Genomic DNA, 121,866 nt, shown 5'->3' on the forward strand with positions numbered 1-121,866 from the left:
CTTTGGAGTCCCTGGAGCCTGTCATATCCAAAACCTTTGGATGCTTCAGTCTCATGATCCCAGATTTACCCTTTTGTGCCTGAGCCTGTTTGGTTTCCTCTCACATGTAACTAATAAAACCTCCCATTTCAGAGATTGGGATCTGGACGGTGGGACAGGTAAGGACAGCTAAGGACCAGCTGAAATGGGGACCCAATTAAGTTGATGTTGGGGGAGGCAGGGCCCTGCCATCCTGGCCTCTCTGATGGGAAAGGCATCAATGGGACAGAACTCAGGTATTGCTCCACAGGCTGGCCTGTGCTCAGCCCTTAACCCTCCAAAATGTTCCCCATGAGCACCCAGCCTCTTCCATGTCCATCTTGGAAGAGGCCTGAGAGGGAAGACTGGGCATTTGAATCCACTTCCTGTGGAATGAATAGGAGGGTCTCAGGGGTGTGCTCTGCCCCCCAGCAGGGCCTAAAGTAGGAATGGGATTGAGAGGATACTGGGCTCCCATTGGAAGGCCGACTCTGCCCTGAGTCAGCACCTTCCACAGTGTCCTTTGGGGAAGCAAATGTATGTCCCCTCCAATTGGGTGGGACAGTGATGACCTCTTAGATTCCTAGCACATCTGAGAACTGAGCAGACCATCCTGTCTGTCCTGCTGTCCGGTCCCCAGGCCAGAGACTTGGATGCCTGTCTAGGCCTGAGTGCAGAGCTACCCAGGCGTCCCAGAAGTGGAGATTTTTAAGGGCTCATTTATCTGGGTGGGCCTCAGGGACTCCAGCAGGGCCCCTGGGCTGAGTCTGCCCCCTTCAGGAGGTCCCCAGCATTATGTCACATGAATTTTGCGTGATGCCCACTGAGCAAGACTAGGGAGGATCCTCTACAGTCCTGTTGCTGGAAACTTTTGAAAAAAGATTTATTTAGTTATTTTAGAGAGAGAGCACATGCTTGCCAGCAGGGGGAGGGGCAGAGGGAGAGGGAGAAGCGGACTCTCAGCAGAGCCTGGGGACTGAGACCATGACCTGAACCAAAATCAAGAGTCAGATGCTCAGGATGCCTGGATGGCTCAGCGGTTGTGTCTGCCTTTGGCTCAGGGTGGGATCCTGGAGTCCTGGGGTCAAGTCTTGCATCGGGCTCCCTGGGGGGAGCCTGCTTCTCCCTCTGCCTATGTCTCTGCCTCTCTCTCTGTGTCTCTCATGAATAAATAAATAAAATCTTGAAGCAGGTACACTATCTCCTTAAAAAAAGAAGTCAGATGCTCAACTGACTGAGCCACCCAGGTGCCCTGGTTACTGGAAACTGTTGGGCCATGGAGCTCCCCCAGCCCAAGCCTGCCTGAGCAAGTAATGCTGGATGTCGGCCCCTCAGCATCCAGGGTCACATGAGGGCTCTTGGTGGAGAGGGGGCCCTCTGGACAGACCAGAGTTCACACCCTGTGTGGATAAGTCGCTTTCCTGGAATTTTGATTTTTAACTCCATTAGATGGAAGAACAACTTTTTGGTGCCAACTGAGTGAAATCAGGAGTGTTAAGCGGCTGTACACAGTAGGCATTTCATAAATATTTACTGCACCGAGACACAGACTCAGGCAAGACCTGCTTCCAGGGGATGGGCTGAGATCTGGGCTCAGGGCCAGTGGTCCCTGTGGAGGTTCTGGGAAGGCTTCCTGGAGGAGGTGCCATCCGAGCTGGGTCTCAAAGGCTGAGGCATTTGCCAAAGCTACCCCAGGAAGGGGTAACAGAAGGAGCTAGAGCCAGAAGGTAGTAAGAGAGGCAAGTACAGGGCAAGAGGGCCACCCTGCCATGTCCTTCCGCCTGTCCTCCAGGGCGCTCAGAAGTACACAGAGCCCTCGCAGTCTCCTTGCTCATCGAACTTCTGGATCTGCATCTTGAGGTGCCTGAGTTTGCCCTTCAGGTAGTGGCAGCGAGCCTGCTTGTCCAGGAAGCTGGGGTCCTGGGCAGGGCAAGACCCGGGAGAGTCCTTGTGGTGCTTTGGCCTCTGGCCCTCGGAGGCTCAACCCTTCACCTCTTCCTCTTTGGACCTCAGTTTCCTCTCCTTGAAACTGGGCTCACTGAGCCTCTTGGGAGGATGGGGTGTGCAAAGGCGGGCCTGTGGGGCTCGGGGGCACAACTCACCGTCTGCTTCTTCTCAAATTCCCTCCAGACGCGGGCAGCAACGTTGGCTTCCTTCTGCGAGTAGAGAAGGGGTTGGGGGTGCTCAGAGGATGCTGAACTCAAGGATGGATGGGGAAACTGAGGCTCAGACAAAGTGACCCGGGGGTGCAGACTTCCAGGGCTGACCCTGGTTACTATGCTGTGGTGCTCAACCAGCCCTGAAGAGGAAGGGGCCCAGAGACCTGGACCCAGAGGGGGTCCCAGAGCCCAGGGTCCACCACCTGGAAGGGCTGTGGGCCAGGGGTGTCTGCTGGGGCTGACCTGGCTTCGGGGCCTGGGCAGTGAGTTCAGCAAGGTCTCCAGCTGCTGGAGTTTTGCCAGGGCCGAGCCCACCTCCTGCTGGAGCTCCAAGAACTCTGTGTACTGGTCCTGGAACACCGAAGCGTAGCGGCTGCGTTCCCTCTCACTGCTCACTTGTGGGTACTTCCTGCGGGGTTCAAGTGGGTCAGAGCGGGGCGGAAAGAGCCCGACCCTTCCCCCAATCAGTTTAATTTGTTTTACTTTGCCCATGTTGGACTCCCGGCCCCAAAACCTCTTTTTCTCTTTTTACTATTCGGTAAACTCTTATACATTTGTCGAAGCCCCAGCCTCTATGCCCCTTCCCTGTTCCCAGGCATCAGGATCAAGGTGGGGGGACACTCACAGCTCATAGTCGGGCACTGGCTGGGGCCTCGGCGTGTGCTCCCTGGGGATGGCTTCGATAGGCTTCCTGGTGCTCAAGGGGGCCCGGGAGGGCAGCTCATCCTCAAATACAATCTTCTTGGGCCTTGCCCTGGGGGCTCCTAGTTGAGGCTCGCACAGAGCGCGGGGGGCGCTGGCTTCCCGGCCTGGGGGCACCAGTCGCTGCAGGTGCCGCAGGAATCATGTTCCCCACTTCCCTTGCCGCGGGGTGCCGCCCCCCCGGTAACCAGGGTGGGGAAGCCACGGCCCCCCACACCTGGGCGCCCTCCTCCCGCCCCGACTCACCGGGGGCCCAGGGCCGGGCGGGCGGGTCTGCAGGTCCCCACGGTGGCCGCGGGGCTTGGGCGGCTCCCGGGTGGGCATCGGCTTCGGCGAGGCGCCGGGGGGGCGTCCCCGGGGCGGCGAGCGGGTCCTGCGGGGGGCGCCGTGGCCCGCGCGTGGCGGGGGCGGTCGGCGAGCGGCCTGCGGAGCCGGAGAAGCGCGCGCCTGGGGCGGGCGGGGCCGCGGGAGCACCGGGGGGCGGACTCCGGAGCCGCGCACCGGCCGCCACCGCCCACTCTCCATTTGCATACACGCACCCGATTGGCTCGCACAGCAGCCCGCCCCCGGCGGCGCAACCCGGAAAGGCGCTGCGCCCGTGACGTCAGCGCGCATCCCGGGTGGGCCCCGCCTCCAGTTAACCCCCGCGCTGCTGCAGCCTCGCCTGCTCAGGGCGCGTGAAGCCCGCGGACACCACCCCCGGGAAGCCCCCCGGGACTTCCGCCCCAGCTGCAGGCCGCACGGACGGCTCCCGTCCGGGGTTACCTGTCCCAGCGTCCGGGTCTCCGAGCCTGGGTCCGCTCCCAGAGACGCGCCCGAGTCCAGGTTGTGCTTTAACTTCAAAGGTTGGACCCAACTGGCGGGGTCGCTCCACAGGGTGGGGCGGGGCCTAGCGCGGCTGGGCGGGGCTGGCGGGGAGGGGGCGGCACCCCGCGGTAAGGGAAGTGGGAACCTGACCTGCTGTGTGCTTGGAGCTGGCCGCTCACCTTCTCTGACCCTCAGGGTTTGTTTTTGTTTTTTTGGCCTGAAAAACCAGTGGTTTTAGCAAACTTGTACTTATCGGGTGGCGGGCACTGAGGGGGGCACTTGACGGGATGAGCACTGGGTGTTATTCTGTATGTTGGCAAATTGAATACCAATAAAAAATAAATTTATTAAAAAAATAAAAAAATAGGGATCCCTGGGTGGCGCAGCGGTTTAGCGCCTGCCTTTGGCCCAGGGCGCGATCCTGGAGACCCGGGATCGAGTCCCACATCAGGCTCCCGGTGCATGGAGCCTGCTTCTCCCTCTGCCTGTGTCTCTGCCCCCCTCTCTCTCTCTCTGTGTGACTATCATAAATAAATAAAAATTAAAAAAAAAATAAATAAAAAAACGTGTACTTATCTATTTACTCAAAAATTATATTTTATTTTTAAAAGATTATTTATTTATTTATTTATTTATTTATTTATTTATTCATGATAGACATAGGGGGAGAGAGAGGCAGAGACACAGGCAGAGGGAGAAGCAGGCTCCATGCTGGGAGCCCCACGCGGGACTCGATCCCGGGACTCCAGGATAGCGCCCTGGGCCAAAGGCAGGCGCTAAACCGCTGAGCCACCCAGGGATCCCCAAAAATTATATTTTAAAAATATGAGAGAAACTGGGTTGTCCTACTTTTTAAAAATTTTTAAAGATTTTATTTATTTATTCATGAGAGACACAGAGAGAGAGGCAGAAACACAGGCAGAGGGAGAAGCAAGCTCCATGCGGGGAACCCCATGTGGCACTCGATCTTGGGTCTCCAGGATCACGCCCTGGGCCAAAGGCAGATGCTCAACTGCTGAGCCACCCAGGAGGTCCCCCACTTTTCTAACTCCAGGGCTATTACAGTTTCCCACAAGAAGTTTTACATCTTAACTAATCTGGTGAGAGAAAAAGTTCAGAGACGATATGTTTTTCTTTTCCTGCACATTTTTTTTTCTTGTTGATTTTTGGGAGCTCTTTGTATACCAAGGATGTAGTTTAACCAAGTAGTGTATCTCTTCTTTTACTATTATAGGTGAGATCGTCTGATACATTTTGCAGCTTTTTTTTTTTCCCCGCATGAAGGAAACTAAATATTCATTAAGCCCTTGCTGTTTTACTAAATTGTCGTTTAAATAGCTTTTTTTTAGTTACTTTGAGTTTTTCATATAGTCCTATCATCTGCAAATTAACTTTGCCTTTGTCCTCATTTTTTAAAATTATTTTTTATATATTTTTTAAAGATTTTACTTATTTATTCATGAGAGACAGAGAGAGAGGCAGAGACAGAGGCAGAGAGAGAAGCAGGCTCCATGCAGGGAGCCCGACATGGGACTCGATCTCGGGTCTCCAGGATCACGCCCTAGGCCGAAGGCGACACTATACCGCTGAGCCATGGGGCTGCCCTGTCCTCATTTTTAAATCTCAATTCTTTCTTGTCTAGTTGAATTGACCAGCACTTCCAGACGATGTTAAACCTCTGGGGGAGTTGGGTGGATTCTGTGGGCATCCCCCTCCACCCTCCTGTATTTGGTGGCAGTATTGCCAGTATTTGTTCATTATATTGAGTGCTGTTTTTGGCTTGAGATTCTGCAGTTAAATGAGGGCAATATCTATCATTGCTTATTATTATTTTTTAAAAATTGTATTTATTTTTTGCTTATTGTTTATTGAGGGATATTGAGTAATGGATACTCTACAGTACAAAGTACGATTTTACCCTCTGATTTTGTTTCCTGATGCATGAATATGGCTATTAACAAACTTCCTATCGAACCATCTCTGCATCTTGTGTGAGCCTTCTTAAGATGGATTTTTTTTTCAAAGACTTTAGGTAAGCTCTATACCCAAAGTGGGGCTCGAACTTACAACCCTGACACCAAGAGTTGCATCCTCTACCGACTGAGCCCGCCAGGTGCCCCTTAAGATCTATTTTTTGAAAGTTGCCATTAGAGCTTATAAAAAACTTTAGTTGGTGTTTTTACACCCATGTTGACGTTGACCCTCCACGTGGGTACTTCCATGTATATTCCCACAGTGGCCACTCTCACAGGCCTGGGACAAACATCCTAGTGCACCTGTTACCTGCCCAGCCTCTCTCACTGAGCTCCCTTGGTCACCTCCTTCACAGGCTTCACCTTTGACATCTGGAGGGAGGGTGAGCAGAGCCCAGGACTGATGGTTCTCCTGGGACTCCCACTCCATGACCTCTTCCAGGGTCCAACTCTGGAGTAGTGCCCACGCAGTCCTCACCTGAAATGATCAGGCTATGTCCTTGGCAGGGCAGAGTTCCCACAGACCCTCGTGTGTTTGTTGAATGGCTTGGTGAAGGCTCTCTAGTTTCCTGAGAGCTCAGGTTGTGGCTGGACTAAGTCCTGTCTCTGAATTCTCACCTTCAGTCGCAAGCAAGGCCCAGCACTGACGCTCTCTCCTCCAGGCTGACGTCCAGAGGTATCCCCATTCCCCTCCCACCCTCCGGGCTTCACCGCAACCGGACAGGCTGAAGGCACCGTGTCTGGCTCTGACCCTACCAGCCGGGGGCTCCTGTGTCTTCTTGGAACGTGGCCTTTTTCAGTGTGGGGTAGGTACCACGGAGGGACTGAAGGGGGGGTATTGCTGGGTCACTACTCCTCCCAGACTGACCTTTCTCTCCTGCTCATGCGTTCCCCGTGGCTCTCAGGAACCTGCAAAGAGCCTCCGTATTGTTGTCCAGCCCAAAGGGCAGCCCTGGACACGGGTGGAGGGAAGACAGAGGCTAGACAAGCTGGGCCAGCACAGGTCTTTATTTGAGTTTGGGCATGATGCGAATGAAGAGGATCATGCTGATGAAGATGAAGCAGACGATAATAAGCATGGCCCAGAGCAGCCAGTTGACCGACTTCTGTGTGTGCTGCTCCAGCCGCTCCGATTCGGTCTTCAGCTTCTCCAGGTTCTGGTCAGCCATCTTGAGGGAGTGTGACAGGGTCTGTGGGCGAGGTGGGGAGGTCAACGGGACTGTGGCCAAGTGTGGCCTCTCCCTGCCGCCTGGGGGCAAGTCTGCTCCTCTTGGCCCTTGCTAGTACTATGTTCTCTGCTGGGGGGTCCACGTCTGCCTTCTGTCAAACTTCTATCATCTGAGAGCCCTGGCCACGAGGCCCCTCTGCTGGGGAGCCATCTCTGGTGTCCCCGGGCAGAGGCTAGGAAGTTCCCCCGGCCCTCACACCTGGTTGTCCTTCTTAATGACGCTCTGGGCGGCCAGCGTGTTGCTCTTGAGGCTCCTTGCCAGGCCCAGCATCTCCTCCGCCAGCTTCTCCTGGAGGTCCTGATGCCGCTGCAGGACGACGTCTAGCTCGGCTGCTGACTGTTTCTCATCCCCTGATCTGGGCCCTGCCACCCCGCTGACCTCACACAGAGGTGGACGGGTGGGCAGGAGACAGGGTGGAGGAGTGGGAAGAGACCAACACATTCCCAGGGAGCCCAGAGGTTATGGCTCCAGCCCCTGCCCTGCGTAGGGTTCCGTTTCCCCTTCTTCACTTTGGCTTTTTGGAAGAGCATCCCCAGAAGTGGCTTCTGATCGGTGATTTAGATGCTTGCGGGGGCCTTCATGGTTTGGTGCCTCAGTGGTCCCAGGTTCATCCCGCCCCACCCTCCACCCTCCACCCTTCCCATCCCCGTGCTCCCCCCAAGGGCTGAAGACACTCACATTCTCTTCCTCACATCCAGCTTGGGCTCTGGAAGCAAAAAAGGCCAAGCAGGAAGAAGGAGAAGATTGGTTTCCTGTTTCCCAGCTTCCTGATGGTTGCTTGTGATGTGTCTGCTACTCATCATGTCGTTTCCTGTCTTATCTGCTTCCCAGCGAGCTCCTGATCATGCTTCAAAGCTCTAGCTCAAAAGTCCTCTCTTCTAAGCAGTTTTCCTCACTTCTATTTGGGCTCTCCCAGGCCCCAGGCCCCCTCTGTTGGCTTACCCTTGGCCCTGCGGCCTGGGGGTATCCAGCTTTCTTCCCTCTGGGGGCCAGCTCCTCTGTCCTGGCATCCCCATCAGGCACAGCTAGGTGACACCCCTGGGGCTACACTCCCTGGGCTGTGGGAGACCCCAGGGGAGCCAGGCGCAGGATGTGAGGCAGCGTGACAATTAAGCCTCAAGTCCTGTTTTACTCAGGGTGACTCACCTCCAGCAGAATCCTATGGGAAAAAGGGAGAGCCATGAAGTCACCTGCCTTGTCCTGCACCCCAAACTATCCTTTCTGCTCTCAGACTCTGCCCCCACAACCCCCCGCCGGCAAGTCCCATGACCTCAGGATCTCAGTTTCTTCATATTTTGAAGGGTTTAGCTGATCCACATAAAAGGCTCAAAAAGACACTTGCCGTCCTATTTTGCAGATGGAAAAACTTGTCTATTTGTGGCAAGATGAGATAAAGTCATGTAACTGGCAAACTCATCTGATGCTCTGGGCCAACTCTGGGGTGCCAACTAGACAGGCACCATTTTTGCCTCGGACCAAACTCCTATCCATCTAGCAAAGTCCTGGCTCGGCCTTTCTTGATGGCCCAGGGCAGAGGCTGTTGGGCTCCCTAGTGTCCCTATGCCTGCCAGCATTTGTTGTTCTGGCCACACCCAGGCACTAAACTATCCCTGACCAGAGGGACCAGGGACCAGGGACCAGGGACCAGGGACCAGGGAGGAAGGCAGCCCTACCGTGCCTAGCAGCTCATTCCTCATTTCGCTAGTGTATCGTGCCCGTGACTGCAGATGCACCGTCTTCGTGGCAGGCACCCGCTCCCTGGCTGTGGTTGGTACGCGGCCAGGGGCCAGGAACTGGTTGGCTAGTGCCTTCTCTGAGGCAGAGGTCTGCAGAAGGGGGAAGAGGGGTCACCGGAGGGGCAGGTCCACGGCAGGGAGTGTGATGAGGGCTGAGGAAGTAGAGCACCCCTGCTCACCAGCTTCTCTGCCTGCAGCATCCCCTTCAGGAAATCCACCTTGCGGGAATATTCATTGATCACCTCAGAGGCTGGTTTGCTGGAAGGTGAGAAGAGGAAAAAGAAAACCTGTCCACTGTCTCTAGTTCCGGGAAGGATCTCAGCAGGGGCTGGAGCCCAGGGATTCCCTGACAGGAGCTGGCCCTGGCCCTGATTCCCATCCCAGATTTGAAGCCCCTGTAGCCACCTGCACTCACCTTGCTTGGGCTTTCAGGGCCTGCAGCATGTCCTCAAGGGCTCCCACGTACTGGGAAGGGAAAGTGGGGGTGTCAGCCTGGTCCCCCATACCCTTCCACTCCTCCCTCTCCTGCCCAAAGGGAGTGCTGTCAGGGCCAACAAGGGGCGGGGCCAGGATGGGGCGGGGCCTAAAGGGGGAGGAGACACGCGCCGAGGGGGCGGGGCCAGATGAACCCTAGGGAATGGGGCGGGCGCTGCAGGTGGACGTGGCGGACCGACCGGAAGGGGCGTGGCCAGAGCGGTTGTTGGGACGGGGGAGCGGGGCCCGGTGTCCGCTACCGCGGAGGCCACCCCCCGGAAGTCAAGCTCCACTTGACAGTGCAGATTTCCCTCACCTTCTCCAGACGCCACTCTTCCGGGTCCCGCTTCTCCGCTGCCATCGCCTCGCAGCGGCACAGCAACCGCACTAGGTTCAGCTCCAGCCTCGACGCTGCCATCATCTCCCGGCCGTACCCTGCCCCTTCCGCCGGCGCCATCTTGGAGAAGGGCGGAAGTGCCCTCTTTGGGCCTCTTCCGGGCGCGTCCGCCACTCGTTCGCTGTTGCGTCTTGGGGGCGGAACTAATGTGTTTTTTGGGGGCGGGGGGGGACTAATGTGTTGTTTTAGGGAGAGGCGCTGTACTGTCCGTATCTACTCGAGACTAGATGGCGTTTTCCCCTCTCAAGCGTCTTAACCCGTCCGGAGGGGTTAAACGGACCCGGTCCATTCGTCGCTCACGCCGTCTCCAGCTCGGTTCTTCCCACGCCGAGCTCTCCCGTACCCCGGCAGCCCTACCCGGTTCTTGCCTGGGTACGGCCTGGGATGCAGGAATCCGAGGCTTAGGGGCCCATCCAGAGTTTACGGTTATGAGCTTCCGGCCCTGACACCGACTCCATCCCCCCCACCGCAGAGGCCCTGAGGAAGTTTATTTTCTGGGCCCGGTTCCTTCTTTGGGAAAGGTACAGTGTGACAAAGCCTGCCTCAAGGGGGGACATTAGCTCTCGGGGTGAGAGGTGGGACAGTCAGACCCTCATGGAGAGAACCCCACCTGGGTCCTCAGGCAGTCAAGGCCCATCCTGTGACCTCCCTGCACCCCTTGGCCTGCGGAGGGCAGGGTAGGGGTTGGAACGTCAGAGGTACTGGAGCTTGGCTGGCAAGCAGCACTCATCCATCTTCCACCCCTGACGTCACCTGTGTCCTGGTCACACCAGTGGGCTTGGTGTCTTCGCAAAATACTATGTAGGAGACTAAACCCAGGGTGAATGAAATAGGGCACTAGAGGCAGCCTGGGCAGGCTCTGAATCCCAGCCCTGCCCCATCCCAAATGTGTGGCCTCGGACAAGCCTCCCAGCTCTTTCTCGTGTGTCACATGGACTAGGGTTCTTCACTGTCCACCCCCCGCCAGCCCCATGGGCCCCACCTGCCAGCAAGTTCCCACAGCTGCCCATCTTACTGCAGACTGGGAGCTGGTCTGAGAGGGGATGGTGGGGGTGGGGATGGGGTGTGTACCTTCTGGCTCTGGTGGGCCCACTGGGAACTGATCTCTTCATAATGAGATGACCCTTTTAGCTGACATTTAAGTCTTAAGTAGGGGTAGGGTGGGTGCTAAAACATGGCAACAGGAGGCAGTCCCCCCACCCCCCGGCCCCATTTCCAGATTAATAAATAAGCACCTCCAGCAAGCACACCACTCCAGAGTGAGGAGTAATGTGAAATTCCAACAGCAGTGTTTGCTGGGGGCGGGGGGTGTCAAGGCAGGTCCTCCCCGACAAGGGACATAGCCCCTTGCCCTGCATCTGTCTTGGCTGAAGCCACAGGGTGGACCACCCCCACCTGCCAGCCCCTCCTCCCCCAACTGACTCTGAACCAGTCTGAGAGGAACTGCACACAAATACCTTTCAGGCACTTTTTATTTTGCACGGCTTGCGGGGCACCCGGGGCACCCACCTCTCATCCCAGACCTGTGGCCATGTGTCTGGGGAGTGAGCCAAGCCTAAGAGAGGGGAAGCCCAACTCCGGAGAGCCCCAGGCTGTCACTGTTGTCCAGTAGGAATGTACAACCTTGCCCTCCCTGCCTGTGAGTGGTCCTGAGTCGCGGCTCCTGTTTGCCACATGGAGTGGGCAGTGTGCCGAGGGCAGCCTCCTCCAGCCTCCTGAGTCCAGGGCATGGTGGACAGAAGAGTGATGGCCACATTCAAGTGTCCCTCGGATGTGAGGTCTGTGGTGCTGCAGGTGGAGGCTGCCTACCACCTTGTGTCCTGACTCCAGCCACCAGCCTTGAACCCCAGAGGGGCCCCAATACTCCTTCCAAGGCATGCCAGCCAGGTGGCTGCCAGCCGGGCAGAGGATGAGTCTGAGAAAGACTTGGGGGCAGTCCTGTGCCCCAAGTGTCCAGATCCCTTGGGCAAGGTCCTGGCCCTCAGACCCTGGGCCCCAAGCCGTCCTCGTGCAGGTCCGGGCCTCTGACGTGTGGCAGCTGTGCAGGCTTTGCTCTGAAGACTCATGTCCGGGTTATAAGGGAGATGCAGGGCGTTAATATAAAAGTTTGTACATACATGTATAAAAAACAATTTGGTCTCTGGTTAAGGCTGTTAACAGTTTAAAGTTATGTAAACCACGCACAAAGAAACAGTTACCATAAAAACAAAAAAAGAGGTGGGGGATGCCAATGCCAGGCTGCCCACCATGATTTGGTGATCTGAGTGGGCGCGTCTATATGATGTGGGTAGGCTGAGCCTTGGGTGGCCTCTCCCTGCTTAGGACTCTGCAACTGGGGCTAGTGCCCACCTCACATTGTCTTGGAGTTTTTCATTTGGGATCCTTCTCAGCCAGATGCTGGCTCTTCAGCTCAGTGACCAGCTCTGGCACTGGGTGGCCCTCAGCCGTTGGCCTGGCCCGAAGTGGGGGGCAGGCAGTAGGTTGGGGGGTCTGAGTACCTCCGCTTGGCCCCAGGAAGCCGGCTGTCCTCATCCAGGGGCTCCCGGATGCCCTGCACGGGCAGGTGAGTGCTGGGTGTGATATACACAGAGTGTACCTGGTCCGGGCGGCGGGCAGGCGGCTCTCGGCGCCTCACTGGGGCAGCAGCCTCCTGGGCACCCGGTGCCCGGCCAGGGAGGTGGGAGGGCAGGCCGGGTGGGAGCTTGATGTTGGTTGTGGGCATGATGGGGGTCCGCCGGGGGGTCTTCACTCTGACCGTCACGAAGGACGACGGCCTTCGTCGTGGAGGGGCGGCTGCCACGGGGAGGGGGCTCAGGGCAGGCGCGCCGGGGCTGGGGAGAGCAGGCGCGGGGGGCCCTTTTGAGAGACAGACGGCAGGGTTACTGCAGCTTCGGGGCCAGGAGACGGACCCTTGCCCCAGGGCCTGCCGGTGGTGAACATGGGAAGGAGCAAAGCAGACGCTGCCTTAATACTGACCTTCGGAGGCCCCCCGCCCGGCCCGCTCTTCCAACAGGCTCTCAGTGCTGGCTGACGTTTCAGAGTCCAGGTTTTCCTCATCGGAGCCCCGAGGGTCCAGCTCCGGCAGCCGATAGGTGATGTCCTCCCTGGGGGTGGGGGGAGGGTGTCACGGTGTCCAAGGCTGTTCCCAGGGTCAAAGACCACCCAACAATAGTGCCAGGCCAGCTGGGGACAGAATAGGAACTTCCTGGTCCTGGGTGGGAGGCCCTGCCCTTAGTACCCATCCCCAAATCCCCAAATCACATCTGGCCCAGAGAAACTCCGAGGAGCAATGTGTCAGGCTGCTGAGGGAAGCCATCCACCTCGCCTATACTCAGCTAGTGATATGTTTTTGCCTCAGGGCCTTTGCAAGTGCTATTCCCTCTGCCCGGAGTCCTCTACCCTGTTCCTAGGACTGGGGTGGCCAGGTGGCCCAGGTCACACCTGTTCTACTGGCATAATGGTAGTGGCAGCCCTACTCACACATCTTGACCAGATGACAGATTCGTTGTTTACCCTAGTTAAGACCAACTTCAAGACAAAGTTTGGGCATTATCCCTCTGCTGCCCCTTCTTTTCCTGTGGACCACGTGGCTTCCCATGGTCAAGCATGGGGTTTAAACAGAGCCCTAGGCTGCACTTTAGGACAGTAGCACCCCATGAGGGAGGTACTGGATGACGGGAAGGAGTCTAGCCCGTCAGCCTCCTAACAGCCAGGTCTGCTCTGCAGAGGGGCCTGGGGATGGGGGCCAGATGGCACAGCTGAGGGCAGAAAGGGGGCAGAGACACTTGCTTCTCCTCTTTGATGGACTGTATCCGCTCAATGAGGATCTCCTTCTCACGGTCCTCATCACCGCTGGGCACTTCTTCTTCTGGCAGCACCCCCAGCTCCTCCAGGCTGCCAGCACTGCTTCCTCGGGCCTTGGGGCTCTTGATCTACAACAGAGAAGTGGCAGGTCTGGCTGGCCCCTCTGGGTGGGTGGGGCCGGTGCTCTCGGGAGGGGAGAGTCGGGTGTGAACAACTCTGGGAGAGGTTAGTTCTGATGTGGAAGGTGGGTTTAGTGAGGCTGCTCCAAGGATCACATGGGGGCCGAGTGGCTGGTGCTCGGCTGATTAGTCATCCTCCGCACAGGTGGTCATCAGCAGTGGGCCTCCCCCAGCATGCACTTCCAGAAGGTTAGCACGTGCTCGGTCTATCCTATGAGACCATGGGCACGGAGGGAACCCAGCATGCACCGCACCCGGAGTCATGCAGGGTGGGCCCACGGAACATGTACATACCAGGACCCCCTCATAGGGAGACGAGAACCCCAGTTTGAGAGGCCATGGCTGGGGAAGAGACGAACAGAGGGTAACCACCCAGGGCCACGACCACCACCCAGGCATGTCACGGGCACCGAGCCACATCTGACTTTAGGGACAAGGACAGGGCCCTCCCAGGGGAATCAGGACCTGCCCCCCAAGCCCCCACCCCCACCGTATGGCCACTTTCCCCGGAGGTGTGGGTGGAAGATGATGTGAACATCACCAAGTGGATGACAGGTCCCCTGCTGCCCTTTGAGGGCTGGTTGGCAAGAGGCTGAGCGAAGAAGGCGGTCATTGAGCTGAGTTGGGGAACTGGCCCCCAACCGTGCTCCCATGAGGCCCCTGGCAGGAAGCCTTGTGGCCAAGGGTGGGCTGGGAGCTCAAGGGGTGGAAAAGTGAGACCTCGCCCCACCGCCCCAGCCAGGCCCCTGGCCATGCCCACCCAGCGTGCTTACAGCGTTCTGTCGCAGGAGGGAGAGCCTGCGGAAGGCGATGCTCTCCGCAGCTTCCAGCTGGTTAATCTCCTCCATCTTCACCTTGTACTTCCTCATCTGTTCTTTGATCAGCATCTCCACGCAGCTGCAGAGAAGGGGACTCAGTTACTGCCCCCAGGATGGTGGTGTTGGGGCCCGGGGTCTAGAGAGGCCCTAGCTGGAGACCCAGACAGAGGCCACACAGGGCCGCAGACACAGCCGTGGGCAGTGGCCCTCATCTCCATGCCAGCTCACTGTGTGACCTCGTGTGGCTTGCGCCACCTTTCCGAGCCTGAGTCCCTGTCTCGACAAGGCTCCTGGTTTGAAGGAAGAAGTCTAGCACCCTGGATCAAAGTGAACCAATCCCTCACAGTCATCCTGCCTCACGCAGGAGTATGAACAGGGAGCCTGGGTGATCGGTTGCAGCGGCTGCAGGCACTGAGCCCCCGGGGGCTCCAGCAGGTGCACTGTGAGTGCTAAGGGTGTGCGGCGGCTCAGCCCAGAGAGGCAGTCACAATTCAGATTTTCCATCATCACACCCACATAAGAAAAAACGGGAGCAAAGAATGTGCTGGAAGAGGCTGGAAGCAAATCTGTCACCACCACGCCGCTACCCGGGTAGTGTCAGGGCCGCACAAGAAACCACCTAGGGTGACGGGTTCTTCTTTTTACAACTTGAAGCCTGAATAATGTCCCATTAGTCTGACGACTTCCTTCTGAGTTCTTCTGAAGAACTCTTTGAAAACTTTTGAAGACGACGCAGGGGGCAGAAGGGACCCCCAGACAGCTGTTTCTTTCCTGACAGTTCTCACTGCTGCCAGAGGCCAAGAACATGGGGCTTTACTGTCTGCCCCGCACCCTGTGACTGGAGAGGAGGGCTTCCTCCTTTTTCCCCGAGTTCTTCAGCCTCAAACACACTTGGCAGTGATGCCCTGGCCGCTGAAGGAGACATGGGGTGGGGAGCCCCGGCACCTAGCACTCACGTGGTGACCTTGAGGACGTCCTTCATGCTGGTCAGTGGGTCTGAGTTGTCCGGGCAGCGCAGGAGGCAGGGTGCAAAGATGATGGCTAGAGCGCTGGGTGACATACGGTTCACGTCTTCAAGCAGGGCCACCCTGCGTGGTGAGCGGCAGTTAGGGGTGGCCAGGAAGCTCCTGGACCGAGGCCGGAGCCCTGGGGTTGTGGCACCACACCCTGGAGCTGGGAGAGGGGGCACGAGAGGCACCACAGAAGAGTCTGGGGGCCCCCCCACCCGAGGGACCCAGGGAACACTGCAGCGGGGCTCTTGATGGGGACCCCCACCCCAGGGAGAGCAGGCAGCAGGCACTTGCTTGACGAGGTGGAAGATGAGCCGCTCCAGGGAGTTGTGGTTGGCCTCAGGCAGGTGCTCCAGGACGGCGTAGATGGCGGCCAGCTGCTCCTGCTTCTCTGGCAGCTCTAGGAGGGCCCAGCGCGTCAGCTCCCTGTGGGCCTGGCCCTGACACGTTCCCAGGGTGCCCGGGAGCCTCCCACTGAGTGGGGGCTGGGCTGGGTGTGTGACAAGATGCAGAGCCCCACAGGGGTCCTGGCCCTGCCCCAGGCTAGGCACCTGCGCCTCTCCGACCGGCCACAGTGAGCACCTGTGGTTCGAACCCCGACCCTGCCCACCTGCGCACCCTCGCTGCTGCCGAGACTCACCTACGGCTCGGAGGAAGTCGCCGTACTGGGCAAAAGTCATGAGGGGCTCGGGCAGCTCTCGAAGCCACTGTTTGAGCACGCCGGTGATGGCATGGATGGGGAAGTTCTCCAGCTTGACGGCCGCGGGGTCTGTGGGAAGGCCAGGGCGGGGCTGGTGAGGACAGGCAGGGGGGCCGTGCCCGCGCGCCCACGGTGCCCACCCACCCTCGACACCCACCTGTCTGCAGTGCCTGTCTTAGCTCCCGAGTGCGGTTGGCGGCGCCTGACTTGCGGTAGAGGCCCTCGGTGTATAGGCCATGCATCTCCACATGTTCTAGAAGCTTCTCCAGCACGATGGGCACTGAGGCCTTGTCACTGGTCAGGCTGTCCACGCACACGCCGAAGTGGCCTGGCTCGGCACCGGGCTCGCTCTGCAACACCAGAGGTGGGGTCAGGCCTCCCGTGTGGGCTCCATCCCTCCCTGCAGGCTGCTGGGGGTGGCTGCCTGGGAAGGTGAGCTTGTTGATCGCCGGGCAGGGGTTCCCCACAGCTCCCTCAGGGCAGATGGTCCTGCTCCTGCTGCAGCCCCAGTGCTTGGGACCCTCCTCCCTTGTGCTTCCCTCCCTCTGGAGGAGGGAGGAGCAGGGCTGGAGGTCTGAGATGCACACAGAAGCCCAGTCCTGTCTCGGGGGACTTCAGGGGTCTCTGACAGAGCCAGAGTGTGCTCTGCTGACACCAGACCAGCCCCTCCTGCCAGCTCCCTGCTCCTACCTGACACCTAACCTTGGCTTCGCACCAAGCACACCTTCTCCCCCTATGGCTTAGGATGGCCTCACCCAGGTGTTCTGGGGAGGTTCCTGGCCCTGCAGGGGCTCACCTTTCTCCCGCATGTGTAGGAACAGTAGGTCTGAATCTTGTGCACACACTTCTTGTGGCAGGTCATCTTGCACACTAGGAGGTCATGGGGGGTGTCACAGATGGTGCATCAAGGGCCCCAGGTCCCTGGGGCCACCTGCCCTATCAGCCAGGGATCCGCTGACTGGCTTCTGAATTTGAGTCTAAGAATTTCTGCCTTGATTCCCACGACAGGAAGCCACATGGGCAGATGTTCACAGCTGGTGACTGTTAGTGGCCTTAGAGCCCGGCCAATGGGACAGGAGCAGAGGTTTGGGGAGCCATACTTGAGAGAGAAAGTTAGCTGAGACCAAAAAAGAGGGGGCACCAAGTGTCCTGGTCTCAGAAGTATCTGTGACGGACACAGGCGGATAGGTTGCTCCTTACACGAGGACTGAGGAGACAGGAGACCCGGGCAGAAGACAGGGGGGCTGATCACGGAGGGAAAACACAACTGCCAGAGACCTGACTGAGCTGGCCCAGGGCTAGACCCTCCTGCCAGCTGGGTCATCCTGGACTTTGTCTGTGTCTCAGGGCTCCTATGGGGGTGCCTGGCCTTGCCTGCCACATGAGGGGGGGACTCTGGGGGTCTGGAGAGGTGCTAGTGGTTCAGGCAGCAGGAGCAGTGGGTTCCTAAGCTGGAAGGTGGGACATGGGGTAGCCTGCCAAGGGGGGTCATGTGGAGGGCAGGCTGCAGAGGAGGGTGGGGGCCTCAGGGCCGGCTGAGAATCGGGATTTACCCCAGGGTGATGGTGGGAGGACTGAGAGGCTGAGGCACGGCCAGGGCAGTATTCCAGAAAGTTCCACCCTGTGGCTCACATGAAGGCCCAGGTGCACAGGGAGGGGTTGGGGACATGGTGAAGGGTTAGGAGGTTTGGTGGAGGGTAGTGGGGTGTGAGGGGAAGTGGTGGGGGAGTTAGGGAATGCTGGAGGGGGGCGGGCACTCACCGCTGCAGAGCAGGGCCTTGTCCATGAGCCAGATGTATGAGAGGCACTGCTCACACGACTGCGGGATGCTCACCTGGTAGCTGACGAACACGTGCCCGTTGTGGTGCTGGGCCTGGGGGCCACAGGGGAGGGTGTTGAGTGGCCAGGGGGGACCCTCCACGGTCTCACCATGCGGCTACTCAGTGTGATCATAGCACGTGGCATCTCAGGGCTGAGGTGCATGGTCACCATTAGGGCTCCGTATGGCCGAGCAGGCAAACACGCTCACACACGCTCACGCACACATGCACAAATACTCACAGCGCGATCCTGTTTCCGCTTCTTCTTCTGAGCTTTGCTCTGCTGTGAGGGAGCACAGAAGTGAAGTCTGGATCGGCCCTGGGAGTACCCCCGCCTCCCCGCCCACCGTCCCTGAGGCGGCACCACCAACCTTGGGTGGCTCGAAGTCGTTCTTGGTGTGCCCGCGGGTGAACTCGTCAAGCAGCGACTGGAAGAGGTTGAGGACCAGGTTGGTGTCCTTTTCACCCCGCTCTGCTGCCAGGTTGTTCACCACAATCTGGTAGTTCTCCATCAGGTCCTTGTAGCCGACGTGGATCTTCCCGTTCTGTGGGGACGCAGGCGTGACCCCGGTGGGACAGACAGTGGTGGGGCGGGGGGGTGCCCTGGAGAGGGCTCAGGAATCCCCACAGGGGCCCTCCCCAAGGCTGGGGGCTGCACGTACGGGGACGGAGTACATGGTTTTGAGGTTGCTCCTGAATTTCTCAGTGGCTTCGATGAATAAGCTCTCGGTGGGAGTCTTCTGAGAACGCAGATCGTTTATCTGGAGAAAAAGAGATGCCCTGATGTGGAGTTACCCGAGGCTTGGCATCTGATTGGTTGTTGCTCTGCTCCATTCCAGGTCCTTCTTTCACTCCTCTATGATCCCAGCAAAAAAATCCAGGCCCTCTGGCCAATCCTAGTCTTTCCAATCCTTTCAGTCCAGGTTTAAACTAAACACCCAGCATCTGGGGTGGATTACGCTAGGGGCGGGTGTTGAACAGCATCCCTGGCCTCCACCCACCAGATGCCAGTAGCAGTCCCCACTCACGACAGCCAAAGATGTCTGCAGATGTAGCAACTGTCCCCTGGAACACAATCATCCCTGACTGAAAACCAGTGGTCTAGCCTGGGCCCCTCCTTCCACCCTACACAGGTGCCGAACACTGAGCCACGCCCCAGATGCATGTCATGGTTACTGATTCACGGCCACCATATACAACATGTGCTTAATCAGCATCTGCTCTGAGAACCCAATGCATTTTGTAAAAGTGTATTTGAAGCAAAATAAGTTGATGGCCAGGGCTGAGCCACAGTGAGGCCACCGGGGGATGCAGGTATGTCTGGCGCCCTCCTGGCTGCAAGCACTTCCATTTCAAGGATGAAAGTGGGGCAATTACCCCTAAGGGTGCTGAGAGATAACAGAGAAAGTGTCTTCAAACAGTAGATTTTGAACTTCCTGGGCAGGTACTGCCAGATAAAACTCATTTGCCTGGTGCCCACCTGCATGCACAAGTGCACACACCTCTGCAGGAGAGGACTCTGGCCCAGGCTACACCCCCTCGCCTGAGGCTCTCAGGACAGGTATGTCCCAGAAGTAGGCACTCTGGATGTAACACTGTTCCACGTGTTCTGTGCAGTCCCTGTAATCAAACCCACTGAACTTTTTCTTTTTAAGATTTTATTTATTTATTCATGATAGACACAGAAAAAGGAGAAGAGAGACAGAGACACAGGCAGAGGGAGAAGCAGGCTCCACGCAGGGAGCCAGATGTGGGACTCGATCCTGGGACTCCAGGATCACGCCCTGGGCCAAAGGCAGGTACGGAACCGCTGAGCCGCCCAGGGATTCCCCCCCCCCACCTTTTTTAAGTAAGCTTTATGCCCAACATGGAGATTGAACTCATGACCCCAAGGTCAAGAGTCACGTGCTCTACCAAGTGAGCCAGCCAGGGGCTCCAACACCCACTGACTTTTCACATGAAATGTAAATGTCCACGAGGAGCAACATGAATATAGGCTACAGATGTTCTTAGATGAGCCCAGGTAGAATTTTGCAGTAAAGGAGCTAATGTCAAGTTTAATAATAAGCATCTGGTTTCTGGAATTTTCTGTGTTGGAACTGTGCATCTGGACTGTCTCTTCCCGGCATGCTGAGGGTTCCAGAAACTGCCGGGTGATGAAAACCCTTCTGGGGATGCCCCGGCCTGACTCTGCGTGTGCCCCCAGCCCCATAGTTGCCCTCAGAAGACCCACCTTGTTGAGCAGAAACTCATCCAAGTACTTGAGCTCATTGGCATTGGTGATCTTGCGGAACACTGACTCCCGCCATTTCTCTGACACTGTGATTTTGCCAATCTTAAGGTTGCGGTTTTTCTTCCCTTTGCCTCCTGGCTCCTTGGCATGCTTCTCACCTGCTGGGTGGCGGTGCTGGTGGCTAGAGGCTGGACAGAGAAGGAATAGCCAGTGAGGTGGGTTCTAGGGGAGGCAAGGGTCACACACACAGAGGACCAGGACCCTGCCCTGCTGTAACTGAGGGCTGCAGACAAAAAGCACCCCAGTGGGGGGACCAATCAGCCCCAAGGCCCTGTGCCCAGAACCCGTCCCCAGGGACCCTGGTGGCTCATTCCACCCTCCATCCCCAAGGCTGCCTGGGACCAACCTTCTAGATTCTTTTTGGTGGTGGCGGCTTCCAGCATGGTATGCCCAGGTACTGTGTTCTCAGTTTCCTCCACACCTTCCAGGCTAGACTTTTTATCCTTATTCTTATGCAAGAAAAGTCTTTTAAAAGTGGATCTGTAGGAGAAAGTAAGGGGTTTCCTTTAAGCCTCCGGAAGTGACAACAGAAGCAAGGCTGAAGAAAAGGTGGTCTTACTATAAAAAGAAAAATAACTCTTGTCTTGGTTATCACTAGAAAGAAATGCTACTAAAAATGAGATTCATATGTGTGAACTGACGGGGAGTCAGGTGAAAAAGCAAGATGCAGAGCAGATATCACAGCATGACCCTATTATCTTAAAAAAAGAAAAAAAAAAAGAAAAAAAAAAAAGAAGTAAAACTACCCTCTGCCTGCTTATGTGTTTTTACGGGCCCAAGTATTAGGAAAGGAAATCAGAAGGAATAAATGCCAAATCATGCAACGAATGGTACACCCCACAAAAGATGTGTCCATGTGCTAATGCTCAGGACCCGTGAGTGTGACCTTATTTGGGGAAAAGGTCTTGCAGGGGCGCCTGGGTGGGTCAGTCAGTTAAGCGTCTGGGCTCAGGTCATGATCTCCGGGTCTTGAGATCGAGCTGCCATCAGGCTCCCTGCTCAGCGGGGAGTCTGCTTCTCTCTTTCCCCCTCCCTCTGCTGGTGCTCTCTCGCGCTCTCTCTCTTAATAAAATCTTAAAAAAAAAAAAGGACTAGTACCCTTACAAAAGGGGCCCTTGCCCTTCCTGCCATGTGACGCCCCGTGAGTTGCCCTCTGTGAACCAGGAAGTGGCCCCCACCACATACTACATCTGCTGGTGCCTCGATCTTGAACTTCTAGCCCCCAGAAGACATGTCCATAATTTAAGCCACGTAGCCTGTGGTGGTTTTGTTACAGCAGCCCAAACGGACTAAGACCTCAAGATGAGGTCATCCTGGGTTACCCAGATGGGCCTCAAATCCGGGTTCAAGCATCCTTATAAGAGAGAAAGAGAAAACACACAGGAAAGAGGAAAGTCACGTGAAGATGGAGGCAGAGACTAGGGTGATGCAGCCACAGCTGAGGATGCCTGGAGCCCCCAGGAACCGGAAGAGGCACGGAGGACCGTTCCCTAGAGCCTTCCGAGCGGGTGGCCTTGCCCACATCCTGATTTTGGACTCCTGGCCCCCTGGGACCAGGAGAGGGTTGTTGGAAGCCCCCCTGGTCTGAGGTGCTCTGTTTTGGTGGTGGGGTGTGTCTGTAGTGGTGGGCTCTCTGCCTCCCTCTGCCAGCCTGTTCTGGACCTTCCTCAGCCTCCAGTCCCTGCGTTCAAAGCTCCCCTGTCCCACGGCCCATGCTCTCTGTTCTGTGATGGAACCACCTGGAGCATTTCTGCAGGGGCTTCTGGGGACAGAGCCTTGGCCCAGTTCCTTCTAGCCATGGACCCAGGAAGAGCTCCAGAGGTAGGGGGAAGCAGGGAGCTGGTTTCGATACCATAAAAAGCCAAATGGAAACTGTCTACCTGTGGCCCCAGAGGAAGTGACCCAGATTGGCTTTCACCTTAGTGGGAATCATTACGTTGGCACGCAGCCACACTGCACGTGAGGGGGGTCATGACCTGGGCTCCGTGAGGGATCTCTCTTCCTAGCCCGGGCAGACACCTGCCGACTACGCTTCATAAATGCCATCAGTTTAGGAGACCAGACCGCCCTGGGACGGGAGGCCCTGGCAGGGACCCTGGGCAGCCTCTCTCTGGTCACCTGAGCCACCTCCCAAAGCAAAGCTCACACTTACTTAGAGTCGGCCTGGGCGCCTGGGGACAACCCGGAGTCTGTGCCGGCAGATGTGTCGCCTGACTTCTTTTTCTGGACGGCCAGCTTCTTGCTGCTGGGCTCCCCGTCCACGGTTTCCGTAGAAGGCTGCCAGAGAACAGGGCTAGGTAAGCAGAGGACGGCGGGACTCGCTGGAGGGAAAGCAGGGGTGCTTTGCCCACCACGCCGTCCATCCACCAACTTCCCTTCTCTTTTAAGCTGTACTTTGGGGAGAGCCAGGGCAGCCAGGGTAGAAGAGGGTTTGGACCTAGAGGGGTGAGAGCTGCAGCCTAAAGCTTTACCTGAATCTTGGTCTGGGATGGGGACGGGAGGAGCTTGGAGACGTCGCTCGTGGATAAGGAAATGCGTCTGTCCCTGCGAGATCACAGAAAGGTGGCTTTTATTTCCAAGAGTGAGTTAGGAGACATGTTTAGTTGTCCTGACTCGGGTGGGAGGAGGCCAGGGATGTTGCTCCACGCTCCACAGGGCACGTGACAGCCCAACCCAGAGAACCAGTTGGCCACAAGCGTCAGCGTGTGAGGCCGAGAAAGCCCGGCCTAGCAGAAGGCCTGCATCTTTCTCCAGCTCTTTCTGCGTCTGGCCACGCAGGCCTCTGGGAGGAGGCGCTGGGGACTCGGAGTCACTGGTGTGTAGCTAACTAAGGGTCAGGCAAAGTGTCAAGAGCTGGGCCCCTTCTTCAATTCCTGGGTGAGAGTAACCACCTCTATTTTCTGATGAGGAAACGGAGACCCAGGGAGACCCAGGCAGGCCGGGAAATGGGATGTCGCCCCGAGGGGCTGCCTCCCGCAAAGCCAGGGATTGTTGTGTAAACATAGCTCATTTGGGGGCTGTGGGGGGAGAGGAGGAAGACTCAGGGTCCCAGCTGGTACCAAGCTCTGCAGCTCCCGGCAGATGCCAAATCTTTACTTTTTCCTGCCGCTTCTTCCCTCCCTCCTCGGAGCTCCCACATGCCTGGTGTTGGCTCCCAGGCACAGAGCCACTCACGTGTTTCTGGGACACGTGGCACTGCCCTGGTCCTGCTGCCAGGCAGGCCTCTGTGCGTCCCTCCACCCTACCTGCCCAACACAGCTGGGCACCACGGTGTTCAGACAAAGGAGGGCCCGGGGCTTACTCTGTAGGTGTGAGAGCAGCCCCCACAGCCCGATGCCGCTCGCTGAGGTCCAGGGACTGGCTCAGCATGGTGCTAGAAGCAGCAGTCATCAGCTTCTTGCCTCGCCATAGCTCCACGGCGCTGGCCAGCCGCTCAGAGTCTGGGTCCCGGTACCGCTGGATCTGGGTGGAGCTTCCAGGGCTCTCAGGCCTGTCCTGTGCCCTCAGGTCACCACCCAGCTTGCTCTTGTCCTTGGGGGTCTCAGGGGTGGTGCTGGGGGTGGGCACGCTGACCGTACTGTCCAAGGCAAGGCTGGTTGGCCGTTCCACGTGGCCAGGCGTTGGGTCCCCGCCCTGGGGCATCTTTAGGGTTTCTCCTGAGAGCTGGCTGGCTGGCATGGCCTGCAGTGGCTCCTCGGGCTGTTTCTTGGAAGCATTCTCTGTCTCTGTCCCCACGTCTGAAGGAGTTTCATCTTCTCTGTTCTCCTTTCTGTCTTCCAGGAGGCTCTCCTCTTGCTCTGGTACAGTCCTTTCAGAAGGTTCTCTGAGAGCGCTCTCTTCCTTGCAGGACTGTATGTGTTTGTTTTGGAGCTTCACGTGCTCCAGCCCTCTCTGCCGCCGTGACTCACGCTTCTCTCGGCTGCTGGGCACTTTCTCGTGACTTTCAGCTGCATTTTTCTGGGGCAGGAGAGCCTTCTCTGGGCTGGAGACCTCCTTCTCTGGTTGGGAGCTCTCTGCCAGGGGCTCATTGTTTGGCCACACCTGGGGTTCCAACGCCAAATGCTCCCTGTCCTCTGATGGTTCTGGGTCCTGCCTGGGCACCTGTTCCTGCTTGGCCGCCTGGCCTGGCCCACCCTCCGCGGTTTCTTCCCTTAAGGCTTGCTGGGCTTCCTTCTCCTCTCCAGCCTTCTGCTTCTCTGCGACCATCTGGCTGAAGCTGGTGTGACAAGAGGAAAGCAGGTAGGTTCAGCAACAAACATGACTGCCACCTCCAGAATCCACTTAGAGCATCAGGGACCCCCTATGCTACCCGCGGGCTGGCGGCTAGGCTCTATCCTGCCAAGTGGGGTGACCCTGGCCCTCAGGGATGGTTCTGGAAAAGCAGAAATGCTAGAAAAGGGAGATACAAGAAATGGCTATTTATTGTCATGGCCACCTCTGCCCTAAGTCTCTCTGCTGTGAGAGGGAACTGTTAAGAAACTCCTGAATTTCTTTGGGGGTTGCTGGCTGGGTAGATGCCTGAGCTTTACATATAAGCATGGGTTGAGGGGAATCCGCTATGGGCTGGTCTTACTTAGCAGCCTGAACCCTCCAACTCTGAAGCCAAGTTGTTTCATCAATGGGCTCAGGGTGGGTGGATTCAGTGAGGTGGGGAGGGGTCCCTGCCAGAGAGCAAGTCCTGGCAACAGTGACCTCAGCCTTCATCTACAGGTGTTGCCCACCATCCCTGGAATGTCTCTTTGGGGCGTCATGTGCCCAGATGGCTCTACTGGCCAGGTGGCATCTCAGGCAGCTCCTGGGGCCAGGGGTGCTGGGGGAGGGATGGGAGGTGGGGCCTTGCTCTGTTCACCTCTTGCGCTGAAGGTGACCCCGGCAGAGGCTCTGCAGGCGGATGATGCTCTGTCTCCGGCGCCGGTAGGCCATCCGCTGCTGGTAGCCTCTCCATGCAGCCTGGATGTACACGGCAGCCTGCGTCCTCTCCAATGCCCGCCGGACGCGGTAGGATCGCCAGCAGGCCTGGGGGTGCAGTGGGCAGTCAGGGACTGGGGATGTGTGACCCTGGCTGCCCCGTCCCTGGTCCTGCAAGGCCTCCTTAGTACCTGGATGGTGATGGCTGCCTGCCTCATCTGCAGGAAGTGCCGGCGTTCCAGCACCATTCGGAACCAGCTCTGGAGGAGCAGGATCTTCCGTACGACCTCCCGATGCAGCGTCTCCTGCAAGGCTTGCCGCTCTGTTTCCTTCAGGAAAACCTAGGGGGTGTGGGCACAGGAGGGGTCAGTGCAGCCCCCAGAATCCCTGTGCCCCATAAGTGCACAGACCAAGCTGGTGTGTTGCCTGACCTAACCAAGGGGAGTTTTTTTTTTTTTTTTTTTTAATATATTGAGAGGATTCTAGTAATGTGAAGTTAACCATTTTAACACAAACAGATCGGGGCATTTGGTACATTCACAACATTGTGCAAACAACACTAGCTCCAACACATTTCCATCACCTTGAAGAGCGACCCATCCCCATGAGCAGTCACTCCCCAGCCCCTGGTAACCAATGATCTGCTCTCTGTGGATCTTTCCTGAACGTTTCATATACATGGGATCATACACTATGCAGGCTTCTGTCTCATGCTGCTTTTCGCTCATCACATTATTATGAATGGCCCAGTTTTTTTTTTTTAAGGTTTTATTTATTTATTCATGCTAGACACACACAGAGAGAGAGGCAGAGACACAGGCAGGCAGAGAAGCAGGCTCCATGCAAGCAGCCCAACGTGGGACTTGATCCCAGGACTCCAGGATCACACCCTGGGCCGAAGGTGGCGCTAAACCGCTGAGCCACCCAGGGATCCCAACAGACCACAGGTTTTTAATCCATTCATCAGCTGACGGACATATGGGCTGTTTCTGCCTTCTGGCTGTTGTGGCTAGTGCCGCTATGGACATTCAAGTATAAGGATTTGTTTGAACGCTTTATTTTCAGTTCTTCGGGGTCCATACCCAGGAACGGAATTGCCGGGTCACGTGGTAACTCTAGGATTAGCTTGTTGGAGAATGGTGAGGGGGGTTTCCAAATCAGATGAAGCCCTAACAGGAGTTGACTTTAGCGCTTATTGGACAAGGACAGCAGCTGGTGCCCCAACCATAAGAAGCCAACCAGCACATACGTAGAGGTGGTAGATGGTGTCTGAAAGGAAGCCTTTTGCCAGACATTAAGAGCTAGCAAATGGTACCAGACATCCTGCAGTAACCCTAGGCTATGTGTGAGGAAGCCGGGAACCAGCGTGATGCCCAAGCCTCACCCCTTAGAAGCACTCCTGTGCCTTCTGGGAAGAAAGAGTGTGCTGGGCCCCAAGAAAGACACTTCCTCAGCACAGCCCTCTGTCTTTCGGCATGTAGCTCGGGACGCTGGGCCATGGGAGGACCCTACGTGCAGCGGTAGATAGGGTATGGGTTTGTGGCCCCCTGAGGTGTGGGAGCCCTGACCTTGGTCTTCCCGATCTGGTAGTTCCTCTTGTCGACGTCCATCTTTTCCAGCAGGGCAGAGATGACCTCCCTGCAGGGCTGGGCATTCTTGGGCAGCAGCACTTGGAACTGCTCTGTGAAATCCTGGGTGATTTTGGCCAAGAAAAGAGAATCTCTGTTGAGATTTCCGCCACCCATGAGGATATGGTGCTCCAGCGATTCCCTGGTCAAGCCAAGTTTCCAGAGCCAGAATGGCACCAACAAAGATAAAATCTCAGACTCTCTGAAAGGACTTAAACCTTGAGAAAGACCACCACACACAGAGTATTGGGTCTTCCAGGCACTTCGCGAGTGGCTCTTAAGGGCCTATCGGTACTGGCATTTTTGGGGGGTGGCCAGGAAACAGGGCTGCCTTTGGTGGGGGAGCTCAGGCTCTATGGCTCATTAGAGCTGAATCATAGCTGGACACATGCAGCTTTTAAGTAAACAGTTAATTCAAATTTTTAAGAACCAAGCATTAGTGAAATACACCAGCATGTCCTCCCATTTCTGTGATTTCGCTTTTTCTATTTATGCAGGGTCAGAGAGGTGCTATTTCCATTCTGTGGATGAGAAAAAGGGAGGCATGCAATGATGAAGCCATGTCCCCGAGGCCATGTCCTGGTACAGCTGGATTGGGGACCAGGTGCCACTGGTGCCACCATCTGTGGCTTCAGGCCCAGGGCTCACACAGGTGATGCCAGTTCACGGCATGAGCCAGGGGTTCTCAACCCAGGCCGGCTTACCATTGGGGGTGTCTGGTGATGTCTGGAGACATCCAGGATTCTCCCAACTTGGGAGGGGTGGGTGCTCCTGGCATTGAGTGGGCGGAGATCAGGGATGCTGCTCAACATCCCACAATGCACAAGGAGGCCCGCACAGAAAGAATGACCGGGCAGCCCCTAGTGTCAATGGTGCTGCAGCTGAGAAACTGCACTAGCTGTTTGGTCTTCACTAATTTGAGGTTACTGATGATCCTTTGCATTTCTAAAAACCCCAGGGAGCCATCTCTGAAGTCATCACCTCCCTGGCAAAAGAGGAGCTCGGCCCGCTTGCTGCTGGTTGACACAACACAAGAGATAGGTATAAAAGCATCTGTCACCGAAGATGCTCAACAGAGGGCAGAGCTGTACAGGGATCTGCTCGTGCAATTCCCTCTTCCCAGCTTGGGTTGACCCCTCTGTATCCTTCCAGGCTTGGCCAGGGCCCAGCCACCTCTGCTGAGGAATCTTGCCTCCCCCTGACTCCCCCATGACAGAGAATAATCTGGTATAAATGCCAACAGTGCTAGGGTGGAGAAACCCTGGTGTAAAGTAATCCCCTGGGTTCCTGTTCCAGAGAAGTGCTCTCTCTGAAAGAAGGAGGTGACTGGCCCTCTGCCATGTGACGACAGCCATGCTTGTGCCACCTACCTGGAACGTGTACTTGGCACTGTAGCCTGACCTCCGGATCCGCACCGTCTCCAGCATGCCTGTGTAGCGCAGCTGCTGCAGCACCAGCTCCTCGTCGAAACACAGCTCTTTCTGAAACGGGGTATGAGCGATCAAGACATGTGCTGGCTGCTGGACAACTAAGCGTTGGCAGCCGGGGATGGGAAACTATGGGACAAAGTCCTGCAGGAGTCTGGGCATGAGCATAGTTAGGGAGCACAGGTGGGCCCCGGCTGGCTGGGAATGTCCCCAGCCTGGCAGCTGTGGGCACCTGGAGGATCCATCTTTCCTTGCTCCAGACATTCTTTTTGGAATAAAGAGGTGGGGCTGCTCAGCAGTGCTTAAGGTATTTATCTCTTCTGGAAAAATCTGGCATCTGATCTGCTCTATTCCCTGGTGTCTGGAAGACCCATGACATTTCTTACTGCTTAATTTAAGATAATTTGTTGCAAATAACTAGTTCTTAAGGGCTCTGATCAAAACCTGAGCTGAGCTCATACTCTGTGCCAGGCCCTGGGGTAAATAACTAGGGATTTGGCCAAGAGGAGAACAGGGTCTGGAGGTGGAAGCCAGGTGCATATGTGAATGGGTCAGACAATGCTAGGGCCCCCCTGGGCCGAGTTTTGAGGAAGGAATGGGCAGGAAACAGCCAGGTGAAGGCCCAGAGGAGGAATCCAGCTCCTTGCCCGGGAGGACAGAAGCTACAGAAACTGGTAGGGAGAAGCTGGGTTCTGGATGTTGACAGATCTTCCTAGGAGCAGCGGAAGGCCAGGGAAATGGGAAAAGGAGAGATGAAGCGGGCAGGCCCAGATCCTGAACAGCCCCCAGCAAAGTCTCCAAGGGCACAGAAGAGCCAGTGAACCCCTCAGGCAAAGGAAACTTAGCAGTAAGGACTGAGCCCGCCATTGGGGCACCCACTGATGCTCCATGAGTCTTTCTAGAAATATTCAGATCAAATGAACAGTAGGATCTATGCCTCTGCTGCATGACCTCAGCCCCTCCCTTCTGGTACATTTTCTGCACTGGCCCATGTGGGGATGCACCAAAGAGCATGCTTGACCTGTCCTTCCTAGGGCTCCTCCAGGTTTCAAGTGATGTCCCTGCTCTTGGTTGGCCACCCAGCTGCCCTAACTGCCTCCTGCCAACCCCCCTCTACCTGGGACTGGCCACAGCACACCATTTACAGTTCCCAGAACCTGTGTGAACACTTGGTTCCCTGAGACTTTTCCTGGCCCTCCAAGGGACACAGCAACACAGGATAACCCCCTGCTGAGCAGCCAGACCTTGGCCTTCACCTCCCCAAGACATGGGAGCCACTTACCTTCTCGGCATTGGAGCGGATGCAGCGGATAAAGAAAGGCTCTGCCTTTCCCAGTGCCTCCAGGAGCTTGTTAAGGGACGTCTGGGGAAACAGGGAGAAGGTTTTGAGATGGGACCCCCAGAGCCAGGCCACTCAGTGGGAGGAGACCCAGTCACTCGCTGGCGTTGGCACTGACGCAGGATGCGGGAGGCTGTAGCTGGACATTCTGACTGGAGGCTGTGCTATCTCTGGGAGCCCCAAAGAGATCTGTTGGGTCCTCAGAGCTGACTGGTAATCTTCCCAGGCTCTCCCAGCCCTTTGTCTCAGTGGGAATGTGGGGTGGGACCAGATAAATGCCTTCTGGGGATTTAAAATGCTGGTCAGCCTCAGAAGCAGCACAGATGCCATGATTTTGGTCTTTGGCCTGCTCTGTACAAAAAGAATTTGTAGGAGCTCCCAGGTTAGGGAATTAAAAAAAAGCCAAAGTGGTCACAAAAGACTCAGAGTGAGGAAAGAGGAAGAGGACAAAAAAAAAAGTAATGGTAAGTAAGGGTCAGCAGCAGCCGTTGGGCCCCTTAAAAAAAGTGCCTCTGAGCTTCCCGGCAACCAGGGGAAAAGGGAAACAAGCCCAAACAACACAGTTCAGTGGCTGCCTTAAGGCGCTAACCTGCTACTTTAACTACTGGTTCACAACAGGAGTGATTCTACCCCTACCCATCCTGAACATGTGGCAATGTCTGGAGACATTTTTGGGTGTCAGAATTGGAGGATGCTACTGTACATCCCATAACACACAAGATGGCTTCCGCCACGGAGAATCATCCAGTCCCAGATGGCAAACAATGCCAAGGTCAGGAGCCCTAGAATAGCCATTTGTTGGGTTTGTTGTGGCCAAGTTATGAGAGCATCAGGTCGAGTTCAGCATCTGCCCTGGGCTCCCCAGGCTGCCTACCTGGAACTGGGCACTGATGCTTGGCGGCTTCTTTTTCTTGTGTAGGTGCAGCAGGGACTTGGTGGTTCGATCGTGAAGAGTCATGCTGATGATGAGCTTTAGGGACTTGGAATCCAGCAGGTTCTAGGACAGACACATGGGGGTCTGGCCTGCCCTCCTGGGGTACCAGGGGGCACTAGGAGGCCTCATAGATGCCCCGGAGCCAGGATTATGCTGCTGGGTGCGACAGCTCTTAGGATCCGTCTCGGGACAGTGTTGCTAGAGGGCAGGGGTTGGTGGGCTGGGCAGGAGGCAGGGGTGACCCTGGAATTGAGCCTGAGCTGTGCCTGGCACATGGCACCACCAGCTCTGGGAGGCCTGATTATGGCCTCTTTTGTAGTCTGAGTGCCCAGAAGCCGAGAGCTCCAGGGGGCCACCTTCCTCCTGCACAGCTTCAGGAGTGCCAAGTCCTCTGCACTTCTGCATGAGCTTATCCGGTGGGCCTTCCAATGTGTGCCAATCCTTAGTATCAGCTCACCAGAGGAACTAGCACTGGCCATCTGTTGGCCAGACTGAGAGGTTTTTTCTCACTATTGCAAATTCATGATCTGTCTGTACACTGTACGTGGAGATAGACAGGCTGGGTGCACTTTCCCCAAGGTCACCTACTGGGATCTTGGCTACTGGCAACACACAGTTGCCGCCTTTCTGGTGGGACTTCCTCTCCCAGCCTCCCAGAAACACCGGGAGGTGCTGCATTCCATTCTGCCCTCCAGAAATGGTAGGTAACTAATGACCTTAAAGGGGGAGAGGACGGAAGGGTCCTGTTGTCTCTGGATGGGAGAAGCTCTTTGGTGCTGTTCACACTCCTGTGGGACTGGGCCAAGCCCACCTCCTTGCTCAGTCCTCCCCCTGACCCAGCCTGCTTCCTCCTGGGAAACTCCTGTCAACATGCTTGTGCAAATATCCCCACCACACACCCCGCTTCCAGGAAACCCCAAGACACCTCCAAAGCTTTTTGATCAGAGAAATTATTTTTGGAGGGGAGCGGGGGTAGAGGGCGATGGAAGGAAGAGGGAGGAGCTACAAAGCTAGAGATGTTAAAAGTGCCTCCCTCCACCAACACCCTTGGCCCCCTATTTTCCAGAAAGCAAGTTGAGCCAGGCACTCTCAAGTTGGGCAAAAAGCAAGGCGGCCTCGGGCGGTGTCGCGAACGTTTACCTTTGGAATGAGCTGCTTTTGTTTGATACCTTTACTTTTCCTGTCAAAATATTAAAAACGGTTTTGTGAACAGAAAGAACAAGGTGTCCGGATCTGGGTTAGTTCAGCAAAGCCTTGCCTCGCGGGTTAGATGGAGCGAGAGCAGAGAAAGCAGAGTTGGGGCGCGCACAAGTGCAACGAGGCCGCTGCACCGCCTCTCCGAGGCCTGGGCGGGTCCACCCCGTGCACGCGTGGGGTGCTTCTGTGACTGCACATGAGCTTCACTGGCCAGCAGCTGCCCCGGAGGTGGCAGGAGCATCTCACTCGGGGCCGCTCGGGTGTCCAGGGAGCAGGAGGGGCCGCTGGTAATCGGCAGGGCAGAAGGTGCGTCTGTGCAGGGGGCGGATCTTGCCCCGTAAGGAACTGAAATGGGGCTCAGGTAGGAGTACATTTTGGACTCACACTGGTGCAAAGGAAAAGACAAAAGCCGATCTTGTGGGCAAGGGAGGGGGGCATGGCCCTCGTTCTCAGACACTCTATGGAATCTTGCAGACAAAAGAAAAAATTTTTTAAAAAACTTGCAGCTTGGCTCATTTTTAAAACCAGCTGAGGAGGGGCGCCTGGGTGGCTCAGTTGGTTAAGCAACAGACCCTTTGCTTTCAGCTCAAGTCATGATCTCATGGATTGTGAGATCCAGCCCCATGTCAGGCTCTGCGCTCAGAGGGGAGTCTGCTTGGATTCTCTCCCTCTACCCTGCTTCTGTTTTCTCTCAAATAAATACAATCTTAAAAAAAAAAAAAACCCAAAACAATAAAAAATCCACAAAAACCAGCTGAGGAAATAGTGCCCCACAGATCAGCAAGATGCTTGGTTGTGAGGTTCTATGTGTGTCATGTTCCATCCTTTTTTCTTTTTTTTGAAGATTTTATTTATTTATTTTTATGAGAGAATACGAAAGAGAGAGCAGGAGCAGAGGGGAGGGGCAGAGGGAGAAGGAGAAGCAGGTTTCCTGCCGAGCAGGGAGCCCAATGTGGGGCTCAATCCCAGGACCCTGCCTGAGCTGAAGGCAGATGCTTAACCAACTGAGCCACCCAGGTGCCCTGTCATGTTCTATCTTAATCCACGTGAAGAAGAATAAGGCATAATAAAAATGAATTTGAAAACCGTTCTCTTGTGGACGCAAGCTTTGCTCTTGGCCGGCCTGAGCCCTGAGTGGCTACGAGTGCCCCCATCGGCCGAGGCTGCTGCCCACTGGGTGCGATGCAAGTCATCACCCTCGCTTTGCAGACAGAAGCTGGAAAGCTCAGAGCACTCAGGCCACATGATAAGTTAGTTAGCGAGAGTGAGACCAGGTCCAAACCTGGTTTGTGTGGCTTCTGGGCCCTTCCCACCATATCGCACTGCCATCCACACAAAGCAGGGCCATGGATGTGCAAGAAATTGGATGCCCTACTTTCGACAGCTTCTTTATAAGCTCACGGTGGCAAGGAGTAGGGGTGGTAGTGGTGAAGCAAGCCTTGCTCTGCATGTTTAGGGAAAGAAAAAGAGATGCTTTGTGGAAGGAGCGTTCCTGTGAAGCCGTGCTGGCCACTGGGGAGCTGGCAAGGATTTGGGCCACAGGGTAGACACTGGGGCAGGAGTGTTACGAGGGCCATTTAGCAAAGGTTGGCATAAGAATGGAACCACAAGACAGCACGTTTGTAGCGGCCAATTCAGCATTACGGGAAGCCCGCAGCCAGGGTCCTGGGAGCCGGGGAGGCGGTCGTTGCACTTGTTGCGGGGGGGTTGGGGGGAGGTGCCACAGCCTTGGGGGGACTCACAGGATGAAGGTGCGGGGTTTCTGGAGCCGACTGAGGGACTGGAGAAGCCTACGGGGGTCCTCACCCTGCCAGGGCAATCCTTTGATGGTCTTGATGATTTGGTCATGCAAATCGCTGAGAGTGGGGTGGGGTAGGGGGTGCAGTGACAGGGAGAAGACCAAGTTAGAGCAGCAGGCCCGCCACCTTGGGGTCCCCAGCACGGTCGGGACCATCCCCAGGCCACTGGAGCCAAAACATGCAGCTGGAGAGTCTGCACGCCTGCTGTCTCTCCCTTCTGGACTGAGAGGGGGTTCAGCCAAGAGTGACTGACCACCCCACGGAGGCTCCCCTTTTCTCAGGGAGGGCCAGGGATGCTTCTGCAGAATGGGGTTTGCAACACAGCATCTCAGATCACCAAAAAGGCCTCATATAGAACAGCCTCTGGACTCTATTATAACAAGCATCGAGGGCTAGACCCGAGGGTACATGTGGGTGTAGCTCATCAGTTTTTCTGGTTGATTCTGTGGCCACGTGTCCATCTCCTTGTTGGCTTCAAGAAAGGCCTCAGGAGGAATGGATGGGAATTCACACAGTGGTCCTCAACCAGGATGATGCTACCCTCCAGGTGATGTCTGGATACATTTTTGGTTGTCATTACTGGGTGGGGAGGGTGCTACTGGCATCGGGTGGGATGAGAATAGGATGCTGCTCAACACCCTACAGCATGAGGGATGCTCACACAGAGGGTGACCTAGCTCAGCAGTGAGGGTAGGAGACCTTATGGAAGGAGAGCTTTACCCCAAATAATTCAGTCTCCTTCACTGCCTTTTGTTCGATCACTGTGGGTCCCATGGCTGAGCATACGCTCTAAGCCCAAACTTTGGCACTAAAGCGCGAGAACAAGAATGGATCAGAGATAAAAATCAGATGCTATGGAAGGGACTATTCATGAAGGATGTCTAGATGACAAATGTCCTTATGGAACTTCTGGAATTGAGGCAGCAGGGACTGTAGGGTGAGACACGAGGTTCTGGTTTGTGTGTTTCTTTTTAAAAACCCCTCATTCCTATTATTTCAAATACATGTTTAAGCTCAGGGCAGGTGGCCTGGAAAGACCCCGATCGGCAGCCCCTCATCTGTGTCCATGCACCATGCCCAGGGCCTGGAGACCCTCACTTACCTCTGCTCCCTCGCCCTCCAGGGAGGCACAGAGCAAAGACAACAGAAGGGTCATGTTTCACCTCCATACCCTGAGCGGTCAGCACAGTGGCTGGAGCTCTGAACAAGGCCTATGACTTCAACACACACCCACCGCCCCTGGCCCAGTGGGCCCTGGTATCCCCAGCCTGCCGCTCCCGCTCCTGGCCCTGGACGCCACGCTGAGCGCCTGGGGATGGCAGCTCCTCTTGATGTGCCTCCCTGGTCTTGGGTTCGAAGGCCCTTGCTTCTACTTACTTCTTGCTTTCATAGAAAGCAATGATGTCCTCAAAAGCGTTAATATCGAACTCCTCAGAGCCGTCAAATGAGAAATCTAGCATTGAGCAGCTGAAAGGGAGAATCTGTATAAACTAAACACGCTCCTGGAGTGGGACCCGCAGCCTAGGGGCCAGGCCCTGGGGAGACTGACATCACTCCAGCCAATGTGGCCCCAGGTCCACATTCAGTCCTTGTAGGGTGGGAATACACAAGCAAATCAAGAGATGCTTTCTTTTTCTCTTGCCCCCTTTTGGGTGAAAAAGCAGATTAAAAAAAAAATGCACCTCTTAAAAAACAGGGAAACGACACATGAAATCACTTATGGATGGTCACTTACCTAGGTGCTAACACTATACCGCCATGTATACAATGTTTATGAATCTCTTGAAGTTTTTACTATGAAGGGCTCAAAAATAAAATGACCTTTTCAAGTTTAAATATTTACTAACTTGCTCCTTGGGAATCTGGGGTACTGAGGAAGAAGCTGGGAACTTGGCTGCCACAGAGCATTGGCATGTGCCTCCCCAACTGTGAACACACCTCTCCTGGCCTGTCTGTCTCAGCTGGTCCCTTTTTAATACAGCCTGTCTGGCCCTCTCAAGATATCAGAAGTGTCCCTCCTCTAGCTTTGTCACTGCCTTGGATGTCTGTCCAGTGTGGCACATGCTGCCCACTTTCATACCCAGGGCAAACAGGGATATGTAGAAGGCCCTCGGTCATTGCCAGGGTGGCCACAAAATACCCTCATCATATTGTGTGCAATGAGGCATATTTTATCTCCAACAGCAAATAAAGTAACTCAGCCTATCTGCTCTCGACCACTCTGCCCAGGCTAAGGGAGAAAGTGCTCTTAAATTAAGCCTGTTGCTCGGTGCAACTAGTTAGTGGCTCCTTGGCCTCACCTGCCAATGGCCCTGAAAAGAATCTTTTGTAAAGTGAGCCGTCCAGCATCTCCCTAAAGCAGATGATGCACCGAGGCCTGCCTTCTGTGTGCAGAAAAGCGGCAACCAGATGCCATTTGTTTCTGGGTCCTTTGGATTCAAGTGGTTGCCGGGTTCCTTATTCAGGTCAACCCCAACCTGGTTCGAGGGTGTAGGATTTCTGGCATTGTTTTAAACAATACTGCTGTCTACCAGCCTTGGTTTGGACAAATCAAGGTCTCGCTCACCGGTACAGTTTTTCCGATGGGGTGCTGGCTCCTCTCTGCAGGTCTCCTAGGTGACCGTGGGTGCCAGGGCTGCCCATACCGGCTGTGGACACAGAGCACATGGAGTTGGAGGCGAGGGTTGCCTGGGGTCTTGGAGGCTTTGTCTTTGCCACAGAGGCTTTGGCTTTGATCCTGACTTGAACTCATTAAAAAAACACACACAAAAAGTCTGATGCTCAAATTTGGACACAGCCGGGAACTGTGAAGTGTTCGATTCCTCCCTAAGCAGCATTATTTATTCCTACTTTTCATGAAGGCTTTATCTCCTTGGTCCTGCTTTTAATGAAGGCCCTTGGTAAAATGGAGCCCCGTAGCTGGTATCTGGAGCCAAGCTCCTGTGGACAGTCACTCAGCTGTTCTGGGCCTCAGGCTATCTTTTTTTTTTTTTTTTAAAGATTTTATTTATTTATTAATGAGAGACAGAGAGAGAGAGAGGTAGTGAGAGAGAGAGAGGGGCAGAGACACAGGTAGAGGGAGAAGCAGGCTCCAAGCAGGGAGCCCACGCGGACTCAGTCCCAGGGCTCCAGGATCAGGCCCTGGGCCGAAGGCGGTGCTAAACCGCTAAGCCACTGCAGCTGCCCTCAGGCTATCTTTATAGCAACACAGGAGCATGTCTTTCTGCCTTGTGAGGATGAGGAGAGTATATTATATACCCTGGTACAGAAATTCTGTTTGGGATGATCAAAGTTCTGTGAGACAGGTGGTGGTTACGCGACACGGTGAAGGTGCTAAACGCCACAGAAATATACGCTTTGAAGTGGACTGAGTATTCCCCATTGACGGTGACAAGTGGGCCCCATACCTGCAGCCTTCTCGGCCCTCTCGGCCCGCAGTTGCCCGGCCTCCCGGAGCACGGCCATGGCCCGGATGGCGGCCCGGAGCACAGCCCAGCGGAACACGGCCACAGGATCCATGCCAATGAGCTCCCGCACATAGGAGCTGTCGCTGCCCCGCAGGAGGGCCACGATGTCTGGCCGCATGTAGTCCATGTTCTTTTCTCGGAAGTCCTGGTGGGGGAACGGAGGTGGGTGGTCACTTGCCAGTGACTGCCAAGGTCCTGGGAGCCAGCATGCAACGGTTGCTGGTGGGGTGGGACCCATCTCAACAACACAGAGGGGGGTCCCATCCCTAGGGTCTTTGATAGTAAGAGCCAGAGATGTAGGGCTGGGTCTGAGGGCTATTAGTAAAAGGGATGGCTGGAGGTAAGGGGCCTTGGGGGCATCTACCTTTCCTGCCTTTCCTGCCTCCCACCCTGGACTGATGATGGCAACGGACACACACATACCTTGATCTGATATTTCACTTTCCCTGCAAAGTGCTGAATGATGAATGCTGGCTCCATGACGGGGGTGCCAAGGAAGTACCTGTTGTCTTCGTGCTGCTGCTTGAACTTGGCCAGCAGGGTCTGGCTTGTGGCATGGGGGAAGCTGGGGAAGAGGGTTTGGAACTTTTAGCTGCAGGAACAGCGGCGACCACTTGCTCAGCATCTGGTCACAGGCCCTTGGTGGATGAAGCCCGGGCCCTCGTGGCCAATGCAAACATCTGGCACGGGCAAGACTGGGCCCGGGGCCCACTGTGGGCAGCTCCCAGGAATAATCCCAGGAAGGCAGGACTCAGGTCTGTGTGTATCTGGACGCTGTGTCTTGGAGGGGGTCTTGCCCTTGCTCCCCTGTTACAGGGAGGGACTGGGAGATGAGGATGGGGCAGGGAGGGCCGAATAAGGGACCCGTTGTACCTGGCTATTTCTGCCTCCCAGGAAGGAAATGCTGCAGTTGGCTTTGGCATACCCTGCCTCTCTGCCCAGCCTCACCACCAATACACACAGAGCAATTTGCCTCTGAATCCCAATGCCAGGCTCTACAGCTTAATGGGGATGGGGTGTGGGGTGGAAGGCAGAAGCTGTAGCTACGAAGCATGCTCTTTCCAGGGCTGGGGAAAGGGTGTGGAACGAGGAACCTGCTCATTCAGTCATTGGGATAAATACCATTTTAATGTGCTATTTTAGAAAATCCAGATCGATGCAAATTAAAAAAAAAAATCTACAAAGAACCAAAATAGCAAGATTTTAAACAAAGACAGATCCAACCCTGCTCAGCCTGGCCATGCCTCACATTCCTCCTCAGGATCCAGCTCTGGGTTTCCTGGAAGTGATGATTTAGTCCTTCCTAGCACCCTGATCGTTCTCTTATCTGAACATTCTCTCCCTGGATCCCAGCTACGAACGGATGTGTCCATGGGCCTGGGTCTGAGGCAGGAGGTGAGCCTGATTCAACCCAGCCCCCTCCCGGGACTTTAGAAGCAGACAAGGGGCTGAAAAAAGGTTGTTGATAGAAAGAGGTGTCCGTGTGCTGATCCTGAGAACCAGTGAAAGTGACCGGATTCAGAAATAGGGTCTTAATGAATATAATTAGTAAAGATGAGGTTATGGAGTTGGGGGGTAGACACTGATCCAGTGGATTGGAATCTTTATAAGAGGAGATGAGACAGAGACAGAAGAGATGGTGATGTGCACACAGAAGGCAGAGACTGGGGTGATGTAGCCACATGCCATGGAATGCTAGGGTCCCCCAGCAGCTGGAAGACGCAAGGAAGGATCATCCTCTAGAGGGAGTGCAGCTCTGCCCACACTTTGATTTCAGCCTAGTGATACTGATTTTCCACTTTGGGCTTCTAGGACCATGAGAGAATACATTTGTTATTTTAAGCTACCTGTGCTTTGTGGTCATTTATTACAGGAGCCACAGGAAATAAATTTGGTGAGTGAATTTCAGTGACTGCCACAGGGTGGCCAAGCATGAGGCACTTTAGCAACACCTCTTCTAGCCTTCACGGTGTCCTATGGACGAGGGGTGCCAGGCTTAGCAGGAAGTCTGGTGTCTGGGTCTCTGATTCCATGTGTTGCCCTTTGCAAGGATGCACCAACCTCATGCCTAGTTTCGAGACTTGGGCCCCATGTCCCTTTCTTAACAGCTCCAAGGTATGCATGATCCAGATTTATCGCACGTGTTAATATCTCCTTGATAAATGCTACATGCACTTTGCTAATGTGAGGTCAGGATTAGTGGCCAAATGAGCGTGACAAACTCAGAAGTTCTTGGGGATGGTGTGGCTTCAGGGTGAGGCTCTGGGGGCTGGGGAATCAGGTTTGTGGGGGGCACTGGGCCGCGGACACTCACTTGCTCTCTTCGTCCAGCAGATAGAAGAGCCCGGTGGGCTTCTTGCTGATGAGATGGATGCAGCCGACATTATCTGTGTAGTCAATGTTGTGCCACGAGATCCCTTCGCTCTGGTACTCCTCCTGCAGGGTTTGGGGGTTAGCTGGTAATTTCACTACCTCAGGGCTATGCTAATATTTACATACCACGTGTCTGTATAAACATATTTATGTATGTACATACATATTTATACATGCATCTGTAAATACCAATACATATTGATGTATCAGTGGAAATATATTCATAATTACATAAAATTATTAATAACAAGAAACAAGAATGTACATGCTTAAATATCTGTCACACGAGATGCTTAAAACCACACTTAACATGTCCCGGGGGCCAGCAAACTTTCTCTGTCAAGGGCCGGATAATAAATACATTAAGCTTTATGAGCTAGAAAGAGTCTTCTCATGATTCTGCTGTCATAGCAGGAAAGAGGCCGCAGATGATATGTAGGCAAGTGGGCGTGGCCATGTGCCACTAAAGGTTTATTTACAAAAACAGGTTGTGGGGTGGGATTGGACCTGTGAGCTGCCATCTGCCATCCCCTGCTCTAGAACTGCAATGTCCAATAATGTGTGATATAATGCCATGTAGTGCGAGCGACCTGCCTAACTCCAAATTTTCAGTCAGTTAAAAAGGTAAAAAGAAACAAGTGAAATTAACTTTAATAAAAGACTTAATTTAACCTAATATATTCAAAATAGGATCTTGTCAATGTATGATCAATAAAAAAAAATTATCAATGAGGCATTTTATATTCTTTCCCTTTTGCACGATGTGTGTCATCTGCTGTGTCTCACCACTGTCACAGTAACTCAATGCGGTCCGCACTGAGTTACTCAGCAGCCAGAAGGAAAGTTTAATAGTAAAATCAGCTAGATATTTATATAAGCCTATCATTTTTTTTCTGCCTAGATCATCAATGTGAAGAATAACACATGGGTAAAGATGGCTGAGTGCGTAGTGAAGAGACACAGGAGATAGATTATTAAAACGGTTTGCCAAAGCAAATCCTTATGAGGCAGCTCCATTTCTCTCCCATCGGATGGATTTTCACATTTGAGCAGAAAGAAGGTACAAGATTGACCCGTGGACAAAAATATGCCTAGTGTTTGCCCATCCAAGGCCGGGCAGAGGTTTCCCAGACTTTCTCCTCCATAGAGAAAGAGTCCAGGGTTGGGGTCATTCCATACCCTCTCAGGGTGCATGGGCAACAAGATGGCATTTCCTTACCTGTTCTAGTTTGAAAATGTGCTGGTTGAAATAATACTGAAGCTGCTCGTTGGCATAGTTGATGCAGAACTGCTCAAAACTGTTCCGCTCGAAGTCTTCAAATCCGAATATGTCGAGGACCCCAATGGACAAGCACTGGGAATACGGAGAAAACAGTTATCATTGGTGGGTCCTTCCGTGGAAGTGAGCCGTTTGGTTGTGAGGGCTCTGTGCTCTGCTGAACGCTCTGCTGCCACTACCTTGGAATCTATAATATGTGAATGAGGGGTGCTGTGTGTTCACTACGCACAGGATGGGGTGTTAACTACACCCCATCCTGTTCCCTGGGCCTTGGAGAAACTGGCCTCTTTGCTGACACCAACCACAGCCACCTTGGCTCCCGACGTCACAGGCCACCTGCCAAGGACGTGTGACACTAAGGGCCTGGTCTTCCCCAGCTCTGCTTGGTGGAGCAGGCAGGGGTAGGGGCTCTCACCGAGACAGACTCTTCCATGTCTTTCTTGTTGAGGAGGGCGTGGTTGATCCGCAGCACGATCCAGTCGAAGAGAGCACTGTACAGTGACTTGGCCATGGAGTCACGGGCAGTGATAGCCTGTGGGCATAGGATGGGGAGCGTCACACCTTGGCAAGGTGTGCTGCAGTACCCAGAGGTCTGTACTCACGGGAAATTCGAGGGTGTGTTTAAACCCCCAGCTCATTGGACACGGCCGCTCTCACTCTGCACATCACCTTCAGCTTGGAATGCCCCGACACATTGGAGCATGAACTATGCAGCCAGGACTTGGCAGCCTAAGGTTAGCAAAGTCTTTCTCACCAGCCAGCCTGCTCCTCAGAGCAACATGGGGACCATTGAGGATGGAACACGGGCTTAGAGAGGGCACCGGTCAGCCCATGGGGAGAACTAGCCAGGAGGACAAACTAGGTTGAAAGCCAGGTCCCTTACGGTTCTGGGAGCATTGTGGAGATGCCATCATGTACATAAAAGCAGTAACAGCTTTTAAATTAAACAAACAAAAAAGGGGATCCCTGAGTGGCTCAGTGGTTGAGCATTTGCCTTCACTTCAGGGCATGATCCTGGAGTCCCGGATCAAGTCCCAGTCAGGCTTCCCGCTGGGAGCCAGCTTCTCCCTCTGCCTATGTCTCTACCTCTCTCTCTCTCTGTGTCTCTTGTGAATAAGTAAAATCTTAAACAAACAAAACAAAACAAAAACGGGGGCACCTGGGTGGCTCAGCTGGTTAAGCATCTGCCTTCGGCTCAGGCATGATCCCAGGGTCCTGGGATCAAGAGGACTCTGCTTCTCCCTCTTCCCCTCCTGCCTGCTTTGTGCTCTCTCACGCTCTCTCAAATAAAGAAATAATAAAACCTAAAAAAAAAAAAGGCTTATAGAGGTTAATTTACATATAATAAATTGTTTTTATGTCCTCAGATCTATTGTGACAGATGCACTTGGCTATAATTAAGATCTAGAACACATCTTCTGGTTTTGCCTTTCCCGGGAGGTTGTGGAAATGGGGCCGCAAGGGATATAAAGCCCCACACCTGGTATCTTTCCCTCGGCATCACGCCCCTAAGGGATAGCCAGGCTGTTGGGGTTTCAGGTATCCTGTGGCAACTTTACAGAACATTTCAGGGGACCTTTGCCTGTGGGAGCTCAGAATGTCCATGGTACTTGTTTAAGATACCCAAGCAGCTTCTACCACTAACTAAAATTCCATAAATCCCCACCCAGCCCATGGCTAGGTATTTTCCTGAGGCCATCGAAGTTGCCAGCTGCAAGTCACATTGCTCTTGAGATGTAGAAACGCAAGAAAAACACATCACAAGGAAAACATCCAGGCTGGGGCCAGAGAGAAGCAACTTATCAAGATTCAGGGACCCACTTAATGGTTGTAAAGGTCGTACTCTAGCCTGGGGGGGGTCAACAAACTTGAAGGGCCAGATGGTCTTTGGCATCCTGGCTTGGTTCTGCCAATACAGTAGGAAACCCACAATATTAAAAAAAAAAAAAAAAAAAAAAAAAAAGAGTGTGGCTGTATGTCAATAAAACTTTATTTACAAAAGCAGGCAGTGGGCTGGATTTGGCCTGTGGGCTGCAAGTGGCCGTCCTCTGCTAATGACAACTGGCATGGAAACACATGTGGCCTCAAGTTCTGGCCCTAGGGCTCAAGTGTGTTGTAAGAGCTGCTCTGTGCTGTGCCTGAGCTCATGTGAAGACAAGAGATACTGTCACAGTTCTTTAAAGACAGGAAGAAGGGGATCCCTGGGTGGCGCAGCGGTTTAGCGCCTGCCTTTGGCCCAGGGCGCGATCCTGGAGACCTGGGATCGAATCCCACGTCGGGCTCCCAGAGCATGGAGCCTGCTTCTCCCTCTGCGTATGTTTCTGCCTCCCTCCTTCTCTCTCTCTGTGACTATCATAAATAAATTAAAAAAAAAAAAAAAAAAAAAAAAGGACAGGAAGAAGACTATCCAGGCCGGCTGCTTCTGGAGCCCCCACCCCACCCCGTGCCCTGAAAGAGCCTAGGGCAGTACTCACCTCACTGAGACTGTAGGGAAGGATGAGTTTGTCATTGGCTGTCACCGTTTTTCTTTTGGTCAGGACCTCCACCAAGATTTCTCGCTTCACCTGTGTCAAGGTCAAGGAGGGAGAGAAAGGGGGGAGGGGAGAGAAGGGTTACTGGTGGGGGGGGTCCTCACGTCACTGAGCTAAGGCCTGAAGCCTGAGGAAGGTGAGAAGAGGACCTCCAGCAGCTGCACCAGGGTATGGGCCTAAAGCTCACCCTGTGATGAGTGTTATGCTCAGTATGTTTCCCAATGATCATACCCACTGGCTCGGTCAATGGCCTGGGAGTATGGCCACATAGAACTGGGTGTCACTGTGGGTCTATGTGCTGCCTGCCTTTATGGATGATGCTGTTAGAGTAGGTTCCTGGCCTGTTTCTTCCTAACTGCCAAGCCCCCTCCACAAGCTACAGGTAGTCAGAGTAGGGGCAGGGGAAGCTGCCCCAAACTCCTGGCAGATGTGTATACTCATCCACATGAACACAACAGAAGCTGGACTCTTGCAACCAGGCACATATTCCTTAAGAAAAGCCATAGATGCAATGTAAACTTAGGAAACAGAAAGATGAGGGCTCTTGAGTGGCTGGCTCAGTGGTTGAGCATCTGGCTTTGGCTCATGTTGTGATCCCAGGGTCCTCAAGTCCTGCATCAGGCTCCCCGCAGGGAGTCTGCTTCTCCCTCTGCCTGTGTGTGCCTGCCTCTGTGTCTCTCATGAATAAATAAATAAAACCTTAAAAAAAAAAAAAAAAAGACGAGGGCAGGACTTTTCAGATATGGCACCACTGGGGGCTGGATCATTCTTTGCTATGGGGAAGCTGTTCGGTGCATTATATGAGGTTAAGCAGAATCCCTGGCCTCATGCACTAGAGGACAGTAGCCCCTCGGAGTTGTGACAAGCCACAAATGCCTCCAGACACTGCCCAGTGCCCCTAGGGGTTAAGTGCCAGTGGATAAGGGGATGGCAGGTTCAATGAGCAAATGACCTCGCTGATCAAAGTATGGTTTTGTTTTTTGTTTTTTTATTTTTATTTTTTTCAAAGTATGGTTTTGAAGGGCCTTTCACATGAGGGGCTGAGAGGGGAGGCAGCCATGCTCAGGAAGGAGTCCTTCAGAAATGAGGAAGGGATGGGATGCCCTGAGGGCATTACGCTAAGTGAAATAAATCAGACAAGAGTAAGACAGAGTAAAACAAATACTGTATGATCTCACTTGTATGTGGAATCTGAAAAAAAAAAAAACAACAAAAAACCCCCCAAAAAAATCCACCTAGAAAAAAAACCCAAAACCCCCCAAACTAAACTAAGCTTGACAGATACAGAGAACAAATTGGTGGTTGCCAGGGTCAGGAGACAGGGATTGGTAAGGTGGGTAATAAAGAGGTTCAGAAGGAATGGACTTCCAGTTATAAAATAAAGAAGTCCTGAAAACGTAATGTCTAGCAGGGGAACTTTAGTTAAGAATACTGTGTGGCATAAACGAAAGTCACTAAGAGGGTAGATCTTTAAAGTTCTCTTCACTAGAAAAAACTGATTCTGTAATCATGTGTGGTGACAGATGTTAACGGGACTTACTGTAGTCATCATTTTGCAATACATACGAATACCGGATTGTTATGTTGTAATGTTGAAACATAATACTGTATGACAATTATACCTCAATTTAAAGAAAAGACAGAAAAAGAGAAACAAGGAAGAGGTGTTGCACAGATGGTGGTGGTGGGGTAGGGTGGGGCAGCAGTGTGGAAGCAGGCAGAAAGGCCCTGGTTTATTGAAGTGCGGCCAAGGCAGGAGGTTCTGGGTCCTTGCTGGCCACGGAGGCTGGGTGCAAAGGGCAGTACCTTCAGGAGCTGTGACAGCGTGTCCAGCACCTCGGGGGGCCCGACCTCCAGGCCTTCGTCTCGGCCTGTAGCTCTCTTCTTGTACGTGACGTTGCCCAAGTACAGGATGGCTGAGAGGACGGAAAAAATCCTGTGAGAGCAAAGGAGCCTAGGTTGGAGTGGTTTCCAGAGTCATAAGGCAACAGAATCTTCCAGCCAGTTGGGCTGAATTTGTACAACCAGCCAAGTTCAGTCGGACACATGAAATTTAAAAAAGGTCCAATCTCACTGTTGCAGACCCTCTGTGGAATGTGACTTTGTAGACCAATGGCTCACCTGGGGGTTGTTTGTTTGTTTATTTATTTGGTGGGGCGTGGGTGCTTAAATATTTTTTTATGGAAGTCTAATGTGTGTGAAAAAAAAAAAATCCCCCAACCATGCATAAAAAACAGGCAAAAAGGGGAGCCCTAGTGGCGCAGCGGTTTAGCGCCGCCTGCAGCCTGTGGTGTGATACTGGAGACCTGGGATCGAGTCCCACGTCAGGCTCCCTGCATGGAGCCTGCTTCTCCCTCTGCCTGTGTCTCTGCCTCCCTCTCCCTCTCTCTCTCTGAATAAATAAATAAATAAATCTTAAAAAAAAAAAAAAAAAACCACAGGCAAAAAAAAAAAAAAAAAAAAGAAAGAAAGCAAAAAATTCTTAAGTGTGGAGTTTGATAAATTGTCACAAAATATACACCTCCTTGTAACTAGCACTTAGAGCAAGAGACAGAACATTCCAGGCACTGAAAGCCACCCCAGCTCCTGCAGAGGAATGGCTGTCCTCATGTCCTAATGCTATCTGAGAATTTGATGTCCATGAAATCATATGTACTTGTATCTGGCCTAGTACTGGAAGACCGTGATATGGGGGTGCTATGCGTGTTACTATGTATTGTCCAATTTGGTCATACTCAATGCTATATAGTCCAGCATTTCTTAGCCTCAGCCCTGCTGACACATGGGGCTGGATCATTTTTTGCTGTGGAGGGCTGTCCAGTGCACTAGGGGACACTATCCCTGGCCCCTGCCAACTAGCTGCCAGAAGCAGTGTCCTTCCTCCCCCTCACGCAGTGTGATCATCAAAAATGTCTCTCGACGTGGCCAGCGGCCCCGTGGGGTTAGAGCTGGCCCCAGGTGAGCACCACTGCTATGTGTGGAGTCCAGTGAATGGCAATCTACAGTCCATTCTTGTATAGTGTCTTTGCTAAGAATGGCTCTTCAGTTTTTAGAGGGTAGTTAAAAAACAAAACAAAACAAAACAAAAAAACACAGACCACGGAACAATGACCGTTTGGCCCTCCACGCGGAAGATTTTACTATCTGGCCCTTCACAGAAAGTTTGCCAATCTCTGCATGATATATAGATGTTTAGTTATTGAATTCCTGCTGGTGAGCATTTGTCTTGCGGGGGGGGGGGTATTCCAACTTTTTGAGGCTGTTAATAACAAGGCTGCCGTGTGCAAGTCTTCAAGTCAGCACAAGCACACATTGCTTTGGGCACATAAAGGTCTAGTAGAAACTGCCAACAGTGTTCCAAGGGGGCTGGCCTGATCTGTGCCCTCCCAGAAGTGGGCAGTGGTTCCCTCTGGGTATACTGAACTCATCGGGCAGGTGTGGCAAGTTCCCTGGGGTGGCTTTCCAAAAAATTAAAAAAATTTTTAATTGTGGTAAAACACACATCATGTAAAATTTACCATCGTAACCATTTTCAGGTATTAAGGACATCTGCACTGCTGGGTAAAAGCCCTGGGGTTTTACATCTCCCAGTGACTAATGACGAGTCCCTTTCCACATGCTAGCTGCCATCGGGCTGCCCTTATTAGTATCTGGGTTCCCTCTGGGGTGTTAGCCAGGTCTCAGGGAGTAGCCTTAGGTAAAGATGGGGAGGGGTAGGGGTGTCCACACGGGAGAAGGCAGGAGGGCTGGGCTGCCTACTTACTGCTTCTTGGTGGCAGGGAGGAAGCCCACCATCTCCATGGCCTGCTTGAGTCTCTCAAAGTCATGCTTCAGGTCTTCTCCATCTTCGATCTTCAAGTTATGCTGAAAAACAAAGTTGGGAGCACTCTGGGCGTTTCTGGGCCAGCAAGGGTGGCGTGCAAGAGTGATTTTGGCTGGGACTGGTGGGGCAGGGCTCAGGACACAGGGAATGAATGGGCCCCTTTATGCCGCCTCCTTGGAGTCGGTCTGGGGGCCAGAGAGGGCCCAGGCAGACAGCCTCTGACCTCCTGGCGTGTAAACAGCCCATGGGGAACAGAGGCAGCGTTTGTGGCCGCGGCTCGGGGCTGTTTACCTGGTTGAGGTAGAAATAATCTTCAGGCTGCTTGAGCTGAAATTCTTGACGCTCTTCCTCGCTGACGCCAAGTAACAAATAATAAAACACGTGGTAGTTCCTGTGGGTCAAAAGGAGGAGAAAAAATTCATTTTTGGAGGCCAAGCAACGGCTACTCTTCAAACCACTACTAATATTGCTTTGGGGACCACACCAGGGAGGAAAAAAAAAACCACACACCTCAAATATGTACCAATTTGAGACAATAAGTTGATTCTTATGATGTCTTAAAAGGAAAACTAAACCGTGAGCTTCTCCGGTGAGGAGATGTCTGGGGATGAGGGGTATTACTCTGGGTAAAAGCCTGGGTAGGCACAAAAATAAGCACAAGAAGGTGGTTTAGGAGGTATGAGTTGCAAAGCTTGCAGCCACAGAGCAGCCTTGCTCCTGGGAGATTGGCCACCATCTCCCATAGGGCTAGGACACCTGCTTCACTCCTTTGTGGGGAAGAAGGCAGATGTGGTGGGTCACTGAGGAAATTTCCTCCTACCTCTCATCCTTCTCTTGAGAGACGAGGCGAGACTTTTCAAGCAGGTATTTTTCAACAACAGCCCTGTTATTAAAAGGAAGATGAGTAAAATGTTACATTTTGATAGTTTTCTAGAACAGAGTAATTTGTCACAATAAAGCCAGCTGAGGATTAATTTCCTTTGACACAAGGTAAACACAGGTACCTAAATCACCCTTTAGAAATACAATCATCCTGGGGCACCTGGGTGGCTCGTTGGTTAAGCATCTGCCTTTGGCTCATGCTGGCCTGGGATGGAGCCCCGCGCCAGGCTCCCTGCTCAGCAAGGAGTCTGCTTCTGCCCCTCCCTCTCATGCTCTCTCTCTCTCACTTTCTGTCTCAAATAAATAACTAAAATCTTAAAAAAAAAAAAAAAATCATCCTAAATATCACAGTCAATCTAAATGTGGCAAATATAATCAATCTAAGTGGTCATAAATATAACTACCCTAAATGTCATGTATATAATCAATCACCCCCAAGTGTCGCCTTGTCTTATGACTGCCATCCATAAAAATAAGGAACCTGGAGGGGATCCCTGGGTGGCGCAGCGGTTTAGCACCTGCCTTTGGCCCAGGGCGCGATCCTGGAGACCCGGGGTCGAATCCCACGTCGGGCTCCCGGTGCATGGAGCCTGCTTCTCCCTCTGCCTATGTCTCTGCCTCTCTCTCTCTCTCTCTCTCTCTCTCTCTCTCTGTGACTATCATAAATAAATAAAAATTAAAAAAAAAAAGAAAAGGAACCTGGATTGGCCACTTCTGCTCGCCAGACCAGATACGAGTTGATCACTGTTCAGAAGCTTAAGAAGCACCCTGGGGTACCCCCCTCAGGCAGCGGGAACTGGGGCAACTGTACCCATGTGTTCACGGACAACAGGGGAAGGTCGCCCTCTGCATTCACCACCTCCTCAGCCTTTAAATGCTTTTCCCGTTAAAAATCCAAGATAATAGGTTCATTTTTTATTTTTTTTAAAGATTTTATTTATTTATTTGAGAGGGAGACCAAGTGAGCTTTGGGGGTGGGAGGACAGAAGGAGAGGTCTCCCTGCTGAGCAGGGAGGCCAACATGGGGGCTGATCCCAGGACCCTGGGATCAAGATCTGAGCTGAAGAAGGCACTTAACCAACTAGGGCATCCAGGCACCCCTCTATTTTTTTTATAACTTCTTTATTGATATAAACTGCACATATTTAATATAGGCAACGTGGTGAGTCTTTTTTTTTTTTTTTAAGATTTTATTTATTTATTCATGACAGACACAGAGAGAGAGAGGCAGACACAGGCAGAGGGAGAAGCAGGCTCCATGTAGGGAGCCTGATGTGAGACTCGATCCCGGGTCTCCAGGATCAGGCCCTGGGCTGAAGGCAGCGCCAAACCGTTGGGTCACTGGGCTGCCCACGTGGTGAGTCTTGACTGGGTACTTTCCTATTTTGTTCCACCAGCTTTACAAGCTGTCACTGATGCACAGTAAGCTAGAAGTGTGTGAACTGATGAGTTGTGACACATGCAGGCACCTGTGTACCTACCACCATGACCCAGTTTCCTGGGCCCTTAGTCAACCCTCCCTGCCTCTCAACCCCAAGCAGCCACTGATTAGCCCCACCATAGATTAGTTTGCATTGTCTAGAATTTTAAAGAAATACAATCCTTCGGTATATATATATATTGTGTCTGCCTTGTCACTCAGCCCAGTGACTCTGAGATTCAGCCCCATTGCAGCATGTATCAGAGCTTCACGCCACAATGTGTTACCCATTCATTAGCTGACGGACATTTGATGGTCAGGCGTCCATGAGGCTGTGTGGGCTCTGGGGCAGGGCCCAGGGACCTCTACAGCTATACTCTCAATGTTAGCAGTAGTAAGGACTATTCTCAGCACTGTTTTGTAGGGATTAAATGCCCTGAATCCTTTCACCCTGGGGGTGGACACTGTGGCTCCAACTGAAAGATGAGATCCTAAAATTGAAGAGGCCACCTGCCACCTGCTGCCTAGGACCCCCCAGGAGGGAAGTAGCCTAGCAGGGACCCCACCCAGTGGGGCTGGAGGGGCTGGTCATTCATGGGTTATACCACCACCACGTGTGGGAGCTGGATAGCTCTGCAGGCTCCCTTCACCTGAGCCCATCCTGTTTTATAGGAAAGGCAGCTGGTACCCGGGGGTAGGGGTAGAGGTGGGTAGGCCTGGGCGACATCCCTGGGCCCCTGGTCCAGGGCTTGCTAGACACCACCTGCCTCTCTCTCCAGGACAGCAGTCGCCTGTCTGCAGACTTGCCTGGGACACATGCAAACAAAACATGCACGGGCGGGTTTCCATGGACTCGGACTGTGTCCTCTCATCTTTCAAACCCATGTTTTTTTTCTATTCCTTCCCCCAGCTAGTAACTATTTTAGTTGTTGGTGGTTTGTTCTCCTAGGGAGGGAAGCCACATCTGGTTCTAGAATCAGACTCCTGCTGGAAGCTCCACCTGTGGCCAATTCCCTGCGCTGTGTCGGCATAGTGGAGAGGACAGCGACCCCTTACTGGCATTGAGCTGTCATGTGACAATGACAGCCCCTTCCCTTCCCTGATCATTCTTAATGCCAGGACCCTACTGGGGTTTGTAGGGGGCCAGGGATCCCCCGGTACTGAGCCACTGAACCCACAGGAAGATGAGGTCTTGCAAATTGGGGAACTGGAGGAAGACTTGGACTGCCCCTGACCCTTGGCCTCCACAGGAAATGGCATTGAGAAGTGTCACCTCCCCAAAAGCAGAACTGGGTCTGGGCCTGCTCTTCCCCAGCTGGCTGTGACCACTCCCTGGACAGGAAGTGTACCTCCTCATCGAGCGTGGGCAGGCCACATGGTCATGGGCTGAGGTGGGACTTCCTTTCCTGAATCCAAGGCCACAGACAGGACTTTCAAAAGTTGGTCTGTAAGACACAATCACCCGGGACCTCTGGCCCTGAGCTTGATGGGAGCCTGAGGCAGGCAGAACAGGCTGGACCAGTTAGCTGAAGGCCAACACTTGCTGGTACACTGGGTCACATGGTGGCCCCCAGAAGGTATGCCCACTTGGAAGCTGTGAGTTTGACTTTATATGGCAAAAGAGTCTTTGTAGATGTAATTAAGGGAAGGCTCTGGAGATACGAACATCTTCCATGATCAGAGTGGACCCTAAATCCAGGGACAAAGTCCTAAGAAGAAGAACACTGAGTGATGCAGAGAAGACCACGTGATGATGGAAGCTGAGATTGGGGTGATGTGGCCATAAGCCAAGGAAGGCCTGGAGTCACCAGAAGCTGCCAGAGGGCACAAAGAATCCTCTCTTGGAGGCTGTGGAAGGAATGCTGTCCTCCCTACATATTGATTTCAGGCTTTCAACCTTCAATGCTGTGAGACAAGAAATTCCTCCTGCCTTGAGCCCCCCAGTTTGTGGCACTTTTTTATGGGAGCCATAGGACACCAGAGACCACACAGAGGAGCAAGCTGGGAGCAAAGCTCCAGTCTGACCCATGGCTGCAGAGCCATCCCTGGACCCGGGAAAACATGAAGTAGCCTCCTGGCATCTCTGCTCCCATGAGGGAGTTTCCAGGATTGTAGATGGGGTATGATTCTGTGTCATCTGCCCAAGAAGGTACTCTGGGCAACTCCTGCTGGTCAGACGCCCTGCAACAGGGGTAGGCGGTGGCCATGTCTATGCAGATGCCCAGCAGCACTGAGTGATGGGGGGGATCACTGGATGGTCTATGGGCTGAGGGGACAAAGCACAATTGCCATTTATTGGGGATTTCTCACTCATACCACCGCCCGCTGGAGCCTGGGCAGAGAGGCCTGAGGGTTCAAGAAAATAATATCCTGATTCGAGAGAAACAACATTCCTATTTGTGTCTTGAATATACATTGTCATTTGAAATGATCATGAGTCAGGTTAGATGAACAGAAGACCTACATACTCTGGATTCAATCTCCTGCCACTCAAGGACTTCTCCATTCCTGAAATGCCCGAGCCTTCTCCAGGCTCTGTTGCTCGGGTCTCCCCACATGGAACATTTGGGCTACTCAGAGCATCACCTGGAACCGGTGTAAATCCTGCTGCCACGGCAAACCCTTGCACCAGAATGTAGAGGCAGGGATCATCCCCTTGAGTAACCTTGGACTGTGCCAAGGTGCCTTTTTTTTTTTTTTTTTAACTGTGAAAGAGTTTTATTGATTCATAAGATTTCTGATTATTAAAAAAAAGTACCCCCCAAAAATACCCAAAACATTATGCAGTATTAAATCACAATTACATTTTTTAACCAACTGTAACTACTCAGAATATATACTTAAAAAAAATATATTTTGGGGCAGCCCTGGTGGAGCAGCTGTTTAGCGCCGCCTGCAGCCTGGGCTGTGGTCCTGGAGACCCAGGATTGAGTCCCACGTCAGGCTCCCTGCATGGAGCCTGCTTCTCCCTCTGCCTGTGTCTCTGCCTCTCTCTCTCTCTAAAATAAATAAATAAATAAATAAATAAATAAATAAATAAATAAATAAATAAATAAATTTATTTTTAAAAATCCTTAAAAATATATTTTATTTATTTATGAGAGAGAGAGAGAGAGAGAGAGAGGGGCAGAGACATAGGCAGAGAAAGAAGCAGGCTCCATGCAGAAAGCCTGATGTGGGACTTGATCCTGGGACTCTAGGATCACGCCCTGGGTCGAAGGCAGGCACTCAACCTCTGAGGCACCCAGGCATCCTGAAAAAATATTTTTTTTAAAGAGAAAGAAATGCTATAGCACCGAATTCTGATATGACCTTATGACTTAAATACTATGACAAAATAGATAATTCCTGAAAACATTAGTTTATTGCACAAAGCTGCCAGACATTCATAAGCATAATCACTGCGCAGAGTGATGAAAACAATTTGAACGTTATATATTTAGTTGAAGTAATTGTGCTTCCACCTAAGGAAATTACATTTCTGCCACAAAAATGTTGATCTGTTTTAACTTTCACCAGACAATCAACTTCACAATTCAGTTACCACCTTTCCATCCACCCATCTACCTAATCCATTCATCCATCCACCCATCCATGAATTCATCAATCTACAAATTCATCCATCTATGAATTTTCCCACCTAGCAACGAATCTATCCATCCACCCACCCACCCGATCCATTAAATTTATTCATCTATGTACCTACCCACCCACAAATCCATCCATCTACCCACCCACCCATGAATTCATCCATCCATCCACTCACGAATCCATCCATTTATCCAGCCACCCACCCACCCACCCACTTAACCTATGAATCTATCCATCTGTCCACCTACCTACTTCATGAATCTATCCATCCATCCACCCATCTAGCCAATGAATGCATACATCCAACCATCCATCTATCAACCCATCCTTCCTCCCTCCTTCCTATCCACCTACCCACCTTCTTCCCACCTACCCACCTTCCTTCAGTACTTCCCTGGACAACCACTTTAATTTGCTACCCAGTATTACGTCTTTCCCTAACTACAGAGGCACATGTTTGGCAAATGCCACAGTCTATATCAGCTCTGCCTATGGCATCCCCAGATCCACTGAATTTGAAACCTCATCAAGTCCAAGACATAGGTTGGTGTGTCCTTGCCTGTTCTTGGAAAGCTCCACCATGCATCTTCAGTTGTGGTACTTGCTTCTTGGGCACCTCGGCCCACGCTCGATGACCTGGGGACAGAAGTCCCGCTCCTCCCACACCTATGCTTCCCACTTTGACCCACAGCTCAGATCTTCACATCAATGACTTAAAATAAAACCACACTTGCTTCCCTGTACGGCTCACAAGTGCCTGCAGAGCCACATTTCCACACTGAGCTCCCAGGCTGACTCCTCCTCACAGGGATGCCCAGGACCCTAGCCTGAGGCCAGTGGCACCAACTCACCCTCTCACGATGCCACTCTCCAGGTAGTTGACCTGGATGAACTTCCCAAATCGGCTGGAATTGTTGTTGTGGGCCGTTTTGGCATTTCCGAAAGCCTGTGAGAAAAGCAAAAGCAGATTTTCAGATGGTGAGGATGAAATTTCTACACACCGCAGCCCGGGGCCTCACATGTCCCTCTGGGCATCATGGGCATTCACTTGCCTGAAGTCAGGCAGTGACCCTGATGAGACTGATAAACACAGAGCTTAGTGTAGCCCATGTGTGTTCCAACATACTTACTCTTTACCTCCGTGTTTGGGTTGTGTGAGGGTTCAAGTTTTAAGTCTCAGACATGAAAAAGGCTAATCAACAGCATTCATTTTCAGTTATAATTGTTTATATGGTGAACTCTGGCCCATGGGCTAAATCCAGTCCACTGCTTATTTTTGTACTGCTGGCGAGCCAAGAGTGGTTTTCACATTTGTAAATTGTTAAAAAAAAAAAATACACACACAAAAAAACAAAAGGAGTAATATTTCCTGACACATGAAAATTCTATTCACATCTCAGTGTCCATAAATGAAGTTTTACTGGCACACAGCCAGGCCTGTTCATTTATGGATCTTCCATGGCTGCTTTTATACTGCCAACAGCAGAGTAGCCATGATAGAGACATTCTGGCTTACAAGGCTGAAAATATTTACTATCTGGCCCTTTCCAGAAGTGTTTTGCTGAGCCTTGGGCTGCTGTGGGCTCTGGGCCCCCAAAGAATCTGAGGCTGGTTGGGAGGGAGAAGATGTGAAGACAGATTCCATCCTAGAGGGGTCCTGCAATTCTGTGGGATGACAAGCCAGTTCACTGCCAATTTTTTTCATTGGGGTAAAACTGGCATGACATAAAGTTAATCATTTAGAAATAAACAATTCAGGGGCATTTAGTACCTTCACAGTGTTGTGGAACCATCTCCTCTGTCTAGTTCCAGAACATTTCTATCACCCCAAAAGGAGACCCCATCCCCATTAGCTATCACTCCCCATACTCCCTCTTGCCTCCCCCAGCTACTGGCAGCTTTCTGTTGCTATGGATTTGCCAGTTTGGGATATTTCACCAAAGTGGGAGCATACATGATGTGGCCTTCTGTCTTGCTTCCTTCACTCAGCAGGATGCTTTTGGGGTTCATCCTCATTGCAGCATGAATCAGGGCTTTATTTCCAATACTCCATTTCCATACATGGAGTCTGTGACTCTGGGGTCCCCCCTGGGGCCTATGTGCCCACCACCCAGATTAAGACAAAGAACACTTCTTGCCCAGGTTCCTGGGGTGTCCCTTCTCCATGAGGTACCCAACACCACTGAGGGGTGAACAGACAGGGAGAAGGTATGATAAAGCCCTGGGGAAATGCAGGGCAGGGAAGGTGCTGGAGAAAGATGCTGGCAGAGGTGGGAGTGCTGGTGCTGGACAGGTGTGGGGAGAAAATACAGAACTAGTCACAGAGCCTGGTGCTCAGCTGTCCAAGCCCCTGGGGCTCCAGGGGCTGAAGAAGGAGTGACATGGCAGGGGAAGGGGGTGATAACCCACTCACACACAGAAAGGGAAGCTTGGTAGCCACAAGAAGGGCCAATAATGTTCCAGTTTGAGAAGGCTGAGCTGAGTGGGAGGCTGTGTGGGAGGCATGAGGGTAATGGAGAGGGTAATGGAGAGGAAGTGGCACTGTCAAGGTTTGTAGGGGGTTGGGGGCTTCATGTGGGTGTCTGAGGATCCGATGGGGCAGAGGGATGATGGCAAGGAGGGGAGAGATGGCCAGGCTGGCAGGGGATTCAGGAACCAGGAGATGTATGGACACAGAAAGGGATCAGGATTTTCTTAACGGCTTCATTCCACAGGGTAATGAATGCAGGTGATCACTGATCGGAGGTTCTGGTATGGCCATCGGAAGGGAGAAGCCCCATAAAAAAATCTTCTGCTGGGGTTTTTCCTCAAACTTCCTCTGAAACGGCTCCATTCAGCAGAGCTCGGGACCAGGACAGTGGCCTCTAGCTGGCGGAAGGGGTCACAGGACAAGCAACTTCCTGCCCCACTCCCCAGGGGCTCCAGACCCCAGGAATGGGTCCCACTGAAGGATCTGAGGCAACTTGGCCTGGTGGCACAAAGTGGGGGGAAACCTGCTTGGGCAGGGTGGTGGCTGGGTACTTTTGGTGGGGAGTGGGCTCTGTGTGGCCTCATGGGGCAGAACCCAGTCTGAGGAGAAGTGTTCCCGAGTCAGACGGTGGCCACGGAGCCCCCTTCTCTTCTTCACGAATACTTCCTTAGGACCTGTGCACTGCCAGGTTTTGAAAGACTTTGGAGAGTTGGATTAAACACAGGGGCTCCTCTGCCAGTGGGAACGGCCACATCCTGATGTGTGTGACTGAGCTACTGGCCAGTGGCTGGGTGACAAGAGTTGGGGGCTAGGCCTGGGCCTGCCTGTTCTCCCAAGTGCCTATAGAACCCAGCGCTGGATCCCCAGCTTTGGCACTGCTGATCCTAGGGGCTGGATCAATTTCTGTGCTGGGGCCGTTCTGGGCCCTGTGGGGTACTGAGCAGCGTCCCTGGGCTCACCTGCCAGAGGCCAGCGGCGTGTGACAGCCAGAAATGTTTCCAGAGCCGACTGCATTGCTGAAAAGCACTGCTATCTACAGACGGAGGCAAAAGGGGTAAAGGGGTTTGCAGGGTTGGGTGGTCAAGGGCTCTGCAGGCCCTTCATCCTATTGTGAGGACCCCCATGTGCACAATAGGCCTGAGGAGTCCTGGGAGGAAGAAAACTGTCTTTCTAGGTTTAAACTTTTTTTTTTTTTTAATTTTTATTTATTTATGATAGTCACAGAGAGAGAGAGAGAGAGAGGCGCAGAGACACAGGCAGAGGGAGAAGCAGGCTCCATGCGCCGGGAGCCCGATGTGGGATTCGATCCCGGGTCTCCAGGATGGCGCCCTGGGCCAAAGGCAGGCGCCAAACCGCTGCGCCACCCAGGGATCCCCCTTTCTAGGTTTAATCTCTGTTTTCCCCTAAGTTCAGCCTTGGAACGTTTTTTTTTTTTTTTTTTTTTTTATTTAGAGTAAAGCCCATGGACTCTTGAAGTTCTGCTCTGGGATCGGCAGGCAACAGGTCCATTTCCTCCTTTCCTACAAGGCTCACGAGACCCTGCAGGGTGCCATCTGAGCTGAGGACAGGCCCAGGCCCTCCCCCTGCTCCAAACTAAAATAAACCCCGAGAGCAAGCCCGCCTGCCTAACTATGAGCAGATGGTGAAGTGATGCCGGAGCCTGTGTGGGCTCCTTCCCCAGGGAACAGGCCTCTTTCTGTGCTGGGGCCTTTGCAGCATCCAGGTTTGCAGAGGCCCCCCAGCAATGTGCACACACATCCCAAAGACCCACAGCAGTCCCCCTTCTGAACTCGGGACAAGTCTCTGTGGGATTTCTAAGGAAACAGTCAGGGCTAGTGTCCTGGGGACCAAAAGAGGGAAAGTCTTCAGGATGTGAGGGCCCACCAGCCTCATGCAGCCTGGGCTTTGGGGGGGGGGGGCAGTGACCTCATGCGTCTGGTATGCGGTTTCAGCACACTGCGACTTTTCAAAGCCAGTCTAAAAATATCCGGTTGCTGCTATTATATGTCCAGGAGGAGGAAATGCTGGCCTGGCGCTCACAGCCAGGGGAGCTATTATGTAGCTGCTCCTGGGGCTGGATGGGTACATGCATGGCCTCGGAGAACATGAGAGCACAAGGGAGGATGGTGTGCCCAGTGATCATGTGGGGCCAGGGGTGGACAGGAGGAGGAAGCGGGATCCAGGCGCCAGCCATGATGCGATGTAATCTGGCATTGGAGCTGCAGAGGCCACATGTTAATGCTGTCTTCCCACTAGGCCAGAAAACCCACAGCACTGGCAAAATGCAATGAGAGAGGCCTTTACTTTCTTGGAAACACTTTTCTCTTCTTATATAACATAAAGTACACATTTCTGACATAGGTTGCCCAATTTGGAAAAAAAAAAATCATGATATAAGAGAAAAAAAAACAACCATAAAGAGACAACTCTAGTTCAAACTTCTCCAGGCAAGGTTTCTAGATAAAACTAAACGAAGAAACAACACACCTGCTCTTCCTCTGATGGGGCAGATGATGCATGGCCCCCCCATTCTGCCAAGGATGACAAGAGCTGGGGGACCTCGGACTTTCTTCCAACTGTCCTTGTCTTTGAGGCTTTTCTTTTGGGAAATTCAAAAAGTTCTCTCAATTTAGAGAAATTGAGGTTGAGCATCTTACTTGGCCAGAAATTTTAGAAGATGCATTTTCTGTCTCAACAGGATGCCTCTGATCTTGGCTGAAATGCACAGTAAACATTTTAGGAAAAATGGTGGTAGCATCATCACAGAATGACCAGGTGTGATGGGGCTTCTGACTTGCTTTTTGTTTTTGTTTTTTTTTAATTTGTTTTTTTGCTTCTACTCCTCTGAGAGACAGGAGTGTTATTCCCATTTCATATGGGGAAACTGAGGCACAGAGAAGCCCACTGACTTCCTTAAAGTCTGACAGCAGGCAAGCAGTTGATATGACTGCGTCTGAACCCAGTGTCCTTGCTCCCAGCCCTTCTCCATGCATTGGCTCCTCAGTCCCCACTGCCTGGGCTCCTTCTTCAGACCTGTTCTCAGTGCCTGGACTCAGGCAAGTGGGCCTGGGATCTTTCGGGGTGCCTGCCCTGGCTCAGGCTGTTCACCTTGGGCCCGGCGACCAGGCAGATAGATGGACTACTCCTGCGCCCTTTCTGAGCTCACATCGGCTGTCTTGTGCATCCCCCACAAAAACCAAACAAGCCTTGATGGACTGCATCAGGCAAACTGTTTTGCTTTCAGATTTCAGACCCTGAAAGCCCCACGGGATGGGCTCACAAAGGCAAATGCACTTGCCTAACTCTCAAGTTGACAGGTGAGCCCCAAGTTGGGATTCCCCTATGGAGAAGTGCCCCAGCCTCACCGCCCCAGATGGCTGTCCTTCCAGCCAGGCTGAAGTGGTGGCCTAATCCAAGATAATTCCGTTGCCCCCAGATTTACCTGTGGCTATCCTTTCTCAGAAGGAGGTTCTGGTCATTCTAATGGCTCTGTCTTGTTTGCAGGTTCAGCCTTCTCTGTTTTCCTGACCTCATAGCCATAGGGACCCCACTTCCCAAGCGTTTGTGAGGCTTTGGTGCATGTGGTCTTATTCACTCAATCATTTGGCCATTGTCCATCTATCTGTCCATCCATCCATCCATCCATCCATCCATCCACTTGACAACAATTTACTTTTTGGCTGCTGTGTGCCTGGCACTGTTGTAGCCTCAGAGAGCCCCCTGCATGGTGGGACTCTGAAGGGGAGGCCCTGCATCCCAGGGGATCTCCTTGGCCATGGATCGAGTGTCACCACCACTAGGAGCCCTCCAGTTGGCCCAAGCAGGGTAGGTTGCCCACCATCTTCTGGGGCCTTGATGCTGCCCCTTCCTCTGCAATGCCACCTCTGGGTGAAACCTCTGCCCCTGCCTCAGACCACATACCACATACCACATGGGACTTCCAGATCACTCGCGTCCAAGCCCAGACTGGGTATATGGAGATGGGGGAGTGACTGGTGTTGCAGGGACGGGCTGCCATTGGAAAAAGAACATTAGTATAAATTAGGCAGCAATGGAGCTTAAAGATGGGGCCAAATGGTTGTTGGCCAAGCATTGCAAGGCCAATGGTTGCTGGCCTACAGGAGCTGGCTCATTCTAGTCATGGGAGGTGGTGGGGAGAACACAACACTGGGAGCAAGTGAAGTTGGCATCAGCATGCTGGAACCAGCCTGATTTTTCTCCAGAGTATTCTCCACGTTTCAAGGATACTTTCCTATGTGAAACAGCACTTGGTCTGTACCCACAAACAGGCTATGCCCATGGGTAACACAGGTGACAGACAGGGCAGGAGGCATCCTGAGAAGTGTCTCATGGGCCTGATGGGAACACAGAAGCTCCCCAGCCAGGGTCTCTGCCCATGTGGTCCAGGGACCAAGGTGCCGGGACTGTCTGCTTTGCCCTGTGTTGAGCAAACAGCCCTGGGGCCTCCATTCAAACCTGGGGCTTTCCTGTGGTGGAAATGCTAGAAAAATAACCCTGCATGGGGTGGAGGGCTGCTTCTAGCAAGGAGCCCTGGAAACCGGCTGTCTGCAGGGGATTCCAGTGGGTCCTGGTGACCTGCAGGAGGGCCGACCAAAGCAGATGTGTTCAGTGCTCCTGGGTTTCAGATTCCTCTCCTGTAAAATGAGGGAGAGAACTTCTGGCTTCCCAGGTTGTTTAAAGATGAAGTGAGACCATGGAAGCCAGGGGCTGGTCAGCTTGTCCCGTGAAGAACCACATAATAAATATTTGGGGTTTTGTCAAAATGACTCGATTCTGCCTTCGGAGCCTGAAGCAGGGACAGAAAATCTGTACGTGAACGGAACCTGGCTGTGTGGGAGACACCCTTCTGACACCTGGTGGGGTAGGGCAGGCTTGGGCTCTGGGCTCTACCGAGGTTGGCCAATTACAGCCCGCAACCTGTTTCTGTAGGGTCCACGGGTTAAGAATGGTTTTTACATTTTTAAACTCTCGAAAAAAGAAAACTTGAAAGAATATTTCACAACACACGCATTGAATATGCAATTCAACCTTCGTGAATTCAGTTCACAAATAAAGTTCTGCGTGGTGTATACCCACCTCTATTTATATGTTGTCTCTGCTTGCTCTCAGACTACAGCAGCAGAGCTGAAAATACCGACCCCGGGGTCCTTTACAGGACAAGCGTGCTGTCACCATTCTAGGGGCTCCCAGTTACACGTGTAGGAGGAGACTCTGACACTCAGACATAGGGCGGGTGAACAGAAGAGGGTGTGTCATCTGGACTGGCTGGTCTCCCAGGGCACAGCGGGGACCCAGAGAAGCGGGACCTCAAAGCACAGAGGAGAGGGCTGGATGGGCCAGCAAGGTCGCAGAAGGTGGGGAAGTGAAAAGTATAGCTAAAGTGCTTTCCAGAGAACTGCCACACAGGAAGCAGTGGACAGGGTGGTCAGTTCTAGGGAGGGAAGATGGCAGGTGAGGACAAGGATGATGATGGAAGGGGGTGGTGATGAGAGGAGGTGGCTGTAGGGTGGCAGACAGGACCCTCCTACTACCCACCTCCACTGGAAGCCTGCTCAGGAGGGAAGACAGATTCAGTTGGCCTGTGGGTGTGGGGCAGGAAGTGGAGGGGTCACATCCAACCTCAGAGCTCCCAATTCTTAGATGAGGAAGTGGAGGCTTTCCAGGGCCCTGCTAACACCTGGCCTCTGCCTGGATTGTTTGCTTCCTGTTGCCCATGGGGCTTAGGGGCACCCAGCAGGGTCTCAACAGCCAGTTGTTAGATGGACAGGTGAATGGACAGCAGGCATCTGTAGAGAGCCAAGTGATGATGGGATGGGATGCTTACCCTATCTCCATGCCCCCAGTTTATAACGGGCTCTATCACTCTAACTGGACTGACACCAATGATTAGCCACAGACTCAGACAGAAACACTGAAAACCAGCAAGGTTTCAGTCCTGGGACCTGAACAGGCTCTTTGAAACGGACTGATTCTTCCCAAGAGCCAAAGTTTCAAGCAAACTGTGCTGGGGCGTGGGGCGTGGGATCGGGGAATCTTAAAAAAAAAAAAAAGGGGAAGATGAAAAAGAAACCAAGTATGAAACAACTTATTGTATCTGATATTTCACTAAATTTTTGTTTAGGTTATAATGAAACCATGTGCCAGATCATAGAGAGTAGAGAACAGATCAAGCTTTGATGGGGGAAGGCCTTACTTGGTTCTCACTGCATCAAAAATATTTGAGGAATTTATCAAGATCCCCAAGGGCTAATCTTATCCATTTTGACAGCCAACTCATTCTCTTTGGGATTTACTTGGTTCTTTTTCTCAGGTTTTTGAGCTGGGAAATTAATTCATCCACTTTCATTCATTCATATTTATGAATACAAAGTGCTTATGCCTACGAATTGTCCTCTTGGTACTGCTTTACATAGTTCTTTTCTTTTTAAGATTTTATTTATTAAAAAAAAAGATTTTATTTATTTATTCATGAGAGACACAGAGAGAGAGGCAGAGACAGGCAGAGGGAGAAGTGGGCTCCATGCAGGGAGCCAGATGTGGGACTTGATCCCAGGTCTCCAGGATCACACCCTGGGCTGAAGGCAGCACTAAACCGCTGAGCCACCCAGGCTGCCCATGCTTTACATAGTCCTATGGATTCTCATAACATACAGTTTTGGTCACTGATGTTTAGAAAATCTGTAATTGGGATCCCTGGGTGGTGCAGCGGTTTAGCGCCTGCCTTTGGCCCAGGGCGCGATCCTGGAGACCCGGGATCGAATCCCACGTCAGGCTCCCGGCATGGAGCCTGCTTCTCCCTCTGCCTATGTCTCTGCCTCTCTCTCTCTCTCTTTGTGTGACTATCATAAATAAATTAAAAAAAAATAAAAAATAAAAAAAAATAAAAAAAAGAAAATCTGTAATTTTGGTTTACAGATAGCCCTTCATCCAAGAATTGTTTATCGGAGATTTACATTTTCTTCTTGAAAGATAATTTCCATACAGAAGGGTCTTTAAAAAAATTAATTTCGGGGATCCCTGGGTGGCTCAGCGGTTTGGCGCCTGTCTTTGGCCCAGGGCACGATCCTGGAGTCCCAGGATCGAGTTCTGCGTCAGGCCCCGGCATGGAGCCCGCTTCTCCCTCTGCCTGTGTCTCTGCCTCTCTCTCTCTCTCATGACTAAATAAATAAGTAAATAAATAAATAAATAAATAAATCTTTAAAAAAATTAATTTCTAGTTTCATTGAATTAAGAGTGTTGCTTGTAATAGTTCTACTTTTGGAAGTTCTAGATGCTTTCCCCATGACCTGATAGAGGAAATGAGTCTTATGAATGCTCCATGAATACTTAAGATTTAGTTTTACATCAAAGTGAAGGGTTTATGATATGGCCATAGATCTGTCTCAACACACAGATCTGGACATATTACACGCTTGCCAATTTGCTGTCTACTCAACCAGCCTTGTGGTACATGTTTATGTCTGTTTCTCCCAGTATCTTCTATAATTTCCACTTTGTAAAGGCAGCAGCTGTGCTGTTTGGTGCATGCATATTGCCAACTACTATACCTTAAGTGTAAATTAATGCTTTTGGTATTTTTTTTTTAAATTTTTATTTATTTATGATAGTCACAGAGAGAGAGAGAGGCAGAGACATAGGCAGAGGGAGAAGCAGGCTCCATGCAGGGAGCCCGACGTGGGATTCGATCCCGGGTCTCCAGGATCGCGCCCTGGGCCAAAGGCAGGCGCCAAACCGCTGCGCCACCCAGGGATCCCTGCTTTTGGTATTATGATAAATCATCTTTGTCACATGCAGCACTCAGAGCTCTGATCTCTGCCTTCGCTGTGTCCACGGGACAGGCAGGTCTGTTTGCTCTTGTTTCTATCTGCCCGCCACACCTGGGCCTGTCTTTTCATCTTTAGCTCCCTGGCCTGCTCTGGTTTAAGTGTGTCTTGTTCATAAAGCACAGGGTCGAACTCAGCTTGCTTCACAAAGCTGATTGCACCCGTTTACATTTAGCAGTGCGACAGTCTCATTCTGAAGCTCAGGCTGACATCATTAGCTCTCTTCCTCACCTGCTGCTTGTGGGTGTGACTGAGTGACGGGAGTCAGAGCAATTCTCCGGGTCACTTGATGACTTCCTGAAATCCTGCACCTTTTGCAAGACTTTTCAGCCACACTATGCAACTGATTTGCGTGGTGTTTATGTGGTAGGATGCCCCTGGGAGACAGCACGCTCCAGGGCTGCTGAGCTGAGAGGACAGTGTGAGGAGGGGACTCATTCTGTAAGTGGGCAGTTCATTATGGAAAGTTTCACCTTGGGGGGACGACTGCCTCCCCACCCAATTCCCAAACTGCATGGACTCTGGTGCCAGTGATGAGAATAGCAAGGGCTTTTGGTACTTTCTATGCAGTGAAATCAAGCATTTGCATGCACGAGGAAATGTGAACTCCCAGGGGTGGGATGGAGGGTTTCCAGAACATTTCTCTCCACTCTTATGCAGACACTATAGACTCTCTCCACATCCCTGGGGAAGGGGTTGCCTTTGAGCCCAACCCCCCCATGCCTAGGGTGGACAAACCTGTAATCTTGAGGCTCCCTGCTTACAGTAGCAGGGAACCAGTCAGAGTTACCAAGAGTTCAGTGCCCACTTCCCCCACACCAGGTCACCACAACCATGCCACTCTGGTGGGTTGGAGAGAGGGAGAGAGAGGGTTGAGACCCCAAATATGAGCTGTAGGGGCTTGTCAAAGATACAGAATCTTGGGCCCCATCCCAGATCTGCAGAATTTCTGGAAAGGCCAAGGAATCTAAATTCTTAAACCAGGGGGTTCTTCTGATTCAAGGAAGGATGAGAACTGTGGCTTTAGGGTTTGTTTTAAGATTGAAGTATGTCTAGTGGAGGTGTGTGAGGTCCAAGTCTAATTTGCCAGGATCTTACCTGCCTGAGATTTACTGTGAACATCTTGTCAAGGTGGTGGGAACTTATTTAAGCCCCAAGGTCTGCAAACTATGCCCTACAGGCCAAATCTGGCTGTCTTTTTATGAAAAATATAAACTTTCCATTTTAGAATAGTTTTAGATTTACCAAAAGTTACAAGACTATTTCAGCAAACTCCTGTGTACCTCATATTCAGTTTCCCCTATTTTTTTTAAAAAAGATTTTATTTATTTATTCCAGAGACAGACAAAGAGAAAGAGTGGGGGAGGAGCTGAAAGAGAGGTAGAGGCACAAGCAGACTCTGCGCTGAGCATGACTCTGTGGGGCTCAATCTGAGGACCCTGAGATCACAACATAAGACGAAACCAAGAGTCAGACACTTAACAAATGAGCCGAGCCACCCAGGTGCCCCAGTTTCCCCTATTAACATTACCTTTGACACAACGAACAAACCGATACTGATTGATAAGTTATTAGTAACTAGGTCCACATTTTATTCGGATGTCCTCAGTTTTTCCCCAATGTCCCTTTCTGTTCCAGGATCCCATCCAGGATCCTCTATCACACTCAGTCATCCTGTCTCCTTGGCGTCTCCACAACAAGTTTCTCAGACTTTCCTTGTTTTCGAAACCTGGACAGTTGTGAGGAGGACTGGTTGGGTACTTTGCAGAAGGTTCTTCCATTTGGGTTTGTCTGATGCTTCTCCCTCACTACTTGTTTTTGTAAACAGTTTTACTGGCACATGGATCTACCCATTCATTTATGTATTATCTGTGTCTGCTTTTGCTTTAGGAGGGCAAGGTAAAGTAGTTGAGACACAGACTGCATGGTCCAAAAATCTGGAAATGTTGACTATGGGGCCCCTGGTAGAATCAGCTTGCAGAACTGTCTATCAAGGCAGGGCAGTGGCCTAATCCAGAATACATTCTCCGGAGTGGCCAGTGCCAACCCACTCTGGCCAATTTTACCATCACTCAGCATCTGGAGTTTCAGCAATTATCATCATGAATGTTCAAAGTGGGCTTCTATGGGGCACCTGAGTGGCTTAGTGGTTGAGCATCTGCCTTTGGCTCAGAGTATGATCCAGAGGTCCAGGATCGAATCTCACACTGGGCTCCCTGTGGGGAGCCTGCTTCTCCCTCTGCCAGTGTCTCTGCCTCTCTCATGAGTAAATAAATACAATCTCAAAAAAAGCCAAAGTGGGCTTCTATGGATGGAAAAGTAGGCTGGATAAAAATCTTTTTGAGAAATTTGTCTCCCTTCTTTGAGAAAGTCCAACTAAGGGTCCTGTGGCCTGTTCTTTAGGGATGGGGCTCAGGGAGATGGGGACACTCAGGTGTACATGAAGCCACCAAAGAGGCCATAGCCAACCAAACTCCAGGCTCTAGGAGGTCTGGGCTCCTGTCTGCTGAGAGATTGTGTCTGTAGAATTTGGTCTGGGACTTGTACTCATTATAACCCTCGCTGCTCTAGTTACTGATGGTGGCAAGATGCAAGGCCTATAGGAGGGAATCAGAGAGGGCAATGTGGCAGGTCTCTGTGGGCAGGGTTCCACATATGTACAGACCACTCTGCATTCCCTTCCTTCCTCCCTCCCTCCCTCCCTCCCTCCCTCCCTTCCTTCCTTCCTTCCCTCCCTCCCTCCCACCTTCCTTCTTTAAATATTTTATTTATTCATGAGACACAGAGAGAGAGAGAGGCAGAGACACAGGCAGAGGGAGAAGCAGGCTCCACGCAGGGAGCCCGATATGGGACTCGATCCCGGGTCTCCAGTATCACACCCTGGGCTGCAGGAGGCGCTAAACTGCTGTGCCACCGGGGCTGCCCCTCTGCATTTCTTTCTTTTTTTTTCCCCTCTGCATTATCTCACTGTAAAGTTCATGTAACACAAAATTCACCATGTTAACCCTTCTAATGTGCAGTTCAGTGGCATTTGGTATGTTCCCCATGTTGTGTAACTGTTGCCTCCATCTAGTTTCAGAACATTTCATCACCCCATGAGCAGTCATTCCCCTCCCTCAGTCCTGGCAATTGCTAATCTTTCTGTCTCTATGGACTTGCCTGTTTGGGACATGGACGGGATCACAGATTATGTGGCCTTTTATGTCTGGCTTTTTTCACCCAGCATGGTGTTTTCCTGGTTAGTCCACATTACAGCATGTGTCAGTGATGAATTCCTTTTTGTACTGAGTAATCTCCAATGTATCCACTCTGCCTTGAAAAGGGGCAGTATGGGCAGCCCTGGTGGCTCAGCAGTTTAGCGCCGCCTTCAGCCCAGGGCGTGACCCTGGAGACCAGGAATCGAGTCCCACATGAGGCTCCTTGTGAGGAGCCAGCTTCTTCCTCTGCCTGTGTCTCTGCCTCTCTTTCTCTCTGTGTCTCTCATGAATAAATAAATAAAATCTTAAAAAAGGGGGGGGGGGGGAACGTAGTAGCAACATCCTGACCTGCCTTGGTGGGTCACTTAATCTTCATTGGGGCCTGGGGAAACCATGACTGATGCTGTCCCACGTCCAGGAGGACCACTGGATCTGAAGGCCCCAGCACTCAGGGAGGTCAAGTGCTCCAGCCACCTCTTTTTCAGGTGGGCACAATCCTCTCTTTGACTTTCCATCACAGGCCTGCTTCTAGCCTTTGCTTCTCCTGAAGCTCCCTCCCTGGGATCTCCCATCTTCTTTATGGGCCCAACTCTGGAATGGATGTGGAAGCTTGCCCATGCACCAGAGAGCTGTCCTTGGCTCCCCACAAGGCTTCCTCCCCACCTTGGGGTCACTGTGACCTCATCTCAGCACACATTTACTCCTTGCTCTTCCAGAGCTGACACTCAGCGCTGCTGAACTAGACCTGCTTGCTATTACAAACAAGTGGCCCTTTGAACACCAAATGGCCCCTCAGAGCCTCAGGATGTCGGGTGGCAGCAGCCACACTGTGCTGGTTCTGCGGCATGACTCTGCTGGCCACATGACATTCTGGACCTTTGATTCTCCCAGAAGGCCCTGGGGGTGGGACTTAGCTAGATTACCAGGGGCAAGAGCATTCTAGATGGAGGGTGTAGCACATGCAAAGGTCTTGGGGTTAGAGATCAGGAGGCAGAACAGAGAGGTAGACTTGCTACAGGTCACACAGCATGTGTGTGCAAGCTGAGCTGGCTGCCTGGTCCTGCTCCTGTTGTCTCGGCAAGGGCAGCTCCAGGCCCTGAAGTTTCACAAGTGGTCAATTCTGGTGGAAGGGGACACAGTTACATGGTGAAATGCAAGGACTGGTCCAGCCACTTTGGCACAACTGAAGATGTTCCCGCAGTGGACATGTGTGTCCTTGTCATCTCTCTTCCCTGCTGCTTACCATCTAATCAACGTTTGCAACCCTGACAAGCAGCTCTGTCCAGGTGATGGCTCCAGAGCCCCAAGCTAGATTTTTAACTGTGTATCTGGGAGGCTTCAGAACTACAGCAGATTGCTTGGCCTTGGCACTGCTGGCATTTTGGCGCTAGATCCTTTTTTGTGGAGGGGGCTGTCCTGTGCACTGGGGGATGCTGAGCAGCATCCCTGGCTTCTACTCATTAGATGTCAGTTTGTAGATGTGGTCAAACGTGCCCTCAGGGTAGAATCACCCCGGCTGAGAACGGAGCCTTAAACTCTATTAAAAAATCAGCTGCCCTGGAGACCTCTGTGCAGAGAAGGCTAAATGAACTCTGTACATTCTCAAGGGTTATTTACCTTATGGGGGTGATATCACATAGCATCCCCTAAGGGTCCACCTCATGGAGGACTCTGGGCCTGGCCTTGGGAGTTGGATGTGGCCAGCTGGTAGCTGACTGACACAGAGGAAATTTGAGAGGGCAGCTTCCCAGTGACACTGGGGATGGAGCACCGAGTCCCTCCATCCTGAATAATTGCTAGGAAACAAATTGGCTGCCAGGTTGTGTGGTTGCTCCTGGTCCAGCTGTGTTCCTGCCCCAAATAGCAAGGTGGATACAGAGGACAGATGGGCAGACATTCCCCAGCCCTCTCTAGTCCTGGTGCAACGGTATCCAGAACTTTCAGAAAGGGCGGTGGCTGTGGTAGGGGTGTCCCAGGCCTGAGCTATGCTTTGCCTTTTAATCAACTTTTCCTGTAAGTTCCAAGGAGGCCTTTCTGGGTGCTTAAAATACACCCCATAATTTCACTTTTCTCTTAGACACAGCGTTCCCAAAAATATAAGTTCCCCTTTTGTCTAAAATACCCTCAGTGTCAGGACTCTGCACTTTTTTTATGCTGCACACCAGAAAGAGAGCCCCAGGTCTGCAGGGCACAGAAGGGGCAGAGAGCGCCAGTGAACCCTACCTTCCAGACAGCCACCCCTTCCCTGGCACTTCCCCTGATACCCATGGCCATAGGGCACTCCTATGCTCTCTGTACCTCCCCCCCAGACACCCTCTCTTCTTTCTGCAGCCCCTCCCACTTTGTAGCTGGGCTGAGTCTCCTGACTGTCTAATACTGTCTCTCTTCCCTGTCTCTGATCTAAGTGGCTCCTGGTAGCTGCTCCCCATTTTCTGTGTCTTGGGACATCCTCGTAGTGACGTGGGAATACCCATACCTGGTGGTTTGCATTAAGCCCTGGGGCTGGGAACACCGCCAGACCCCGCCCTGGGCAGCAAGAAATTCGTCCTCATGCTCCTCTCTCTGGCTGAGTCATCCCCCAGCTGTGAGTCCCACTGAGTCTGCCTGGACACATATCTGACACTTCAGATTCTAGTAAGCTTCCTCCAGTGGTGCCTTAGCATGGGGTGCACACTTCCAGCCTGGCCCCATCAGCTCTAGCACCTTTATGCTGCTTCCCTGAGCATCTCCTGGAGGATGCAGGGATTGCTGGTGCTGGTGGCCCAGGTGGCACTGGGGTCTCACTCTGTGTCCTCATCCCACTACAACCCTGGCAGATGGTGTTGCCCTCCAGGCAGGGTGCAGGAGGTCTCAGCATCCAGGGTATGGTTGGAAACCCTCTGAGGGCCCTGTATGAAGATACAAGGCTGGGCAGAGGCCCCCTAGCACCCTGCCACCCTCAGCCAGAGCTCAGACATGCTGGCTATAAAAACACTCCCAGGGGTGCCTGGGTGGCTCAGTTGACTGGCTTTCTGCCTTTGGCTCAGGTCATGATCTTGGGGTCCTGAGACTGAGCCCCACGTAGGGCTTCCTGCTCAGTGGGGAGTTTGCTTCTCCCTCTACCTCTCCTCTCTGATCATACGCACATGTCTCTCTTAAATAAATAAATAAAATCTGAAAAAACAAACAAACAAACAAACAAACAAACAAACAAAAAACCCAAATCACTCCCAGTTGCCCATGGGGGACAGAGTGGGTGAGTAGGACAGCAAGAAGCCCTCACAGAGCCCCAGGGAAGAGCTGGCCCTGCTGAACTTTCTGGAACATCTTCATCCTAGTCCTCCTTTCCTGACCCCTCCAAATCACTGTAAGATTCTAGGATTCTGACTCCAATTTGGATGTGTGGGGTTTTTATCCCCCCACACCAAGCTCTCCTCCAACACCAGGTGGGTGTCCTACGATTCAACTCAATTCTGACACTATCTCCCAAGATAGTACCAGATCGCACAGGTTAAAAGCTCAGTTCCACAAAGGCTGCACAGTCCCTGCTTTAGATGCCAACTGAAAGGTTGTTATCCATGCGAAATGGTTATCAGCCAGAGCTTCCTACAATCCCGTCTTTGGGTTTGATTAATTTGCAAGAGCGATTCACAGAACTTGGGAAACCAGTTTACTCACTCCATTTCTGGCTTCTTGTCAAAGGCTATATATATAGCTCAGGAATAGCCAGATGGAGGAGATGGATAGGGCAGGGTATGTGGGTAGCTCCATGCTCTCTCGGAGTACGCCACCCTCCCAGCACCTCCACATGCTCAGCAGCGCAGAAGCTTGCTCACCGGACTCCCTCCTTTTGTGTTCCTATGGAGGCTTCATAACATAGGCATGGCTGATTACATCATTGGCCATTGGTGACTGATTTCAACCTTTGGTTCCCCAGAGGTCAGGGGCATGGGGCTGAAACTTCCAACCCTTTAATCACATGGTGGGTTCCCCTGGCAACCAGCCCCCATCCTTAGGTGTGTTCCAAAAATCATCATCATTAATATAATGCAGTATAACAACTCCATTATTCTCATCAGTTAGGAAATTCTAAGAGTTTTAGGGTTCTGTGCCAGGAACAGAAGTTAAACCAAATACATATTTCTTATTATAAATCACAATACCACAGACTCCACTGTGGGTAGATGTTTATGAACACATGTATCTATCTACACCTGGCATAGATACAAAATGTAGAAAGATTTCAGTTGGCAATAGCAGTCTCTGGAATGAGGGTGGGAATCTGGTTTCCTATATCTAAGTATGGGGAGCTGAGCAAAAGGTGAGAAGAGAGCATGAAGAAAGTTAATTGTGGAAAGTTCCAGAATGTTCTATGTGAATGTACAGGTATGAGAAGTCAGCTAACCGTTCCTATAAACGGTCAGGTGATAAAGGGCCTCTGTTGCAAAGGCTCTGTTCAGCCTTTGTGAAAGGCAGGGTGGAGCGCCTGGGTGGCTCAGTCGGTTGGATGTCTGCCTTCAGCTCAGGTCATGATCACAGGGTCCTGGGAATCAAGTCCTGCATCCGGCTTCTGGCTCAGTGGGGAGTCTCCTTCTCCCTCTGCCCTTCCCCCCTACTTGTGATCTCTCTCTCTCTGTCTCTCACTTTCTCTCAAATAAATATATATAAAGTCTTTAAAAAAAAATGGAAACGCAGGGTGAAAGCCACCACAGAAGATACGTAAATGAAGGGGCATGGCTTTGTGTCAATGAAACTTTATTTATAGAAACAGGCCATGGTAGATTTAACCTGTGGGCTGTAGTTTGCCAAATCCCTGGTATGTACAAAAAGAAATTATACTTCAAATAAGGAAAAAGATACTTAAAAAAAAAAAAACCCAAAACATAAAATACCCACAGCATTATATGAAAAAAGCAAAGAAAAGCATCAGGGTAGAACCAAAAGTAATAATAAAATGTGTCATGACATTGCCGAAGTGGGGCAGATAACCATGTGTGCTCCCCAGCAGCAAAAACCACAACGGTGGCCCTGGTGTGCTTCCTGTCAGGGAGCCACTTAAAGGAGACATGAGTCAAACCATGGCCAAACCACCTGCGTTGTGTTCAGAAAGTCACACCAGGCAAACGGGTGGAGGGATGACAAGATTCCAGCGCTTAGGAAGCAGCACTAACTGCATCAGGAACCCACTCGCACGCTCTAAGTTCCTCTGCAAGAACACCTGCAGGAAGCAAGTAAACTCGGCTCTGGGGGGACTTCGAGTTGGGCAACTGCATTTTTTGGTTATCGACAAGCAGCTCTTAAAATGTCATTTTGAGATATTGCTCAAAGTCCGCCTGGAAGGCCAAACCCAAGTGTGCTGGGGCGGCAATAAACACGTAAGGGGATTTCTGGTCTTGGGGTGGGGTGGGGGCCGTGACCGTTTGCCTGGCTCTGACTGCCGGCAGGGCAAGAAGCAGCATGGGCCTCCTCTTTCTGGGAGGAGAAAGTCAGCCCGAGATTGCATCCCTGCCTGCCAGCCACCCTGGGTGTCCGTGCTGAACATAGCTGGGTTGATGTGGAAGTACAATGGCATAATGTTACCAAAAAAACAAACAAAAAACCCTCTGAAGCTATTTAGGCACAAAGCATCTGTAATACTGAAGTTGTTCCTTGCAGGCAGGCAACCTAAAGCTTATTCTCAATGGGGGTGATTCTGCCTCACGTGGTGCTGCCTGGCCACGGTATGGGTTGTCCTGATTTGGGGTACGGGCTGCTACTGGCTTGGGGTGGGTCAAGGCCAGGGATGCTGCTCAACATCCTACAGTGGACAGGATGGCCCTTACTACAGAGGGTGATCCGGCCTGCGTCGGTGGCCCTCATCTCTACGTTTCTGCCTGCAAGGTCTGAAGCCTACCCCTCACAGGCCTTATTCACACACTTGCTCCCTGTGTGATTTGCTGTGTCCTGTCCCCCTTTTGTTCCATCATCTGACTTCAGCTCCTCCCTTCCTTCAGGCTGCTCTGCCAATCCGGGGCCCTTCAAACCACTCCCCCAGATATGCTGGGGAGGCCACACTGGGGACAGAAGCAGCCAGAGATTTGAGTCCTTGCTCTATGCAGCCACCCGAGGGGGGCCTGTCTCCCTCATGGGCTCTCAGTAGCTTGGCCTCCAGCACCTTCTCTCCCATTCCTGCACCACCAAATCTCCCTATGATGCCCATCTGCCCAGGATTCTATCCCTGGCTCTCCTTTTCCCTCCCCTATTGATGGCTGGCTGACCCACTGATGTTCACATCAGTGACCTTCCAGCCACTCGGCCTCAAGGATGGCCCAGAATAGCTCAAGTCCTGACTGTTAGCTAGGGTGTGGGGGATGCTTTTCGGGAGCTCTAAGTCTCTCCCACGCCACCCCCAACCTCCACCCCAAGCTGCACGCCCACTCCAGGTCACCCCTAACTCAGGAGCATCTGGTGACTCCAGCCTGAGGCCCAGGGCAGCCTGTGCAGCCAGACTCAGCCCTGGACTTGTCTGGTCAGCCTATGTCTCTCGTGTGTCCCATGCTGCTGCCCTAGACCCTCTCAGGCCCCACCCCTTATGAGCTGCCAACCTTCCCCTCAACAGACTAAAGGAACAAGCACTTAGGACTCTTGCTTCAAAACACCTCTGCATTCATGTAGAGCAGATGCAACTCGGCTTTTGGGGTCCTCAGATCTGGGGAATGGATAGGTATTGGATAAAGACTCCTGGCCCAAACACTTCTGCTGTGAACGCGCTGGCTCTCCTTCGTGGGAGGGTGACACCAGCCACTGTCCTCCTTCCTCCCCATCCTGAGCCTCCTCCCTGTTGCATGGTCCATGCCCTGAAGTGGACCCCTGGAGGCCTGTCCTTGGCTACCTTTCCCTCTCTCAACCCTCGTGCCTCCTAGCAAGCCTAATTTCCCTCCTTGGCTAACTACACAACAGGCAGGGAGGAGGGCCCAGCCAGGAGGCAACCACCAGTTGGCCACCTGCTTCTGGCCCCTCTGCCTGTGTAGCCTGCTAGGTCACATGACTGGACAACCTCTCAGGACCAACATGCCCTGGGGTCAAGGGGGTCTTTGTGCTGCCTCTGCTGAGCTCCCCCCTACCCCCCTCCATGACAGCAGTCCGCATCAGCAGCCAGAAGTAGCTCCAGGTGGCACTGTGCAGCCGCCTCTGACCTTGTCCCACTCAGACACCTTGGCGTGGGTAGGAGCCTAACAGCATATGCAAATGCTCCCACCGGCTTCTGGAGGCCCTGCTCCTGAGCACCAGCATGCTAGCCTGTTAGCAGGTGCAGCAGGCACACACAGGTGGGTGACAAGACAGACCGACCTAGGTGTGTCTACTGGCCCCACCCTGCCCTTGACACACCCAGGAGGGCCCATACATCCAAAGTGGGTTGCTGGCCAGACTTTGCTTCCCTATCGGCATGGCTCAGGCAACCCTGAGAATCTCCAGTGGAATCAACTCCGCATGTGCCCATTGTCTCCATTCTCTTGTCACTGATGAGGGGCAGGAAGGCACCAAGGGGGGGCAGGAAAGCACTGGCCTGGCCAGGGCAGGGAGGGGGCCATGGCTTGGGAGAAAACCCAACTGCAGACTCGGCCATACAAAGGAACCAAGTCCTGGGACAACTGGTGAAGAGAAACAAAGTGCAGTCTTACACACAGGATGGAATATTACTCAACCATAGAAAGGAATGAAGCTGTGATTCATGCTACAACGTGTGTGAACCTCAAAAACATTGTGCTGAGAGAGAGAAGCCAGGCACAAAAGGCCACACAGCATAGGATCTCACTGACATCAAGTGTCCAGAATGGGCAAATCCACAGACACAGCAAGCAGACTGGGGATTGCCAGGGGCTGGGGGGAGGGGAGCAGAGAGCAACTGCCCATGGTATTTCTTCCTTAGGGGATGGGAACATTCTGGAACTAGACAGAAGTAAGGGTTGTACACCAATGTGAATCCACTGAATACTACTGAATTGTATACTTCAAATGGGTGGATTATATCTCAAAAAAAGCCCTTCTATAGAAATTTGAAGTGCAGAGGCAAACCGCTGCTTCTGGAACCTTAATCACCCTGGCCAAGTGGTTTCACTTGGCCAGGCAGAGGCTGGCTGATTCATGCAGTTGTGGGAATGAAGGATATGGCCTGGGCAGGTGTTCCTGAGAATAAAGGCAAAGTGGATAATGGCATGTAGTTCTGGGTGGAGGGGGGCTGGGAGCTGTCTAGGGTCACACGAGACTGGATTTGTTGGTCCTAGGGGCCTGGTGCTCGGGACTGAGGTTGGCATAGATGCCAGGCCCAGGACTGGCTCCTTCTGGACCTCTAGAGGCAGTCAGGGGCAGCAGCGAGCTCCAGGATTCCTCTTGGTCCCCTATCTCGCTATCCCAGGTCACTCGCCTCTTGTAGGTGTGTGGCAGGTGGCTCAGGGTGTCACAATCTCTCAGCCTCCTGTCTCTGCACAGGCCAGGCCATGGTGGCTATGCAAAGGTCCAGAACCCCAGCACACAGCAGCCTTTGGCTGCTTGGGAAAATGGCCTGGCCAGCAAGCATCCTCGTTTCATTTCTGCTTTCGAAATTAAAACCCTGTGCGCATCAGCAATTGCTGATGGCAACTGTCGCAGTTCAGGAAAGAGAACCCCAACCTTGAGGCCCACACTATCAGCCCTGATACTGAGGTCTGCGGGCCCCCAGAGAGGAGGCATGCTCTGTGGCCAGCCCAGATGCCTCGGTCACTGCATCTAGAGTCACCAGGTTCTCTGAGGGCCTCCGGGATGGGCAGTGGACCCTAGCACACAGGAGGGAGGACCCCAGGCCGCTCACCGCCCTGGGGAGCCTGCCTTGTGCACCTTCAGTGTTCTGTTACTAAAACAACAGTCTCGAATAAACCTCACGTGTCTAAAGGCAGTCTGGAGGCCAAGCTGCAGGATGGCAGAGCAGGGCTGAGTAACATCATGAGAAGCGGTGACAATAAGTGACAGTAACAGTTAACTGTAGGGGCAGGCAGATCAGCTGATTGGAACTAGCTTCCACAGTGCCCCCTTCCTGTTTTTTGGTCAGAATTGCACAGCGAGGCTGCAACCCACAAGGAAGGGGGGGGGGGCAGCCTGGCGACACCCAAACCTCAAAACAATTCAACTTCTCCTTTCAGGGAACTGAGAAAAAGTCCCAAAGGCTAACAAGATATGTCGATCTTTGGCCTCCTGTGGCCCTAGCCAAGGTAAGGGAGGAAATCTCTTTTCTTTACTTTTTTTTTTTTTTAAAGATTTTATTTATTTATTCATGAGAGACACAGAGAGAGGCAGACATAGGCAGAGGGAGAAGCAGGCTCCCTGTGGGGAGCCGGATATGGGACTTGATCCCAGGACCCCAGGATCATGACCTGAGCCAAAGGCAGGTGCTCAACCGCTGAGCCACCCAGGTGCCCTTTTTTTTTTTTTTTAAGGGAAGAAATCTTTCATGAAGATGTACAGAGGTACCATGAACTCAGGCTCAGACCCAGGCCAGGTTCCCACCATGGTCCAGCCACAGCTGCCTGTAGTGTGGCCTGGGGAACCTGGGTTGTAGTAGGTCGACTTGTGTCCCTTCAAAAGATATGCCCAAGTCCTGATCCTTGGAACCTGTGAACGAGATCTCATTTGGAAATAAGGTTTCTGTGGATGCAATTAATATAAGGATCCTGAGGTGAGATCATCCTGGATTTACAGTGGGCCCTAAATCCTGTGACAAATGTCCTTAGATGAGGAAGGAAACTAGACACACAGAGACACAAAGCGAAGAGGCCCATGTGCAGGTAGAGGCAGAGATCGGAGAGATGCTACCACAAGCCGAGGAACACCGAAGGGCTGTCGGTGGCCACCAGAAGCCAGGAGAGGGGCCTGGGACAGATGCTCCCTTAGAGCCTCCAGAAGGAACCTACCCTGCCCACAACCTGATTTCAGACTTCTGCCCTCTGGGACTGTGACAGAATCAATTCCTGTTTGTTTTAAGCACGCCCCCACCCCCCTGCCCTTGTTTGTGGTCCTTTATGACGGCAGCCCCAGGACACTTGCACACTAGCGTGCCTCTTTGGGACCCTCTTCCCTTGTCTTTAAAATGGGCAGAGATGTTGTAACGATGTTGACGGATCTGTACCCGAAGGCACAATAACAAATTATTCTGGTTATTAGAAAGTGACTCTTGGCTTAGCTCAGAAATGGCTGGAATTTGGTGCAAAATTTCTACACGGTCATCGCTGGAAAGAGGACTTGGTCTCATGAGATCCAGAGCTATGACTCTAAGACAGTGGTTCTCACCTGGGGAATAATCTACCCCCAGGGAACACTTAGTGATACCTGGGGACATTTTTGGTTGTCACATCTGGGGGGAGGTGATGCTACTGGCATGTGGTGGGTGGAGGCCAGGACTCAGGACCATGCAGTCCATGGGGTGGCTCCACCAGGAAATGGCCTGGGCCCAGACACCAGTGGGGGCTCTGGCTGAGCAGCCCAGCTCTAAAATAAAAGTCTCCTCCCTTTCCAAGCGGTTGCCCCAGGAAGCACGTTTATGGCCATGACGTGGATTTGGCTCTAGCCTGCTTTGGAAGCCAGCGTGGGCACCGCCCTCCAGCAGCTCCTCACTGCTGGGGAAATCTGGCCTTGCCAGCTCACACCACGGAGCTAGAGGGAGGCAGCCAGGCGGGGTTTGAGGCATCTGACTCACGAGGTGCAGACACTAGGCAAGAAGGGTGACTAATGGCCCTCGAAGAATGTGCCAGAATCCCTTGGGGCAGCTTCAGCGGAGGAGCTCCCAGGACAACTACTGAGCAGGGGCAGCCCTCAGGGAAGAAGGCATCGATGCCGCCAGCTCTCACTCAACAGAGGCTTGCTGAGGGTTGACTTGCCACCAAAAACTGTCCACATTCTGACGCCTATGAACGTGGCCTTATTTGGAAATGGGGTCTTCGCTGATGTAGTTAGTTAGGATGAGGTCATCCTGGATAGGGTGGGCCCTAAACCCAGTGATTGATATCTTTATAAGAGAAGGCCATGTGACCAGAGGCAGAGATTGGAATGATGGGGCAGAGCCAAGGAATGCTAGAGCCTCTGGAAGCTGGAAGAAGAGGTGAGGAAGGATCCTCCCCCAGAGCCTTCAGAGGGACCATGGCCCTGTTGACACCCTGAACTGACCTCTCTGACAGAATAGGTTTCTGTTGTTTGAAGCCACTCTGTGGTAATTTGTTACGGGAACCATCAGACCTCATCCCGGTGCCATGGATGGTCCTTAGCCAGAAAAGGAAACAGCACCATGGTGCCAAAGCTGCCTCTGCACCGTGCTGTGATCGGACATCTGGGCTCAGAGTCCACATGAAGCATGGGCATAGCTACCTGGTTTGGTGGGGGGCAAAAGCTCCACTTGGCAAAACACCTGATTTGGTAAAGGCCGGATCTGCCCTCTTGTTCACTTACTTAACTTCTGCCGTCACTGACGGCCTGCTCCATCTCATCTGGGACTGTAGTGCTTTGGCCTGGAGCACCTGCCACGGCCTCTGATTGGTGCTTCAAGGCAGCTTCATTGAGGCTACTTCTAGAGCTGGGACGGAGTTGGATCACCCTATGGACATCATCTGTAGCTCCCATATCACACAAAACTCAGAGCTCACAAGGTCCCAAGTGATCTGCCATCACTTCCTTATCACCTCGCTGTCCCCACTGCCTCTTGTTCTGGCCGTTGCTTACTCTGCTCTGGCCCCATTTGGAGGCCTCCAGGCCCCCCACCTTTCTTCTAACACTCCAGGCACAGCCTAGCCTCCCAGGCTCTCCATTGGCTGTGCCCTCCTTCTAGACACTGCATGGTCCTCCTGACCTCTTCTGGGCCCAGCTCAGCAACACCTCTCACCTCCTGCTCCCTTCAACTTTCTTCCTTGGGCATGCCTGCTGTTTTTATTGGCACTGAGCTTGCATTTGAGGCCTGGTGTTTATTTTGCTGCCTGCCTCCTCGTCCCTGGGGCAACTGCTCTGCCAGAGCAGGCCTTTGTGAGATTTGGGCCACCACAGAGCGCGGGGCCCAGGATGGTGCCTGGCACATGGTAGCTGTGCACACGGAATATTTGCAGAAGTAACAGGTGATCAAAACCAAGGAGGCAAGACATGTAGGTACACAACATTAAAGAGGAAAACACACTCTGTGGCTGATTACTCTGAAGTTTTTTAAACGTTTGTACAAAAAAAAGAAAAAAAGGACGACTATATGTATATAGGAGAAATAGGCTGGCTATACATGGTGGCACAGGGCCAGACTGCACAACCCCAATTAATTTCTTGCTGATGATCTCACAGATCATCAGAGAGAAAGAGGAACTGAAATGTACTCAGCAGGCATAGCCTAGATAGGCTTTCAGTGAATTTGCATGACAGCAAGGTAGCTGTGTCAGGCCTTCACCTTGGAGGTGGGGATAGGTCTCCTCACTGCCCCATGGAAGGGATGGTCTGGGGTCCTGTGGATGGACAGATGCAGCACACCCAGATGATGCAGTGTTACCCAGCAATCTGAAAAAATGAGCTCTCATGCCACTAAGGAACTTAAATGTACATTTACTAAGTGAATGAAGCTGGTCCAAAAAGGCTATAGCCAGGATGAATCCAACTCTATGCCATTCGGGAAAAGACAAAACTATGGAGCCGGTCAAATGATGCGTGGCTGCCAGGGCTCCAGGGAGGGAGGAAGAGGAGGTACCCAGGACTTGAGGACAGTGTCATTACTCTGTATGACAGCATAATGGTACATTTGTGACACTGCGCCTTTGTCCAGACCCACAGAATATACAACATCCAGGGTGAATCCCAGTGTAAATCATGGACTTCAGTTAATAATGTGTCAATAATGGCTTCGATTGTAACAAATGTACCACACTAATTGTTGATGCAAGACGTTCATATTGGAGAAAGTATGGGGAGTTGGGAGTGGGAGGGAACTCTCTGTATTGTCTACTCCATATCTCTATACATCTAAAATATTCTAAGAAATAATAGTGACTTATATTATTATATTTAATAAAACTCAACTATTTAGAAATATTTAATTATCCCTAAATTCTAATTAGAAGAAAAAAAAGAGTGGAGCCCTGGACTCCAAACCCATAGGCACCAATTCCCCAGGCCCCTGCATCATCCTAGCCCTCACCAGGTGATGACAATTAGACCATGTTCTGAGACGTGGATGTATCTGGTCCCATGCCCCCAAGAGTAAGGGATGCTGTGTGGTCACCATCAGGGCCCCTGCATCCAGAAGGCTCAGCCACGGTGATGCATTGATGACTTCTGTGGAGTTTGGCTGATGGAGACACTGGACAGAGGGTGGAGAGCACCTCCTCCCCCACTGCCTTTATGGTGATGCTAGGAGGCCCCCTCCCTCAGCATCACTGCTGCTTAGCCCCCAGGGCTACACTCTGCTTTGCTGGCTCCCTTCTGTACTACAGGCTCCACTGCTCAGTTTGGACTCACCACTCTCCTTTCTCGGAATTGGGAGTATAGATTGCTGTCCTCCTAGACATTAAGAGTGTATTAATCAGGCCTTTTTCTCCCCCTATATTCTTATGCTTTGATATAGGGGGACCTGGCTGACCTTGAAAGGACTGCCCCTCCCAGGGCTACCTACCTAATCACTGGGAGCAAAGAACTCGCCTATGAGTGTGCCTTGCACATGCAAGCAAACCAACCATTCCAGAGCCCACAGCCCCACCACTTCCGTTATCAGGCTCTCACACTCTGGGCCACTAACTCCTGCCCTGATCACCCCAGGGCCAGGTACCAGTCAACCAGCGCAGCCCCTATGTCCCAGATCCCCAGAATTATTTGATCTAGCCAATCCTAAGCCTGCACACACTGGTTTCCCCATTCCTTCCCACGAGAACCACAACAGAGACTCTGCCCACCTTTTCTCTAGTCTACCTGCCTCCACGCTAGCCCTGGTGCTTCCCAAGCATGGCCCTGTGTAGCTTGCTGAGCACCCCCGAGCCTCCTGCTGTTTCTAGAAAACTGTGAGTATAACCAACTATCTCGAGGGCAGAGGTGTCTCTATACCTGAACAAGAATAAAACCCACACATTAAGGCAGAGGGCCCCTCCCGCCGGCGGCCTGGCTCACCTCCAGCACGGGGCCAGCGCCCAGGATGGTCCTCTCAACGCCGCTGGCATAGCCCTTCTGGCTCAGGGCGGTGAGGCAGTGGATCAGGAAGTTGGTGCTCTGTGTCTTGCCTGAGCCACTCTCGCCTGAGATCACAATACACTGGTTGACACGCTTTCGGAGCATGGCATAGTAGGCCACGTCGGCAAGCGCGAACACGTGCGGCTCCAGCTTGCCCAGCTGCTGATTCTCATACATCTTCACGTACTTGGGGTTGTAGATGGGGAGAAACTTGAAGGGATTGACGGCCACCAGGATGCTCCCCGCGTACGTGTAGATCTTCTGTTGCAGGAAGCGGTGCTTGAGGTTCTTCAAGAGATTCCCCTCAGTCAGCTCAGGGAGGTTGCAGAGATCATCAAAATCCGCCTCCTGTCGGGGCAGGAGGCCGCGCTCCACCAGACGCCGGGTGGCTGTGGCCTGGGACACCAGCTGCATGTGCACGTACTTGATGGTGCCATCGGCGTTGCGCTCCTGCAGCAGGAAGTAGTAGCCGTCCTCCTGCGGGTGCTCGTCCTGCGCCCGCCGTGGCCACAACAGCACGCGGTGCACAGGGGAGTCGTTGGCATCCAGCACCCACTCCTCCCCACCTGTCTCCTTCACCTCCACCAGCACATAGCACTTGGTGCCATCCAGCTGCAGGCTGGCGATGGCATCCTGGATGACATCGGAAGTGGTGCTGTCCTTGGTGGCGGTCACACGGCATGAGGCCCGGCTCTGGCTGGTGGCCAGCTGCGGGTAGATGTGCAGGTGGTAGGCTGCCTGCCCCCCGCGGCCGGAGCTGCCTGCCTCGTTCACACTCATCCTGCCGGTAGCCTGGCCTCAGCATGCCTCCCGGGCTCGGGGCGCGCGTCCTGGAGCTGGAAGGGAGGGGGTGACACAGTCAGAGTGGTGGTAGTGGTAGTGATGGTGGGGAGGAGACACTGACACCACCCCTCGGCCAGAAGGAAATCCCCTGCCCCTAACAGAGCTCTCTCCAAAAGCCAGAAGGGCAAAAGAGCCTCCATCTGTCCTTAAATGTGACCAAACCTAAGGTTTGTGACTGTTGCAGAGTGACTTCACCAGATCTCCTTCCCCTCCCAAGATCAGACTCTTCCCCTGGAATGTGCTCCTTCCCAGCCCCAGTTCCTGCTCCCCCCCTACCTGCCAGTCAGCCTCTTAGGCTTGCAAGTCCAATGGCCATGACCATCTCTTGGTTAAGCCCTTCCCAACCCACATCCTTCCTGGCCTCCCCTCTCTGACAAAACCTCCCCCAGTGGCTCCCCAAGCTCCCTTTTGGGCCTTGGTTATGTCCCCAAAACACACAAGGGGCAGCAGGAGGTATGTTGGGTTGAGCAAGATTGAACCTGCCCTGAAACTCAGGGATTCTGAAACTCCATGGAAGACTAAAGGAGAGCCCCCCAAAACTCATTTGGGAGAGTTGTTCAGAGTGCATTTGCTTCTAGAACCCACATTTCAGTCTAATCATGACAAGACCATCAGACAGACCCAGATCAGGGGCATCCTGCTGTACACCTGGCCACTCTTCCCTGAGACTGCCAAGGTCTTCTTCTTCTTCCTTTGTTTTAAAATTTTATTTATTAATTCATGAGAGACAGAGAGAGAGGCAGAGACACAGGCAGAGGGAGAAGCAGGCTCCCTGAAGAGAGCCTGATACAGGACTTGATCTGATCCCAGGACCCCAGGATCATGACCTAAGCCGAAGGCAGATGCTCTACCACTGAGCCACCCAGGTGTCCTGAGACTGCCAAGGTCTTAAACAACACAGACAGACTGAGGAACCATCCAGACAGGAGACTGAAAAGGCATGGTGACTAAATACAATGGGGCTCCTTGGACAGAATCTCGACCAGAGAGAGGTCATGAATGGAAGAACTGGTGACATCCACATAACATCAGGAGATTGATTCACAGCAGTGTACCAATGTCCATCTTTTAGTTGTACAAACATGGTCCTATAACGTAAGATGTTTGTAAGATAACGTAAGATTTGGGGAAGCCAGGGGCATCTGAATGGCTCAGTGGTTGGGATTGAGTTCCGCATTGGGCTCCCTGCAGGGAGTCTGCTTCTCTCTCTCTCTCTCGTTCTCACTCTCTCTCTCTCTCTGTCTCTTATGAGTAAATAAATAAAAGCTTAAAAAAATAAAGGATTTGAGGAAGCTACGGTAAGGGTACAGGAGACTCTATGCTGTCTTTACAATTTTTCTGTAGATCTAAAATGACTCTGAAATAAAAAGTTTATTTGAAAAAAAAAGCATTTGCTTCTTAAGACATTGCAGGAAAAAGAGAAAATGAAGCCAATGCTGCCAGCAGTTCATTTTGTGTCTTGGAGTAAGAGACACAAACGCAGTGTGGGTCCTGTATGGGCTCAGTGGGTGCCACCTAAGCACAGCTGAGGATACAAAGATGAACCAGACTTTGGTTCAAAGCCGAGCAGGAGTAGCTGATATGCAAACAAATGTGAAAGTGTATCAACCACGTAAATGAAGAAGTTATTCCCCTTGAGAGCCACAGAATGCTTTAGGAGAGTGGCCAACATCTAAGAGGAGTTCTGAAGGGTGAAGAGAAGTTCGTTCAACAGGAAGGTAAAAGGTAGGAAAAGGGTACATAAGGCCCACTCCTTGTTTTTGTAAATAAAGTTTTATTGGTGTGTAGCCCATTCATTTACATATCATCCCTGGTTGCTTGTTTTAACACCATATCTGAACAGTTATGACAGACTGTAACCTAAAGGCCTAGAAAAGCCAAATGTACTTATTTTCCAATCCTTTACAGAAAAAGTTTGCTGAAGAAAAGAAAAACAAGGAAAGAAAAAGTTTGCTGACTAGACATGCTTGTAGACAGCACCAGGAGTGTGAGGAGCTGCCAGATAGAGGCTGAGGTGATTTGGACTCTGGGAGACCAAGTCCTACAGCAGAATTAGGAGGACAGCGGAGGGCGAGGCTAAACACAACTACACATTATAAAGCTGTTATTAAAAGTTCATGTGGCCAGCTGTAGGTAGCGGCAACAGGTAGGAAGGTCGGGGGAAGTGGGAATATTTATTTTTTTAAACTTTCTCCTAAATCAAGTAATTTTGGGGTATTTTCTTCTAGTTTAACATATGTTATATATATATATATATATATATATATATATATATATATATATATATATATATAACTGAAACTTGGATTGTTATGTGATATGTTGGCACTTCTGAATGTTTCCCCATGTCATAAAATACATACTGAAACATGATTTTTAATGTCTTCTCAGCATGTCACTATACACAGAGAAATTGTAAAGCATGTGATCCTTTTGCTATAGATGGGCAGTTGGTTTCTGATTTTGTGGACACACATCTTTATGCACTGCTCTGACCATTTCCTTGGCATTGATTCATTTAAGCAGGATTAGCAGATAAACAGATATGAATGTTGCTAAATGTCTTCAAACAGCCATAGGATACGACACATGAACAGTATTAGATTACATGGCTCATATACTTTGGACATGACTGGCAATTTCTTTAGAAGTTATACAACTAGCACATGATCCAGCAGTTCCCCTCCTAGGAATTACTCAAGAAAAATGAAGCAGATGTCCCTATAGGGGACTGTACACAAATGTTCTATGGCATTTGTTTCTAAGAGCTCCAGGCTGGAAACAACTCAAATGTGTATCAATCTGCAAATGGATGAACAAACTGGCCACACAATGGAACACTGCTCAGCCAGGAGAGGGGAGCAATCTCTGATCCTTGCAACAGTATGGAACAACACAACAATCTCAGAATCTGTGTGCTGAGTGAAAGACAAAAAAAAAAAAAAAGGGGGGGGGTACAGCAATTCCATTTCTAGGTATAGACCTAAAAGAAGTGAAAATAGGTGTTTAAAGAAATCCTTGGGGATCCCTGGGTGGCGCAGCGGTTTGGTGCCTGCCTTTGGCCCAGGGTGCGATCCTGGAGATCCAGGATCGAGTCCCACGTCAGGCTCCCAGTGCATGGAGCCTGCTTCTCCCTCTGCCTGTGTCTCTGCCTCTCTCTCTCTCACTGTGTGCCTATCATGAATAAATAAAAATTAAAAAATAAAAAAATAAAAAAAAAAGAAATCCTTGTACATGCACATTCACAGCAGCACAATTCACAACAGCCAAAAGGTGGAAACAACCTAAGTATCCATCAGCTGATGAAGACTGTGGTCCTTCCATGCAATGGAATATTACTCAGCCATAAAAAGGAACCAAGCTCTGATATACACTACGATATGGATGAACCCCAAAAACATTGTGTTGTATAAAAGCAGCCAGACACAAAAGGCCACATGGTGTAGGATCCCACTTAAATGAAATGTCCAGAACAAGCAAATCCATAGAGACAAAAGCAGATCGTGGTTGCCAATGGCTGGGGGAGGGGGTGGAGGTAATAGGAAGTGACTGCTAACAGCGATGGGGGTTCCCTGTAGAGGATAACATTATTCTGTGGCTTCATAGAGGTAGAGGTTGTACAACACTGACAATGTACAAACCATCACTGAATTGCATACTTTAAAATGGTGAATTCTGCGTTGTGTGAATTTCACCTCAGTAAAGTTTTAAGTTTATTTACTTACGTTTAAATAATCTCTACGCCCACTGTGGGACTCAAACTCATGATCCCAAAATCAAGTTGTATGCTCTTCTAACCCAACCCAGCCAGGTGGCCTTGAGCTCAAAAGAGTTTCAAAAAGAGTATACAGTGTATGATTGCATTTATATGTAATCCTTGAAAATGCAGCATATGGAGACAGAAAGTTGATAATGGCCGCTTGGGCTGACAAAGGAGCCGGGGGAGACTTTTCCAGTGACAAATGTATTTACTATCTCAGTCGTGGGTTCACGAGTGTTTGCATGTGCTACAAATCACACACTTGAAAGAAGTGTTTATAATGTTTCAGTGACAATTAATAAAGCTTTTTAAAAAAATTAAGTGGATCATGAAACCACCCGGTCCCCCAGGTGAATATCTTTTTATTTTTTTAAAAGATTTATTTATTTATTTATTTATTTATTTATTCATTCATTCATTCATTCATTCATTCATTCATTCATTCATTCATTCATGATAGACATAGAGAGATAGAGGTAGAGACACAGGCAGAGGGAGAAGCAGGCTCCATGCCGGGAGCCTAATGCGGGACTCAATCCCAGAACTCCAGGATGGCGCCCTTGGCCAAAGGCAGGCGCCAAACCACTGAGCCACCCAGGAATCCCCCTGAACATCTTTTTAAGACTCCTTGCTCTCTTCTCAAAATATCCAACCCTTGAGCCCAGGGATTGAGTTCCCTGGACACCACAGCGAAGAAACCATTGGGAAGCTGTGTCAGGTGTTCAGAGATTCCAGGTGATGCCATCCACCTGGCTGTGCCCTGACATAACTGGAGATGATCACTGAACTTTCATGGACACACCACACGGTGTGGAAGGTGGGTAGTTTAGTTGCTTCCAAGCCAGGTGAGGAATGCAAGAACCCAAACTATAGATATGCAACTTCATCATAGCCACACAAATGCACACACGTGGCTCATGGGCACTCAACACGTGCAGACACGGACACATGTGAACATGTACGCTTTTATATGAATACACCCACTCATGCGCGTGCGCACACACACTTATCCTAAAGCACATGCACAAACCAGGATGCATGTACATGCAGTTTCATACAAACACACACACGTGTGCGTACTCACAGAACACATGCATGTGCACAAACAGGGACACGCAGCACTTTAATACGAATATGTACACACACGCATGCACAGAGCTGGGGCTCCAGGCAGAGCCGGCCCCTTCTGTGACTTGCACTTGTAGAGACACGTGTGACGGTGCACTTGTAGTGCACCCCAACTTCTGGAGGTGAAATCCGGCTCATGGACTCGGGGTTCTGGACTCTCACATCCAAATGCAGGAATGTGGGTAGTAGAAAGGTCACACAGCCGTGCCTGCTTCCTCCTCCCAGGAGACACTGACCTGAGTGAGAAGCCATCAGAGCCCACCAATGTGATCTTGTTCCGGGCTCCAGAGACTTCCCCCACCTTCCCGTGCTCACAGACTAGGGGCCATGTGGGCAGTCATAGGACCAGCTGATGCATGCCCCATCCCCCAGGCCAGGAAGAAGGAGAAAAGACTGGCTCAGAGTGACTGCTGACCACCAGGGCTGTGAGGAGGGGGGATAACCAAAGAGCAGGGGCGGGTAGGATGGACAGCATTTGGGGTCCCCTGCAGGAGTACCCAGAGGGTCCACTACATCTACCACCTCTGTATCCTGGGAAATTCATCTGCCTCGGATCTGTCTCGGGGCTCTCCCTGTCCTCTACTTGGCCATTCTCCCCAGGGTGCCACACTCTCCTTTCCCTGCTGCCTGAATGGTTCATCTGAAGGAGGATCCTCCCACTGAAAAAGTTCACATGGGGGCACCTGGGTGGCCCAGTGGTTGAGCACCTGCCTTTGGCTCGGGTCATGATCCTAGGGTCCTGGGATCAAGCCCTACATCAGGCTCCCTGTGGGGAGCCTACTTCTCCTTCTGCCTATGTCTCTGCCTTCTCTGTGTGTCTCTCGTGAATAAATAAATAAAATCTTAAAAAAAAAAAAAGAGTTTGTGTGATTTAAAGCCAAAGACACTAATAAACCCTTTTCCAGTCTATGGTAAAGCCTGGTTCCCTCCTCCCTTCCATATGATTTGGAGCCAGCCCTTCCCACTCCCACTTGCCCATCAATCCAATCTCCCCCCCACACACCATAAAAACCACTATGCCTCTCCCCAAAGCTGCCACCAAGCTCTCACCAGTCACATCTGCTACCACTGGCCTTTCCTGGTTCTGCTCACTTGCTCTGCAGTCCTTGGGATGGAGGCATCACCTGGAACTGCTCTTATGCAAGGACCTCCCCCCTGCCCCAAGACTCTGCCGAGGCCTATCCACTCTTCTGTACACTCCCAGGGGCCACACTCCACCTCCAGCCTACTGCAGCTACCTCTCCCAGCCCCAAATACCCAGAAGGCTGGTTCCCTGCTCCCCCTCCCACATCCTCCCTGACCACATCCTGATTGCTGTGTCCCCAGAGCTGCCCTCTCTTCTTACTAGCCAATGAGGAGGGCCCCAGGTAGAACCCCTTGCCTCTATTCTCTGGGCTGCTGCAGGGGAGCCCCTGGAAGCACTGCTCTAGACACATATGTCCCAGCACAGAGCCCCTCAAGGGCACCCCATGGCCAGCCCACAAGAGTCCCTGGCCATTGGCCCCGATTAAGCATGGCTATCTCTTGGTTTTTATGCTGACTCACTGGAAATGCTCCAGGCACTCCCCAACCAGGCCAGGGATCAAAGATCAGACCTTGCAGGCTTCTCCAGGCCAATGAGAAAGAAGCTGTCCAAAGCCCCTGACCCATTGGAGAAAGCCTAGTCCTTCTGGACTGGGCTGTATCCCTGTGAGACACCTCCCAGGCCTTTACCACAGGCCTGGAGGGTTGGCCACCCACCTACTCCAAGGCACCCCTCCTTCCTTTTCCCTCATTCGCACCCCAGATGAGGGGCCCACCCCACCCTGCTGCTTCCCTGGGGTGATGTTCTTGTTCCCTCAGGTCAGAATGCCCCTTGAGCCCCTCCACCAGCTCCAGGACAGCCCTACTTTCAATGCAAAATCTCACAGGGCATGGTCGGTCCCCGACAGCAGAAGCAGAGACCCAGAGTTCCCTGGTTCCACAGGTGGCAGCATTTCCACTACAACACTGGGCTGATCGATTCCCTCTGCATTCTCACTGTGAAGCTTCCCCTATCCCCATCCATTCTGCCAAAGTGTCTTCCTGAGAGACCCGCGCAAGTGAGGGGTCCGTCTGGAGTGGTATTAGAGTACCTGCCTCCCAGCTTCCTCACTGGCACCAAGCGTCAATATTTTTCTCAACCCACAGCCATTAGTGGGCACAAAAGAGCATCTTGTCATTTACATTCCTTTGACTGTCAGGTGGGGCTTTTAAAAAGGTTGAGTGTCTCAAGCAATGATTTTTCTGTTTCTGTTAAGTTGTTCGTGTCCTTTGCCCATTTTTTCCCTTCTGCTTATGGTTTTGGAACAGCTCTTTGTATAGGAAGGGTATTAATGGTTTGTCAGGGTTAAGGGCAATTTGCTTTTACTTACAGTAGTTTTGGATACAAATACTGGATTTTCCAGGCAGTTGGATCCATGGGTGATGTCTTTCATGTCTGCTGCTCATTCCTCTCCCAGGTCTGATGAACATGGAGCTAATACTTTTGGTTTGCATCCCTCTGCTTCCCTGCATTTATTCTTTTACATTTAAACTCTTAACCATCTGGAAATTATTTTGGTGGTATAGGAAGTTTCCTAAGACCACTGTAATTAAGTACTATAAACTAGGTGGCTTAAAACAACAGAAATTTGTTGTCTCACATTTCTGGATGAGTCCAAAATCAAGGTGTTGGCAGGCAGGACTGGCTCCTTCTGAAGGTTCTTAGAGAGAATCTGTCCCATGCATCCCCCAGCTTCTGGCAACCCTGTGTTCCTTGGCTTGTAAATGTGTCACTCCAACCTCTTCGTCCATCATCACAGAGTGTCCTTTTCTGTTTCTGTGTCTCCTTACAAGACACCAGTTACAAGATTCAGGATAAGTTCATTTTGAGATCTTTCACTTATCATATCTCCAAGGTCACATTCTGAGGTTCTAGGCAGACATGAATTTGGAGAAGACGCCAGTCAACCCAGTAGAGTGTGGGAGGTAAAATGGGGATCCAGATGATCTCTTTCATTAAAGACTCTTCTCCCCTCTCCTGATCGGGGAGTCTGCTCAGTTTGTTAAATACAGTATATTATGTTATTTTACACAGTGGGTCTGCTTCTGGGCTGTTGGTGCCTGTGTGGTGCCATACTGCTAATTATCACAGCTTCAGGGGACGTTCTTCAACAGTGACATCTCTCTTGGAGGTACCAGGCTGTTTTCTCTGGCTTCCAAGTATGCCTTTCTCGTTGAGTCTTAATGGAGCCTGAGACTTGGAAGTTGGTCACACTGTGTCTTCAAGGCCCTGGTCACAAGTGGATATGAAACTTAGGCCCCAAGAATCCCCATGCTGTGCCCAGAGTGAAAGGAAGTAGGTTTGGGGCTGAGGAACTAGGGGTTGGCAGGTCCCTGGACGGGGAACAGCTCGGCCAACTGGTGACCACAGGCAGGTTGCAGCTGTGCTGGGGGCGGCAGGTCCCGAAAACCTGTGTCTTCATCCTTCCCCTGAACCATAACACTGTTCTACCCTCCCACCAGTGATGCTCACTGAAGCACTCATAGTGTGTGAAGAGGAAGCAAAACCCATTTCCAGACTGACGGGATCTATCCACCCAGAACTTCATGGGTGAATTGAACTATGCCCTCGTCACCAAATGGAAACCAAGCTGGCCGGCTCTAAAACTGCCCACTGAAAGAGCCAAGAGGCAGAAACAAAATGCCCATCAGAGGATGCCCACATAAATAAAATGTGGTCTCTCCATACACTGGAGTATTACTCAGCCATAAAAAGGAACAAAGCCTGACATCCACTACAACGTGAGTGGACTCTGAAAACACTGAGCCGAGTGAGAGAAGCCAGACGCAAATGGCCACACAGGATATGATTCTGTGGATGTGAAACGTCCAGAACATGCAGGGATAGAAACCAGATGAGTAGTTACCAGGGGCTGGGGGAGGTCTGCTCATGGTGATGCTGTTTCATTTTGGGGGATGGAACGATTCCACAACTAGATAGAGGTGGGGTTTGTACAACCTTGTGAATCCACTCGATGTTACTAACGCTAATTCTTATGTGCGTTTTACCATAGTCAGAGAAATTCCTGCTGAAAGACCTAAACCCTGGAAAATTAAAAGCTTTTGCAGACACCACACTTATATACTTTCTGCACTTTGAAAATTCAGGGCTTTTCTCCTATGTTCTTGGAGAAGGGAGGGGCAGACAAAGTGGGGGGTGGGGGAGGACATACATACAACACAACCAAAAATTAAGCCCTGGGGGTAAGTAGACAAATGTGACTGAGCTGCTCTCAAGGCCTGGTCAAGGCCCTATGCTCAAAAACGCAAGGTTTTGCCTATCGGCCTGGTGAATAATTCGGAATTTACTGGAAAATAAGGCGGACAGGGCCTCCAGAAAATGTAGTGTAGCTGCTTCGTTTATATAAGGCCATAATTTGAAGCCACATGTTTATCAGATGAAATCATTCTCAAGCTAAAAGGAGAAGGCCAGCATTACAGCAGAATCATGTAGGAAGCGCCACTTAAGATTCTGCGCGTTTCCACTTTCCAATGCATGCTTCCTTGAGCCTGGGGAGACTTTTTAAGAAGAAACGATCACGTGAAACGAATCGTAAAGATGGACACGCTGAGAAACAGCCACAAGCTAAGCATGTTTCTCAGGCTTGGCAGGTCAGAGCTAGAGGGCAATTTAACATTCACCTTGGGGCGATGTGGCCACAAGCCGAGGAACGCCTGGAGCCCCCAGAAGCTGGAAGAGGCAAGGAAGGACCCCTTCCCACCCCCGGATCCTTTGGAGGGAACAAGTCCCCATTGCTACCTTGATTCTCTGGACTTCTGGCCTCCAGAACTTTGAGAGAATAAATTTCTACAGTTTAAGCCACTGAGTTTATGGTAGTCATTTATGGCAGCCCCAGGATGCTAATCCAGGTGTCCAGAGCTGAAGATACCAGATGCTCTGAGCAAGGCCTCAATTGAGAAGGACCACTGCCTTTCTCCTGCTTTATTTGAATATCCCCGAGAAGCCCATCCCAAACACCCCAGCATGACTGCCCCCCACCCCAAGTCCTTTCCTCCAAACCTTTCAGTCTGGCCCAACAGGTCTGAGCCCTAGAGAAAGCCCCTCCCTCAGGTATGTACTGGGGCAGCACGTTCCATTTGTTCAGCTGCTCTCGGAGGCCTAGAGGCTGATCTTTCTCCCTGGGGTCTGTGACTACCTCCCCTACCTCCTCTGAAACAGAACAGGCTGTCTTCTTTCAATGCCTCTCTGGTCAACAAATATTTCTCCAGTGCACACCCCACGCTAGGCCTAGGGGTGTGGGTATGTAGAAGTGAAGGAGGCCAAAGGGGTCTGGCTTTGAGGGAACCCGATGACAAACCAACCATGAGCAACCAAACCTCCCTCCATGAGCAGAGAGGTATTTTCAACAGTGACACAGCACTTGTGTAAAGAAAAATCTGGCAAAGTATCCGACTAGTGGTTCTCACCCGAGGGCACATCTGCACTGCCCGGTGGACACCTGCCTATGGCTGGAGACATTCTGGTCACTGCTGGGGAAGTGGGGAGGTACCACCACTAGCTTCTGGAGGGTGGAAGCCGAGGATGCTGCTCGACACCCTACAGCGTACAGGGTGGCTCCCACCATGGAGAATGATCCAGCCCCCAACGTCAGCAGTGCTGCCATGGAGACAGAAACCGACCTGGATGATCCAGGAGGCAGGGAAGTGTTCGAGGGGCCCATTGCTGAGGCCTGTGCAGTGAGAAGGGCCAGACGGGCCGAGCTCTTGAGGAGGGCCGCCTAGGCGAGGGCGGCAAGCGCCAAGGGCAGGGGCAGCTGGAGCTGGCCTCAGAACAAGGGGACCAGTGTGGCCAGCAGGGCTGAGGCTGGAGGGGGAGGGGCCAAGGTCAGGAAGGTCAGATCCCGCGGGGGCCTTGTGAACGTGGGATGGAGTTTCAATTTTCATGCAAGTATGATGGGGAGCTGGGCTGGTTGGAAGCAGTGAGAACCAGGACGAGAGTGACATCTGGAAGGGGTCAACCAGGCTGTGTGTGAGGCAGGTGGACCACGGTGGGGGAGGGGAGGGCTGCTGGTTCACGGCTCCAGCAGGGGTCTGGGACAGGGAGGGAGGGGACTGATGTGTTCAGGCCAGTGGGACATAGGATGGTTCTGGTTACAGGGGCAAAGCAAACTCGCAAGGCCTTGTGGGGACCTATGCTTCCGGTCCTTCCCCGGTGACTGGTAAGCTCCCTAAATGGAGACTCAGAAGTCTCCCAGCGAAGAGGGCCTAGATGGGCAGAAGAGAGCCCTTTGGGAACCCCTTTCCAAATCACACAGCCCATCTGTCATCATGCCCAGGTGGAAAGTCACCTTGAGAACCTACTGCAGGTGGCCACAGTGACGGCACACAAAAGCCCTGCTTGAGACCTTGGCTGAGTGGCCCCTAGAAAATGAGGGAAGGGTTCCCCGGAGCTCCATTCTGTTTTTAAAGGTGTTGTGGATCCTCATGGGCCTCTAGAGGGGCCCCAAGGAGGCTTCTGTGTCAGCCTGGCCACAAGGGACAGAGAGGACCCACTCCTTAAGTGCCCAGCATGGGTCGGCCACTTGGGTCCATGGGACACCCGGCTTGGGGAGCAAGTCCTGCTTCATAGCCGGAACCTGGAACAAAGCAGCTCCTCCCTTGGCCATTCCTGGGCTCTCTGCAGATGAGCTGTTATCACCTCAAAATCCACATCGCCTCCCAGAGGGGGGCCTCCCTTAATTCTGGTTTCCTTAACAACATCCCCTTCACCTCCCCCAGGGGCCCCTTGGCCCACTGGTTTTAACGTCAAGATGGCATTTTGGTCTGATAAGACTCTTCCTTCCTTTTACTCGGACTTACTGAGGTAGAATCCACATACCACACAGCTTCCACGTTCGCGCTGCACTAGGCAGCAGCCGGTCTGTGCCGTGGTCACAGATGTGGGCTGTCACCACCACGTCCACCTTAGAATGTTCCCACCCCACTAAAGACCTGGGTCCTTTAGTCACCAATGAGACCATAGAGCCTATCCTCATTTTTCGTTCCCATTGAACTGCCTGTGTCATGGGCTGCACTCTGTCCTCCCAACGCTTCTGGGTACAGGGTGGGGTACTCAGCCCCCAGAGTCCTCTCCTCTCCTCCACCTGTGATCCTGGGCCTCACCGTCTTCTCCTGAGGAAGGGCTCCTCCTGGCCACAAACCCTACCCTCTGGCCTGGTTTCTGCCATAATGATCTGGTTCCATGTTTGGACCCAGTGAGATCTCCCAGGCAGTCCACGGCCCAGGGTTTTGTCTTGACAACATCTTTGGTGACGGCCACCAACTGGTTCCCCTTCCAGCCTATCCAGACATCATCACAGAGGCAGGGGTGTCCCCGTGGGCCAGCCACAGGCTTGACACAGTGTCTCAGCCAGCTCTTCTTGCCTTAGAGCTTAGCATTCTTTCATACCCGCCTTCTCTCCCAGGCCAACTGTGGCCCCAGGGGACACCTGGCAATGACTAGAGACAGTTTTAATTGTTCTGACTAGGGGAAGGGGAGCTACTTTCATCTGGGTATGTAGAGACCTGGAATGCTGCTCAGTATCCTATCCCAGAGAATAGTTCCCCTTACAGAAAATGATCTGGCCCTAGATGTTGGCAGTGCTGAGATTCGAGAAACACTGGGTTAATTATTTGGAAAAAAAATTTTTTTATTTAGGTCCCTAATTTATAAACACATCAGAATAAAGTCCAGATGAGTTAAATGGTACAAAACAGGGTGACCCCTCTCAGCATCTGTGGATTATCTCCTCTCTCCCTCCCCACTTGTGGTGCATTTACATGTGTGTGCGCGGCATCCTAGGATCTCAGTCAAGCCACATAATGATAGAACACAAAGTCTCTTAGGTCCCACAGAACCCCTAAATCAGTAGTTCTCAATCTAGGGTTGACTCTTCTCTAAGGGGACACTTAAGAGATATCTGGAGACATTTTGGGCTTATCACTACTGGGGGGGGGGCGGAGGGCACCTGGCATCTAGTGGGTGGAGACCAGGAATGCTGTTCAATGCACTGCAACACACAGGGCAACCCCCATCACAGAGGATGACCCAGGCCCAGGCATCACCAATGCTGAGGGTGACAATCTGTGATTTAAATAAATAAAAAAGCGACATTTACACACTCGAGGGTGTCCCCAGGGCCTCCCAGACACAGGAGACATCAGCAAGATTCCAAGCCCAAGTTCACCTGACTGTGTAACATTTAGAATGAGGGAGCAAGAGCTTTTCCATCTTCATCTCTGCTCCCTGAGAAGCCAGCAGGCAGACTCCTATGGGACCGCCAAGGGGAGAGACTGGCTCTTTGAGGGTCTATGGGCTGGGCTTAGCTCTGGCACTTTCTTTGGGACTCCTGCTCTCTCACTAGCACTTGATAAACAGCTCCACATGACAGTTGAGGACCCCAGCGATCTTCTTCACAAGCTGTGGTGAGAGACCCTGCTTGCCAGGAAATAAAAGGCCCAGGGGCGTCCCAGGGACCGGAGAAGCAACATTTCAAATATCACCCCTCATGACCCTCCTTTCCTCCCATTCTAGGACGGGATGGAGATGCTCAGAGAAACAAGTGGGAAGATTTGGGGCAAAGCCCCAGCAGGCCTGTCGCAGATATACTACTCAGACTCCACTTGTGAGAGTAGCATTCACTCCACTAATGCAGTGGCATTAGCCTTTGAGGGAGATGACCTTTACCAGGGCTTGCTGGGAGAGCTCTCGTGTGTCTTTTCCTCCACCAACAAGCCCTGATTGGTCACAAGCTCGCCTGGCGCTGCGTGCCTCTCTGTGGGCACAACTCCTGACATCTGCACTCCAGGCAAAGAGGCAAGGGCCATTCTGTTCTCGCAGTAACCCTGAAAGCCAGCTCTCTGCACCTGCCTCGTTAACACTTTTCACTGAATGATTTTCAGATCTTCCAGAAACTTCTTTTGTCCATACACCTAAGGCAACAGCTGGTCCCAAAGTCATTTTGGTTTATTAACAAGGTTCTTTTAGATCCCCCTCCCATGACCATGGCAACATTGGGACCGAGACCTCCGTACGCCAGATTACAGATCTTAGCCAGCCCCCAGGCAGGCACAGTCTCCTAGGCCTGGCTCTAAATACACCCCTTATAAAGGCCCATGAGATCCTCTCCCCCAACCCCCTCCCCCAGCTGGGTCATCACCTTTCTCTAGGCACCCCAAATGTAAGGACATGTGCGAGATCTGGAAGATTCCTAACGGGATGCTTCCGAAGTTGATGTGGCCAACTTGCCTACCTCCCTTAAGATGTTTATTTAAATGAGTAAGACTCAACAAAGCAAACTCTGTTGGTGCAACGGTTTATCCAAAACTTCTTTGTTAATAAAAATGAAGTTTGTCCCTTACCCAGTGTTATGGGCTGAAGTGGCTCCCACCCACCCCCACGTCCCAATTCATTATGTTGAAGTCTAACCTCCCAGCACCGTGGAATGTGACTGTATTTGGAAATAGGATCGTTAAAGAGGTGATGGAGTTAAAATGAAGTTACTAGGGTGGGCTGGATTCAACAGGACTAGGGTCCTGACAAGAGGAGAGTTGGACACAGACACACGCAGAAGAAGACGGTCCGGAGACACAGGGAGAAGACGGCCAACTAAACACCAAGGAGAGAGGCCTTGGAAAAGATGCTCCCCTCAGAAGAAACTGACCCTGCCAACACCTTAATCTTGGGCTTCTGGCCTCCAGATCCATGAGACAATAAATTTCTGTTGCTTGAGCTGCACTGTCTGTGGTTCTTTATCCCAGTGGCCCTGGGAAACTCCTACACTCAGCAGTGACAGTAATGAAATGCCTGTAGCTGGCTCCCTTCTTACACATAAGCCCGTGAAGCAGGGCAGAGCTGGGACATAAACGAGTGAGTCAGACCCGGACAGCTTATTCATTGCTTCGACTAACCCACAGGCCCAACCTTTGAATCACTACTTTATTTATCATCGGGCATGGGCTCAGAAAGTCTCGCCGAGGAAATGAGTAGAACCCAAGCTCACCGGCTGTGTTTCTGAAACATGCCTAATCTCTGAGGCCCTTTCTGGGCAAAACTGAAAAGAGGTGAAGTGACAGGGCCTGCCGGGGACCCAGTGGCGCTCAGACAGAGCCCTTTGTTCTGCTACTCCGTCCGTCCCGGATGAGGGCAGAGAGAAGGGCCTGTCTTGCTCCGCGGGGAGGCCGAGCAGGGGCTGCCTGGCACAGTGGGTTGGGGACGCTGGACACACAAAGGGCTGGTGGATGGGGACTGGTTGTGGGGGGAGGGCAATGTCCAGAAGGGGTCGGGCGGCCCCAGAACGTGCTGTTTCCTCTCACGGAGTTAAAACAGCAATGTCTTCGTTGGGGAACAAGCAGAGGAGGACGCGTGAAGAGCCAAAGTTACACAGTCTGTGCTTGAGGACCGGCCAGTGTCTGGGGCCAAGAGGGCGAACAGGAGAAGATAATGTGGCTTCAAGAGCCACACAGATCTGGGGCCACCTCCAAAGTAGCTCTCGAGAGGAGAATCTAATACCTCTAATCTCGGAAGAAAAGCAACAGTTTGTTCTGAGACAAGGGACGGTTCCTGTAGAAATTCAGGTCAGTCGTAATACAAAGAGAAAGACAATGGCATTTGCTGTTCCCGTGAGCAAAGACGGCCTTGGTTCACCTCTTGTTCCTCCGCTGCTGCCCATTCTTGGGGCATGCTAACTCCCCCTCAATCCCTTCCTGATGGTGCCTTCTTTTTTATCAGAACTCTAGATTAAGAACTGACCAGATGGCAGTATTCAGTTGCTAGCTGCTCTTCCCCATGCCTGCCCTTGGCAGCAGTTCCCTGGGAACTGACCAAACACCAAAGACCCACTGAGGCAAAAGTAAGCCTGGGCAACGACCAGATCTCACTACAGAGCAGTGGTTCTTATGCCCCAAGAGACATACAGTCACATCTGGAGACATTTTTTGGTGGTCACGACTCAAGGGGTGTATTCTATTGGTGTCTAGGGGGTGGAGACTCGGGATGCTGCTTGATGGCCTGTAATGTGTGGGACAGCTTCCACAGCAAAAAAAAAAAAGTCCAGCCCCAATGTCGATGGTGCTGCAGTTGAGAAGTTACACTCTGGCAATTTGGTCTTTGCCAATTTGAGGTTACTGATGATCCTTCATCTTTCGGGAAAGCCCAGGGAGCCATCTCTGGAGGCACCACCTGCCTGAGCTTCAGTTTCCATACTGAAAAAAGAACCAGGGCTGCTTGCTGCTGGTTGGCAGAATAAAAGAGATGGGTATAAAAGCACCCATCACAAAGGATGCTCAATAAAGGGCAGAGCTGTGCAGGGATCTGTTCGTGCAATTCCCTCTTCCTGGTTTGATTTAACACCTCCATATCCATCAAAGCCTGAATGGACCTTGCCACCTCTTCCAAGGGAACCTGTCAGAATCCCCCAAGCCCTGAAGCTTGCACTGGTCATCCTTGATTCTGTCTTCACAACTTCCTGCACCACCTCTGAGGCTGCATTGACCACTCACTCTGAATTTCATTATTCCTGTGGCAGTGAGAGCATTAGAATGTTCCTCCTCCAGGGCATGAAGGCTCATCTCTGTCCCCAGGGCCCAGCTCCCAGTACTGGAAGGATCAGTCCTTGCTTTATTGAACTCCTGAGCCCACCCAAGGCACAACTTTGGGGAGACGAGGAAAGGGAAGTGGCAAATTAACAAGCCTCTGTTGGGGAAAGAAAATAGATCACACAGCCAAATTGAGAGGGGACATGCCCAAGTTGCTACCCTCTTCTCTGAGCCAGAGGCCTGGAACTGAGGAGGGCGAGGGGTCTCACTCAGGGATTTCTCACCAGAAAGGTGTAGCTGAACCTTTGTGAACAGGTATAGCGTGCAAAAGCAAACATGGAATTTGTGGAATTTTCCATGTAGAAGATAAAGGACCGGAGGACCAGAGGAATGGTAAAAGAAAGTCATTTTTGGATACAAACTATACAATGGGAACAAAAGCAGGATCCTGCAGCAGGGATTCACAGGTCAGAGGCTACATAAAATACAAGGGAGCTCTGTGCCAGAGATGCTAAGATTTTCAAGAGGGCTTGGGTTCTAAGGTTAAGAAACGCTGACTGAAGCCAACCCATTTATTTAGCAGGTGAAGAAACAGACAAAGAGACTTGACGGAGGTGGGCACCTCTGACAAGAGAGCCTGCCTGGCTGCACTCCTGGTACAGGGAGACAAGGGCCAGGGCCATGCACCCAGAAGATTCCAGTCCTGTTCACTGGAGGGGGGGTAGAGGTGTCCTGCCCTGGGCAAGCCCACACTCAATGTCTGTAGGAGGCATGATTTCAGGCTCTGATCATGTGCCCTGGGGCAAGCAGGGCCAAAAGCCACTTTCCAGAAAGGCCAGAACATTCTGGAAGTAAAGAGAGAAGTTATCTCTCTGTGGCCCTCTTTACATTCAATCTATCCGGATTCATCTCCTGAACAAGCTACAAATGCAGGCCCCCACCCTGGCCCTTCTGGCAGATCCCGGACAAGGATCCCCACGGTTAGGAAAGAAGAGAAATTAATGCCAATTAAAACCGCCCAGTGCAAGGCCCTTGCCAAAGCCGGGCCCAACAGAGGATGGAACAACTTCCCAGCTCAGCTGCCCAAGAGGCCTCCCACTGCTCCTGGATGCCTTAAGAGTCTGCAGATTCCAAGACCAGAATACACCTCAGGAAGGTAGGAGCTGGGACCCTCCAACTGCAAGACACAATGTCCCCAGCAGCTCCTACCTCAGACAAAGAGGTGCAGGAGAGGCTTTCCCTGAAAGACCCCTGGCCTACCCGGCACCTGGAGCGGGGAGAAGGGAGAGCACACCCGCTTGCTGCCCCGTGGCTGCCGGCTGCCCTGCCTCTCCCCGGCTGAGCTCACAGCCGCCGGGGGACAGATTTCCTGTATGTCGTTTTACCCATTTAAGTCCAAGGATGCAACTCCGAGGAGGTGGTGACAGCCTCGCACACGCGAATGTGTGCACACCCCCTCCCTCCCCTCTCAAACCCAGTTCCGGCCCCCGTGAGGTCTGGAGGCTCTTTCCTTGCTCCCTGGAACCCCTGGGCTCCGGAGAGCCCTGTCTTAGGAGGAGAGCGGTGTGGTTTTCTAGTCTGGAATACCAGAATACCAGCCCAGAGGGCACTGGGACTCACCCCAGTTACCCAGCGGTTGGGGGAGTGAAGTTGGAAAACATGAATCCAGAGGAAGGAGGGCCCCCAAATCCCATGGGCTGCCCCCCAACGTTTGTACCGGGCTGCTCTTGTCCCTTGCTCTCCTCCTCAGCCCCCTCTGAACTGGCTCTCAGTGGCCGAGGCTTCTCCTCCTCTCCCATCCCCCATCTCCCCCTTCCCCATTCCGCCGGCCACCACACCAATGGGCTCAGACCTATAGAATCTGAGCACCCACAGAATCCCAGGCGCCTCCCCCGCCCCAGGCACTATTCCACTACCCCTTCAGCCGAGGGCGGTCCTGCACCCCTTCCCCAGGCGCACCCCGGCTAACCCCCCGCCGGCCTTGCCCCACGTCCCCCGGCTGGGCCTCTCAACCCCGCCTCCTCGCCTCTCCCCCTCCCAGCCCCGTTTCCTGCGACCCCTCAACTACCACTAAAGCCACGTCCTCTTCAGAGAAGCCGCTCAAAGCCACAGACCTGCTCCCTCTGCATCCGCGAACTCCCTCGCCGGGCCCGTTCCATCACCCTTCCCCTAGACCGTCCCGCTCCCACTCCGTCTCCAGCAGCCGCTTCACGACCCCCCCAGCTCGTTCCCGCTCGCTCGACCCCAGCCTTCGCGCCTCCCCGTATTCGCCCTCAGCTCCGTACCCTACCAGGCAACCCGCCAACGCGAGCCTCGAGATCGAGCCCCCAACCCTGCGGACGCCGCCACTCACCTGGGCCTCGGCCGCCGCGCGCCGCCGGTCCCGGGCCGGGTCCCTGCCCGGCCGCCCGCCCGCCCGACCGCCCACCGCTGGTCGGGCCGCTCCGCCCCGCCGCGCCCGCCGCTCCCCCGCGCGCTCCCGCTTCCGGGTTCCGGGGGGGCGGGGCGGGGGCGTGACGCCAGCGCGCCGCGGGGCGGGGCGCCGCGAAGACCCGCCCACTCCCAACGGGCTCGGGACGCCGCCTCCTCCCGCTGGTGGGTGAAACCAAACGGGAGGGGAAGACAGGGAGGCGCGCGCGCAGGGGCCGCCCGCTGCACCCGCAGGCACGCTCCCGAGGCCCGCGGCCACCCCTGCTAGGGCGGCGCAGGATGGCCCGGCCCGGGGCGAAGGGGCGGGGACCTGGGCTTGAGGAGCCGGCCTTTGAGTTAAAGGCGGGAAATGGCGGATTCCTCAGGGCGCGGCGCTGGGTGAGTTGGGGCCCCGCGGGTCTGGATTTTGGAGGTGCCGCCCAGTGCGCCATGGCCGGGAACTGGGGGAGGAAGAAGGACGGCAGAGCTGGCGACTGAGCACCTGACCCCTTCGGGACCCACCGAGGGTGCCCGGGCTCTAGGGGGCGGGAGGCGGCCTCTGCGCATGCTCGGCAGCGTGGGCGCGGAACCAGACCTCGAGTCCCCAGTGGTCTGTGTGGGTGCGGGGCGATCCCTGGCTCGCGGCTCAGCCTCTCTGTGCCGTCGCGTTCCTCCACCGCGAAACCCGGCGAATGTCGCCGCGGCTCAACCTTGTAAGGCGCCGGCGAAACTTACAAAGCCCTTAGAACAGTGCGTGGCTCTTGAATGTGATTTGTCGCGATTGCAGCGATTTTATAGCGGACGAGCGCTGGGCCACTGAAGTTACCTCCTTTAATCCTGCCAACCCCTCCTTTCTATGCTTCCCCTTTAAAAATGAGATATGGAGACTCAAAGAGAGAAAGAAGGTCATTTGTCTAGGGTCACACAGCAAGACCAAGACAGACAGACTTTGACCACTTACCCGGTGCCAGGCATGATTCCTGGGCCGGGTTTGTTTTATTTGCTCACTCGGCTGGTGTTTATTGTGCCAGTACAAACAGGTTTAATAGGCCAGGTGAAATCACTTGTGTTTTCTCCAGGGTCAATTACCCTCTCTGTGAGATTGCCATTAGCCTCTTTGAGGTTTGGGGGGAGGTACCTGAGGCTGGTACAGGTGTAGTTAGTGAACCCACCACCCCCATCTGGTTTGACTCCAGAGCCCAGGCTCGGACCCCATAGGGAATCCGTGTTCTGTCCCTTGCCAGCGGTGAGACTTGCCAGGGGTGACCAGTTCAAACACTTGGGTCCTGGTCTGGAAAACGAGGGTAAAGCAGGCCAACAGTGAGGTTATTTGTTGGATTGGGAGGGTTCTGTGAAGAAACAGAGCTGCTGACACCCAGTGAGCCTTTATTTGGTTGGTTGCCTCTCCCCACTATGGCCCAGCACCTGCCTGATTGTCTGAGCCCACTCACCCGGTAGGCCTTGCTCTTCCTTGCCTGGGTCTCACTTGGGGTTCTCAGAACCTGCTACCCAGGAGATGGCTGCAGTGCGCTGAGCAAGGGGACCACAGCTTTGTGACCAGTGGAGCTTGGGTCCTGATGTTGGCAAGGGATACAGCACTCAGGCCCCTGCCCCGCCCCTTAGTCTGCTCCTCCTGAGTTGCTGGCCTCTGTTGGTGGTGGGACACTGTTGCTCAGACTGGACACCTGGGAGGCATCCCCGAGTTTCCTGCCTCAAGGTTCCCTCTTTCCTATTGCACTGGTCTGTGCTCTTTCTTTCCTTAAATAGGGGTGAAATGTACATAACGTCATTTATTTTTTATTTTTAAAGATTTTATTTATTCATGAGAGACACAGAGACACAGGCAGAGGGAGAAGAGGCTCCCTCAAGGAACCCAATGTGGGACTCGATCCTGGACCCCAGGATCATGCCCTGAGCTAAAGGCAGACACTCAACCACTGAGCCACCCAGGCATCCCAATATAACGTCATTTTAGTGAGGGATCTAATGGCCTTAGGACAGTCACACTGTGCAACCACCAACTCTGGCTTGTTCCAGAACATTTTCATTAGCCCAGAAGGAAACTTTGTATCCATTTGAAGTCACTCCCTGTTCTTCATCCACCCCTCTGCTCCTGACAATCACCAATCTGTTTTCTGTCTCACTTTGCCTGTTCTGGACATTTCAGATATGTGGAATCGTACAATATGTGGCCTTATTTAGCTGTTTTCTTTCACCCAAGATAGTTTTTTTTTTTTAAGAGATTTTATTTATGTATTTAAGTAAACGCTATCCCCAGTGTGGGGCTCAGACTCATGACCCCAAGATCAAGAGTTGCATGTCCCGGGATCCCTGGGTGGCGCAGCGGTTTGGCGCCTGCCTTTGGCCCGGGGCATGATCCTGGAGACCCGGGATCGAATCCCACGTCGGGCTCCCGATGCATGGAGCCTGCTTCTCCCTCTGCCTGTGTCTCTGCCTCTCTGTCTCCCTCTGTGTGACTATCATGAATAAATAAATAAAATCTTTAAAAAAAAAAAAAAAAAAGAGTTGCATGTCCCATGGACGGAGCCAGCCAGGTACCCCCAGGATAATATTTTTTAATTTAAGTGGTTCTTTTTCTTTTTTTTTTAAGATTGATTTATGAGAGAGAGCACGCACGAGCAGGGGAAGGGGTTAAGGGAGAGAATCTCAAGCCAACTCCGAGGGCAGAGCCTGCCTTGAGGCTTTATCTCACAACCGTGAGATCATGACTTGGGCAGAAATCAAGAGTCAGATACTTAAACAACTGAGCCACCCAGGTGCCCCCATCCCAGGATAATATTTTTGAATTCATCTGCTTTAGCATGTATCCATATTTTACTTCTTTTCAGGGGTGAATAACACTCAGGGTTTGTTATTTCTTGGCAGGAATACATGGCCCACAAAGCTGAAAATATTTGCTGTCTGGCCCTTTACAGGGAAAGATTGCCAGTAGGTAGGCTAGAAGGACAGGCCTAAACCCTAAGCTGGGAAGTCTGAATCCTGCCAGCCCAGCCCAGCCCAGCCGCCTTCTCTCTTCCTCTGTTTCCAGTGAAGCCATAGGGCCGATCAGTTCCTAGTTCCACATTCTCCTCTGCCCTTGTCCCTTTCCCATGTACCCAAGCAAACAGGGCTTTGTCTCTCATCTCCCCTCACCTCTTTACGTGTCTGGGGTACTCTTCACACTGCCTGACGGGAGGATGCTGCTTTTCCCTCTCAGGTAAGGAGCTCTATGTCTTGTTCCCTCAGCATCACCAGGAGCATACGGTAGGCACATAAATGCCTGATGAATTAATGAACCCCCCCGACTTAAGTTGAGATCTTTGAGGCTTGGCAAACCTGCTTGCTCTTCTCGCTCTCCTTGCTCTGGGCCCTTCTCAGATTTAGCTGGGCAGAGGCTCTCTGTGTCTGTTCCAGTCAAGTTGGCCCTGCCTTGTAGACATAAGTGTGGGGGTGGGGGGCTGTTGGGGATGCTGAGACTGAGTTGTCCCTAGGAAGCCCAGGCTCCTCGCTGCCTTTCCTGAGCTTAGCCAACTACGTAACTACACTAACTCTCCATCTCCCTCTTCTAGGAAGCCTTCCTCAGGGGGTCCCAGTACTCCCGGTGGTGGCGCTAAGGTGAAAGGCAGAAGACCACAAGGTGAGCAAAATTTTGAGTTTACGATCCAGCTTCAGTTAAGTGCTGTTGGAGAAGAGAAAAACAGGCCGAGCAGGGGATCTAGGGCTTTATTTCCTTCTAGTCACACCGTGGGGGATTCGAGTCTGGTCACCCAGCCATGCAGCCAGGGGTGCAAGAGGACCTGGCGAAGGTCATCCAGGGCAGTGGGGGTCACAGGCTGTATTCAGGACCAACCACTAGGAACTATGGGTGAGGAGAGCAGGAGCTGAATTCATTAGCAAACATTAGAGTCTTCGGTTTCTTCTCTGTCAGTACCTCAGGGGTGCCCACACATCACCTGGTGTCCCGCTATGGGTCTGGAGTCACTGTTAACAACCTCCCTTGACTCTTGGCAGTGCCACTTTGGGCAGTAGACTCAAGGATCTCCTTCATTGGAGCTGAAGCCTCTGGCACAAAGAACTATTTTTCTTCAAGTATGCTGCGTGCCAGTGCGTGTCTCAGAGAACTTAGAGCAGCATTTTGGTTCAAGTGACTGGAGGTTCATCCGTCACAGCATTGTTTGATGATCTTGCTTATAACATCAATTATGTTTACACGTGGTCTAGTTCTTGAACACAAATTATATCCTTCATCATAACATTGCTTCTCTGGAAAATCCACTACTGTTTAAAACAAATATGTACATTCTAGTTTCTTGAATGTACTTGAAACTGCTTTTCAACTGTCCAGGGAATCCCAGGCCTCTGATCCTTCTAGAGGAGGGAACCCTTTGCTGATGGTATCAGGCTAAAAGCACGATGGCTTCCCGTACTTAGAAATGGAGATGTTATTTGCCCTGATCCCTCGCTGGACATCCAGTGGCCCACCCTTGGTAGGTCTTGATTTTCTCCCCTGGATACCCACTTGGTCTTGGCCCTGACCCGTAAAGTGCCTCCTGCTTTATTGTCTGAGCCCACTCAGACAGGCTGACTGAGCAGGCTTGGGTCTTCCTTGCCTGGGGCTCGCTCAGAGCAACCACTAGCTCCTTTCCCAGCTTCATGCTGCCCATTAACTATGGATGCACCTCCTTTCCACTCAGGATGGTGACCGCACCCCCAGCAAAAGATGAAATCCGGGCATGAAGATCCAGTTGAAATCACCGTGTCACTTAGCCAAATTGTCAAGATATTTGTATGACATTAACCATGGCCTCTTCCTGGGTCTCTTCATTAAAAAGAGCCCTAAGCTCTGGAGGTACCTAGAAAAAATGTAGAACTATGCATTAGATGCATGGCTGAACACCTACTCCCTGCTGGGTGGTGGGCTGTAGTTGCAAGCAAAACAGAAGTCCTGGCCCTCAGGGGGCTTGCGGACTGAGACACAGGCAGTGCATCAGATGGAGAAGTTAAGGAGACACAGGGTATGTTGGATGATGTGGGCAAAACAGCAGGACGTGGATAACTTCCTGGTCCAAGGGAGATGCTGGACTGAGCAGAGCTGGGAAGGAGGGCAAGGTGCAGGAGTATCCCCTCTGGTTGGAGCAACAGCAAAAGTGGTCATGGTGGCTGGAACAGAAGGAGTGGGGGCAGTGAGGTGAGGGGGGATCCCTCAGGGGTATGAGATCTGCGAGGTACGTGGGGGTGCTCAGGCTTCACTAGCTAATGGACCTGCAAGGCAGCCCATTCTCAGCCACCAGCGGGGCAGCCAGCCTGGAGGACACAGGATATTTCAAGGAGGAGGGCGCCAGCAAGTGCTGTATTCACAGTGGGTACTGAGAATGGTTTGGTGGGCTTTGGAGCAGGGAGACCTCAGCAGTCTTGTGGAAAGGAGTTTTTCTTTGGTACGGTGGTGATCATGAGAGCCAGTCCAGACGAGTGCAATTCAGGAGAGAGTAGAGGTAGAGGAGCCGGCATTGTAAAGGAGAGTGGAGAAGTAGGGGATGCAGGTGTAGTGGGGGGAGAAATAACAAGAAGACCATTGATGACAGGAACTGAGGGTGGGGGTTTGCTAGGGCAGAGGGAGAGGGGTGAGGGCTGGGCTCTCCTCTAATGTCCCTCTACATGGTGGGGGCCAGGATATGGCCCTGAATTTGACTGCTACATGCTGAGGTGGGAGGTCTCCTGGGGCTGCTTCTGCTGCCTCCCCAGTGAAGTAGTTACTGGTCACTAGCTAACTGGAGGGATGGACCCCATGTGAGAGCAGTGAGAAGAGAAGGTAGGTCCAAGGGAGGGTCTGGGAAGAGGGGTGGGGGAACAGAGCAGACAACTGTGGGTGATCACTGGGGCCATTGTGAGAAAGCCCCTTAGTATGAGGCAGGCATGGAGTGAGGGAGACCTGGGGCTGGGCTGTCACCAAGGTATGCGACCTTGGTGTTGAACACGTCTCCCAAGAGGTCCTGAGTAAGGTAGGGAGGTAAAGAGGTATGAAGGGCCCATACCATGAGTGGGGCATATGCAGACTCAGGTAAAGGAAGGGGTAGTTGGGGTCCTGACCACAGGGAGTGAGTTGGGAAAGGAGGAGGAGCAGGTGGCAAATAGGTGCCCCCTGCAAGGGTCTTTTTTCCTGTCCCTGCTCCTTGAATCCACTTTCTGCTTTGTGTATATTCCCTTACGTTCCTTAATCATAGCTCCTGCAGCATTCTGGGGCTCTGTCTCTGGCCTAGGGACTTATAAACCATAGGTAACCCGTATGCGTTCTCGCATATAGTAGGTGTCCCATACGTGCCCGAGGACGCTGGAGGACAGGATCTGAGAGCAGCTCCGGTGTTCCTACTGTTGATCAGGGAGGGCCCATAGTACCGGGCTCTTGATGGCAGGGTGGGGGTGCTGGGCCTCACACCCCACTGTTGCAGTCTCTTTAGAAAGCAACGGCGTGTTCCCCACAGGTGGAAGAGTGGTTGAGTCCCGCTACTTGCAGTACGAGAAGAAAACCACCAAAAAGGTAACAACGCTTGTTTGAATGTTCTGAATGGAATTCTGTAGATTTGGAATCCTGACACGAGTCACACGAGCCAAGTGCAGCATGGTCCCGAATGCCTTTTGCAAAGACATGATCTCTCTTGAAACCTGAAATTATTTCTTTCAACTTGATAATTCCTTTGGATTCTGTCCTGAAGCGGTTCTGCCGGCTGCCCAGCACACAGTCCCTGGCCTTGGCTGGCATTTGAAAAACACCGGGGTTTGAAAGAAGGACTATGGGAGGAAAAAGAATGGTAGGTCTGAATCACCCAGGATTAGAGGCAGGGTTTAGTGAACTCCCTGTAGCCATACCGTGAAAATCATGCAGCCATTGAAAATGATGAGATGAAGCACTTAACAGCGTGAGCACCTGCCTTGTGCAGCATTTCACAGGAACACTCGGTAGATGACCCAGTTATGTATCTTGTTTCATTGTGTACGTACTGAGAATGTGGTGAGGTAGGGTTATTCCATTTTCCAAATTTGTTTTTTGTTTTTAAAGATTTTAATTATTTATTCATGAAAGACACAGAGAGGGATCCCTGGGTGGCGCAGCGGTTTAGCGCCTGCCTTTGGCCCAGGGCGCGATCCTGGAGATCCGGGATCGAATCCCACGTCGGGCTCCCGGTGCATGGAGCCTGCTTCTCCCTCTGCCTATGTCTCTGTCTCTCTCTCTCTCTTTATCATAAATTAAAAAAAAAAAAAAAAAAAAAAGGACACAGAGAGAGAGAGGGGCAGAGATACAGGCAGAGGGAGAAGCAGGGAGCCTGACGTGGGACTCGATCCCGGGTCTCCGGGATCACACCCTGGGCTGAAGGCGGCGCTAAACCGCTGAGCCACTCAGGCTGCCTTCAAATTTGTTTTTTTATTTTTTATTTTTTTATGATAGTCACACAGAGAGAGAGAGAGGCAGAGACATAGGCAGAGGGAGAGAAGCAGGCTCCATGCACCGGGAGCCCGACATGGGATTCGATCCCGAGTCTCCAGGATCGCGCCCTGGGCCAAAGGCAGGTGCTAAACTGCTGCGCCACCCAGGGATCCCTCAAATTTGGTTTTTGATAAAATTCAGTGAACAGTTAATTTCTGCTCTCTCCCTTTTACTCTGGTAGGGCAGAATGGCAAGTTCTTAATAATATGTTTAACTGAAGGGGCGCCTGGCTGGCTCAGTCAGAAGAGCATGCTGCTCTTGGGTCGTGAGTTTGAACCCCGCAGTGGGTGTAGAGATTACTTAATAAATGAATAAATTTTTAAAAATAATCGACTTAAGATCCAACTTGAGGAAAAAGGAAACCTTTACACAAACTGATATCACTTCTTAGGAGTGATTTTTTTTCCCCAGGGGACTTAATTTTTTGAATTTTTAAATTATTATTATTATTTTTATTTATTTATTTATTTATTTTTTATGATAGTCACACAGAGAGAGAGAGAGGCAGAGACACAGGCAGAGGGAGAAGCAGGCTCCATGCACTGGGAGCCCGATGTGGGATTCGATCCCGGGTCTCCAGGATCGCGCCCTGGGCCAAAGGCAGGCGCCAAACCGCTGCGCCACCCAGGGATCCCTTATTTTTGTTTTTTAGAGAGCGAGAGAGCACATGTGAGCAGGGGGTGGGGGAGGCAGAGGGAGAGAGAGAATCTCAAACATACTCCATGCTAATTGTGGAGTCTGATGTGGGACTTGATCTCATGACCCTGAGATCATAACCTGAACCTAAATTAATAGTTGGATGCTTAACCGACTGAGTCTCCCAAGTGCTCTGGACTTAATTTTTTGTAGAGTAGGTTCACAATGACATTGAGCAGAAGGTCCAGAGATTTCCCATATAATTCCTGCCCCCTCCACACACACAGCATCCCCCACTGTCAGCATACCCAACCAGAGAGGTGCACATTGACATTTGATGAACCTACTGAGCCTGTGATTTATTTCGTTAAAGTAATCTTCAACAAAAGATCACAGTCCATGCTTCATAATTTTAGTGTTGCCTTGCATACTTGTTTACTGTACCTCTGTGTGTCTTCACATTAAGTATTTTCAATCTCTAAGAGTTTGTCCATTTTCTTTTTTTAACATTTCTTGATGTAGAATTTACTAAGTGGCACCCTTGGGCATACAGTTCGGCAAAACAAACACATCCTGTCACAGACCCACCACAATCAGGATTTGGAACAGTCTGTCACCCCCAAGGTCCCTTGGTTCTCCAATGAAGCTGACCCCAGCCCCTCCCAGCAATGATCTGATTTCTGTCCCTATAGCCTTGCCTTTTCTAGAACGTCATTAAAAAGGTGTTACACAGGATGCAGACTCTTGCATCTGGCTTCTTTCGCATAGAGGAAAAGAAGTCCTTCCCTGTGGTTGCCTGTCACAGTGTTGGTTCCTTCTGATGGCTGAAGAATATTCCACAGTGTGAGTGGGCCATAGTGTGCTTAGCCATTTCTCAGTGAAGGACTTTTTTTTTTAAAGATTTTATTTATTAGAGAGACACACGTGCAATAGAGAGAGCAAGCATGGCGCGGGGGGGGGGGGGAGAAGCAGAGAGAGAAACAGGAAACCCAACGGTGCTCCATCCCAGGAGCACCGGGATCATGACCCGTGCCTAAGGTCACTGCTAACCTGAAGACTGAGCCACCCAGGAGCCCCTGGACATTTGGTTTGATTCCCAATTTTGACAATTGTGAACAAAGCCAACTTAAACATTCTTGCATGGGATTCTGTGAGGACATGTTCTCATTTCTTCTAAGAGAGGAATTGTAGGGTAAGTGTATTTTTGACTTTGTAGGAAATTGCAACTGTTACCCAAAGTGGCTGCAGCTCTTTACATTCCTTCCAGCCAGAGAGGAGAGTTCCAGTTGGTACTTAAAGATTGAAGCCATTCTAGTAAATGTGAAGTGGTATCTTGCTGTGGTTTTAATTTATATTTCCATAACAACTAATGATCTCGAGTATCTTTTCTTTTTCTTTTTTTTTTTAAGATTTTATTTATTTACTCATAAGAGAGAGAGAGAGAGAGGCAGAGACACAGGCAGAGGGAGAAGCAGGCCCCACCCAGGAAGCCCGACTCGGACTGGATCCTGGGTTCTCAGGATCAGGCCCTGGGCCGAAGGCGGTGCTAAACCGATGAGCCACCTGGGCTGCCCATTGAGTATCTTTTCATGTGCTTATTGACCATTCCTGTATCTTTGGTGATATGTTCTTTCAAATCTTTTGTCCATTTTTTTATTGGGTTATTTGTTTTCTCATTGTTGAGTTTTGAGAGCTCTTTCTATAACTTGGATACCAACTATTTATGGTGATATTAAAATATTTCCTCCTGGTGGTGTAGCTTGTTTTTTTTCTTCCTTTAAGTGTCTTGTAAGAAGCAGTAGTTCTCAATTTTGATGAAGTCCACCTTACAGATTTCTGTTTTTATGGATTATGCTTTTGGTGTCTTATCTAAGAAATCTTTGCCTAAACCAAGATCACAGATATTTTTCTCCCATGTTTTCTTCTATGACTCTTATAATTTTAGATTTACATTTAGATCTATGATCCCTTTTGCATCAATTTTTGTATCTGGTGTGATGATGGAATTGAAGTTCATTTTTAAGAGTATGGATGTCTTCTTGTGCCAGTACTGTTTGTTGAAATGAATTTCCTTTCCTGATAATATTATCTCATCACCTCTGTTGAAAAGCAATTGACCTTTTTTTGTATGCATCACTTCTGGACTCCCATTTTTTTCCCATTATTCTCTGTGTCTGTCCTTAGGACAGTTCCACACTGCCAAGATTACTGTAGCTTTATAGTCTTATGAATTCTTCCACTCTATTCTTTTCCAAAACTGACTCTTTTAGTTCCCCTCCCCTCCCCTCCCCTCCCCTCTCTTGAGTGAGAGTGGGAGCTCACACCATGTGAGTGGGGAGGGACAGAGGGAAGAGAAGGAAGGAGAATCTTTTTTTTTTTTAAAGATTTTATTTATTCAAGAAACAGAGAGGCAGAGACAAAGGCAGAGGGAGAAGCAGGCTCCATGCCTGATGCAGGACTCGATCCCAGGTCTCTAGGATCACACCCTGGGCTGAAGGCGGCGCTAAAACGCTAAGCCACCCAGGCTGCCCAAGGAAGGAGAATCTTAAGCAATCTCCACACGCTCAGTGAGGATCCTGACATTGAGGATCCTGACCCTGAGGATCCTGACGCGAGGCCTGATCTCCTGATCCTGACATCATAACCTGAGTTGAAATCAAGAGTCGAATGCTTAACCAACTGAGCCACCCAAGCACCCTGTTCCTTTACTTTTCTACATAAGTTTTAGACTTAGCTTGCCATTTTCTACCAAAATTTCTGCTGGGATTTAGAATGTATTGAATCTTTGCATTAGTTTAGGGAGAAAAACATCCTAAAAACACCAAGCCTTTCCATGTTTGAACATGGTACCCCTATCCATTTAGTTTATCATGTTGGATTTCTATCAGCATTTTGTAGTTTCCAGCATGTAGATCTTCCCTATATTTTCTTAGGTTTATGCCTAAGTATTTGCTGTTTTTTAGTGCTATTGTACATAATACTGTCTTTTCTTTCTTTTTAAATGAAGAAATTTTTTAAATTGACTTATGATCGACATACATTATATTAGTTTCAGGTATACAGTATAGTATATAGTATACTGTATATAGTATAGTGAGTCAGCATTTGTATATGTTGCAAAATGATTGCCACAGTAAGTCTAGTTAACACCTATCACCATATATAGTTTTGTTTTTTTCTTGCTGAGAGATTGCACATGATACTGTCTTTGAATTGTACTTTCCAGAGTTAGTCATTGCCAGAAATGTGATTTTTTTTTTTTAAGATTTTATTTATTCATGGGGCCCCCTGGGTGGCTCAGTGGTTTAGCGCCTGCCTTCGGCCCAGGGCGTGATTCTGGAGTGTCAGGATCGAGTCCCATGTTGGGCTCCCTGCGTAGAGCCTGCTTCTCCCTCTGCCTATGTCTCTGCCTCTCTCTCTCTCTCTCTGTGCCTCTCATGAGTAAATAAATAAAATTAAAAAAAAAAGATTTTATTTATTCATTTGAGACAGAGAAAGACAGCATGAGCAGAGGGGAGAGGGAGAGGAAGAAGCAGATTCCCTATTGAGCAGGGAGTCAGACACAGGGTTTGATCCCAGGTCCCTGAGATCATGATCTGAGCTGAAGACAGATGCTTAATCATCTGAGCCACCCAGGTGTGCCAAAATGTGATCTTTTTATATTGACCCCTGTATCCGGCAATCTTACTAAACTCACTAGTTTGTTTTTTTAAAGATTTTATTTATTAGAGTACATGCATGCAAGTGTAGGAGAGAGGGAGAATCTCAAGTGAACTCAGTGCTGGGTCTGGAGCCCCACATAGGGCTCAATCTCACGACCCTAAAACCATAATCTGAGCCAATATCAAGAGTCAGGCACTTAACCAACTGCGCCACCCAGTCACCCCTTACTTACTAGTTTTAGTAGCATTTGGGATTTTCTTTGTGAACCATATCTGTAAGTAGAGAGTTTTATTTCTTTTCAATCTGTTTGCCTTCTATTTCTTACTCAGACCTCCAATAGGTGGTTAAATAGTAGTAGTGCCTACACATCGAAATATTCTTACTCTTTATAAGGTTTTCTTTTTCCATATATGTTATAGTAATGGCTTGCTAGCTCCATGCATTGCTGGTTTTTTTTAAATAAGTTTTGAAGGTTGATACTTATAAAAACTTTGTTTTTTCTCTTGACCAAAGTAGTAACATTCTCTGCAAATACCATAAAGTATGCAGAAGATCAGTCACCTGGAACCATGTCAGAAATCATTACTTGCAAACATTTGCGGGTTCCTTACGTTCTATGCATATGATGGTGTCTTTTTGGATTAATTCCTCATATATATAACTAAACGTCAGAACTTGAACTCTGTCCCTGACCTCAAAGTAATAGTAGATGCAAACTGCACAGGCCACATGAAGGGGAGGGGTCTTGTCCCCTGAATCCTGAGGGTCGTGTATTCCCCTAACAGGCTTCTGCAGCAGATACACTGAAGACCATTGGGAAGATGCCTGAAGGTGGAAGGAAAGTTCACCTGCTCCAGAGGAGTAGAGGTGTGTAAAGGTGGAGGGAGGGAGAAATAGCTCTGGAGCTCAGTAAGTGATGAACGTGGTGGTGAATTTTATTTTCAAGTATGTTAGGGTAAAACTCCCTCTTTATTTTGGGGAAATGTCAGAAGAAGGAGCTTCCTTGATCATGTGACCGTTTTCTGGGTGGAACTCCTAGGGCAGGACTCCCAAGAGCATGTGAGGCCTCGTCTTCCTGCCTCTCACTACCTTGGGTTAGGTCTTCCTTCTAATGGTTAATTGTTCTTCCTTCTAACCCTTAATGGTTCTAGAAGCTGTCACCAAAGTGATATCTAAAAACCTGCAGTTTTTCTGGTCATAGACATGTGTTCGTTGTAAAACAAAAAATGGAAATGTAGACAAGGAGGGTGGAAACTTACTCACGGGTTGCCATTCAGATCATTCCTGTGTATTTGGTGTCCAGTCGTAGTCAATATGCTCATCCTAGACGTATGGCAAGGCCCCTCCCCCAGAGTAGAACTCCATCCGGCCCCTCACATGCCCACTTCTCCAGCAATAATGGGCAGCGCTTTTGCAAGAAAGTAGTTCACAAAAAGCAAAACTGTTTCTTGGCTCACAAGAAACACTTCAAGATGGCAACAACTGTGAGTCTCATGGGAAAAATGAAATCCAGTTGATCCTTGGACAACATGGGTCTGAACTGCATGAGACTACTCACATAGGGGTTTTTTCTAACAGTACTGTAGATGTATTTTCTCTATGATTTTCTTAATGCTTCCCCCTTTTTTTAGCTTTATGATAAGAATACAGTTTATAGTATACATAACATGGAAAATACGTGTTAATTGACTTTTTGTCATCAGTAGGGTCTCCAATCAAGAGCAGACTACTAGTAGTTAAGTTTTTGGGGATTGGAACATTGCTGGTCCTGGTTTGGATGTTTGCTCAGCATCTGTGCTGTTCTTTGACCCAGGCATGACTGAGAAGCAGCACAAGGAACAGGAGCTGGCTTTGTAGTCTTTCCCCATGCAGTTGGGTTGAGGGCTGTGTCAGGCCAGGAAATCTGCTGTAAAATTCAGAGGGGTCAGAAATTGGGTCAACCACATCTTAAAATCAGGGTTCTCACCTGCAGGTGATTCAGGCTTAGAAATGGCTGGAAACTCTTGGTGGTTTTGATTGATGGGGGAGATATACCACTTATGTCTGATGGGTAAGGTCAGGGATGCTCCTCAACAGCCTCCATCACCCAGGACAGCCCCAGCACAGAGAATTGTGCAGCCCCAAATGTCAGTAGCATTAAGGCTGAGAAACCATAATTTAAACGTAACTGTGAGAATTGACAGGGACTGCTTGCCTGAGTCCTATTGTATAGCTCAAGAGGAAATTACTTTTCTCAATGGATGTGCTGTACACTAGCTTGACAAAACATATAACCAGTGTAAAAGCACTAGCAATAAAAAGTCCAGTCTCCCATCTCAAGTTTCCACCCTCTTCTCCAGGAGGTTAACAGACTTCTGTGTATCTGGAAGTCTTCAGAAATTCTAACAAAGGGTACTATGCCCTACACATTACTATGCTCTTTATTTCCGCATACTCATTTTCTCAGCTGCATGGGTGCTCATTAAGTCACTTGCTATTTCGTTATTAACACGACAGAGAGTATTTTGCTTGCCATTTGTTTGATTTGTGGCCCACTGGAGCCCTGGCTTAGCAGAAGCCTGTGGTACCCCACTGCCCATTTTAGGCGATGTAAGGCATAATTTCACATTGTTAAGTAAAGGGTAAAGATGAAGGGAACCCCCAAGGAAGAACAGTCCAGAAGCTGCTGGAGAGAGAAGGTAAAAGCATAAGGAAGAACAAGTGTGTGGCAGGTGTCACACTCCTATCCAGAACAGTGTTTTTTTATGAAGCTGAGCAGCAAGGCATATTCACATCCCTGGGTTATAGAGCGTGTGTCTCTTTTCTGCTTCTACTCTGAAATATATTCACCTTGCTGGCTCAGAATTTGCAGAGATACTTCATTCTTCTGTACTGCTAGCCTCACAAGATGCTGGCTTTTTGCAAACAAGTGGTAGTATACCAAAAAGTTGCCTACTTCCTGGCATAGACGCGCAATACCTTGCAGACTGTGCTGACCCCGGGGGTTCTCACTGGGCCCACAGACAGCAGTGGAATTGGAAAGGGCGACCTGCAGTCCACATTGCTGGAAGGTCACGGCACGGCCCCCCCTGACCTGGACCTCTCGGCCATCAATGGTAAGTCTTTCACCTTGCTCCTGCTTTCCCCAGCTAGAACTCATGGTGCATCTCAGGGGGCTTCCTAAATGTGCTCTTCTCACTTTCAAAATGCTCTTCTCAATCTTAGACAAAAGTATGCTTAGAAAGACTCCGCAATTAGAAAAAACGATGTCGAAGAAAACCGAATCCATGTCATTTTCTGCTTCACAGAGAAAGAGCCCAGTAAGTGAATCGAAAGGGAAGCTGCTGAATTAGACACGTCTGGTCCTAGTTCCCATTCTGCGCACATGCCATCCCAGATCCCGAAGCTCTGAGATGGAGCAAGCCAGCCATGCGTTTTAGGACAACCCCAAGACCACACATCTCAGAATATTCGTAGAGTTTGAGTTGCCCCAAGTATGCATACAGGAATAGTTACAAAAGCGAGATATGTGCAAAATGAGATTTGGGCCCTTGTTTGCTAATGCTGTGCTAGGGGAGACACTAGGCCAAGCCCTGGGTGCCAGGCCAGGACACCGGGGTTGTGGTCTCACTAGAGTGGGAGGCCTGAGTCCTGCCTCTAGTGTGGTGCTGATTGGATACATGCCCCCTACCTGGCCCTCAACCAGCCAGCCACAGGACAGGGCCAGACCATCCCCTTCCTTCTCGCAGAGCGCCCAAAAAGACTAAAGGAGAAGATAGAAACAGCAGCTTGACACACATCAAACTGCTGAATTAAGGAGGGTTTGTAAAAGTTAGGCTTCTGCTCTCCCGGGAGAGTGAGCTAGGTTTATACCAGTTCATTGTCAACCAAAAGTGTCTTTTTCTCCTCCTCAAGGACCTGTCTGAGGCAATGGAAATGATGGAATCCCAAACGTTGCTTCTGACTCTACTGACCGTAAAGGTGACCACAGAACCTCGCTCACGTGCGCTGTGGGGAGAAGGGCAGCCTCTGTGGGCCCCGGGGATGGAGTTCCCACCGGCCTGAGCTCTTGCTGTGCACTTGACAGATGGAGAATGGTCTTGCTCAGTTCGAAGAAAAGGCAGAGAGGAATTTGTTAATAATGTGTAAAGAGACGGAGAAGCTACAGAAGAAGGCCCACGAGCTAAAGCGTAAACTCCTTCTCTGTCAGAGGAAGCGGGAACTGGCAGATGTCCTTGACGCTCAGGTTGGCGGTCACTGTGGGTCTCGGAGCTGTGTCCTGAGGATGGACGGGGTGGGCCTATGGGAGGAGTCAGAGGGAGTGTTGACAGTGGGTGTCACTGCCATCTGGCTCTAACTCTGTGGCCAGCTTTTGACACCACTGAGTGTTGGCATGTGACAGTTTATAAGAGGACGAAGCTGTAATGTCAAGTACTAACCAGCCAGAGGGACCTGTCCCTTCGACGCACATGTGTACATATCCTTCAGGCCCCTGAGACTTGTGCTCGGTGATAACGATGACGTGATCCACGCCTCCCTGCGAGGCTGGGGTGCTGGTGGGAGGTGCCATCTTGGTGCCGTGTGGTCAGCACTGGGATGAGCAAATCCCTGGCACCCGAAAAGGGCCTGTTGGGAGATGGGGCTAGTCCTCCAGGGCACAAGTGTACTGGGGCTGCTATACCAGGTACCCCAGATTGGATGGCTTAAACGACTGCCCAGGTTTCCTCACAGTTCTGGAAGTGGGATGTCTGAGACCAAGAGGTCAGCACGGTCATTGCCTTAGCAGGGCCAAGAGAGAAGGATGTGTCCCCAGCCTCCATCCTTGGCTTGTAGAGGGCCACCTTCTCCCTGTGTCTCTGCACTTGGCATTCTGCCTGTGGGCTTGTCTGTCTCCAGCCCCTTTTAGGGGGACACCAGTCATACTGATCTGACTTGTATGACTTTACCTTAACTTACTTTACCTCTGTAAAGACCTTGTCTCCAAGTCAGGTCATATTCTGAAGTGCTAGGAATTGGGACATCAGCAGAGGAATTGGGGCAAGGTGGGGGGTGGCAATGATTCAGCCTATCATACTGTGTGTATGTGTGTGGGGGGACACCCAGTGGCCAGGCCCTAGGCTAAGATTGGGTCTCTGTCCTCATAGAACTCACAGTAGAAGGAAAAGAAAAGACAAGTAAACAAATAAGTTCCTACAAACCCACATGAAGACCTTAACAGTGTGTATGAAGGAAAAGGAGGGGGTCTTATGGGGGCAGGCATTTCAGCTCAATGCCCTGCAGCAGGAGGGCCCAGCTGTCTTGTGTCCAGTGTGATCCCAGTTGAGGGCATGGCCCTGGAATGTTCTGGAAGCCATGTTCCTAATGCGGAGGCCTGGGCCACCTTGCTATCAGCTGGGCCGTTGGAGGGCAGCCAAGAGTAAGAAGAGAGTCTCCCACACCCACAGAAGCCTCCTGGAGGATTCCTTAGTAATCCTGAAAGAATAGTGCTGTATCTTTACCACTCATGTACTGTGAACTTCTTGTGTGTGACCAACTGGGTCTTGTCTCATATGCATCTTTCCATCTTGCCCGCAGATTGAGATGCTCAGCCCCTACGAGCCTGTGGCCGAACGCTTTAGGGAACAGTACAAGACATTCGCCACGGCCCTGGATACCACAAGGCATGAGCTTCCCGTAAAATCAGTCCACCTGGACGGGAATGGGCAGCAGTTCTTAGGTAGGAAACGGGGTGGCTACTGGGCAAAGGGTAGATCCAGTGAACAGCCAGTGCATGTTGGTGCTTCTTGTGTGCAGCCACCTTTATCCATTTGTGGCCTGTCACAGCCTCCTCTTAGGTAGATGGTGTGTCCCTCATCAAATGGCAGAGGGCAAAGGGGCCAGCAAAGCTGTGGTTTGTCCAGGGTCGCACCCCGAGTAAGGACCGTGCTGGGATTTGAAGCTAGGTCTGTGGACCAGCCCTGCTGAAAGATACTCCTGGGGAGCAGCTGCAATCTCCCGAGGCGGGGAGTCTCTTCAGAGATGCGGATCCTCACCCTGTCCTGTCTTCTTTTTGTTTGTTTGTTAAGGTTTTATTTTTAAGTGATCTCTACACCCTGTATGTGCTCAAAGTCACAAGCTCAAGATCAAGAGTCACATGCTCCGCCGACCAAGTCAGCCAGGTCACCCACCCCCCCACCCCACCCACCCCCGTTCTGCCTTCTATACAGAGCTATGGGATCCCTCTCTTGCATAGGGTTCCCACATAATCCTTCACTTGAAATCAGCAGGCATGGTTGATCTTAAAATTCTCTTTAGAGCAAGTATCTTCTCAAAGCAACCTTTCAACTCCCGTAGAGTCTCATTATTTCCAGGCATGGCGCTCATGAGCCATCTAAATACATTTGTTTGAGGCTGATGTAGGAAAAGATCGCCACCTAAAATCAGGTGGACTTTCCCTCCAGAACTTCCCACAAAGGCTCCCCCCCCCCCGACTTTCCACAAAGGTTGTTGCTGTATTGGTAATCTCAGAGATGATTTTTAGTTCAACTTTTCCCAATAAGAAACAATTAGCAAATCACGTGGAGTCTTGCAGAATGAGCCTTGTGGAATGATTATCTGCGTGCAGGTGTCCAGTTTTATAATGACTGCAGTTAGCTACGCATCTGTGATTCTTGGGCTCTATCTCTGCTAAGTGGCATAGGGAGCTGCCAGGAGTTGGGATTGGGGAGCGTAGGAGTGTCCTGCAGCTCCTGGAATTAATGACAGACTGGATGGGTTAAAACAGCAGAAATTTATTCCCTTTGGTGCAGGGGTCCTGAAATCCAAAATCAGGGTGTCAGCAGAGTTGGACTTTTCTGGAGGTTCTGAGGGAAAATGCATTCTGTGTCTCTCCCCTGACTTCCAGTGTTGTTCGCAATTCTTGGCAGTCTTTGGCTGGTGATGGCATTGCTCAAGTCTGCCTGTGTCTTCCACGGCCTTGCCCTTGAACATCACTACTTCTGAATTTCCTTCTTGTTAGTAGGATGCCAGGGTAGAGAGCTCACTATAACTCAGTTACCTCTACAAAGACTCCCGTTTCTAGTAAGGTCACGTTCACAGGTGCTTGAGATTAGGTCCTGAACACCTCTTTTTGGGAGGATGCAGTTGAGACCACAGGGAGGAGTATAAGAGGATGGGTGTTTGGAAGAATCTGAATAACGTTCTCAAAATATTACAGTGTCTGGTTGTGACATGTAGCATGTATAGGCCTGGTGTGGGCCAAAAGTGGAGAGGGGCTGATTTCCTTATATGCAGGCCACTCTCTTAGGGGCGAGGGATGCAGAGATGCCAGGAATGGGGAGTGGGGACTATGGGCTTGTTTTTAGCTTGCTTGCAGTACACATTTCCTTGGCCTTTTCCACTGTTTCTGTTGGGGATGTCAAAGTGGCCTTCCAGGTCTGTTCCAGTGGCTGCCAGGCTGGTGGACATGCCTGTCCCTGGATTTCCGGCCATCGTGATCTCCAGCACAGGGGCACAGAGGTGGGACCAGCACATGAATGTCGTCCCCCATGACCCTCTCTGCCTTTGAGCTCTTCCCAATTCCAGCATTCCAGTGAACAAGAAAAATCTAGCCAGCCACCCCACTTGTGCATCCGTTGCTCAGAGCACTGTGAAACCCCTGGCTGACCATCCCCTTCTCCTCCAGATGATTTGCAGCGAGAATTGACGACCACCTGCCATCTGCTGGGAGAACTTGGGATCAGCAGTTTAGAAGAAAACGTGAAAGCCCTGGACCTGCTGAGTGAAATCAGGGAAATGACCCAAAAGAAGGATCTGGAGCTCCGAAGGTAAAATTTCAGAAAAGATTTTAAGATGGGAGCAGCATGTTGTGCTCTGGAGAGCGGGCAGGTGTTTGAAGAAGCCGGGGGTGCCAGGGTCCACTAGGGCAGGGAGAGGGCAGGGGCAAACCACCTTCAACTCAGCTCAGAGCCCCGTGTGTGTTCTCAAGCAGCCACGATAGAAAGGGGACACCGGTGTCACCCATCCTTTACTTCTGCAGAGTAACAGCATCTTAGGTGCTCTTGGATGAATCTGTTCATGCTTTAAACGTAAGGGGTAAGGGGGTAAGGGCTTGGGGTGATCTTCTTGGAACTTATTATTGAAAGCATAAAATACATATAGGAAAGGTATGGGTCATAGCAGTGTAGTTTGAGGGGTTTTGTGACTGTGTGCCACGTGGAAGCAGCCCCCAGCTCCCAGTGCTCCCCATTCCCAGCTCCCCCATCAAACTCCCTTGGCACCTTTACCTCACTGTTGTGGTTTCCCTCCAGGGATTTCTTTTTTTCCTGTGGGGCTTTCCTCCTCCTCTTCCCTAAAAGAATCTCATGTCATTTTACTCTGTAATGCTCAACGTGCTTCCCGAAACATCTAAAACATTTTAATGTTACTCCTAAAAAAAAGCTGCCACCTATCATGACATCTCCTCCTCCTGTGAGTGTACCCTAAAATGAAATCCACACGCATCAGAGGGTCACAGGTTCAGCTGGTCACAGGTTCAGATGCACTCCTTTAGTATGTATTTCCCCACCACCATTTACTCTGGGTGAGGGTTGCCCGTTCATTCACAGTGTGGTTCCTGACCCGGTGTGGGGGTTCCCTACATATTTGGTGAATAAATGCATCTCCTCTCATGCCTGCCTCGTCCCGTTCTTGCAGGCCTCTCTGAGTTCCATTCAGATTGTTCTGTTCTTACTTGTCCGTGCTTTCCCATGTGTGCCCAGGAAGCAGCCGTCTTCCCCACATCACCACCCCAAAGCCTGAGACATCCTGTTTCTGTCTGGCTCCCGGGCACAAAGGGCGAAAAGGCTTCAGCCATCTTGTCGTTTCTGCAGGAGCTTCGCCCAGGTGCTGGAACTCTCTGCCGAGGCCAGTAAAGAGGCGGCTTTAGTCAACCAGGAGGTCTGGGAAGATGCCCAGGGCCTAGAAGCCTCCAGCCAGTGGTACTTCAATCAAGAAGGCGCCTGTGGGGAGGCTTCGGGAGAGGTCAGGACCCCGCTTCTGTTAGGCACTGGTGAGCCACACGCAGTATGAACCATACACGAGCCATGGGCTCCCACACGAGTGGGGACCTTCCTGCAAACTGCCCGGAAGGAAACCCATCCCTTACCACTGGCTCAGGGCATAAGCGTGCCAGGCAGTGCGTGTGTGATACTCTTGGAACTCAAGCACTTTAGACACTAGTTTAGCAATGTAGCTCTTTTTGTATGAGTGTGTCACTTGATATTTAAAAAATAAAACTTTTGCATTCAAGCCTTGATTTCTGTGTACAAGGCCAGTGGAAGACACATGTTGTCTTAAGTTCTTCTAACAGCTAGTCCTGAGCCTTGGGACCTCTGAGACCTTATGAGCACTTCACTTACAAGATGATTTCATGTCCTTCAGTCACTCAGGTGCTTCTGTTTACTATCCTATAGCAGTTAGAAGTTGACCCTCCGGTGGAAGTTCCCCTCCCAGCCCAGAGTCCCAGCACTGTTGCTGGAGGACACCCCACACCCAATACAACACAAAATCAGCCCAGCCAGCCTCCCAGCCCCTGTCTGCACTGTGTGGGCTCCAGCCATCTTGATGCTTCCCAGGTAGCCTGCCTCCATTGACTTTGGCAGATTCCCATTTACAAGCCTGTATTACAGCACTGGGTTGGGGAATGTCCGCAGAGAGGGATAGTATCCATTGCCATCATGTGTCCAAGTGAGAGAGATGCAGCTACTGTTGCTAACGCCATTCAAATGGGGCTGTACCTGTCCAGCTTCCCCCTGCGTCCCGCCTACCCTTACACTCCTCACTGGGGCCTCCCCAGCAGGTTTGGATTTATAGCTATGGGCAGGCAGGGGAATCACTCCCTGGGAGACATAATAACCGTTCCCACAAAACACGTGCTAGCGGCCACCAGCTCTTCCAATCAAGCCCTATGAAACATTCTAGTCTGTCCCCACTGCTCCTGTAATCCTGTCAACCTGCA

At 51.7% G+C, this 121,866-nt stretch overlaps 4 protein-coding genes and 1 long non-coding RNA gene across 14 annotated transcripts; 2 read left to right on the forward strand and 3 right to left on the reverse strand.

The window, feature by feature from the left end:
- Window positions 1-1,532: 1,532 nt before the first annotated feature.
- OCEL1 (occludin/ELL domain containing 1) lies at window positions 1,533-3,293 on the reverse strand. Its single transcript, XM_072786831.1, has 5 exons — window positions 3,126-3,293; window positions 2,803-3,002; window positions 2,421-2,586; window positions 2,121-2,174; window positions 1,533-1,938 (listed from the first exon to the last, which is right to left on the reverse strand). The coding sequence occupies exons 1-5, from the start codon at window positions 3,201-3,203 to the stop codon at window positions 1,816-1,818; spliced, it is 621 nt and encodes a 206-aa protein (XP_072642932.1). The 5' UTR covers window positions 3,204-3,293; the 3' UTR covers window positions 1,533-1,815.
- Window positions 3,294-4,526: 1,233 nt separating this feature from the next.
- Window positions 4,527-8,300, forward strand: LOC140610598 (uncharacterized). Its single transcript, XR_012012185.1, has 2 exons — window positions 4,527-6,465; window positions 6,565-8,300. It is a non-coding gene; the product is annotated as an uncharacterized lncRNA (long non-coding RNA).
- On the reverse strand, window positions 6,650-9,581 carry USE1 (unconventional SNARE in the ER 1). The gene is made up of 8 exons (XM_072786845.1): window positions 9,415-9,581; window positions 9,040-9,089; window positions 8,804-8,882; window positions 8,562-8,714; window positions 8,035-8,047; window positions 7,567-7,594; window positions 7,087-7,261; window positions 6,650-6,849 (listed from the first exon to the last, which is right to left on the reverse strand). The coding sequence occupies exons 1-8, from the start codon at window positions 9,553-9,555 to the stop codon at window positions 6,667-6,669; spliced, it is 822 nt and encodes a 273-aa protein (XP_072642946.1). The 5' UTR covers window positions 9,556-9,581; the 3' UTR covers window positions 6,650-6,666.
- A 1,368-nt stretch (window positions 9,582-10,949) lies between these two features.
- On the reverse strand, window positions 10,950-100,212 carry MYO9B (myosin IXB). 7 transcript variants are annotated; one of them, XM_072786836.1, is made up of 42 exons: window positions 100,077-100,212; window positions 80,335-81,230; window positions 53,569-53,663; window positions 47,645-47,707; window positions 47,116-47,215; window positions 46,765-46,865; window positions 44,808-44,937; window positions 42,945-43,034; window positions 40,886-41,002; window positions 40,411-40,545; window positions 39,133-39,254; window positions 37,242-37,383; window positions 36,759-36,963; window positions 35,918-35,999; window positions 34,729-34,818; window positions 33,295-33,408; window positions 31,496-31,535; window positions 30,296-30,418; window positions 29,365-29,445; window positions 28,026-28,136; window positions 26,596-26,718; window positions 25,219-25,368; window positions 24,969-25,135; window positions 23,421-24,335; window positions 22,591-22,663; window positions 22,272-22,396; window positions 20,466-20,599; window positions 20,060-20,247; window positions 18,489-18,587; window positions 18,198-18,371; window positions 18,068-18,106; window positions 17,768-17,879; window positions 16,803-16,876; window positions 16,164-16,356; window positions 15,947-16,075; window positions 15,601-15,706; window positions 15,253-15,384; window positions 14,252-14,375; window positions 13,773-13,820; window positions 13,285-13,427; window positions 12,472-12,599; window positions 10,950-12,351 (listed from the first exon to the last, which is right to left on the reverse strand). In XM_072786836.1, the coding sequence occupies exons 2-42, from the start codon at window positions 81,172-81,174 to the stop codon at window positions 11,936-11,938; spliced, it is 6,573 nt and encodes a 2,190-aa protein (XP_072642937.1). In that variant the 5' UTR covers window positions 81,175-81,230; window positions 100,077-100,212; the 3' UTR covers window positions 10,950-11,935. The 7 variants fall into 7 exon arrangements, with proteins under 7 accessions (XP_072642937.1, XP_072642935.1, XP_072642936.1 ...); XM_072786834.1 differs by having other exon boundaries at window positions 18,068-18,109; XM_072786835.1 differs by having other exon boundaries at window positions 12,472-12,595; window positions 13,281-13,427; window positions 18,068-18,109.
- Window positions 98,710-121,157, forward strand: HAUS8 (HAUS augmin like complex subunit 8). Of its 4 annotated transcripts, XM_072786842.1 has the most exons (12): window positions 100,418-100,531; window positions 103,350-103,396; window positions 103,702-103,769; window positions 106,612-106,667; window positions 112,697-112,778; window positions 114,914-115,006; window positions 115,116-115,210; window positions 115,806-115,871; window positions 115,978-116,136; window positions 117,465-117,606; window positions 119,554-119,695; window positions 120,740-121,157. In XM_072786842.1, exons 1-12 carry the CDS (start codon window positions 100,433-100,435, stop codon window positions 120,936-120,938), a joined length of 1,248 nt encoding a protein of 415 aa, XP_072642943.1. In that variant the 5' UTR covers window positions 100,418-100,432; the 3' UTR covers window positions 120,939-121,157. The 4 variants fall into 4 exon arrangements, with proteins under 4 accessions (XP_072642942.1, XP_072642945.1, XP_072642943.1 ...); XM_072786841.1 differs by lacking the exons at window positions 100,418-100,531; window positions 103,350-103,396 and adding an exon at window positions 98,710-98,879; XM_072786844.1 differs by lacking the exon at window positions 103,350-103,396 and having other exon boundaries at window positions 100,395-100,531.
- Window positions 121,158-121,866: the final 709 nt, after the last annotated feature.

This window comes from Canis lupus, chromosome 19 (assembly GCF_048164855.1).
Source record: "Canis lupus baileyi chromosome 19, mCanLup2.hap1, whole genome shotgun sequence".
In the NCBI taxonomy this organism is placed as follows: Eukaryota; Metazoa; Chordata; class Mammalia; order Carnivora; family Canidae; genus Canis; species Canis lupus.

Coding starts and splice junctions, on each gene's coding strand:
- HAUS8 (XM_072786841.1), top strand. CDS start 98,725: ATGCCAATTAAAACCGCCCAGTGCAAGGCCCTTGCCAAAGCCGGGCCC. Junction 103,770..106,611: donor GAAAGGCAGAAGACCACAAG/GTGAGCAAAATT, acceptor TGTTCCCCACAG/GTGGAAGAGTGGTTGAGTCC. Junction 119,696..120,739: donor AAGGATCTGGAGCTCCGAAG/GTAAAATTTCAG, acceptor TCGTTTCTGCAG/GAGCTTCGCCCAGGTGCTGG.
- OCEL1 (XM_072786831.1), bottom strand. CDS start 3,203: ATGCCCACCCGGGAGCCGCCCAAGCCCCGCGGCCACCGTGGGGACCTG. Junction 3,003..3,125: donor CGCCCGGCCCTGGGCCCCCG/GTGAGTCGGGGC, acceptor CGGCACCTGCAG/CGACTGGTGCCCCCAGGCCG. Junction 1,939..2,120: donor AATTTGAGAAGAAGCAGACG/GTGAGTTGTGCC, acceptor TGCCCTGCCCAG/GACCCCAGCTTCCTGGACAA.
- USE1 (XM_072786845.1), bottom strand. CDS start 9,555: ATGGCGCCGGCGGAAGGGGCAGGGTACGGCCGGGAGATGATGGCAGCG. Junction 7,262..7,566: donor CTGGATGTGAGGAAGAGAAT/GTGAGTGTCTTC, acceptor GTGTGAGGTCAG/CGGGGTGGCAGGGCCCAGAT. Junction 6,850..7,086: donor TCATTAAGAAGGACAACCAG/GTGTGAGGGCCG, acceptor CCTCGCCCACAG/ACCCTGTCACACTCCCTCAA.
- MYO9B (XM_072786834.1), bottom strand. CDS start 81,174: ATGAGTGTGAACGAGGCAGGCAGCTCCGGCCGCGGGGGGCAGGCAGCC. Junction 24,336..24,968: donor GGTCACCTTCAGCGCAAGAG/GTGAACAGAGCA, acceptor TTGTCACACCAG/CTTCAGCCAGATGGTCGCAG. Junction 16,357..16,802: donor CCTACACATGCGGGAGAAAG/GTGAGCCCCTGC, acceptor CTGGTGTTGCAG/AGCGAGCCCGGTGCCGAGCC.